The sequence below is a fragment of the Salmo salar genome, chromosome ssa03 (genome assembly GCF_905237065.1).
Source record: "Salmo salar chromosome ssa03, Ssal_v3.1, whole genome shotgun sequence".
NCBI classification, from domain to species: domain Eukaryota; kingdom Metazoa; phylum Chordata; class Actinopteri; order Salmoniformes; family Salmonidae; genus Salmo; species Salmo salar.
Window position 1 is genome coordinate 39,037,721 of NC_059444.1, and position 141,379 is coordinate 39,179,099.

The 141,379-nt window shown below is 42.9% G+C and overlaps 3 protein-coding genes across 8 annotated transcripts; 2 read left to right on the forward strand and 1 right to left on the reverse strand.

Annotated features, from left to right (window-relative positions):
- Positions 1-5,265: 5,265 nt before the first annotated feature.
- On the forward strand, positions 5,266-102,641 carry LOC106600038 (receptor-type tyrosine-protein phosphatase S). The gene is made up of 37 exons (XM_045714839.1): positions 5,266-5,628; positions 20,869-20,952; positions 25,778-25,984; positions 29,015-29,160; positions 29,463-29,604; positions 50,983-51,171; positions 60,088-60,198; positions 61,137-61,148; positions 65,601-65,870; positions 66,109-66,488; positions 67,076-67,277; positions 67,616-67,752; positions 68,242-68,386; positions 71,046-71,366; positions 76,473-76,666; positions 77,029-77,055; positions 77,355-77,472; positions 77,656-78,297; positions 79,597-79,691; positions 79,877-80,130; positions 80,232-80,319; positions 80,475-80,690; positions 80,963-81,120; positions 81,513-81,527; positions 81,806-81,918; positions 84,369-84,466; positions 84,740-84,875; positions 85,474-85,649; positions 86,343-86,462; positions 90,543-90,696; positions 90,867-91,153; positions 91,377-91,555; positions 91,782-91,908; positions 92,011-92,136; positions 92,978-93,132; positions 98,800-98,935; positions 99,858-102,641. The coding sequence occupies exons 3-37, from the start codon at positions 25,846-25,848 to the stop codon at positions 99,924-99,926; spliced, it is 5,877 nt and encodes a 1,958-aa protein (XP_045570795.1). The 5' UTR covers positions 5,266-5,628; positions 20,869-20,952; positions 25,778-25,845; the 3' UTR covers positions 99,927-102,641.
- A 7,667-nt stretch (positions 102,642-110,308) lies between these two features.
- LOC106600442 (GRAM domain-containing protein 2A) lies at positions 110,309-123,063 on the forward strand. 3 transcript variants are annotated; one of them, XM_045714840.1, is made up of 13 exons: positions 110,309-110,578; positions 113,201-113,359; positions 113,474-113,534; positions 113,707-113,779; positions 114,145-114,248; positions 115,655-115,744; positions 115,851-115,922; positions 116,421-116,528; positions 116,809-116,890; positions 117,035-117,115; positions 117,352-117,451; positions 122,066-122,176; positions 122,591-123,063. In XM_045714840.1, exons 1-13 carry the CDS (start codon positions 110,538-110,540, stop codon positions 122,610-122,612), a joined length of 1,104 nt encoding a protein of 367 aa, XP_045570796.1. In that variant the 5' UTR covers positions 110,309-110,537; the 3' UTR covers positions 122,613-123,063. The 3 variants fall into 3 exon arrangements, with proteins under 3 accessions (XP_045570796.1, XP_014047276.1, XP_014047275.1); XM_014191801.2 differs by having other exon boundaries at positions 110,338-110,578; positions 116,439-116,528; XM_014191800.2 differs by having other exon boundaries at positions 110,339-110,578; positions 116,436-116,528.
- A 2,860-nt stretch (positions 123,064-125,923) lies between these two features.
- Positions 125,924-136,486, reverse strand: LOC106600034 (alpha/beta hydrolase domain-containing protein 17A). 4 transcript variants are annotated; one of them, XM_014191370.2, is made up of 6 exons: positions 136,337-136,486; positions 135,437-135,514; positions 134,919-135,325; positions 134,331-134,525; positions 129,693-129,872; positions 125,924-129,471 (listed from the first exon to the last, which is right to left on the reverse strand). In XM_014191370.2, exons 3-6 carry the CDS (start codon positions 135,320-135,322, stop codon positions 129,246-129,248), a joined length of 1,005 nt encoding a protein of 334 aa, XP_014046845.1. In that variant the 5' UTR covers positions 135,323-135,325; positions 135,437-135,514; positions 136,337-136,486; the 3' UTR covers positions 125,924-129,245. The 4 variants fall into 4 exon arrangements, with proteins under 4 accessions (XP_014046845.1, XP_014046844.1, XP_014046847.1 ...); XM_014191369.2 differs by having other exon boundaries at positions 134,919-135,328; positions 136,271-136,481; XM_014191372.2 differs by having other exon boundaries at positions 134,919-135,328; positions 136,337-136,475.
- Positions 136,487-141,379: the final 4,893 nt, after the last annotated feature.

A 141,379-nucleotide genomic window follows, 5' to 3' on the forward strand; every position in this document is an offset into this window, starting at 1 on the left:
CAGTGTTCCTTTTGAAAGAGTTTTGCAATGTTGAAACAAGTGATTAGTTCACGTAACAGGGTTGACTTTTTTTGTTTTCCTTAAAATGAATCACTAATCACATGAAATAATCTTCAGAAAATACTGTTTTTAAGCAAAACAAATTAACTAGAGCTTTACAGTAGCTAGGTTTTCATCCATTTGGCAACGGATTTTAATGCGAATATTCTGCAATCCACATAAAGAAAATATGCACATTTTCCCACCAGTGGTGTGTTTCCACCAAATTGAATTTTTGCGGATAAAAATCAGTGCGTGATGATGTAGTGCACACAAAATGTACTTTTTCGGGACCTAATACAAATCTAAAGTTCAGTATGTTTCCATCACATTTTCAACTCTACCTATAGTTTTTCATTAACAAAAAAAAAACTAAATAGCAAATGTGCCTACTCTGGTCTGGGCACCTGGGCTCTAGCCAACAGCTTGCAGACACAGTGTGGGTAGACTGTGCAGATTGTCTAGCACAGTGATTCCCAACCAGGGGTACTAGGAGCCATGGGGGTACTTGGTCAATCCACAGGGGGTACTTGAGAAGACTCATGAGACCATAGGTCTACTGGTCAAATGGACATGAGAGGGGTACTTCAGGGGTACTCCATGCAGAGCAAAATTCAGTTGGTGGTACTGTAACCAAAAAAAGTTGGGAACAACTGGTCTAGTCTACATGAGTTTGTTATGGATAAGCGAGAATATTTGTTTTTGTCAAACGGCAGTCAAGCATTGATCATCATGTCAACAGAACGCTCTATATTTATTGGAAAGCAGCATCAAGCTCAGCACTGTGCACTCACTACCCTGTGAAGTTCATAATTTATTTAATCTGTGACTTAATAAACTGTATGGTTTCCTGAGTCATATCGGGAGGACCACACACCATGTCATCGCGTGACTCCAAATTTACATCCATATGATGGTTATTATATCAATATTTGTGCATCAAGCGTTTCCACCGCCATTTCCCTCATAATTAATTTTACCGACACAAAAAGATCCCACCATGTTGAACCAACAAATTATCTGTCTGCATTTCTAAAATTGCACCGAAACGTCCAATTTCCATCACAGCTGTTGTGATTTTTTTTTAATACGATATGACTTTGAAGAGATGGCAATCTAAGCCCACAGGAAAGTGTGTGTCCTCAGGCCTGGAGGGTAGCAAAAGTCCTTCTGCTACCCAAGAATAGAAAAGCATGGCTCAAATAGCTGACCAATCAGTCTGTAACCAACCCTTACTAAACTTTTGGAAAAAATGGTGTTTGACCAGATACAATGCTATTTCACAGTAACTAAATGAACAACAGACTTTCAACACGCTTATAGGGAAAGGCGTTCCAAATGTAGGCCTGAGGCACTTAGGCTATACAAATGACTGATGATTGGCTGAGAGAAATTGCTAAACTTGTGGGAGCTGTTTTGTTAGACTTCGGTGCAGCTTTAGACATTATCGATCATAATCTGCTGCTGGAAAAACTAACAGAACACAGAGGGTGTTCTTTATTGGAAGCCTCTCCAACATAATCCAGGTAGAGTCAGGCATTCCCTAGGGCCCTTTACTTCGTTCAACCTTCACTAATGACCTGCCACTGGCACTGAGTAAAGCCTGTGTGTCTATGTACTGTATGCTGATGACTCAATACTGTACACGTCAGTTACCACAGCAAGTAAAATCATTGCAACACTTAAAGAGTTTCAGTTCGTTTCAGAATGGCAATAAATAAGTTGGTCCTGAATATAAAAAAAAACGAAAATAATTATTTTTTTAAATTATTCAACCTCAACTAAATCATGTAATGAATAATGTGGAAAAGTAACAAGTTGAGGAGACTGAACTTCTTGGAGTAACCCTGGATTGTAAACTGTGATGGTCAAAACATATTGCTGCAACGGTAGCTAAGATGAGAAGTCTGTCCATAATAAAGTGCAGCTCTGCTTTCTTGACATTGCTATGAAAAAAAGGTACTTCTGTCCCTAGTTTTGTCGCACCTGGACTACTGTCCAGTCATATGGTCAAGTGCCACAAAGAGGGACGCAGGCAAATTGCAATTGGCCCAGAATAGAACAGCACGGCTGGCCCTTAGATGTACACGGAGAGCCAGCAACTCTCCTGGCTCAGGAGCCTGCTTGTCTTTGTGACAGTTATTGACATGTTAAAATCATCGATCTGTCTGTTGAAGCGACCAGCGCACAGCTCAGACACCCATACATACCCCACAAGACATGCCACCAGAGGTTTCTTCACAGTCCCCAAGTCCAGAACAGACTACAGGAAATGCAAAGTACTACATAAAGCCATGAATACATGGAACTCTATTCCAAATCATGTAGCTTCGTCAAGCAGTAAAATCAGATTAAAGAAACTGATAAAACTACAATTTATGGAACAGCGTGGACTGTGAAGAGACACATGCAGGCACACACACACACACACACACACACACACACACACACACACACACACACACACACACACACACACACACACACACACACACACACACACACACACACACACACACACACACACACACACACACACACACACACACACAGCATTCACAAACACATGCTAACACACACTACACGCACACGGCAGTGTAAAGTACTACTTAAGTAGTTTTTTGGGGTATCTGTACTTTACTTAACCATTTATATTTTTGACAACTTGTACTTTTACTCCACTACCTTCCTAAAGAAAATAATGTACTTTTTATTCCTTACATTTTCCCTGACATCCAAAAGTACTTGTAACATTTTGAAGGCTTAGCAGGACAGGAAAATTGTCCAATTCACGCACTTATCAAGAGAACAAGTGGTCATCCTTACTGCCTCTGATATGGTGGACTCACTAAACACAAATGCTTCTTTTGTAAATTATGTCTGAGTATTGGAGTGTGCCCGTGGCTATCCATACATTTTCAAAACATGAAAATGGTGCCGTCTGCTTTGCTTAGTATAAGGAATTTGAAATGATTTATACTTTTACTTTTGACACTTAAGTATATTTTAGGAATTACATTTACTTTTGATACTTAACTATATTTAGAAACAAATACTTTTAGACTTTTACTCAAGTAGTGTTTTACTGGGTGACTTTCACTTTTACCTGAGTAACTTTCTATTAAGGTACTTATATTTGTACTCAAGTATGACAATTGGGTACTTTTTCCTCCACTGCACACACATACATTTTAAATGTTGTTATTTTGCTGTATTGATTTTGTATTGTAGATATGTTATGGTAGAGTAGTGTGTAATAATGTGTTATGTATTGTTTTATTGTATGTAATTGTGATTGGACTGCATGAAGAGTAGCTTCTGCCTTGACAGCAGCATATGGGGATGTGGAATAAAATACAAAAAAATACTTTACTCGCATAAAAACTGTGCATAGAAATGTGGGTAGTGATGGTGAAAACTTGGAGAAATCTTGAGGTTAACTGGGCTAAAGTATTCCTAGTCACAAAGAGCGCACAGACCACTTTTGTCTTTGCCACAATAATCAAAAATACTGCATTTTCCTTGTGGTCTATATTAAAGACGACTGAATTTAATATAACAGGCTTTTAAAATTAATATTGGTGCACAATTTCTACTTAAAATAGGGATCTAAAAGGGATTCATTTCGTGGAACAACCCAGGTATACACTTCGTACATTATATATAGAGCAGACACGTTTCCCTATTACATGTGTTAGAATGGCATTTGTTTGATTCATTATACTGTACACGTTATGAACGTGCAGCACTACTGACTAATGTAAGACAATATGGAAAGCTGATGTAACTACAGTGGTACTTCTCTTTTCACCCACAAGGTGTCAGCAGTAACAAAGGAAATACAGCTTAGCCTCCTTTGTTCGAGAGCAGCTCAGATGGTCATATTCAGTCATGCCAGATAGAGACCTGGTCCAAAAACCAACCCGGTACCACCTGCCCTAGCCCCTACCACCTTCACTAGCACCCAAACTTGCTGTGTTAGTAGACCTGAAGGACCTGGATAGATAGCAATATGGCATTGGCAAGGGCTCCCCTAAACCCCTCTTCATCGAATTACCTTCTGCCCCTGACATTAAAGAGACTACATGGATAAATGATGGTTAGGTAAAGAGATAAACACAAATAAAGAATTGGTCTGGTGAAAGCAGATTATGCCTAGATGATGGTGAAAAGACAAGGTGTGTGTTAGTTGGGTTGATTCTGTGTCAGGGCATGCAGGTTTGAATATGTGTGTGTGCACCGCATCTCACTCATATCATGAACTGAAAGGTTGTGTGCGTGTTTGTATGCGTGTAAACAGCTAAAGTCGGGAAAGGTTTGCGCTCCCTGTAGATCTACATAAACAAGCCTGTATCGTATAATCTGTCGGGGAGGAATGGGATGCGTGGGCTAACGAGCAGCAGTAAATTCCGGTGTTTGGGTTTTTCATCTCTGGTTATTTGGACAAATCACAATTTCGCAGGTCTAAGCGTCTCTCGAATTTCGGAAGAGGAGGGGACATTCAGCCCATAATTTGCAAAGATAGAGAGGGTGGAGCTCCTCGTTCCGGTTCCAGATCCTCGATCTAGCATCTCTTGATCGCTTTTCTCAACAAGTATGGACCCAGAACTTAATCGATTACATGAGACTTTATTTCTGGGTTAACGCGATTCGCCTCCCTCACGAGCTTCAACATCCACCTGGTTCTCTGCATCTCCTCTGGCCCAGTGTCAAGACAAGACAACACTTATTCTCTTTTTTTTATGAAGGCAATATGTTTATAAGAGTGTTATATACTTGACTCTGAATATTCAATTCTATAAAAACACTTAGGCTACTCCTATGCATATTTTCATAGTTCAAAAGGACCTTCTTTTGTAACAAAAAAAGAAACGACCTGCAGACGATTTGCAGTGGATAGGTGAGTTGTTCTAATGAGACAGTTTGAATGCTACTCCAATGAATGTAGCCCTAATGATTCTTAAATTAAGTTCTGAATATCTCCCTTTTTCTTATTGTTAAATATACCTCATCTAGTCCATCATGACATGTAGAGCTCACTCTAACATACGAGTTACAGTAGACAGGCTACCTCAGCAACAGCAGCCATCTCTTTAGCACCAGTCAGCGGTCCACTGAGATGACAAAAAGGTTTGGGTGATGAGGGGATGCGGTTGCTATTGGAGATCTTGACTCCTTCACGTCATGATGGGAGGGAGGGGGAGCTCATCCGTGTGTGAGAGAGCGAACAGGGGAGAGAGGGGGAGAGGGAAAGGATATAGAGAGGGAGGGAGGAAGGGCATTGAGGAGGAAGACAGTGAGTATCAATTGACAACCAGCAGTGTCTAAAGCCGCGCGACCGGAGATGGTCCCCCCAAACACGGGCGCAGAATAGTGGTCCTGCAAGGCTTCTGAGGAAGCGAGAGGACAGCCGAGGACGCCGGCGATGCATGCGTTCACTGCCGAAAAATCTAACCTTTCAGAGGATCTCTCCTGTCAAATGGGATTATTATTTCTGTCGGGGGTTAAAGGGAAGCTGCCAGCTGCAAGTCCATGCACATTCATTTATCCGATCAAAAACAAGACGGAGCACTCACTTTCTCCATAAAGGTAAATATGAAATCGATAAAAAAAAAAGGTTGTTTTGCCATATGCACGAGGGATTCATTTCCTTTATTTATTATTAAACACCGCCCTGATCGGTGTAGCTCGGTAGGCAGTTTGGCTGTCGTGTGCTCGGCTGCTGTTTACAGACTCAATTTTAAACATATGGGTCAATTCGGATAATTTCTCCTTCAAACAATAATAGTATGTTTTGTGTTGTTTTGGGTTACTTTAGACTTTGCATGCAACTGTTGAGCATGGGTTTTCTGGTTGAGAATAATATAATTTGCAGGTTGTCGTCGGTGGTACCAAGCCTTTTTGCCACCCAGCTTCTCTCCTGCGCCTCATTGTTCACCGGAGAGGCTTTATAAGGGACCCCTCGCTGGTTGGCGATATGTCGCCCCTTTGTTCCTCATCTGTTTGTTTTGACACCAGCCGGTGCTTTCGGCACGTCTGTCATCGTATATATTATTTATTTATTCTTAATAACCAATCGCGCCTATATTATGCTCGTTTTTTGTTGTTGTCCTTTATAGGCATATATCGAGCGTCAGTTCACCCAATTGCCATAAATCGGGCATGACATGACACCAGGTGGCGGGGCGGATAGCCTATTTAGATTACTCTACAGACTATTGGGTCGCTTCGCCTATTAGGCACCTGCTTCTCCCATTAGCATTGTTGGAAAAAAAAAACATTAAATATTCACAGATTTTTTTAAACACATGTTAATATGATGTGTTGACCCATTTAAAAATCCTATAAGGCCAGAAAAATGCGACCACACTTTCAGGAAGCATCTATGCTTCTGAAATATAATGCTGGCATCGATTTACCTTGACACATTTTCGCAGGGTGTGCTTGCATTGACAAAAACAAGCGCACCTTGAATACTTAAACTAACCACCATGCTTTTCTTGGTGCTTTAATTCCTTACAGACAGCGCAACCACCAGGCCTTCAGGCAGCAGTTTGGATAGATCCTATCATATCAAATCCAAGTTTAGGCTTAATTGTTTTTTCTTCCTTCCTTTCTCTTAAAACAGATGGTCTCTTCATCCCTGGAGGGGCATCATATGTAGGCTGGTGTTCATTCCGACCACTTTCCACATCTCTAATTGGTTCAAATTCACACCCATGCACCCATTCATATTCTGAATTAGATTTTCATTTTAAACTGATAGATGTTTACTAAATATTTATATCTGGCAAATGAGACAATATGACCAGCTATATTTAGGCTTTTTTTTCCCTCAATCATTTTTTCTCCATTTCCCTGTAAAGAGGTCAGACAGCAATACAGATACGTATTTTTACAGTTACAGTGAGGTTACATGTTAGAACTCTGTACTGCAATTCTAGTAGGAGCTTCCTCCCATGAACCATCTCTCCCAGATTGGTTTTTGGTGACTTTTTTATGGGTAGACAGATACAGCTGGTGAAACCAATGCCTCTGGGTAGGCCTAGGTCTTAGATTGGTTCTGAAGAACTTGGGTCTGGTTCTCGGTAGTCCTCAGTATAAAATATTCACCAATCCTGTGCAAGAAACCTGAGAAGCAACATGCTACATACCAAACAGATAGGATTGGATTTGCTGTAATCCATTTCCAATTTGAGTTTTCTCTCCATCACTTGGCTTCAATCTCTTTCACGTCATCAGCTCCATCAGAAACGCATCAAAATCATGTCAACGTTGAAGTGGTGAGTGAGCCCTGTGGAAAGTTGGATTTCAGGTCAGAGTGCACTTTCTGCTGCGGTGTCTCCACAGATCCTGGCAGGCGGCATTGATTTTAAACAGCTGTGCACACGCTTCTATTTCTATTCTTCCTCTCCATGTTGTGTCTTTAAGTCCTGTGGGCTGCTGCTGGTTAGTCAGAGGCCCATGTTCCTGGTTATCTGCAACCCCAGGCCTTGTGCATGTCAGGGGCACCAGCGTGATGGTGCGTGAGTCAAAAGACTATAATAAGATGTTACTTGTCTGTTAAACAGTTCATCCACAGTACCATCCAGACTCAGAGGAATCTTTTGTTGCATCTTTCAACATTGTAGCTCTTGGCCTATTACACTACCATTCAAAAGTTTTGGGGTCACTTAGAAATGTCCTTGTTTTTGAAAGAAAAACACATTTTTTTGGTCCATTAAAATAACATCAAATTGATCAGAAATACAGTGTAGACATTGTTAATGTTGTAAATGACTATTGTAGCTGGAAACGGCATATTTTTAATGGACTGGCAGCTTCATTAAATAGTACCCGCAAAACACCAGTCTCAATGTCAACAGTGAAGAGGCGACTCCAGGATGCTGGCCTTCTAGGCAGAGTTCCTCTGTCCAGTGTCTGTGTTCTTTTGCCCATCTTAATCTTTTCTTTTTATTGGCCAGTCTGAGATATGGCTTTTTCTTTGTAACTCTGCCTAGAAGGCCACATCGCGGAGTCACCTCTTCACTGTTGATGTTGAGACTTGTGTTTTGCGGGTACTATTTAATGAAGCTGCCAGTTGAGGACTTGTGAGGTGTCTGTTTCTCAAACTAGACACTCTAATGTACTTACTTGTCCTCTTGCTCAGTTGTGCACCGGGGCCTCCCACTCCTCTTTCTATTCTGGTTAGAGCCAGTTTGCGCTGTTCTGTGAAGGGAGTAGTACACAGCGTTGTACGAGATCTTCAGTTTCTTGGCAATTTCTCGCATGGAATAGCCATCATTTCTCAGAACAAGAATAGACTGACGAGTTTCAGAAGAAAGTTCTTTGTTTCTGGCCATTTTGAGCCTGCAAACGAACCCACAAATGCTGATGCTCCAGATACTCAACTAGTCTAAAGAAGGACAGTTGTATTGCTTCTTTAATCATAACAACAGTTTTCAGCTGTGCTAACATAATTGCAAAATGGTTTTCTAATGATCAATTAGCCTTTACATTTTTTTTAACTTGGATTAGATAACACAACGTACCATTTGAACACAGGAGTGATGGTTGCTGATAATGGGCCTCTGTACGCCTATGTAGATATTCCATAAAGAAATCTGCCATTTCCAACTACTATAGTAATTTACATCATTAACAATTTCTTATCGGTATTTCCAATCAATTTGATGTTATTTTAATGGACCAAAAATGTGCTTTTCTTTCAAAAACAGGGACATTTCTAAGTGACCCCAAACCTTTGAACAGTAGTGTATATCACAATGACCACTGCCATGTGGGTTAATCCAACGGCACTGCAGTCAGTTCTCCTGTATATGGAGCAAATAGTTTGCAGGTTTGTTTCCAGTCAGATCCAGCGACCAGAATCTTAGACGTAGTTCATATGCTCAGAACCTCTATACTTCATCAAAAAATTGGGTTTTTAAGCACACCATACAATACTTTTTTAGTTTTTACACAGCTCTACAGGACCTCCTTGGTAGATTAGAAGAGAGGAGAGAAGAACAGAGGAGAGAATGAGAGTAGAGGAGTGTGGGTCTGGAGTGTACTGTGGATGAGTGAAAGCTGTGAGATGGATTGTGACTTGATTGATGCCCTTCACCAGACGAATCAGAGATTGTGATGTGTCAGCACAGATTAATAATGCACACTGCTTCGATATACCTCTCCTTTACCTCTCTATCCCATTTCTCTCTCTTTTATCTACCTTTCTCTCTCTGCTTTTTTCCTCTTTTTCCTCCTCTCCTCTCCACCCTGTCCTTTCATGTTCTTTCTTTCATGTTTTTCTCCTGTCTTCTCTCCTCTCCTGTTATTTTTCTCTCCCCTCTCTCTTTCTATCACTTCCACCTCCTCTCCTTTTTTCTCCTCCCACCCTCTCTTTTTCCTCTCTCCCCTTTCTCCCTCTCCCCTCCTTTCTACTATCTCTCCTCTTTCCCTATCTACTGTTACATTAGGATTTTTCATTTTGCAATATTCTTCCTATCAGATCTTTATTCTAGCTCTGTTGAAGAAGCAATGTATATGTTAATGTGTTGATTTGCAAGCCACTGTGAAACGCTCTAAAGTGGAAGTAGTGAAGTGGTTGCACTGAGGTGCTGTTGCTGCTGTGTCACCGAGTGACAGAAGTTATAAAGGGCAAGGAGATTGAGTGACAAGATGGCCGACATGATAGAAACTTGCAGACTGTCTCATCAGACGTGGAATGAAGGCTGTGGTTGGCAAGAATATTCTAGAACGTTGTAAAGAATGCTGATGAATTTGCCTGTTGTTTTGGGCAAGGATAGTTTTGGGAAAGAGAATAAGCTTCTTTGGTTTTGGGCTGTAGAACAAGGCTATTTCCGTTGTACAAAGAAAAGAAAATCCTCTTTCTGATTGAGAATCCCTTTTTGGCTCAAGAGTAAGGCTAGTAAACTCATTAATGTCTCCTGGATGGCTGCCGAGACCTAGAAGAAAATAGAAAATTAATCAGTATCCAGACAGTAATGACTTGTTTTGATGAAATCTGTCCATGTTAATGCTTTGACCTCAACTGTATCACTATCAGCTATGGATTATGGCTACTGCTGTCTACTATGGTCTGTCTGTACATGATTATTTTATATCCCTATCTGTGTGGGCTGGGCAGATTTCAAAGGTTATGACTCTATTTGCATAACATCACCTCTCACGACTCCAGGTCAGAAGGATGGAGACGATTTGGGTCCTGCAAGAGTGGTGGGGGAGTATATATAATTGTCATTTTTTGGGCCAGATATTGCGATTAGGAATTGATATTTTCAAACACGGGTGAAAATGTGGTAATTCCATCAGACATGGTTTAAACAAGTGTCAGGGTAGAGAACATCACCTCTAAAATGAGATCTTAAGAATGAATAAAAACTGTGCTAACTGAATACAAAACCAATTTAAAAAAATATTTTCCAACATTGTTATAGGCTACAATGATACTATATAGGCTTATTACAACTACATATTATTAAACATACATGTTTTACATTATCATCAAAATATACTATGCTATAAGCACTTATTAAATAGTTAATGAACAACATTGAGTTCCTATTTCCTATTTTACCATTATGAGTTCTTAAGTTTTACATTATCATCAAAATATACTATGCTATAAGCACTTATTCAATTGTTAATGAACAACATTGAGTTCCTATTTCCTATTTTACTATTATGAGTTCTTAAATAACCTAAGTTAATTATTTATTCAGGCAGCCATAAGCTACAGATGGAATAGGAAGCTTATGATTGTGTAATTATGTATACACTCACCAACAAGTTTATTAGGTACACCCATCTACTACTGGGTTGGACCCCCCTTTACCTCCAGAACAGCCTGAATTCTTTGGGGCAAGGATTCTACAAGTTTGAAACGTTCCACGGGGATGTTGGACCATGCTGACGGAATGGCATCATGCAGTTGCTGCAGATTCGATGGCGGTACACCACCGCCACCAGCCTGTACCGTTGACACCAGGCAGGATGGGTCCATGGACTCATGCTGCTTACGCCAAATCCTGACTCTATCATCAGCATGACGCAACAGGAACCGGATTCGTCGGACCAGGCGATGCTTTTCCACTCCTTAATTGTCCAGTGTTGGTGATCTCGTGCCCACTGGAGCCCCTTCCTCTTGATTTTAGCTGTTAGGTGTGAACCCATTGTGGTTGTCTGCAGCAATAGCCCATCCGTGATAAGGACCAACGATGTTTGAGTTCCCGAGATGCTGTTGTACTACACTGTTGTACTCCATCATTATTTTTCTGTTTGCCACCCCCATGTTAGCTTTCACGATTCTTGCCATTCTCCTTCGACCTCTCTCATCAACAAATTGTTTTCGCCCACGGGGCTGAGACTGGATTAGATTTTTGTTTGTCGCACCACTCTTGAGAAACCCTAGACACTGTCGTGCCCAGGAGGACGGACGTTTCTGAGAGACTGGATCCGGTGTGCCTGGCACCGGCGATCATACCACGCTCAAAGTCGCTTAGGTCACTCAAACAGTAATTGAATACCTCGATGTCTGCCTGCCTGCTTTATGTATGTGATTCACTGTATGTAGGAGTATTCAATTTTTGTGAACCATTTTAATGTATCATAAAAAGACAGTATTATAACCATTATTCAGTCTGATGGTAGTTGGTATGCACCAGGCTGGCTGAGATGTCTGGCTGAGGTTGGCAGAGATGTCTGGCCGTTGTGAGGACGGGGGCGATTTGTCAGTCTGTTATCTTTGGCAGCTCTTTAATTTGTCACAGACACACACACACTTGCCCACAAGTGCGCACGGACACTGCACACGCACAGCCGCAAGGACACACACACACTAACAACAGAGAGCACGGACATGCACGCAACGCACACATGCACACACACACGTATAAACACTCTCTCAGTCTCCCTCTCACTGACAGACAGGACAGAACAATCGAGCGCAATGTTTGTTTTTATACGTCATTACTTTGGCTTTCAATTCGATTCACATCTTTTTTGTCTCTCAAGGCAAACCTCATTTTGGCGTCACAAATCTCTCATCTCCATCAGGAACCAATGCAATGAATGGCTCGTTACCAGTAGAATTGCTCAAGATGGGTGCATGACACAGGAGGTTGGTGGCACCTTAATTGGGGAGAACGGGCTCGTGGGAATGGCTGGAGCGGAATGAGCGGGGAGGGTATCAAATACATCAAACACATGGTATTTAAATATAATCATACACTTTAATGCACCTCTAATGAGTATTTCAGTAGTTTTTTTCCCCTGAGGTTAAAATGATGTTAGTCTGGGTGCCAGTCTGCTCCTGCTCTCATGTTTGCCTTGACAATGACAGCAATGGAGTTGGCAAGTGCACAAACAGATCTGGGACCAGGCGACAATGACATCAGTGTGGTTCTTAATTTATGCGAGGCCATGTAGCCAGCAGCGCCAGGGATAATTAGATCTCAGAGGAGAGGATAGGGATCATGTGACCAGGCCTAGCCAGGTGTCGCCATGACAGTGTATGTCGCCATGACAGTGTGTGTACTCAGGAGGGACGGAGCTGGGTAAACGTACAAATGTTATACCAAGGAATTAATACACAGAATATCGATGACAGAGGTTTTACAATTAGAATAATAAATCTAGCCTGCATGATCTGGACAGCAGAGGCCAAACGCACTAATGAATGAAGTAGGCTCTGCCTACACATTGCAAATAAAGGAAAGGGGGATACCTAGTCAGTTGCACAACTGAATGCATTCAACCGAAATGTGTCTTCCGCATTTAACCCAACCCCTCTGAATCAGAGAGGTGTGGGGGGCTGTCTTAACTGACGTCATCAGCGCCCGGGGAGCAGTTGTTGATGTTGGGGGCTAACTACGTTTCTCAAGGGCAGAACGGCAGATTTTTCAACTTTGGAGGCTCGGGGATTCGAACCAGTGACTTTTCGGTTATTGCAGTGCCTATCTGAGAAATAGTCCTCATCTTCCTGAAAAGCTTGAGATGTGTCTTGATAATGACATGAAAGTGAGTGAAGATGATGAAGGCCGTCTCTGTTGTCAGGGAGCTTCTATTGTTCTTTCTTCCATCTCTTCTCTCCTCCTCCAGAAGCTACTTCACTAATTGCCTGCTGTTGCTCCCGTCAGAAGCATCTCAGGTTTCACTGTGTGGCTCGCTTGATGGGTTTTTAATCGTTCATTTGCTCAGGAATGAGGGGAGGCCTGCTTCACAAATGGCACCCTATTCCCTATATAATGCACTACTTTTGACATTTTGACTATGGCCCATAGAGCTTTGGTCAACAGTAGTGCACTACATAGGCAATAGGTTGCCATTTGGGATGTAGACGAGAGCTCTGAGAAGTGTGGCGGCCGCTCAGCTCAGCCTGGACATCTCATTAACTCCCCTGAGAGACACGACAGACAGGCAGAACAGAACAGGACTGACTGAGCCTCTACTGTAAAACCAAAATGGAGGGTGCGGGCGGGAGGGAGGCAGTGATAGAGAGAGGGACAGAGACAGAGAGAGACAGGGCCCGGCGCCATCTTGGTTATTAAAAACATGGAGGGAGAGAGATAGAGGGTTCGTCACTAGTTACCACAGCCACAAAGTCGTAAGCCCTGCCTATTTCAACCATTTATCTTCTTAAAATGTGATTTTAAACCTAACATTAACCCTGACCTTGACCACACTGCCAACCTTATGCCTAACCCTAACCTTAAATTACATTTTAGTTTTCACGAATTTCTACGACATAGCCATTTGACTTTGTGGCTGTGGTAACTGGTGGAAACCAGAGAGAGGGAGGGATGTGTGGGGGGTGGCTTGATAGATGGATACATCTATTTTCACAAACATACCAGAATATTGCATAAACATGCTATTAAAATAGACTAGTGAAAAATAGTGTATCTGATCACTTTTACTCATTGAATCAGTAGAAGTACTGTCAAACAGATCATCATCCGCATGAACTGCATGTAGCCAGTCGTATCCAGAATAGGGTATGTAGTACATACTGTACTCTACTTAACTTCTATGGGCTAGGTGGGATGTTTGCGTCCCACCCTAGTCAACAGCCAGTGGAATCGCGTGGCGCGAAGTACAAATACCTAAAAAATGCTATAACTTCAATTTCTCAAACATATGACTATTTTACACCATTTGAAAGACAAGACTCTCGTTAATCTAACAACATTGTCCGATTTCAAAAAGGCTTTACAGCAAAAGCAAAACCATAGATTATGTCAGGAGAGTACCCTGCCAAAAATAATCGCACAGCCATTTTCAAAGCAAGCATATATGTCACAAAAACCAAAACCACAGCTAAATGAAGCACTAACCTTTGATGATCTTCATCAGATGACACTCCTAGGACATTGTGTTATACAATACATGCATGTTTTGTTCAATCAAGTTCATATTTATATCAAAAACCAGCTTTTTACATTAGCATGTGATGTTCAGAACTAGCATACCCACCGAAAACTTCCGGTGAATTTACTAAATTACTCATGATAAACGTTGACAAAATACATTACAATTATTTTATGCAAACGCTATGTCAGATTTTAAAATAGCTTTTCGGCGAAAGCACATTTTGCAATATTCTGAGTACATAGCTCGGCCATCACAGGCTAGCTAATTTGACACCCACCAAGTTTGGGGCTCACTAAACTCGGAATTACTATTAGAAAAATTGGATTACCTTTGCTGTTCTTCATCAGAATGCACTCCCAGGACTTCTACTTCAACAACAAATGTTGTTTTGGTTCCAAATAATCCATAGTTATATCCAAATACCTCCGTTTTGTTCGTGCGTTCAGGTCACTATCCAAAGGGTAACGCATTTCGTGACAAAAAAAATCTAAATATTCCATTACCGTACTTAGAAGCATGTCAAACGCTGTTTAAAATCAATTTTTATGCTATTTTTCTCATAAAATAGCGATAATATTCCAACCGGGCAACGTTGTATTCATTCAAAGGCTGAAAGAAAAAAAATGGAGAAGTCTCGTGAACGCGCATCTCAGTCTCACTGTCCCCAGGCTGACCACTTACAAACTCTGCTGCTGTACTTTGCCCAGAGACAGCAGACACTCCATTCCACTTTCTGGTGGCTTTAGAGAGCCAATGGAAGCCTTAGAAAATGTCACGTTACAGCACAGATGCTATATTTTCGATAGAGATGCAACAGAAGGACAACAAATTGTCAGACAGGGCACTTCCTGTATGGAATCTTCTCAGGTTTTGGCCTGCCATATGAGTTCTGTTATACTCACAGACACCATTCAAACAGTTTTAGAAACTTTAGAGTGTTTTCTATCCAAATCTACTAATTATATGCATATTCTTGTTTCTGGGCAAGAGTAGTTACCAGTTTAAATCGGGTACGTTTTTTTATCCGGCTGTGCAAATACTGCCCCCTAGACCCAACAGGTTAATGGTGCTCCGTGTACTGTGCTGCCTCCAGCATGGATCAAGGTTTCTGGCAGTAGGAATACTGCATAATAAATGATAATCTGCATGCGTTGCATGTAGCTAGATATGCAGAACATACAGTAGGTACTGTAGCTACTGCACCCAGCTTGTATGGAGGTATCTGGCAGGCTCCGATATGGTAATTGACCCATGAGCTGACAAGGTCTCAGCCATCAGGCTGCTTAATGAGCCAATGAACAGACAGAGTTAGACAGACCAAGGGCCTGTTTTAGTGATAGAGATAGCAGGGATGTGGAGGTTGACAGGACTAAAGTGTGTCTCTGGTTGTCGGTGGTGGAGATTTGCCTGTTTCTCTCTGTTAAAGCTGTTTATCCCCCAAGAAAGTGATGTTTAGTCATAGGAATTTGCATAATCTCTCTCTGTTGGTGAGAGTGTGTTTTAGTGTGGGTGTGTGTGTTCGGTTTGTGTGTATGGATACGCCTATGTGTGAATGTGAATGTTGTGATAATGATTATTGTTCATGCACAGCTGTATATGATTAGAAACTTGTCTTTACAATTATGATAACATTTCAGGTCCATTTCCGTTAAGCATGTTGAAAACAGAAATGGTACCCGAACCTTTTTCCGGTGTGGCCCAGCTAAAACTAATGGGAGTTTTTGGCCACCCACTTCGCCAACAGCAGTGTGTATATACTGTATATATATACAGTGGCTTGCGAAAGTATTCACTCCCCTTCATATTTTTCCTATTTTGTTCGTCTTACAACCTGGAATTAAAATAGATTTGGGGGGGATCTGTATCATTTCATTTACACAACGTGCCTACCACTTTGAAGATGCAAAATAAATGTTTTTGTGAAACAAACAAGAAATAAGACAAAAAAACTGAAAACTTGAGCGTGCATAACTATTCACCCCCCAAAGCCAATACTTTGTAGAGGAATTACAGCTGCAAGTCTCTAGGGGTATGTCTCTATAAGCTTGGCACATCTAGCCACTGGGATTTTTGCCCATTCTTCAAGGAAAAACTGCTCCAGCTCCTTCAAGTTGGATGGGTTCCACTGGTGTACAGCAATCTTTAAGTCATACCACAGATTCTCAATTGGATTGAGGTCTGGGCTTTGACTAGGCCATTCCAAGACATTTAAATGTTTCCCCTTAAACCACTCAAGTGTTGCTTTAGCAGTATGCTTAGGGCCATTGTCCCGCTGGAAGGTGAACATCCATCCCAAGTTGGATGGGTTCAAGTTGGATGGGTTCTCAAATCTCTCGAAGACTAAAACAGGTTTTCTCAAGAATTTCCCTGTATTTAGCACAATCCATCATTCCTTCAATTCTGACCAGTTTCCCAGGCCCTGTCTATGAAAAACATAACCACAGCATGATGCTGCCACCACCATGCTTCACTGTGGGGATGATGAGTGGTGTTGGGTTTGCGCCAGACATAGCGTTTTCCTTGATGGCTAAAAAGCTACATTTTTGTCTCATCTGACCAGAGTACCTTCTTCCAAATGTTTGGGGAGTCTCCCACATGCCTTTTGGTGAACACCAAACGTGTTTGCTTATTTTTTTCTTTAAGCAATAGCTTTTTTCTGGCTACTCTTCCATAAAGCCCAGCTCTGTGGAGTGTACAGCTTAGTGGTCCTATGGACAGATACTCCAATCTCCGCTGTGGAGCTTTGGAGCTCCTTCAGGGTTATCTTTGGTCTCTTTGTTGCCTCTCTGATTAATGCCCTCTTTGCCTGGTCCATGAGTTTTGGTGGGCGGCCCTCTCTTGGCAGGTTTGTTGTGGTGCCATATCCTTTACATTTTTTGATAATGGATTTAATGGCGCTCCATGGGATGTTCAAAGTTTTGGATATTTTTTTATAACCCAACCCTGATCTGTACTTCTCCACAACTTTTTCCCTGACCTGTTTGGAGAGCTCCTTGGTCTTCATGGTACCACTTGCTTGATGGTGCCCCTTGCTTAGTGGTGTTGCAGACTCTGGGGCCTTTCAGAACAGGTGTATATATACTGAGATCATGTGACAGATCATGTGACATTTAGATTGCAAACAGGTGGACTTTATTTAACAAATTAGGTGACTTCTGAAGGTAATTTGGGCGCACCAGATCTTATTTAGAGGCTTCATAGCAAAGGGAATACATATGCACGCACCACTTTTCCGTTTTTTATTTATTTTTTTGAATTTTTTCATTTCACTTCACCAATTTGGACTATTTTGTTTAAGTCCATTACATGAAATCCAATTAAAAATCATTTTAAATGACAGGTTGTAATGCTACAAAATAGGAAAAAGGCCAAGTGGGATGAATACTTTTGCGAGGCACTGTATATATATATATATTTTTTTTTTTTTAACCAAGGACCGACTAACCCCGTTGTGAGCCTTGACCTAAAAGTCACCAGCAGCTAACCTCTATCTGGGATCATTTTGAGTACAATAACTTATCTCATTCATTCTAAAATCTCTCCTCCTAACAGCATATCATCTTCCCTCTTCACTGTGATGTTAACAGGTTAAAAAGGGATAATCTGGGATTGACCAAACCTAGGTTACCATGGTAACAGACATCACAAGGTCACCATCATATTCTGGACCAATCCGTTTGATTGGAAAGTCATATTTATCCAATCTGCATTATATGCTACAGTCTACCATAAGGCCACCACTTCAATTGAACAGCCATATTGTGGTTTTTGCCTTTTCTGCATATAAGGCCTGGTTGTGTGTGAATAAATGGTTTCCCTTCCGCTCTTGTAATCCGGCCTATATGTACTTTAATACCATTTGGTGCTAAGTTTTCCTGCCAGTCCATCTGTTAGCTTCATTCTGAGGGCACACACGGTCAATGAGCAGTTGTCACCCGTTCTTCTGTGTCCCCTTTTAGCTGAGTAGGCTTACAGTACAGTACAGTACAGTACAGTACAGTACAGTACAGTACAGTACAGTACAGTACAGTACAGTACAGTACACCAATCCTTCGGAGGTATTGTGACCAGTGACCACATCGCTGCACTAAGCACTTGACTACACCACCAACACAAATCAGGTTAAACCCTTTGGTGGGTTTGTGTGGGATGTTTGGGTCTGATATGGATAAGGTCCCTGGTTCGAGTCCCTCTTCCACTGGGCAGTAAGAGGAGGCATGTACAGGTACTATGAGTATACCTTGAGAATGCAGCCAAGAGAGTACAGTTTGTACAGTTTTTGACAACACAGCTAGAGCCACTGCTGAGCTCAGCCTCAGCCTCAGGCAAGGAGGTCTAAAAGGCTCCTATTATGGTGACTTAAGTGGTTGACAGGAAATCGAATTCTGAAATTGGTTGAAGAAAAACGAGGCGTATAGCATACACGCGTGCACGCACACATGCACGCACACATACACGCACACAAAGTCACTCAGGAAGCATAACACACAGTCGTTCTAAGCCCTACAATGCCCATTCCGCCTCACCAAACCCCAGGGAGGGATGATCACTAAATGCATCATCCACCACAAGCCAAGCTTTAGTTCCCTACGGTTGTGAGGGAACTTGTTTTTTTCCCCCATATTCATTCTCGGAAGTATGATTTGAGGATCACTCATCCTGGCTCGTAGCTTAACATGAGTAAATGGGGTAATCTCTTGACGGCTTCTGGTTCCGAATGTTTGAGGTTGATAACGTTCCTTGTTCCCAAACATTCCTTCCTGTAGGAACTGGCATTAGTTCGCCGAACTAATATGTTATTGCCAGTGGGAATAGCTAATACTTCGGATTTCTGAACACTGCTATATAACTCAGTGGGAAGGAACGTTAATATAGATGGTTTGTTCAGGCACCCTGGTCTGTAGCTCCATTGATATGCAGCAAAGTGAACAGTGCTTGTACTAGGAGACTGACGGTTATGTCGTTTTGTCAGGAAGGGCTTGGATGACTGGTGAAGTGGGGATCACAGGAACATAAAGACAGCAGCTCTCCTGCTAAAAACGTAACCGAGGCTGATGCAGCAGCACCCGCCTGCCGTAAGCCGTGCCTCATCCTGCGCCACTCTCATCCCTGGCTCCTCCTCTCTCTGTGTGTTTGTGTGTGTGTGTGTGTGTTAGGGAGAGAGAAAGTGAATGTTGTGCTTTGCTCTGTGCATTGAGTGTGTCAGGGAGTGTGTGTGTGGTGTGGGTGTGTGTGCGTGCCTGCTTGCGTGCATGGGTGTGTTAGTGTGTGTGTGTATGTGTGTCTGTATGTGTGTGTATCCTAATGTGCCTGCATGCATGTGTGTGTGTGTGTGTGTGTGTGTGTGTGTGTGTGTGTGTGTGTGTGTGTGTCTGTGTGTCTGTGTGTGTGTGTGTGTGTGCATGCATGAATGACTGTCTCTTTGCCAACAGGGTCTTGGGTCATGTAGATCGTGCTGCTCCAACAGCCTGCTCCACCACCACAGGAGCTTCTGTAGCCCACAAATACACATTTCCTGTGCTAAAAATGATTTGTATTGTATGGAACTATACATGTGTGTATATGAATAGTTTCACAATATGTGGTCTGTAAACAAACTACAATATGAAATCTCTAATGAAAGCGAAGCACCCTCCAACAGTGTGTGTGTGCATGCGTACTACTGTATGTGTGGTTTTGTGTATCCTTATATTCTGTCACTAAACTCAGCAATCTGTTCAACTGTATCGGTCTAAAGAGACTATCCTGTAGCTATTAACTGCTGTTGCTAGCAATCTCCCAGCTACTGATGGGCTGTAAACCTACCCAAGGAAACAGATCCTGCCTGTGATCTCAGATCTCACTGGCTGCTTTGTTGTCATGGAGACAGGGCCCGTAGAGGCTGCCTCAGCCCGACTGTGGTGAAAAGCATGCTGGGTAAGAGGGAGGGGGAGGTGATAAAAACAAAACATGTTATCTCACCCACAGTGGAACGGGAAAGGGTTGTTTTCCTCAGTTCAATGTGTTGATGCTTAGAATCATAATAGAGTAATTTCCCTTGATTTGCTCTTTAGATTCCCCATGAGGTATACTCCATGTCTGGCAAACTGAAGATAACTTAACCCTAACCGGGGTGGGGCTCAAACAAAGGATGTATGTGTCTTTCTCTGTGTGAGTGTGTATGTATGTCTGTCTGTCTGTCTGTCTGTCTGTCTGTCTGTCTGTCTGTCTGTCTGTCTGTCTGTCTGTCTGTCTGTCTGTCTGTCTGTCTGTCTGTCTGTCTGTCTGTCTGCCTGTCTGTCTGTCTGGGTGTGTGTGTGGGGGGGGGATGTGTGTGTGTGTCTCTGTGTGTGCGTGTGTTCGTGCGTGCATGAATGTGTCTGTGAGTCTGTCTGACTGTCTGTGTGTGTGTCGTTGTGAAGTCACAAATACCCGCAGGTCATGTTGACTCATTCCCTCCTTCCTGTGTTGTTGCAGGTCCGCTGGATGGTCACACTGAGGATTCCACAGAGCAGGCCATGATGCCTCAGCCTCAGTCAGGGCTGTAGAAAACACACAGAGGTAAGGACACACATACAGTCGTGGCCAAAGGTTTTGAGAATTACACAAATATTAATTTTCACAAAGTCTGCTGCCTCAGTTTGTATGATGGCAATTTGCACATACTCCAGAATGTTATGAAGAGTGATCAGATGAGTCCCTCTTTTCCATGCAAATGAACTGAATCCCCCCAAAAAAACATTTCCACTGCATTTCAGCCCTGCCACAATAGGACCGGCTGACATCATGTCAGTGATTCTCTTGTTAACACAGGTGTGAGTGTTGACGAGGACAAGGCTGGAGATCACTCTGATTGAGTACGAATAACAGACTGGAAGCTTCAAAAGGAGGGTGGTGCTTGGAATCATTGTTCTTCCTCTGTCAATCATGGTTACCTGCAAGGAAACATGTGCCGTCATCATTGCTTTGCACAAAAAGGGCTTCACTGGCAAGGATATTGCTGCCAGTAAGATTGCACCTAAATCAACCATTTATCGGATCATCAAGAACTTCAAGGAGAGCGGTTCAATTGTTCTGAAGAAGGGTTCAGGGCGCCCAAGAAAGCCCAGCAAGCGCCAGGACCGTCTCCTAAAGTTGTTTCAGCTGCGGGATCACCATTACAGAGCTTGCTCAGGAACTATTGGTCAATCCTCAAGAGGCAGGTGGATAAACAAAACCCCACAAATTCTGACAAACTCCAAGCATTGATTATGCACGAATGGGCTGCCATCAGTCAGGATGTGGCCCAGAAGTTAATTGACAGCATGTCAGGGCGGATTGCAGAGGTCTTGAAAAAGAAGTGTCAACACTGCAAATATTGACTCTTTGCATCAACTTCATGTAATTGTCAATAAAATTATATGAAATGCTTGTAATTATACTTCAGTATTCCATAGTAACATCTGACAAAAATATCTAAAGACATTGAAGCAGCAAACTTTGTGAAAATTAATATTTGTGTCATTTTCAAAACTTTTGGCCACGACTGTACACATGCAGACACGAGTGTGCACAAACACTAATGATGGGGGGAAAAAATCGATACAATTACATATCGGGATATTATTTTTGACGATATATCATATCGTATTGACAATTTCGCAATATAATTCATGCAATAATTAATGCAATATAACTCTTTCATAGCTTGTTCTCCTGTTTATTTTCAAATTGGGAGCCCATTTCTTTTCAGAATTTTTATTTCCGTGAATTGATCAAACATGGCTTTGTCTTGTCCCTCTGCAGTAGACAGACTGTATATACTGAACAAAAATATGACCACAGCATGCAATAATTTAATTTATTTTACTGAGTTACAGTTCATATATGGAAATAAGTCAATTGAAAAAAATTAATTAGGCCCTAATCTATGGATTTCACATGACTGGGCAGGGGCCCACCCACTTGGGAGCCAGGCCCACTCACTGTCCAGGCCCAGCCAATCAAAATTAGTTTTCCCTCACAAAACAGCTTTATTACAGACAGAAATACTCCTCAGTTTCTGGGTGACTGGTGACTGGTCTCAGACAATCCTGCAGGTGAAGAAGCCGGATGTGAAGGTGCTACGGTTGTGAGGCCGGTTGGACATACTGCCAAAAGCGACGTTGGAGGCGGCTTATGGTAGAGAAATGAACATTAAATTCTCTGGCTCTTGTGGACATGCCAATTTCTCTTGTGGGGATGCCAATTGCACGCTCCCTCAAAAAAAAAGAGACATCTGTGGCATTGTGTTGTGTGACAAAACTGCCCATTTTAGAGTGGCCGTTTATTGTCCTCAGCACAAGGTGCACCTGTGTAATGATCATGCTGTTTAGTCAGCTTCTTGATATGCCACATCTTTCAGGTGGATGGATTATCTTAGCAAAGGACAAATGCTCACTAACAGGGATGTAAACAAATGGTCATGGTCTGATAGTCTTTAGGTACCTTTTGGCAAACTCTAAGCGGGCTGTCATGTGCCTTTTACTCAGGAGTGGCTTCCATCTGGCCACTCTATCATAAACGCCTGATTGGTGGAGTGCTGCAGTGATGGTTGTCCTTCTGGGAGGTTCTCCCATCTCCACAGAGGAACTCTAGAGCTCTGTCACAGTGACCATCTGGTGCTTGGTCACCTCCCTGGCCAAGACCGTTCTCTCCCGATTGCTCAGTTTGGCCGGGCTGCAAGCTCTAGGAAGAGTCTTGGGGGTTCCAAGCTTCTTCCATTTAAGAATTATAGAGGCCACTGTGTTCTTGGGGACCTTCATAGCGGCAGAAATTATTTGGTACCTTTCCCCAGATCTACGGACATTTCCTTCGACCTCATGGCTTGGTTTTTGACATGCACTTTCAACTGTGGGACCATATATAGACAGGTGTGTGCCTTTCCAAATCATGTCCAATCAATTGAATTTACCACAGGTAGACTCCAGTCAAGTTGTAGATACATCTCAAGTATGATCAATGGAAACAGGATGCACCTGAGCTGAATTTCGAGTCTCATAGCAAAGGGTCTGAATACTTATGTAAATTAGGTATTTATGTTTTTTATTTTGAATACATTAGTAAAATGTTCTAAAAACCTGTTTTTTCGCTTTGTCTTTATGGAGTATTGTGTGTAAATTGCTGAGTTTTTTAAATATATTTAATCCATTTTAGAATAAGGCTGTCATGTTACAAAATGCAGAATAAGGGAAGGGGTCTGAATACTTTCCAAATGCAATGTATATGGCCCTGCTCCAAACACCCTCTAGATGTGATGTATGCTATAGTATATGCTCTCTGTAGGTACAGTACAGTAAGGGACGTATGCCAAGGGTGAACATAAGAACCCAGAGGCAAATCTGACATTGTTTCCCAGCCAACAGGGTCAATGCCGTGGTAGTAGAGATGAGATTAGTTTTACGGCATTAACAACTGTTACGACCGCTCCTGGCAAGGCCTGCAGTACAGTATGTAGATGGGACTGTTTTCTCCATTCCCAGACTCACAGTAAGCCCGTTTGTTTAACTGTGTTAATGGACCACAGCCGGGCAGCTGGTGCAGCTGGGGAACAGGTAATGTGGGGAAAGAGAAGGATCAAAGGTTTTGATAGCAGGTTAAAAACAAGAGGGAGGGGGAGACAGGGAGGTGGAGGGGGGTGAGACAGGGTGAGAGGGGTGAGACAGGGGAGCCTTGTGGGGAAATGAGGGATCAAAGGTTCACGTAGATATCAATTTAAATACAATAGAAGGAGATGGGGAGGAAGAGACGGGACAGGGAAGGTGGAGCCGGGGAGAACAAGATGGGGTGACGGGTAGAGACGGGGGGATGAGACAGCTGATGGGTTGGACGGGTAAGGGGGATATAGAAGTAGACAGGTGTGAGATGAGGGATTGAGATGAGAGAAGGGTAGACCACAACAGGGGCTTGATTAGAGTGACAGACCACTCAAGATTGAATTAGATCAGGATCAAGTCACCATAGTGGGAAAGCGAGATTTCCAAAAAGGAATTTATTCCATTGACTTTCTACAACCCTTTTACAATGTTACCCTACTGAGTCAGCCCAGTTCAACAGGACCCACGTGCTTCTTATCATCCATTGCATCATGCTGATGATGCTAGCTAATAAATTGAGTTTCTTTAAGAGGAGACTTCATCGTGCTGGATGGAATGGCACTTGAATGATCTCTGATTAGGTTGTAGCTATTAGGTTATTGAATTGAAAAGTAGATCCTGAAAGCTCTTCGATTCCCTATCTATTAGGAACTTCTCTCCAAGCCTAGATAAGAGAGAGGGGGAAGCAGGGAAGTAGCGCTCCATGAAATATATGTCAGATGGACAGATACGTTTATAGACCGGTTATATTTAGAGCTCAGACGGGTTAAAGAGCCAGACTCCAATGCTTTTAAGCGCGTCAGATAAGAGCTAGAGAATTCCATATACGTTTTAATATGGAACTCTCGACCGGAAAGGGTAGAACGTCCCTGTATTAGGGAACCACGTTCAACACTTTCACTGGATGTGGGAAACTGTAGATAACTGTGGGCAGTGTAGGATGTGTGTGCACGTGCTTGTCAGCATACTTGTAAGCGTGTGTGTTCCTCTAATCTGTATGTATCTATATAAGTCTGTGCGCACTTGTATCTTTGTCTCTCTGTGTGTCTTCCATCCGTTCTGAACAGGATTGAAACAAAGAAGCCTGTCTCATTTGGTTTCACACCTGCGCTCCCACACTGGGGGGGGGGGTAGGAATAGAGGTAGAGAAGGAAAGAGGGAGGGATCGATGCGACTGGAGGAGTTATTGACTCCTGGACGGGGAGCTTCTGCAGAGCTCGGCTGAATATCTCCTCTCCTGTCAGGGATAAAAAAAATCTCCCCCAGGCAAAGAAGAGTCAGGCCTGATCCCCCTGGCTGGACTAGGATTACCCACAGGACATCTATTATAGGGGGCCTTCGCCATCTAACATTATAGATATTACGCTCTTATTGAATATTGCATGGTGCCGGGATGGCATAAACACCCCTTCTGCTTCAATATCGTCTTTGCTTGAGTGTTTCCATATTAGGGTTTTATGTGCGATATGTATGTTTATTTGTGGCCAGTGGGGAAAGACTGTGTCAGTGGAAAGGCTAGAAGAACAGTGGGTGGATAGAGTGAATATAATATCTGTACCGGGCTCAACACCTTCCTTTTATTTATGGGTATTTACTGTATACACATGCAGAGGCTTGCTTGACCTGTCAATCCGAAGTCAAAAGTGTTTTTTATTCAACTGACCAAATCCGGTATGGTCATCGACTATGTGCATTGTTCTTCAAAAGGATATTCTCTCCCTCGTATTTATTTGAACACATTTGTTTTTATTGGTTTGTTTGTTTTTCCACAGAGTGCCAAGCCCTGTTGAGTGAAGTTCCCCACCATCCCCCACCTCCATCCCCAGTCGCCGGAGGTACCATGGTTCCCCCCAGTCCTGGTGGAACCGTAGCCCAGTCCAGGGTGCCTCGCCCTGGGTACGGCCTCTGCCTCTACCCCCCTTTTCTGCTGCCACTGTTGCTGGTGCTCACTTCCCTGCCTAACCTCTCTGACGCCCTAGGTAAGTAACACACTACAGATGTATGCTTGTGTGGGTGTGTTAGTTAATGTGTCTGTATAGTATGTCCTCCAAATGGTCGATTTGTTTATGTGCAGGTTTGTCCGTTTTTCTGCATGGCCGTCGGTGCGTCCTATCTCTCTATCTCACTCTCTCTCTCTATCCCTCTCTCTCCCTCTATGCTGACAAGCGTCTGTGGCAGTGAGTTGTGTTGGTCAACGCTAGCTGCAGTGAGTGGTGACGTGGTGTTGGGCTGGAGGTGGACCGGTGAGGGTGTGTCTGCCTGTCTGTTTCTGCGGTGATGGGTGTTTAACAAGATCCGTCAGGGCCGTGGTGGTTTTATTGCACTAATAAGCGGCACACACACGTCAGCGCTTATCCGATCGTCACCGTCACTAAAGCATGTCAACAGATGTCTTGTCTTATGGATCGACGGTAAGACAGGTGAACAGAGAACGCATCTCATTTTAACACTGCAGCACAGAAAACGCTATGGAAGTATGTGGCACCGAAGAGCATGAATGGTGTTTGACACTGATGAGCAGTGAGGGGATGTCAGCCTATAGTTAGTCATCACATCGAGGCTACTGTATGAAAGCATGTCTTGATATGTCTTACAGTTCTAAATTTAAAGGACAGTGTGTTACCTAGAGGTATTATCGCGAACAGCGTTGCTCTGTGACTCAAAGATAATAGCATCCCAAAAAGAGCAGTCTGAACCACCATATTTCTTAACGCTGATGTAGTGCCCATGTTCATATTTGTTTTGGTTGGTGGCTAGGACCTTGCGTTTTTCTTGACCATGTAACCTGACCAGGAAAAACTCTGGACCCTAGTTATAGGCCACTTCTGTAATTGGTATGGGTTTACAGTGAACCTGAGTGATCTGGTCAGACTTGTCCAGACGGATCTAATTTCCAGCCTCCAGTCATAGTGGGGGTGATTATAGTATAATGACACCCACTTGCTACCTACCGACGCACATCTGCACATTACACTTTCCCAGCACTGCTATTAGATAATCATAGCCTTGTGGTGTTTCATTATGATAGGCCAGATGTAAGTCTTAAGTCTATCTTTATATCCCACTGGCAGCCAGGGAGTGAAGGAGTCAAGGCTACTCAGCCTTTAAAGGGACGGACTGCATTCTTGACTATCCTCACCATATTCGGAGGAATTTTTCATGAAAGGAAAACCAATATGTATGTCTTGTTTGAATCAGAACCAAAGGCTCTAACCAGAACAGAATGCAGCTGGAGGCCGGTAGTTGCACCCGTGTAATTAGAATTGGTTCTAGTGTGCAGTGGGAATAGCACAATAATCTCTTTGAAAGTGACAGTGCAGAAATATAAACCAATGTTGAATGTGAAATCAACCCTCTTACACAGCTCCCCAAAGTACTGCCTGTTCCCAAGTGCAACACTTCACAACTGACAAAGTGTGTGACGTGTATGGTAAAAAGGCTACAATAATACGCAGTGTTTTTTTCCCCGAAAAGTATTGTTGAGGTTTCTCTCGGTTTCTGCTCAGGCACTTTACCTCACAGCTCAGAGGTGGGCTGGCTGCTGTGTGACTGTTACTCACTGAAGTGTGAAGTTAGCAGGGGAGGGAGAAAAGCCAGAGAGCTTTTCCGTCTCTCAGTGATTTTGGGGAGTTATTGCAGTGTTTTTTTTTTCTTCAGCTGCTCTGCCTCTCTATTGTAGAACTGAATCAACACAGAAGGAGCTGGCCCAGTGATAGACTGAGTGAGAGACAGAGGTGGGAGAGCGGTAGAGAGGGAGGAAGGGAGGAAGGGAGGTTATTATGGTGAGGGTCTGGCCGGCTTTGCCCTGATGGATAGAACTGATTCCGCCACTGAGGAGGAGTTAAGCTGGCTGCCATGGTAACAGACACAGAGGGATAGAACTCTGGGCTTGCCGAAGAAGAGTCTGACATTCTAAGATGGGCAGAGAGACGTAGGGAGGGAGGGACAGTATGAGACAGTGTGCGAGAGAGAGAAGAGAAAAATGTATGAAGTAGCTTGACAAGATTTTAGCACAATGGAAATGTATGGAATTTTTGTGCCTGAAATAGATTTTTATTTGCTGTTAGTAATAAGCATTACTGAATTTTGGAAACTCTAGCAGCCGACATGACACGTTCTAAAACTAGAGCGTTCAGATCAAGCAAATTTTGTTCTAAAACTGCATAAAACTGTCTTGTCTGTTAGAATTGGGCTTTATAAATATAAAGGGTATAAATTAAAAGCCAAATGTATGTACTAATGCAATCCCTAAATCCTTGTACTCAAAATGGTCTCCTTGTTTCATTGTAATTTACTGCAGAGGCTGAAAAGGGTATGTGTGATATTAATACATTAAAGCCAATTATCTACTGTGAATTTCCACGACACCTTTTCATACACCCGTGTAGCACCCACCCATGTGTTCTCACAATCTGTGCTGCATAGTGGAGTAGCGTGCCCCAGGGTAGTGAAAAAACCTTCTCCTGTGAAGCTGAAGCACATCTTTTATAGATGACACACAGGAAGTCCTTGGTTATGTCCTCTAAATGATAGCCAGGAAGTGGACTGTACTTAGCGGCCAATCACCATGTCCATCACGACTCAGTGATATCATGTCTCTCTCTTCCTGTCCACGGCTTTGGGCTAGTTGGCATCTCTTGAGTGAGAGCTGTCTATCTTTGGGTAGATCAGTTGGTAGAGCATTGTGCTTGCAATGCCAGGGTTGTGGGTTCGATCGCCACGGGGGACCAAGTATAAAAATGTATGCTCAGTTGCTCTGGATAAGAGCATCTGCTAAAATGTAAATTATGATTTATGTATATTTACATGGGGAAAATATTAAGCAAAATCATTTTAGTACCATCATTCTAATAATGTTTAATAATTTGGATGTGTCTGTCTATCTATCTGTTTATGGATACATTATTTGTTTGTTTTCTGAACTGCATTTTGTCTTGGACTCCTGGCTACAGAATTTCCCTATGAGGACAATAAAGTTTTAATTGATTTGAATTGTCTGTCTATCCCAGCAGCGCCCAAGTTTACCAAGATTCCCGGGGACCAGATTGGGGTGTCGGGAGGCGTGGCCTCTTTCGTGTGCCAGGCGTCAGGTGACCCCAAGCCCATGGTCAACTGGAACAAGAAAGGCAAGAAGGTCAACTCCCAACGCATAGAGGTGAGCTCACTCCATTCTCCACTCTGTAAAGATCATATTTGTCTATTAGCAATTTTTTAGGGGTTTTGTTTTTTCACTTGTTGGACCAGCTCTTCTCTCCTTGTTTTTATTCCCCTGAATACTGGCCTTTTCCATTCGTTCCCAATTGGTCTCCTTCCTGGTTACTCACCTGGTTTCTGTCTCTTCCTGGTTCTTTGTCTTGGTTTCTGTCTCCTCTTGTTTTCCTCCTCATTCCAAACTGTTCCTGACTGTTTCTCCGCTGGCTATTTCCTGACTGTTCCCTATCTCCTCCTCTCTCCTAGACGATAGAGTTTGATGATGGAGCTGGGGCCGTGCTGAGGATCCAGCCTCTCAGGGCCCCCCGAGATGAGAACGTCTATGAGTGTGTGGCCCGCAACAGTGAGGGAGAGGTGGCCACCACCGCCAAGCTAGCCATCATACGAGGTGAGTGTGTGTGTGTGTGTGTGTGTGTGTGTGTGTGTGTGTGTGTGTGTGTGTGTGTGTGTGTGTGTGTGTGTGTGTGTGTGTGTGTGTCCACAAGAATAGGAAGCAAACAAACATTTTACCAACTGTGGACATTTTGTTAGTCCCTACAAGGTCAAATGCTATTTCTAGGGGGTTTAGGGTTAAAGTAGAATTAGGGTTAGAATTAGGTTTAGGAGTTACGGTTAGTTTTAGGGTCAGGATTTAGGTTTAGGGTTAAGGTTCGGTTTTGGGGTTAAGGTTAAAATTAGGGTTAGGGTAAGGGTTAGGGTTAGGGAAAATAGGATTTTGAATGGTTATAAATTGTGTCCCCACAAGGTTATTTAAACAAGACTGTGTGTGCATGTGTGACTGAGTTCCTCTTCATGACCATCTTCATTACAGTACAATTGCTAACATGCATTGGTAAAAGTAGCCTTGTGGCTACAGTCAGTGAAACAGAAGTGTATGTGGACCAAACTGTGAATCATTTTTCATTGCTTTCACACAAAATGCATTCAATGACCACATTCTCCGAAACCCATGAACTCTTTTCTCATTCCTACTCCGCCACCTGGAAAACTAAATATTTGCAGCACATGTTTTCAAATGCTAACACACTGTTTCCAAAACTGTTAAAAACACATTCAAAACAGAATGATGGCAAATGTCGTACATGTCTGCAGTAACCAGATTGAAATATATAGAAAATCTCAGCAGAATATATAATCATTCCAAACACAGCTGATTGCAATTTCAGTTGAAAGCCTACCCAAGTGTCCTGTTTTTAGTCTCATTACCAAACAGACAAAAGAGGACAGCTTCGGAATAATTTAGTTTGGAAACATGGATCAAGGAAGACAGGTTGTTGGGGAGCGAAGAGTGGCAGGGTTGGATTAGACATTCCAGAAGATACTTTTCAAGATGCATCGCCAGAGAAGACATAAGATGTGATGTTGATGAGAACTTGTGGCCAAATGCAGGAGAGAGGGAGAACTAGAACCCTCTCAGTACTGTACAGTATGAGTGATTATACTATACATGTTGTTGATTGTGTTTTTTTGTAATTATTATTGCCGCCCTGGAATTTCAGGAATTCGTTTTTTGTTTCAACTTTTTATTTTTCTCAAGTAAATTACTATATGCAAAGATATAGAAAACAATAAAGGCTATTGAAGCAAATTGCTGCATTTCTGATTTATTCTTGTTACATATATTTCAGTACAGTCAATAAAGTGAAAATATGTTATTCTTATTCTATAATGAAATACTGATTTATGTGAAAAATCATTCAAACTTCAAAGAGAAAAGTTCATAATTTATGTAATGCTCCCTGTTACTGTTTTTAAGGTCAGTGTGTTATGAGTGACGGTGTATGCTTTCTGAGGGAGAATTGTTGCCAGTGTTATGGTCGAACAAGCTTATTTTAAGACATGTATGAAGTGTTTTGGTGGTTTTGAGTGAGTTTTGGAGGTGAGATTAACTGTTTGGCCAAGATGCACGTTGGTAATGCAAACTGTGTGAAGAGTTTTGAAAAAGTGGCTTCAGTATTGACCGATGCTTGTTAGCAATTGAAAAAAACTGTAATACTATCTATTTTAAGCACACACATCTTGCACACACACACACACCTGCTCACACAACTGCTCACACACAGTCTCTCCCTTTGTTCCCTTCACTCTCAATACAAGACGTGACAAACACCTCTGCTTACACCCTTCCATAGCAGGAAAGAAGGAGCTGTTCTTTTTTAGCCTGAGAGTCGGTGTGATTTGGCTGTGTTGAGGACCAGTTAGCATGTGATTTAGACTACAGCTTCTCTCTCATAATCACTTAATTTGTTCGCTTCCCAGACTGAGATGGTGTGAACCTAATGTAGCTGCGTTTGGCTGTAAGTCTGGCTGTAAGCCTGGCTGTAAGCCTAGGAGCTGGGGACTGGGCCTAGGCCCAACACAGGAGAGAGGGATGGAGAGAGAGAGAGAGAGAGGGATGGAGAAGAGGGATGGATGGGATAACAACTCCTTTTTACATGGGAAAGCAGAGGATTAGAACTGGGCTTGGACAGGGACCCAGTTCTGCAGGAGGGAGGATGAGGAAGAGAGGGATTGAGGGAGGGATATACAGGAGGATGTAAGGAGGAGCGAGACCGAGGGGATATAGGGAAAGATGGACGGGGACTCGGTGGTGGAGGAGGGGGAGTAGTGACACAGCAGGAGAAGGGGTGGAGAGAGACGGAGGGGAGAGAAAGAAGAGAGGAGGTATAGAAGAAAATAATGAGGAGGGAAGGAGGGGTAGATTTGGCAGGCTTGTGGTGTTCAGCAGAAGGCTGGTAGCCTGGGGAATAGCCTCCTGTCCATCTGTTCATAGGCCTGTCATCACTATACAAACACACCCAACCCACTCTGTGTCTGTGGGACATTACTACATAAACCTTATAGCCATTCAGGGTGTGTGTGTGTGTGTGTGTGTGTGTGTGTGTGTGTGTGTGTGTGTGTGTGTGTGTGTGTGTGTGTGTGTGTGTGTGTGTGTGTGTGTGTGTGTGTGTGTGTGTGTGTGTGGTGCTAATCATCAGATGAGGGAGGAGAGGAGGTAGGGGGCCCACGTGGGTAACTGGGGGGCCCTGCCTTGATTGGGTAACTGATTAATACAAAATAAAAAAATAAAATGCATAATAAATCAATGTTACTGGTCAATTGTGTGAGTCAGGGGCTGGGCCCAAGAGGCATTGTTTATATATATATACAGTACCAGTCAAAAGTTTGGAAACACCTACTCATTCAAGGGTTTTTCTTTATTTTTACTATTTTCTACATTGTAGAATAATAGTGAAGACATCAAAATTATGAAATAACACATATGGAATCATGTAGTAACCAAAAAAGTGTTTCACAAATCAAAATATATTTTATGTTTGAGATTCTTCAAAGTAGCCACCCTTTGCCTTGATGACAGCTTTGCACACTCTTGGCATTCTCTCAACCAGCTTCATGAGGTAGTCAGCTGGAATGCATTTCAATTAACAGGTGTGCCTTGTTAAAATATAATTTGTGGAATTTCTTTCCTTCTTAATGTGTTTGAGCCCATCAGTTGTGTTGTGACAAGGTAGGGGTGGTATACAGAAGATAGCCCTATTTGGTAAGACCAAGGCCATTTTATGGCGAGAACAGCTCAAATAAGCAAAGAGAAATGACAGTGTCACGCCCTGACCATAGAGAGCCCTTAGTTCTCTATGGTGTAGTAGGTCAGGGCGTGACTAGGGGGTAATCTAGTATGTCTATTTCTATGTTGGTGCTAATATGGTTCCCAATTAGAGGCAGCTGTTTATCGTTGCCTCTGATTGGGGATCATATTTAGGTAGCTATTTCCCCACCTGTGTTTTGTGGGATATTGATTGATTGTTAGTGTGTTTGGGCACTACGTCATCACGGTCTTTTTGTTATTGTTTTTTTGTCTTTTTGTTTTGTTATTTTGTTTTGTTAGTTTCACTTAAATAAATATGTGGAACTATACTCACTCTGCGCCTTGGTCCGATCATTTTCAAGAACGTGACAGACAGTCCATCATTACTTTAAGACATGAAGGTCAGTCAATCCGTAAAATTTCAAGAACTTTTACATTTCTTCAAGTGCAGTCGCAAAAACCATCAAGCGCTATGATGGAACTGGCTCTCATGAGGATGGCCACAGGAAAGGAAGACCCAGAGTTACCTCTGCTGCAAAGGATAAGTTCATTAAAGTTAACTGCACCTCAGATTGCAGCCCAAATAAATGCTTCACAGAGTTCAAGTAACAGACTGTAACGTGTGCGCTGGGAGTCGGGAAGCAAGTTCAGGGAGTGCATAATTTAATAAATAATGGAACAAAGCAAGAAACACGAACAACGCACAGACAGGAAACTGAAACAGAAACAATGACGCCTGGGGAAGGAACCAAAGGGAGTGACATATATAGAGCAGGTAATCACGGAGATGATGGAGTCCAGGTGAGTCTGACGTGCAGGTGCGCGTAACGAACGATGGTGACAGGTGTGCACCATAACGAGCAGCCTGGTGACCTAGAGGCCGTAGAGGGAACACACGTGACAGTACCGCCTCCCCTCCCAGCCGCAGGACGCTGATCCAAAATGACGATCCCGGGGATCAGGAGCGGACCTGTCACCTCTGCTGAGGCGCGGGAAACCTGTCAGTCCAGCTGAGACGCAGAAGCATGGTGACCTAGAGCGCCAGAGAGAGCATACATGATGGTACCCCCCTCCCCGGCGCGTTCGGCTCCAGCCGCAGGACGCCAACCAAAGGGACGATCCCGGGGATCCGGAAGGGACCGGTCGCCTAGCTGAGGCGCAGAAACCTGACGACCCAGCTGAGGTGTGAGTGCCTGATGAGCCGGGTGAGACCTCCCCGGTTGCCTCGGTTGAGGCACGGTAACATGTTCACCAGCTGAGGCATGGGAGCCTATCGAGCCAGCTGAGGCATGGGAGCCTATGGAGCCCGCTGAGGCATGGCTAGCTGTCGTGCCCACTGAGGCATGGCTAGCTGTCGAGCCCGCTTAGGCATGGCTAGCTGTCAAGCCCGCTGAGGCATGGCTAGCTGTCGAGCCTGTTGAGGCATGGCAGCCTGTCGAGCCAGCTGAGGCATGGGAGCCTGTCGAACCCTCTGAGGCATGGCAGCCTGTCGAGCCAGCTGAGGCATGGGAGCCTGTCAAACCCTCTGAGGCATGGCAGCCTGTCGAGCCCGCTGAGGCATGGCTTGCTGTCGAGCCCGCTGAGTCATGGCTAGCTTTGGAGCCAGCTGAGTCATGGCTAGCTTTCGAGCCAGCTGAGGCATGGCTAGCTTTCGAGCCAGCGGAGGCATGGCTAGCTGTCGAGCCAGCTGAGGCATGGGAGCCTATCGAACCCTCTGAGGCATGGCAGCCTGTCGAGCCAGCTGAGGCATGGCTAGCTGTCGAGCCAGCTGAGGCATGGGAGCCTATCGATCCCGCTGAGGTAGGGAAACCCGTCGAGCCAGCTGAGGCAGGGGAACCTGACAAACCTGCTGAGGCCTCCCAGGTAGCTCCGGTTCGGACACTCGGACCCAACATCACCTCCAAGACAAAACAATCACCCCTCGATGCTTCCCTTTGGTGAGGCGTCATTCTATAATGTGTGCGCTGGGGGTCGGGAAGCAAGTTCAGGGAGTGCATAATTTAATGAACAAAACAAGAAACACGAACAACGCACAGACAGAAAACTGAAACAGAAACAATGATGCCTGGGGAAGGAACCAAAGGGAGTGACTTATATAGGGCAGGTAATCAAGGAGGTGACGGAGTCCAGGTGAGTCTGATGACGTGCAGGTGCGTGTAACGATGGTGAAAGAAACCACTACTATAGGACACCAGTAAGAAGTGTCTTTGTGAGACGCAGAGTGGGTGAACGGATGATCTCCGCATGTGTGGTTCCCACTGTGAAGCATGGAAGAGGTGTGATGGTGTGGGGGTGCTTTACTGGTGACACTGGCAGTGATTTATTTAGAATTCAAGACACACTTAATCAGCATGGCTCCCACAGCATTCTGCAGCGATACGCCATCCCATTTGGTTTGCTCTTAGTGGGAATATCATTTGTTTTTCAACCTAGCAAAATGTGGAAAAAGTCAAGGGCTCTGAATACTTTCCAAAGGCACTGTATATCCTCCTAATTTTGTACAATCTGTGTGTTGATTTATTGGCCTGGGCTATTGTTTGTTTGAATTCAAGACCAGATTGATCAGAGTAGCCACTCATTTTGGTATTAAAAAATATTCAGCTAATGTCTTCTTACATGATGTTAAAAAAAAAAAAAAAGGCTTATTTAAAAAAAATGTTTATTAACAAAGCCCCAGGATTTATGATTTCTTAATCTGACCCTGGGTGGGTGGGGTATGGGTTACATTTACAGCTCTCTTATGAAGCTACATAAGACTTTATAAGATCATGTAGAGTAGCATCTTTTTGTAATGGTTGGCCCTCAGTACTCTCTGTCTCCCTATGAGATTTACTCTACAGAAGCCTTGTTGTTGGCCACAGGAGTGAGCTACTCCTCAGCCTGACTGTTAATGGAGGGAAGCTTATGTAGCATGCTGTGGTAACTGGGGTCAGGCAGAGGAGATATCTCATTCAGACACTCACACCTCCCTCTCTCTCCTTCACTACCTCTCTCGCCATCACTTTCTCTCTCTCTCTCCACCTAGCTAGCTATACCAAAGTACAGTATACCAATATCTTTCCATATGTATTCCTCTCTCTCCCCCCCTCTCTCTCCCTCTGGACACTGCGGTTTTGTATTGCCTAGCCTAGGGGAGGTTTTAGTATCTGCAGTTATGCGTGTTTTAAACCTCCGGTGGGCGAGAGATTCTCATCACTGCAGTAATGTGTGTGTGTGTGTGTGTGTGTGTGTGTGTGTGTGTGTGTGTGTGTGTGTGTGTGTGTGTGTGTGTGTGTGCGTGTGCGTGTGTGCGCTAAACCATGATTACCAACACCTCCCACTGCCCCATTTTCAGAGAAAAGGGTCTAGGAAGAAGGGTGTTAGAGAATGATTTTCTACCACTATGACAAATATGCTATGACATAGACTGTCTGATCAAATAGAATCAAATCCAATTGCCGAATACAACAGGTGTAGGCTATGAAATGCTTACTTCTCAACAATGCAGAGATAAAATTATGAAACAAATTAGCAAATAGAAAATAGTAACACAATACATAACAACGACGAGGCTATATACAAGGAGTACCTGTACCCAGTCAATGTGCAGAGGTATGAGGCAGTTGAGGTAATCGAGGTAATATGTGCAGTAGATGTACTTTAGGCAGAGGTAAAAGTGACTGGGCAATCAGGATAGATAATATATGGAGTAGCAGCGGCGTATGTGGACAGTGTGAAAGTCTGTGTGTGTGTGTGTGTCTATGTCTCTATGCGTTGGAGAGTCAGTGTAAGTATGTCTGAGTGTGTGGGTGTGTGGGTGGAGTCCAGTGAGTGTGCATAGAGTCAGTGTAAGAGAGTCAGTGTAAGTATGTATGAGCGTGTGGGTGGAGTCCAGTGAGTGTGCATAGAGTCAGTGTAAGAGAGTCAGTGTAAGTATGTATGGGCGTGTGGGTGGAGTCCAGTGAGTGTGCATAGAGTCAGTGTAAGAGAGTCAGTGTAAGTATGTATCAGTGTGTGGGTGGAGTCCAGTGAGTGTGCATAGAGTCAGTGTAAGAGAGTCAGTGTAAGTATGTATGAGTGTGTGGGTGGAGTCCAGTGAGTGTGCATAGAGTCAGTGTAAGAGAGTCAGTGTAAGTATGTATGAGCGTGTGGGTGGAGTCCAGTGAGTGTGCGTAGTCAGTGTAAAAAAAAGGTCAATGCAATAGTCTGAGTAGCTGTTTGATGAACTGTTCGGCAGTCTTATGGCTTGGGGGTAGAAGCTGTTCAGGTGCCTTTTGGCCCCAGATATGGCTCTTCGGTATCGCTTGGTGTGCGGTAGCAGAATGAACAGTCTATGGCTTGGGTGGCTGGGGTGGCTTTTTTTCGGACCTTCCTCTGACACCGCCTGGTGTAGAGGTCCTAGATGGCATGGAGCTTGACCCCTGTAGCGCCTTTCAATCGAGGGCGGTGTAGTTGCCACATCAAACAGAGATGCAGCTGCTCAAGATGCTCTCAAAGGTGCAGCTGTATAACTTTTTGAGGATCTGAGGGGCCATGCCAATGCTTTTCAACCTCCTGAGGGGGAAGAGGCACCTTCTTCACGACTGTGCTGGTGTGAAAGGACCATGTTAAGTCCTCAGTAATGTGGACACCAAGGAGCTTGAAGCTCTCGACCCGCTCCACTACAGCACCGCCAATGTGGATGGGCGTGTACTTGCTCCTCCATTTCCTGTAGTCCACGATCAGCTCCTTTGTCTTGCTGACGCTGAGTGAGAGGTTGTTGTCCTGGCACCACACTGCCAGGTCTCTGACCTCCTCCCAGTAGGCTGTACTATCATCGTTGGTGATCAGCCCTGCCACTGTTGTGTCGTCAGCGAACTTGATGATGGTGTTGGAGTCGTGCAGTTGTGGGTGAACAGGGAGTACAGGAGGGGACTAAGCACACACCCCTGAGGATCAGCATGTGTTGTTAACTACCCTCACTACCTGGGGGCGTCCTGTCAGAAAGTTGCAGAGGGAGATGTTCAGTCCCAGTGTCCCGAGCTTGGTGATTAGCTTGACCTGTAGTCAATGAACAGCATTCTCACATAGGTATTCCTCTTGTCCAGGTGGGAGAGAGCAGTGTGGAGTGCAATAGAGATTGCATCATCTGTGGATCTATTGGGGCGGTATGCAAATTGTAGTGGGTCCAGGATGTCTGGGATGATGGTGTTGATGTCCTCCATGACCAGCCTTTCAAAGCATTTCATGGTTACAGATGTGAGTGCTATGGGACAATATTTGTTTAGGCAGGTTACCTGTGAGTTCTTATAACAGGGACAGTGGTCATCTATAGACTGGGACAATGTCCATGAAGACACTTGCCAACTGGTCTGCGCATGCTCTGAGAACACGCCCTGGTATTAGCCTTTAGGCCGGTGCGGACACTGCCTGTAATCCATGGCTTTTGGTTTGGGTACGTATGTATGGTCACTGTGGGGATGACGTCGTCGATGCATTTATTGCTGAAACCTGTGACTGATGTGGTAAACTCTTCAGTGTTACCGGATGAATCACTAAACATATTATAGTCTGTGCTAATGAAGCTGTCTTGTAGCTTAGCGTCCGCTTTGTCGGACCACTTCTGCACTAGATTCTCCGAAGGGAGGGCAAGGGACGGTCTTGTATGCGTTTCTGTGGGTAGAGTATAAGTGCTCCAGAGTTTTTGAGCCTCTTGTGGTGCAGCAAACGTGTTGGTAAAAGTGTTGTAAAAAATGATTCCCCCAGAGTGTTCCTTGTTGGGATGCAGAGGTCCCTGATGCAGCATTCAGGACTGCAAGCACCAAAACGTCAATTGATACTATAGCGATTCAGATGCTTGTGTTATTAATCTTGCACGCGGCAGACACTATTTGTTTGTTTCCACGAGACTAACGTGTTATGTGTGCAGACCGATTTCAATCGAACATGGCCTAGCCCTAGTCCCTATGTGGCAACATAATATGCTATTAATATGTACATGTCGGCATGTGTTATCTGTAGCAGTAAGGGCTAAGTCGGGGGGGGGGTTGTAGACAGATAGATATACAGTCTGACAGTAAATACTGGAAGCATCATGTCGAGGCTCATTACCATAAAAGGGGCATTATCATTTAAAGTGTTTCCCTAAATCTCTTTAGGCTCTTTTATGTCAACACTAGGAGGTAGAGAATTACCCCAGATGACAGTTAAATCGTACCTAAGTGGGGAAGGATCATAGTCATTCAGGGTTTACCCTAGGTTTGTTCTTAGGCGGGCTCATTTTCCATTGAAACTAAGTGAGATTTATTTTAGATGAAGGTGATAGAGGGGTCCTAAACTCTGGTGCTGGGTTTGTTTCTGGGAATACAGTATAGGGCTGTGTGTCTGTGTGTGTGTCTGTGTGTGTGTCTGTGTGTGTGTCTGTGTGTGTGTCTGTGTGTGTGTCTGTGTGTGTGTCTGTGTGTGTGTCTGTGTGTGTGTGCGTGCCATATCCTGGCTGTAGCACCATGCATGCGTCGCTGTGCAAACACTAGGATTATAGCTGCTAGCCTCGTGACAGAACCCTAGGAGAAAAACATTGGTCGTAACCCGCAATGTCTCACTGAAATACTGCTGTCACACGCATACACACTTTCAAGCACGTTTTTTTCTGGATGATGGTGGTCGTGGCAATGGGTGCGGTCGGCAAGCCTGACCGAGGCCATAATGTTTTTTATTGAGTTTTTTTGTGTGCAATTTTATCATTTTTAAGCCAATTTCCTGCAATTCTCAGAATTTCTCCATGGAGCCAAGATACATTTTTACCGTTTAAAGTTAATTTCCTGCAATTCTACACATTTTTCCATGTAGCTGAGAGCTAAAGCTAATTTCCAGGAATTTGACATATTCTGCCATGTAGCGGAGAGAACATTTTACAGTTTTAAAGATAATTTCCTGCAATTCTATGCATTTTGCCATGGCTAATGCTGTGTTATTTTTCTCCAAGTTAACAACAAAATCAATACTGTTAAATGTATTGTTTTGGGAATTTTCTATTCCCCTGACTGTTAAGATTTTATTTTGGTGATTGTTCATTCTCAAAGATTATTAAAAAAGTGATAGGTCCATTATCTTTTCTACATACTTTATATTTGGTTGTAGTCATTTAAGTTTATGCTGAAAGCATTTTTCAATCCAGAAAATGCATTTCAACCCCAAAAATTATATATCTAGATTTTTTTAATGCATCACAAAACAACGCTTAGGCAGGCCACTCAAGGGTTTATTTATTTATTTATTTATTTTTACCCCCAATTTTGATCCTGTCTCATCGCTACAACTCCCCAATAGTCTCAGGAGGCGAAGGTCAAGTCATGCGTCCTCCAAAACATGACCCGCCAAACCGCGCTTCTTAACACCCGCCAGCTTAACCCAGAAGCCAGCCGCACCAATGTGTCAGAGGAAACACCGTTCACCTGACGAGCAAGGTCAGCCTGCAGGCGCCCGGCCTGCCATAAGGTAAAGTAAAGCCCCCTGGCCAAACCCTCATGACACTGGGCCAATTGTGCGCCGCCCTACGGGACTCCCGATCACAGCCAGTTGTGATACAACCTGTGATCGAACCCGGGTCTGTAGGAACTCCTCTAGCACTGTGATGCAGTGCCTTAGATTGCTGTGCCACTCGAGAGGCCCTCTGCCCAAGGGTTTCTATGGCAGAAAAATCCCTGAAATGTTCTAGTGTATTATACATTTTTATTCTAACAGGCATTGGGTGAAAAATAACCAGTGGTACCAGCCCACTGGGCACACACTGGTTGAATCAACGTTGTTTTCATGTCATATCAATGAAATTACATTGAACCAACGTGGAATAGACGTTGAATTGAGGAGTGTGTGTGTCTGATGAATTATGCATTGGTTTAAAACATGACCAAGGTGCTATCGTATCATGGCGGTAGGTACAGTAGGTTAGGTTTCTTTATATTATCTCCATTGCATGCACCTATAATCGCATTTGCACTGTGGCGTAGAGTTGAGCAGATGTGTTTTTAGGATTTCCACACATGGGGAAAATCTTTTAGCAGGGTCTGGACATTTTTTGGCCTTTGATAAACGCATTTCATGCAATTCGACGTAGATTACATGATAGAATAAATTAACAAAATATTTTTTTAATACCACTAAAATGAATGGCTACTCTGACAGTGGCGAACTGAGATCAATAAAAACAACCTGGCCTTGAATGATAAATCAAATAAAAAATTAAAAAAATGTCATATGCGCCAAATACTTGAAAATTTTAAGGACAGCCACACACTCTAGGAGCTCAGATGCAATAATTTACTACCCTAATATCATACGTTTCGACAGATAAGCCGTCTTCATCAGGGTATAATGACAAACACTGCGGGGTGACTAGTTTATATAGTGTCAAAGGACACACACACAGGTGTCTGCAATCATGGCCGATATCATTGGTTAATTCTCTGATGTAAAAAAAACAACATACCAAAAACATGAATGGATAACATACGATCATAGTTACAATTTGGCTACATAGGCCTACAAACATTTGCAATAGCAAAATCACAGTAATCACAAGAATGGCTCAAATCAAAGTCTATGTTGAGACCGAAGGGAGCAAGGGTCTTTATATTAAAGATCCAGGCAGCCTCTCGTTTTAACAATAAATTGTCGAGGTCACCCACTCTCCTAGGGAGGGTGACCTGTTCGATGCCGATATAACGTAGGGAAGAAATCGAGTGGTTTGTTTCCAAAAAGTGGGACGCAACTGGTTAAGTCGAGTTTTTGCACCTAACGGGGCTACGATGCTCTGAGATACGTACTTTTAATTCACGCTTTGTTTTACCCACATCATTTTTACCACAAGGACACGTTATAAGATAAATAACTGCCTTAGTGGAGCACGTAATAACACCTTTAATGGGATCGATTTCCCTGTTTGAGGGTGTTTGAAGGATCTACATTTATAAGTGCCATTGCATTGAGCACAGCCATTACACTTGTAGTTTCCATCCAGTAGGGGCGCAAATAGACATTGTGCAAGGGATATCTTGGGGTGGTAAATCAGAGTTTACCAATTGATCTCTGAGATTTCTGCCCCACAAGAATACGACCAAGGGAGGGTCCAAAAACACATTACCCACACTGTCATCGGATCTTTCGAATGTGCCTATGTTTGTGAACGATTCCCTTAATTTGTTTAGAGCACATTGAATAGCGGGGTAGTTAGATCGCAAGAATACTTATTTTTACGCCAAATACAACTGGTGTAGACTATACTGTGAAATTCTTGCTTAGGAGCCATAAACAATGCAGTTTAAAGATACAAATAAAATGGTAACACAAAAGCAGAAAAATAAAATACACAAGAATGGAGCTACAGTGCATTCGGAAAGTATTCAGACCCCTTTCCTTTTTCCACATTTTGTTACATTACAGCCTTATTCTAAAATAGATGAAATAAAAATAAGAAATCATCAATCTACACACAATACCCCATAATGACGAAGCGAAAACAGGTTTTTAGACATTTTTGCACATTTATTTAAAATACAAACCAGAAATACCTTGTTAACATAATTATTCAGACCCTTAATTATGAGACTCAAAATTGAGCTCAGGTGCATCCTGTTTCCACTGATCATCCTTGAGATGTTTCTACAATTTGATTGGAGTCCACCTTTGGTAAATTCAATTGATTGGACATGATTCGGAAAGGCACTCACCTGTCAGAGCAATAACTAAGCCATAATGTCAAAGGAATTGTCCGTAGAGCTCCGAGAAAGGATAATGTCGAGGCACCAAAACATTTCTGCAGCATTGAAGGTCCCCAAGAACAGTGGCCTCTATCATTCTTAAATGGAAGAAGTTTGGAACCAGCAAGACTCTTCCTAGAGCTGGCCACCTGGCCAAACTGAGCAATCGGGAGAGAAGGGCCTTAGTCAGCGAAGTGACCAAGAACCCAATGGTCACTCTGACAGAGCTCCAGAGTTCCTCTGTGGAGATGGGAGAACCTTCCAGAAGGACAACCATCTCTGCAGCACTACACCAATCAGGCCTTTGTGGTAGAGTGGCCAGATGGAAGTCACTCCTCAGTAAAAGGCACATGACAGCCCGCTTGGAGTTTTCAAAAAGTCACCTAAAGATTCTCAGACTATGAGAAACTCTGGTCTGATGAAACCAAGACTGAACTCTTTGGCCTGAATGCCAAGTGTCACGTCTGGAGGAAACGTGGCACCATCCCTACAGTGAAGCATGGTGGTGTCAGGTTTGAGGGAAAGATGAACTGAGCAAAGTACAGAGAGATCCTTAATGAAAACCTGCTCCAGAGTCCTCAGGACCTCAGACAGGGGAGAGGATTCACCTTCCAACAGCCCAACGACCCTAAGCACACAGCCAAGACAACACAGGAGTGGCTTTGGGACAAGTCTCTGAATGACCTTAAGTGGCCCAGCCAGAGCCTGGAATTGAACCCGATCTAAAATCTCTGGAGAGTTCTGAAAATAGCTGTGCAGCAACGCTCCCCATCCAACCTGACAGAGCTTTAAAGGATCTGCAGAGAAGAATGGGAGAAAACTCCCCAAATAGGGAAGAATTCATTCCTTTACTTTTATCCTTCACCCTTAAAGAGGGTGAAGCCCCTCCCTCATCAAAGGAAGCCATCATTACTGTCATACCAAAAGAGGGTAAAGACAAAGAACATTTCAGTAATTATTATAGGCCAATCTCAATTTTGAATTTTGACTATAAACTATACACCTCGATTATCATCAGGAGACTTCAAACCTTTATGCCGGATCTAATTGAGTTGGACCAAACCGGGTTTATTAGAGGCCATCAAACCCAAAACATCAGAAGATCTCTACATAACATCAATCTGATTAAAGAAAACAATTCAGAAGCACTATTAGTCAGTTTAGATAGAGAAATGGCTTTTGATAGTGTTAATTGGACTCATTTATATCACGTTGTAGAGAGATTTGGCTTAAAAAAAGATGCAATCCAATGTTTTAAAACCATTTACCATGAGCCTACAGGTAGAATTAAAGTATTTTAAAATGTTTTATTTAACCTTTATTTAACTAGGCAAGTCAATTAGGAACAAATTCTTATTTACAATGATGGCCTACCCCAGCCAAAACCAGAGGATGCTGGGTCAATTGTGCACCACCCTACGGGACTCCCAATCACAGCCAGATGTGATACAGCCTTAGACCACTGCGCCACTCAGGAACAGTATATTGAGCCCCTTTCTCAAGCAACAAGGCAAAATGATTAATTACATGGTATTGGCATCAGAGGAAAAGAGCATAAAATTGCCTTATATGCTGATGATGTGCTAGTTCAAATGACTGACCCCAACACTTGCTTCCCAAAACTAACATATGGTTATTTTTCACGATACAAACTTAATGTACACAACACACAAATTCTATGCTTTAATTACACCGTATTGCAGGAAATAAAATATACATTTGGTTTCAACTGAAATTCAGAAAAGGTTACATATCTAGGGGTAAACCTAACAAAGGATAATTCAAAGCTATATATAACAAAATACAAACCAATTATCTGAAATATTCATAAAGATATATAGACATGGTCCCTTCTCCCTTTAGATTTCAGCTCTAGAATAGAGAAAGTTCAAATGAATAGTCTCCCCAGATTCCAGTCTTTACCAGTCGAGGTCCCCCTGAAACAATTCAATCTGTGGGACAAGTTAATATCATGGTTCATTTGGAATGGCAGGAAACCAAGGATTAGATATTTGACTCTACAGCTCCCTAAAGACAAGGGGGGGGTGGGGGGAATACTACTTAGCTGCACAACTAGTGTGTTGGTGTGACTCACAATACAGTGCTATTCGGAAAGATATTAAGCCTGTCATTCAAGGCTGCCTAATCCAGTCTGTAGCTGGGGATAAAGACACATTTCGGACATTAACAGGAATACTGAACCCTATATATCATAATTTACACTAGACCTCTGGTTTTCGATGGTGAAACAACACAAACTGGAAGAGGAAATCAGAATATAGAAATGGTTTGAGTTTGATCCATAATTTAAACCAGGTGTCTATGATTTTAATAATAATCCTAATCCTAGTGATTAATTCATGAGTTAATTGTTACATGATTAATCGGGTAACAATTAAACATAGTTAGTTGATTAGATAAATAACAGTCATCAGATTAATGAAAGTAGTCATGACAAGGGAAAGAAATTCCACAAATTAACTTTTAACAAGGCACACTTGCTAATTGAAATGCATTGCAGGTGGTTGAGAGAATGCCAAGAGTGTGCAAAGCTGTCATCAAGGCAAAGGGTGGCTACTTTGAAGAATCTCAAATATAACATATATTTTGATTTGTTTAACAGTTTTTTGCTTACTACATGATTCCATATGTGTTATTTCATAGTTTTGATGTCTCCTACAATGTAGAAAATAGTAAAAATAAAGAAAAACCCTTGAATGAGTAGGTGTGTCCAAACTTTTGGCCTGTACTGTACTTCTACAAACTCAAGACGAGGAGATGAAGTTTTGTTGACCAGTTTTTTTTCACTCCTAGAATCAAAAGTCAACAGCTAGGAATACAAATGCCATAATGGCGGCTGTATGGCCATGTAGATGTCAAGAAGATTGTTTTGGGATAATGTATGTTCGGTGTTAAAATATGTTTGGTGTTGAAAGTCCCTAGAACGTGATGGGCAATGACAGATACCTGATAAAAGTTATCCTTGCTGCAAGTAAAAAAGCCATGATAAGGAAATGTTATAAAGCAGAAGCACCACAATTTGAAGAATGGCAAAGTATAATCCAAGAAATCTTTAATATGGAAAGCTTGACATGACATATATACACTGCTCAAAAAAATAAAGGGAACACTAAAATAACACATCCTAGATCTGAATGAATGAAATAATCTTATTAAATACTTTTTTCTTTACATAGTTGAATGTGCTGACAACAAAATCACACAAAAAGAATCAATGGAAATCCAATTTATCAACCCATGGAGGTCTGGATTTGGAGTCACACTCAAAATTAAAGTGGAAAACCACACTATAGGCTGATCCAACTTTGATGTAATGTCCTTAAAACAAGTCAAAATGAGGCTCAGTAGTGTGTGTGGCCTCCACGTGCCTGTATGACCTCCCTACAACGCCTGGGCATACTCCTGATGAGGTGGCGGATGGTCTCCTGAGGGATCTCCTCCCAGACCTGGACTAAAGCATCCGCCAAATCCTGGACAGTCTGTGGTGCAACGTGGCGTTGGTGGATGGAGCGAGACATGATGTCCCAGATGTGCTGAATTGGATTCAGGTCTGGGGAACGGACGGGCCAGTCCATAGCATCAATGCCTTCCTCTTGCAGGAACTGCTGACACACTCCAGCCACATGAGGTCTAGCATTGTCTTGCATTAGGAGGAACCCAGGGCCAACCGCACCAGCATATGGTCTCACAAGGGGTCTGAGGATCTCATCTCGGTACCTAATGGCAGTCAGGCTACCTCTGGCGAGCAAATGGAGGGCTGTGCGGCCCCCCAAAGAAATGCCACCCCACACCATGACTGACCCACCGCCAAACTGGTCATGCTGGAGGATGTTGCAGGCAGCAGAACGTTCTCCACGGCGTCTCCAGACTCTGTCACGTCTGTCACGTGCTCAGTGTGAACCTGCTTTCATCTGTGAAGAGCACAGGGCGCCAGTGGCGAATTTGCCAATCTTGGTGTTTTCTGGCAAATGCCAAACGTCCTGCACGGTATTGGGCTGTAAGCACAACCCCCACCTGTGGACGTCGGGCCCTCATACCACCCTCATGGAGTCTGTTTCTGACCGTTTGAGCAGACACATGCACATTTGTGGCCTACTGGAGGTCATTTTGCAGGGCTCTGGCACTCCTCCTGCTCCTCCTTGCACAAAGGCGGAGGTAGCGGTCCTGCTGCTGGGTTGTTGCCCTCCTACGGCCTCCTCCACATCTCCTGATGTACTGGCCTGTCTCCTGGTAGCGCCTCCATGCTCTGGACACTACGCTGACAGACACAGCAAACCTTTTTGCCACAGCTCGTATTGATGTGCCATCCTGGATGAGCTGTACTACCTGAGCCACTTGTGTGGGTTGTAGACTCCGTCTCATGCTGCCACTAGAGTGAAAGCACCGCCAGCATTCAAAAGTGACCAAAACATCAGCCAGGAAGCATAGGAACTGAGAAGTGGTCTGTGGTCACCACCTGCAGAACCACTCCTTTATTGGGGGTGTCTTGCTAATTGCCTATAATTTCCACCTGTTGTCTATACCATTTGCACAACAGCATGTGACATTTATTGTCAATCAGTGTTGCTTCCTAAGTGGACAGTTTGATTTCACAGAAGTGTGATTGACTTGGAGTTACATTGTGTTGTTTAAGTGTTCCCTTTATTTTTTTGAGCAGTGTATATTAAAACTCCAAAAACCTGTATTTGAAAGTAACTGGGAGAAATGGATACAATTCCCAAACCAGGAAGACCTGATTAACTAATAATATCTTCTTAACAATACAATATCACAAGTATGGCAATTTCTGTTTTGCAATTAAACATAGTTAGTTGATTATTTTATTATTATTTATTATTTTAATAAATATGTATTATTTCGTTTCATTGTTCATGTAGATATACTCTTTACTGTTTCTGCTGTATTGTTTAGAAAAAGACAAATAAGAAAATTGCTGTCTAGCTATGATCTCCAACACCTTGACAGAGATTAAAGAATTTTGAAAAGAATAATGCGCAAATATTGCACAATAGAGGTGTGCAAAGCTCTTATGAGACCTACCCAAAGGTGTTGCCGAAGTTGTTTCTAACAGGGGGGTGAAGACTTATCTAATCAAGGTATATTAGTGTTTCATTTTTCATTCATCTTTAAAAAATGTAACAATGTAACACAGCAAAATGTGGAAAAAGTCAAGGGGTGTGAATACTTTCTGAAGGCACTGTATATTTAGGCACACACCGTACTGTGCATAAACTCTACCACATTGTAACGTATATGCTTGGAGTCGGAAAGCAAGTGCAGGTGGTGACTTTAATAATAAACGGAATATGGAACAATATAACAAACACAAATAGCGTATAGACATGAAACACATAAACAATACTGACTGGGGAAGGAACCTAAGGGAGTGCCAGATATAGGGGAGGTTATAAGTGAGGTAATGGAGTCCAGGTGTGCCTCATGACGACTTGCAGGTGCGCGTAATGATTGATTCCAAATGTGCGTAATGATGGATCCAGGACCGGTGGTTAGTATTCCGGCAACGTCGAGTGCCGGAGGGGAGGAGCAGGAGTAGGCGTGACACCCATGTATAATGTGGAGAGCTCATATGCTGTACGTCTAATGACAGCGAGCAGACAGGAATACATAAAAGCTCTCTCTCTGTCTCTGTGCTCTACTGCAGTGGTCTGGTCTCATAAACAATCAGTTACACCATGCAGCAGCAAGCAGCCAGCAGAATAGACCCTGAGGTGATGGAAAGACCCCTCTATGCCTATCTCATTCTCAATTCAATTCAAAGGGGCTTTATTGGCATGCAAACCGTGTTTACATTGCCAAAGCAAGTGGAAAAAACAAAAACGAAAGAAAAAAACGACAAAAACCAACAAAGCGAATGAAACAAAACAAAGACAAAAACAATCGGACATTAAGAGTAAACATTAGACAGACAAAATGTTTGAAGAGAATAAGGACATTTAAAATATTATATTATTAGCTGTTTAAAATGTAGTATAACATTTCAAATGTTACACTTTCTCTCTCTTCCTTTCTCTCTCTCACTCGTGTGAGCCTCTATATCTGTCTCACTCGCTTTTTCTCAACCCCTCCCCCCACACTTTCTGCCCCCTCTCTCTTTTACTCCTCGGAGGGCCTTGCCTCCCGACCTGCCCATCGATCCCTCTCTCTCTCTCCTTTCTTTCATTTTCTCCCTCCTGTCGATGGCGGTATCGCTAGCGTCCATTCAGCCAGGTTATTAGTATTGATCAGAGAGGGTTGGGGGTGTTGCGGCTCGTTTTGCATCCCCCCCTCAAACGGGTGTCCTCTGGACAGCTAGCCAGGATGTGGTCAGAACCCAGGCAATGGTGGTGACAGGGCATCTGACGTGGAAATGATTTTTACTGAGTCTACTTGAGTCTCGTCTCATTTATTTTTCTCATCTTCCGTTCCCCTCCCCCTCCCTCCATTCTCCTGTCTCCTCTCTTCCCACTCCTTTCCCTCCTCTCCCCCTCTCTTACTTCCACACCTGCCCATCTCCTCAGTCCCCCTCTCGTCCATTCTCATCTTCTCTTCTTCCTATTTCTGTCTCCTCCTGTTCTTTTCTCCTGAGTGGGGCCTGTCTGACAGGCTCTGCAGCCTATCTTTGATGAGATAGCGATACAGTCAGGTGAAGACAGATGTTACAGTGACACACTACTGGATGGCTGGCAGGGGGAACCGTTGAGATAAGAAATAACAGCTAGATCATATTTCTGGTATTAAATCAGACTGTTTTGCCCATAGTTACGTTTGTTAGAAGCATTAGTTAGAAACTCTGTTGTGGTACAGATTTGAACTGAGCCCAGTTCAGTGGGATCTGTTTGACACTCAATTGGTTGTCATGGTGACAAATGATCTATCTCAGAAGGGAGAGAAAAGGGATACCTAGCATGATGGACGTGTGTGTGTGTGTGTGTGTGTGCGTGTGTGTGTGTGTGTGTGTGTGTGTGAAAGAATGTGTATGTGCAGGAGAAGGGTGTCAGGTGGAGGAGAAGGGGAGAGAAAGGAGGAGGGGGGAAGAAAGGAACGAGGGAGGGCTGATGGAAGGATGATTATGTGGCTGGCCATCTGGACTGCAGTCAAAGGGAGCCTATTCACCAGAGAAAGTGTGTGTGTGTGTGTGTGTGTGTGTGTGTGTGTGTGTGTACGTGCACCCTGTCTTATGCATCTGCGTTTGGGCACCTGTGTATGATTTTCTCTGTGTCCCATTGTGTATTTCTCCCCATACCTTGATAGAATTAGCATGAACATACACATTGGCAATAACACAAAGCCCCAACGCAGTCGGACACAGTCACAGACGTCTTTCCTCCTAATCGTTTGTACACTAATAATTAGCCGGCTAACAAGTCGTTATTACCCCCTGTGCCCTGCCTCTCCCTGCTATCTGACTGCCTAATTGACATTGCTGTATCTGAGAAGGAAGCCTGTGCATAGTCATTAGAGCTATAATTACTATACACCTCACGGCACAGAGAAACACGGAGGATACCAGTGTTTTCTGTGCATAGCTATTAGAGCTGACACTACTACCACCTACCTGCCCAGGCCTCTGGGGAAGGAGCAGAGGAGGGGGTAGCCCACTGTCTGTACTGTGGATATGATATATCATCATAATATGTGCCACTTAGTAGAAGCTTTTCCCAAAATGACTAACAGCACATTTTACCGTAGATTGTGTATATGTTCCCTGCGGGAATTGAATCCGATGACCTTGGCCTTACCAACTGAACAACACAGGAATACATGTATGTGTGTCAACAGGCCATGTAGGAGCAATGAGCTGGCCAGGCTCCAGGCGTTTTACATTTTAGTAATTTAGCAGACGCTCTTATCCTGAGTGACTTACAGGAGCAATTAGGTTTAAGTGCCTTGCTCAAGGGCACCTCAAAATATTTTTTACCAAGTCGGCTCAGGGATTCAAACCAGCGACATTTCAGGCTTAGTGACTGAAGGCCTACTGGATCATTTGTTTGCTTACCAACACAGTTGACCTAATCTAGTGGCCACCAGCCAGCTAGACTAGCGAAGAGAAACAATTAATCAAGAGGGATTGTAGTTTGAAGTGTGCTTGGGAGTCTAGCCACCATCTGTGGGTGTGGTGTGATGTGGTGTTTTTGAGGAGACTACAAATGATTTTAGATGGAGACAATGGTGTCATAACACTCAGCATGTGTAGTAGGTTTATGTGTAGTAGGTTTATGTTAACCACATTGATCATACCAAGGCATGATATACTGGGGTTCTGCAATCTATCTTCCATGTTGCTACCAAACATCAAACCTTCCATGATTCTAATTCACATTCTCTGTGGAACTCTTATGAGACAAATTAAAATGACTTGCCATCAAAGTGACTTAACAATATCTCTTCTCCCTCTCCTTTCCCCTCTTTCCATCCCACCCTTCCCCCATGCCTAACCCTCCAGAGGACCTGTTGCCGTTTGGTTTCCCCAGCATCGACATGGGACCCCAGCTGAAGGTGGTAGAGAGGACCAGGACGGCCACCATGCTGTGTGCTGCCAGCGGCATCCCAGACCCAGAGATCTCCTGGTTCAAAGATTTCCTACCTGTAGAACCCAGGTCCAGCCTGGGACGCATCAAACAACTACGCTCAGGTGAGATGGAAGGGAGAGAGGGAAGGGAGAGAGAAAGGCCAGGCAGAGAGAGAGAGAGAAAGAAATGGGTGAGGAATACAGAAGTGATATGAATCACGGGATTCCTCAGTATGTTCTTGGGGAGGTTTGTTCTTAGGGCAAAACTCTCAATGGACTACTACAGAGCAAGCTAGATCTGAACTGATGTTCATAGCACACTCCTTTGAAGCCCTCTTCATGTTCAATGTCATTTTATATGTTTCTGGAGAGACCAGACGTATTGTCTAGGCATGTCTGGCAAACAGTGCATTCAGAAAGTTTGCAGACCCCTTAACTTTTTCCATATTTTGTTACGTTACTGCCTTATTCTAAAATGCATTAAATCGATTTTTTCCCTCATCAATCTACACACAATACCTCATAATGACAAAGCAAAACTGTTTTTTTGAAATTATTGCAAATGTATTACAAGTAAAAAACTGAAATATCACATTTACATAAGTATTCAGACCCATTACTCAGTACTTTGTTGAAGCACCTTTGGCAGTGATTAGAGCCTTGAGTCTTCGTGGGTATGATGCTACAAGGTTGGCACACCTGTATTTGGGGAGATTCTCCCATTCTTCTCTGCAGATCCGCTCAATCTCTGTCAGGTTGGATGGGAAGCGTCACTGCACAACTATTTTCAGGTCTCTCCAGAGATGTTCGATCGGGTTCAAGTCCAGACTCTGGCTGGGCCACTCAAGGACATTCAGAGACTTGTCCCGAGGCCACTGTGTTCTTGGGTACCTTCAATGCTGCAGACATATTTTTGGTACCCTTCCCCAGATCTGTGCCTTGACACAATCCTATCTCGGCGCTCTAATTACAATTCCTTCGACCTCATGACCTGGTTTTTGCTCTGACATGCACTTTCAACTGTGAGACTTTATGTAGACAGGTGTGTGCCTTTCCAAGTCGTGTCCAATCAATTGAATATACCACAGGTGGACTCCGATCAAGTTGTAGAAACATCTCAAGGATGAGCAATGGAAACAGGATGCACCTGAGCTCAATTCCGAGTCTCATAGCAAAGGGTCTGAAAACTTATGCAAATAAGGTATTTCTGTTATTTGTTTTTAATACATTTGCAAAAATGTCTAAAAACATTTTTTCACCCCCCTGTTAGAAACAACTTTGGCAACACCTTTGGGTAGGCCTCAGAGTGCAAAGCAAGGTAATTCCACATGGAGAACATGGTAATAACACGTCCCTCATCTGCTTCTTGCGTCCTTTTTGTTTTTCTCCATAATCGTCAACAGCCTTCAGTAAGTATTACTGTAACCATAGCCATGCACATACCTTTTTATTGTATGTCTCTTAGACTACATACAGTCACTACACCGTTAAAGTAGTCTTTCCCAAATGGTGGATCAGGACCCACTGGTGTGTCACAGCCAGTTATTTTGGGGTCACAGAAACTGACTAGAGACGGCTGTGAATAGAAACATGGTTTTGTTTATTTAATGGGTCAAAAAGTAAACGACTTTAAGAGCCTCTGCAGTATAGTCCCTTGAAGACACTGAAGATCCCTCTCTGCATCTCTACGGCCCCTCTCTCTTTCCCTGATCCCTCTCCTCCCTCCAGTGTCTACACACACACGCACGCACGCACGCACGCACGCACACACACACACACACACACACACACACACACACACACACACACACACACACACACACACACACACACACACACACACACACACACACACATCCATTCATCATCTCCTGAGTAGGTGTAGTGAGGCATATGGTCCAAGAGTCAAAGTTTGTCAAGAGTCTTCATAACTCAAAAGTGGTGTACATTTTCGACAACCATCTGTTGTGTAGGTCCTGCCATACGCATTAGGAGAACTCTGCAGGCCAATCCTCTATCCTCTCATTAATTTGGGTTTGAGGCCTACAGAATTGCCCCTAATGTACGAAGTGAGATCCACACAACATATGGTGTGCAATATGGACTCGGTTTGACATTAGACCACTTTTGACATGTGAAATTAGCAAACAAACTTTGGTTTTGGGGTGAACCTTTAAGTTTTTTTGGGCGTTAGTGATGATGGGCAGACATCTCTCCTATTCAATTTTGGGCATGGGAGAGGGACACTGAAAGCACATGATCAACTCTATAAAATCTGGAGACCACCCCCAAATTCACTTTTTATTAGGAGTAGCTAAATCTTTGTGACCACGCAGCTTAGCTTAGTGAACACGTGGAGTAGTCAAATAATTATATTCAGGGCTTGTCCACCCTAGTTTCTTGTATAGCTTACCATTGTTAACCACTCCCATTTATGTTGTTATCTGTCTCTGTGCGTTTCTTTCAATATGTGTGTGTGTGTGTGTGAAAAGGTTTTGTTAAAAAGAAAAATGCTATTGAAACCTCTTTGCAATTAGGAATTGAGACCAAAAACTCAAGAGAAGTTTCAGGTGCTTAATACCAAGGGTACAGTCAGCTGAGTACATACATTTAGAAAGTTCACAACACATTATATACTCTTCCCATGTAGGCATCACCTGCCCAGCTATACATCTTTGTTTAGCCCGTCCATCTTCGGTTCTGGGCCTGACCCTGCTCTCTGATCCAAGGCAATTTCCTCTTATCGGATTAGGTCAACCTTTCTAAGTTAGCACACACAGTTTCATGGCCTGAACTCAATTAATACTCACAGTACTCATTCACGAAACAGGATACAAACAAACTACAGTTTAACATGAAACATGTTACATTTTGACAGAATCCATCAGTTGGTTTCCATCTGTGTGAGTCTATGAGTGTGTGTGTGTGTGTGTGTCTGCGTTTCAGGATCTGTTGTCTCAGAGAGTGCTGTAGAGTCCTCTCTATCTTCCTCCCTTTCTCCTTCTTTTTTCTCTTTCCCCCCCGCTCTCCTGCTTGGTTGTTGCACAGATAAGTTATGCCTGTTTTGCGCCGAGCTCTGCTTTGTTCCATGGGGACGGGAGAGCGAGGGAGAGAACGAGAGAGGGAAAGGGAGAGGGAGGAGGGAAGTGAGAGAGAGTTCTGCCTCGTTTGCCTTTCATGTGTCTGCAGGAGAGAGAAGCAAAGAGGTCAGCTGCAGCTAGCAGAGCGGCGAGAGAGCCGGCTCAATAAACACAAACACGCAGGAATGTACGCAGGAACGTACACACATACATTCCCTAACAAGACAACTCCCCATAGTTTCCAGATTGTTACTGTAACTTCAGCCTCTCTAGATTAGTTGTTGTCCAGGTGTAGATACAATACTCCTGTGGAGGAGTCTCTCTCTCTCTCTCTCCCTCTCTCTCTCTCTCTCTCCCTCCCTCTCTCATGTCTCTCTCTCCCTCTCTCTCTCTTTCTCTTTCTCTTTGTCTCTATCTCTCTCCCCCTTCTCTCTCTCTCCCACATACACACAGTGTCTGGATCGATCGCACCTCTCCTGCGCTGTCTTACTGTATGTCCGTCTGTCTACGCTGTTAGAATGAAGGGCTTTGTAACACTAAAACTAGTGGCAACTGAGCTACCACCACCTTAAAGGAGATGAAAACTTACCTTTGCTGCAGTATTGAAACACATGGTTATGAGGGTATTGGGACAGATTAAAGGTTTATTGAAACATACATCCGTGGGTGTTCTGAAACATGACATGGTGTGTTGGAACGCCACATAATGTAGTTGTGCGACACCTTTCCTGAGACTGGGAGCATTAACCCGGAAAAGGTTGAAAACACTGTTAACTTCTGTTTTGGTGTCCTTTCCTCTTTCTCTAAAGCTCTTAAACACTTTGATGGTTTTTCGAAACCTGTGTAGTGCAGAATTAGATCCCTTCTCTTTTTGTATATTCCCTGCTATTATATGGTGTGTTTATAAACTCCTCATAATTCCGTTTTTTTAATTATGAGTAGTATTATGCTTAAACAAAGGACACGAGAAAAGATTGTTTTGTGAAAATATAAATGAATACGTTTGTTCAGGATAATAATTGATGAGCACAAAAATAATTTTTCGAGACATGATTTTGAAGCTTCAAATGTAAAAATGTTCTTTGCAAATTATCAAATGACAACAAAACATGAACAGTTTTTTCACACTTTTATATTGATAAAGTAAGACAATTCAAAGATCTGGAAGGTATTAATCATAGTAATATTCTTCAAAATCAACGGAAATATGGCATTATATTTCTAATTTATGGGAAAAAAATACAGGCAATGACTGCTAATGTTAGCAGGAGCACTAATACAAAGTTTAGCCCAGGGCTCAATGTGATCCACCAGTCATCCATTATGCTAATGTCTCTGACCTGAGTCTTTATATTCAGATGATGATACATGGCATGGAAGGTTGTTCAGATGGATTGAATCACAATACGGGGCGGCAGGTAGCCTAGTGGTTAGAGTGTTGGGCCAGTAACCGAAAGGTTGCTAGATCGAATCCCTGAGCTGACAAGGTAAAAATCTGTCGTTCTGCCCCTGAACCAGGCAGTTAACCCACTGTTCCGAGGCCGTCATTGTAAATAAGAATTTGTTCTTAACTGACTTGCCTAGTAAAATAAAAGTAAATCAGTGTCATGACTTCTGCTGAAGTCGGTCGACGTCACCGGCCTTCTAGCCATCGCCTTTTCATTTGTTTTGTCTTTGTTTTACACACCTGGTTTCAATTCCCCAATTACATGTTCATTATTTAACCCTCTGTTTTCCCCATGGTTTTTGTAAGTGATTGTTTTATTGTTTGGTCCGATGTTTGTGAGCTTGGTATTGCTTCATGTATTTGGAAATTTTGAGTAAAGTTCATTGTGTTACTCATCTCTGCTGTCCTGCGGCTGACTCCTCTGCACCAGCCACATCCAGAACCTTTACAGTCAGATATGATTCACAGTTGGCATTAGTCTATAATTCTTGTTAGGATTGGCCAGCCGGTGGGTAACTTAGTATGTATGTTTGTTTTTCTGCAGGGAGACAAAGAAATAGAAAATATTAACAAGGAATAATGATAGTACATGAATGCATAATTACGTTATCAAATTGTATAATATTAGTTACAATATAAATATAAATTATTAAACATATCAATAGCAATATGCAAAATGCTTATGTGATTAAGTTATGCAAATATAGCAACAAGATATAAATATGAATGTCAAAAGTGGTGTGCAATAACATGTGGTGTGGACCCTGGTTGCTTCTGTGTGTCGCTCTCGATGTAAGTCTGTTAGTAAATGACTAATGTGATGTAGTTGAGTGGCTTCACTGCAAGTATATTGTGTTAAAAAAAAAAACATGAAGGCCAAAACTAGAGCAGGCTAAATTGGCAGTGACTATGCATGTAGCATCAAGAAAACATATCAATGTATCAAAATGGCTGTTTGACTTGAAATCCGAAATGCTACAATGTGATAACATTTTGTACGCACGTTTTCATTGACACATACTTTTTAGATTGTTTTGTAGAGTTTCATCTGAGCGTTTGGCATGCTCTCACCTATCTGGGTAACAAAGATGACGAGATCAGGGCAAGGATTTCTTTCCAGAGAGACATCAGGGATTGTAACATACTCTCTCGGGATATACTGTCAGAGTCGGTCCAGCCATCTGTATTCTCAGTTCATTGCGCCGACAGAAGAAGGGCAGGGGTGTATGTTTCATGATTAACGACTCATGATTTAATTGTAATAACATACAGGAACTCAAGTCCTTTTGTTCACCCGACCTTGAATAACTCACAATCAAATGCCTACCGTATTATCTCCCAAGAGAATTCTCTTCGGATATTGTCACAGCCATGTATATCCCTCCTCAAGCCAATACCACGATGGCCCTCAAGGAACTTCACTGGACTTTATGCAAACTGGAAACCATATATCCTGAAGCTACATTTATTGTAGTTGGGGATTTTAACAAAGCAAATTTGAGGAAAAGGCTACCTAAATTCTATCAGCATATTGACAGTAGTACTCGCGCTGGAAAAACACTGAACCATTGTTATTCCAACTTCCGGGATGCATACAAGACCCTCCCCCACCCTCCTTTCAGCAAATCTGACCACGACTACATTTTGCCCCTCCCTTCCTATAGGCAGAAACTCAAACAGGAGGTACCCATGCTAAGAACTACTCAACGCAGGTCTGACCAATCGGGATCCACGCTTCAAGATTGTTTTGATCATGCGGACTGGGATATGTTCCGGTTAGCTTCCAAGAATAATATTGACATGTACACTGAGACAGTTACTGATTTCATCAAGAAGTGTATAGGAGATGTTGTACCCACTGTGACTATTAAAACCTACCCTAACCAGAAACCGTGGATAGATGGCAGCATTTGCGCAAAACTGAAAGTGCGAACCACCACATTTAACCATGGCAAGATGACTGGGATTATGTCAGAATACAAACAGAGTAGTCATTCCCTCCGCAAGGCAGTCAAACAGGCAAAACATCAGTATAGAGACAAAGTGGAGTCGCAATTCAACGGCTCAGACACGAGACATATGTGGCATGGTCTACAGACAATCATGGGCTACAAAAGGAAAACCAGCCACGTCGGGGACACAGACGTCTTGCTTCCGGACAAGCTAAACACATTCTTTGCCTGCTTTGAGGATAACACAGTGCCACCGACACATGTTAACCCTCGCAAGGCTGTCGGCCCAGATGGTAACACTAGCCGCGTCCTCAGAGCATGCACAGACCAGCTGGCTGGTGTGTTTACGGACATATTCAATCTCTCCCTATCCCAGTCTGCTGTCCCCACATGCTTAAAGATGGCCACCATTGTTCCTGTGCCCAAGAATGCAAAGGTAACTGAACTAAATGACTATCGCCCCGTAGCACTCACTTCTGTCATCATGAAGTGATTTAAGAGACTAGTCAAGGATCATATCATCTCCACCTTACCTGTCAATCTAGACCCACTACAATTTGCTTACCGCCCCAATAGGTTCACAGACAATGCAATCGAGATCACACTGCACACTGCCCTATCCCATCTGGACAAGAGGAATACCTATGTAAGAATGCTGTTCAATGACTATAGGTCAGCAGTCAACTCCATTGTACTCTCCAAGCTCATCATTAAGCTCGAGGCCCTGGGTCTGAACCCCGCCCTGTGCAACTGGGTCCTGGACTTCCTGACGGGCCGCCCCCAGGTGGTGAAGGTAGGAAACAACATCTCCACTTCGCTGATCCTCAACACTGGGGCCCCACAAGGGTGCGTGCTCAGCCCCCTCCTGTACTCCCTGTTCACCCATGACTGTGTGGCCATGCACGCCTCCAACTCAATCATCAAGTTTGCAGATGACACAACAGTAGTAGGCTTGATCACCAACAACGACGAGACAGCCTACAGGGAGGTGGTGAGGGCTCTGGGAGTGTGGTGTCAGGAAAATAACCTCTCACTCAACGTCAACAAAACGAAGGAGATGATCGTGGAGATGATTGCCTTTTCAACCTCTGGAGGCTGAAGAAATTTGGCTTGTTGCCTAAAACCCTCACATACTTTTACAGATGCACAATTGAGAGCATCCTGCCGGGATGCATCACCGCCTGGTAAGGCAACTGCACCGCCCACAACCGCAGGGCTCTCCAGAGGGTGGTGCGGTCTGCACCACGCATCACCAGGGGCAAACTACCTGCCCTCCAGGACACCTACAGCACCTGATGTCACAGGAAGGCCAAAAATATCATCAAGGACAACAACCACCGGTTGCCCCTAAGTGACCGCTAATGTCACTTATGCCTGGAACCGCCCCTGCACTGCCCAGAAGAAAAATATATATTTGAAGTATTCTGTCCTCTGAGCCATGTTGTTGAACAGCATATCTGCAACTGTGTCTCAGTGACTCACCTAGTTCCTTGTTTTCTTCCCCTATCTACACAGATACACAGTCACAGGTCTTACACAGAAATACCCACCCTACCATATCCACACTGTTATGGTCAGATTCTGTAGTACGCTTTTCCGTCACACTGCTATGAGCCTTTGTGAGTCTGAAAGCAGCTGTGTGTGTGTGTGTGTGTGTGTGTGTGTGTGTGTGTGTGTGTGTGTGTGTGTGTGCGTGCGTGCGTGCGTGCGTGCGTGCGTGTGTGCGTGCGTGTGTTTCTGAGAGAGTTGTTTTGTCGTTGTCTTGTTTCAATTTCCCCACTGTGCGGTAGATTTAAGTAATCCCCTGCTTTTGCGGTCCCTCCTCTGTCTCCATGTCTAACACACTTTTTCGGATAAGGTGTGTGTGTCCGGTGGGGGTGGTTGGCGTGTGCGTGCATATTGATTTGTTTGTGCACACTCTTGTGTGTGGTTCCAGCCCCTAGCTCCATTTCAAACACACACAGTTTGTGATAAGGGCCTTGTAAGCATTGTGAAGGGTTTACAGCAGAACATGCTCCAGGAGAAAACGAATGGAAGAATAATAATAATGTGCCATAATAACATGGTTTAGGAGATTGGGATAATAATGTACAATGCTGCTATACACCTCAGTGAATTGTGCAGAGAAACAGAGGGGGGGAAGGCTGAATGGGGATTTAAAGTGTTGCCATGTTGAGTCCTCTGTTTAACTTCAGATATGCTCCAGGGACTCCTATAGTGCATCGTTAACTACTCTCATTTAGCTTGCTGTGGGGAACATGGATTTTTCATGGCAGAAATGAACCAGTAATGGAAAATCCCTCATTTTAAATGGTAGTTTTAATCAGTTTTAGGTGATGCACGAGGGTTGATGAGTAAAAATAGATTTCATTTATGAATGTATCAATAATTAACCCATTGTAATGTCTCTTTTTCCTCTTTCTCTCTCTCTCTCTCTCTCTCTCTCTCTCTCTCTCTTCCACTCTTCCCTTTTGTCTTTCTCTCTCCCCATCTATCTCTCTCGGTCTCTCTCACTCTCTCTCTCTCTCAATCTATCTGTCTCTCTCTCTTTGTCTTTCAGGTGCCCTGCAGATAGAGAACAGTGAAGAGACCGACCAGGGGAAGTATGAGTGTGTGGCCACTAACTCTCAGGGCGTACGCTACTCTTCCCCAGCCAACCTGTATGTGCGAGGTAGGAACTGACCCCGGGTGTAAGATCTCTCACACACATACATTATATCACACACACCACTATAACAAACACACACGTAACAGCCGTCGCTATTATACTATACATATAGCAAGGTGTTAAGTGCCAGTTTGTTTACATGTTGTTTTGTTATTTATTTCCTTCCTATTGGCATCTACTAACCAAACACAACCAAACCTTAACCACCAAATGAAACACCAGTTGGTGATCAAAGATTGGTAATATCCAAGACTAAACTGGGTTTTTACCAGTGCTGCGTCAAGGTGCTCTATTTTATAATAACTGCCACTGGATGGACGTAGACGAAGAGGGATGGGCCAATGGCGTCATACATGTCCAGATTCTTCAGGAAGTATTATTGCACTGTGCAGTTCGAGGGCCTTTGCTACAGTATGACATCACTATTGTCCTATCCCTCTTTGTTTTATTGTAAATTCAGGGCCACAGGGTTTATGCTACTATCTTCCACTTTAATGCACTGATTTGCTAGGGAAAACAATTGGTTTCTCAAGTCTAAATCAGATACGAAAAAGAAAGAATGCAGACACTGTGGCCCTCCAGAAGTTTAAGACCCCTATTCTAGGTACCTCGACTGGGGTAAGGGAGACCGGGATCTCTGGATTCAGTTTTATGGGTTCTAGACTCGCCGTTCTAAGCTCTTGAGCCCTTGAATTCGAAGTTCCTGATTCTTCATTTTAAGTGGGTTCTGTGGTTCTGTGAGAACCAGTGTGTATGTGCGTGTGTGTTTACACGTGTGTGTGTGTGTGTGTGTGTGTGTGTGTGTGTGTGTGTGTGTGTGTGTGTGTGTGTGTGTGTGTGTGAGGCTTTGAGCTGGCCATTTTTACTCTCTCTGTGTTTCCCCGTTCTCTCTCTCCCCCTCACGTCATTGTGTTCTACATCAACCCCCTTACATCCCCCAGAGCTACGAGAAGGTTGGTGTGTCCTTTATTTTCTGTCGTTACTTCCTTTTTATAACAAATTTACTCCTAAAGTTAGGAGAGAGAAAACGGTCTGAAACCGTCTAGAACAGAGGTATGAATAACCCTCATGTTAAATTGGTTTTGATTTGATGAACACATTTCTTTGACTGAAGACGTTTCACTGAGCTCTTATAAGGCTACCTGCCTACACAGTCGTTTGCATTGATTGCATTGTGAGGCCTTGTTTGCAGACCTTTGTTTTTGCTTTCACTCCGTGCGCGACATTCTCTGCATGGAAAGTTTCTTGTTGCCATGGAGACCCAGGAATTGGAAATTAAAAGGAGGCTATCTACACATGGAGGGAGAGCGGTGGCCGCGCTTGCATGCCTTGTACCCTGACCGTGTGACTCTGTATGTGCGCGGCTCCGTTTGTTTGTGTGTGCGCGTGCGTGCTTGTATGTGTGTTGAATTGATTGATTTCAGTATTGTCTTGTCCCTTGTCTTGTATTGGTCGTGCTGTACTGTTCTGTCTGTGTGGGCTTGTGTTATGTCACTACCGTGCTTCTGCACTTGCGGCATGTTGTGTGTCACATTGCCAGTGTGTGTCTCTGTCTCTGTGTGTCCTCTTGGTCTGCTACTGTTTGTTTGCCTACTCAGTGTAGCTTGTTTTCTGATTGGTTGAGTGGTCTTCATATCCTCCTCGGGGAAAATAAAGCGGTCAAATAATGCTTTATTTAAGTGGCATTTAAAGAGCCACAGAAGTAACTTATAATTAATTTGCACACTTGTTTGGTCAGCAAAGACTAAGTCACTGCTGGTGACACTGGTTGACACAACACAACCAGAGGCCAACGCACAGTACTTCTTTATGTACACTATCTGTGTTTATATGCAGGTAAACAAAACTTACAATAGTATTTCATTGCGCAAAACATGAACGTTTTAATTCAGTGGATCATGTCCATGTCCAGTAGAGTGTTATTCACACAGAGATCCTATGTAATTCTATGGTTATTCAGCTGCTAAGCAGCGCATTGCTGTGCTTATGAAACGACACGATGACCTCCATTGATCGGCAGTTGAAGTGAACGATTTACCCACCGCTATCACGGCGGCAGCGTAGCCTAGTGGTTAGAGTGTTGGACTAGTAATCGAAAGGTTTCGAGTTCAAATCCCCGAGCTGACAAGGTACAAATCTGTCGTTCTGCCCCTGAACAAGGTGGTTAACCCACTAGGCTGTCATTGAAAATAAAAATGTGTTCTTAACTGACTTGACTAGTTAAATAAAGGTTAAATAAAATATATATTCATTCATATATATTCATACAATGCACACATATTAGATGAGGCATGATTAACTTGTGTTAATGCCAACTGGTCTTTAGTGTGTTGTGCTACTCAAATGAAACAGTATCCCAGCTCCCAGTCACCGTCTGCTATGGTCTCACAACCTGATCAACTGTTCCCTGTAGAAATAGCCTGTTATTGATGCTGGAGGGAAATAGAATACATCATTGCATTACTGCTATCACCCTGGACTGTATAGTAGGCTATGTTATTAACAAAACCGGGAGCTTCTAGGAGATATGCTTTTCCATCAATATTCTGACCAGAGACGCATCCTTTATCTGAATACGTTGCGAATGAACTGTATATTCCGTTATATGAAATTCTACGTTGTTTTAGTGATGCTACATCCACATAGACGTCTGTTAGTGTTTATGATACATATTATTGAAGCCCTCTATCCACGGTGACATAATGGAATAAGGTTAATCATTTGTGACTGTGCTAATCGCAAGTGCTCTCTGTTCAGCATGCGCTTGAATATTGTACTGTCTTTTTGTATTAATACCTGCAGTGCTGGATGTAGCCTACTTTCCTACTTGACGTACTGTATATATTAACGTGCTCTTCTTCAGAATGAATTGGACACATCGGTATACCAGTCTCCAAACTTCAAGAGAACTTCTAGTCAAAATGCAGTAGTTAGATAAGTACACTACACATAAAAGGCAACATTATACACATACTTTAAGAGTTTTGTCTTGTCATATAAAAGATAAAGCCGAATTGTGTGGATAGTTGCTCTTATCTGCTGCGTGCTGGTCACTCTGTCCCTGTTTGTCTCTGTCTCGTTCTTGCATGCTCTGGAGAGAATATGCCTGCCTGCCTGCTTTTTGATTTGATATCTGTTATAACAGTTGAAATTGTTTTTGTCTCTTTTTTTTAGACAAATGTCTCTTTTTTTATATATCTTTTTTCAAATGTCTCTTTTTTTGTCTTGAACTTTGGTGTCCAATTCTGGGTGTCTGTTGGTATTCTAGGATCACTCCAAATGTATTGCACTGTTATGGAGAAATGGGGTCATGTCCACTGAACTATTGAATAATTTGAAGATGCCAAAATGTTCATTCGTATTTGGTTTTGGTGAATAGTTTGTTTGCGTTCTATCTGTGGAAGACTAGAAATACTGTGAAATTCATGGAACCGAGAGAAGATATTTCAACACTTGGTGAAGTTTATTAATGGATCTAAAAATGGCTATTTTACATTAAATGGATCGGCTGAGAATCATTTGGTGCGAAGACTGAGGCCAGTGATTCTATAAAGGCTGTTTCCCCCTGTGTTACTCCCACTGAGTGAGTGGCGATTCCTGTATTGTGAGTCAAACACATGATTCAAACAGCTGATTCAGATACAGTGTTGAGTCTTGATGCTAGCCAATATTTATTATGTCTGTCTGTCAGTCTGTCTGTCTGCCCTCACCTTGCATCCACTCCTGCCCATCTAGAGTCGTTGGTCTGTCTGTCTGATTGTCTATCTGTCTATTTTGTACTTCAGTCCTCTGTGTTGCAGCCTTGGGGTACCTAGTTTTCTGTTCCTATGACATCCACCAATAAAAGCCTGATTTTGAAGAACCAAACAGCAGTTTCAAGAGCACCATGTGTTTTCTCTTCCCCCGCCCCCCATCCTCCTTTCTTCTCCTCTTCCCCCTCTGTCCTTTTCCCCCTTTCTTATCCTCTCCTTCCCCTCTTACCCTCTCTGTCCCCATCCCTCTCTTCTAATCTCCCGCCCTTCTTTCTCTCTCTTCTGCATTCGGACATTTCCATCTGTACCCTGGTGTGTAGGATCAACAGACAAATGTGCATACTTTTTTTTTATTAATAAAAGCATGCACATACTATCTCTCTTTCTATTTATCTCTCTCTCTTTCTCTCTGTCATGACGGATGCCTTGATGTTTCCTTATTTAACGTGTTCAACGCGTACCTTGTAATTGCAACGACTCCTATTTATATCTCCATCATCCACACTTTCTTTACATTGCTGTGTTCATCTGGTATTCTGGTTGTACAATGAGGCTGTGATTTGCCACATTGATTGTCATTGTTTGGAAGAGGAACCAGACAATACTCTCCCCCTCTCTCTCTCTCTCTCTCTCTCTCTCTCTCGCTCTCTCTCGCTCTTCCCCCTCTCTCTTCTCCCACGGGTTCTTCATGAGCATAGGTAATGCTATAAAGTCATCCAGGAATGCATGTGACCCATGAGCTCTATCTCTCTATGCATCTTATATAAGATAGACCTGACAGATAGCTAGTAGATTCAGATTCAGCACAATTACAGTTAACAGGAGCACTCTGTGCATGTTGTCTGACTGATAGCAGGTTTTGTTGATTGGCTCGGCCAGCGCCACGTATCTAAAGGGCCCTCATCTGCAGTGGAGAACTTACCCTGGAGGCACAGAAGTCTTTTTGAAGTTTCTCACTCAAGTTTCTGGCGAAGTTTCTCTTTTTCAGTCAGTAGCCTTGAGCTTCACTGCAGGGGGAGTTCAGCTGTAGTTTAGATCTTCACATCAGTTTGATTTTGCTCATCTTAGCTCTTCAGAGAAAATGGTAATGGTATTTTGTGCAGCCCAGAGCTCCAATATCTGTATTGTAGATCTTGTTTTGTAACAGGGATTGGGGAAGAGGCCGTTTTCTAGTTTGGCATCTACAGTGATGTGTCCAGAATAGCAAATGATGTCTTGTGAAATATACAATGGGTTGTTTCACAGTGGCTAAGACATGAGAATTGCACAATAGGTCTCATGTGCAGGGTGAAATATAACTTGAGATAGTCAGCAGTCTCTCAACATAGAATCTGTGTATTTCAATTGCAATCATTTGCCTTTTCAAAACTACCAATGTGGTTTTGATTAAACGTGAAATATTCCTTTATAGAACTCCTGTAAAAGCAGTGAAGATCATTCTACCCTTTCTGTTACCCCTTTCTCTCTCTCTCTCTCTCTCTCTCTCTCTCTCTCTCTCTCTCGCTCTCTCTTTCTCTCTCTCTCTTTCGTTCTCTCTCTTTCTGTATCTTTCTTACCCCCTCTCTCTCTCGCCCTCTCCTGTCCCTCCCTCTCCCCCTCCTCATTCCCCTCTCCCCATCCTCCCCCCGTCTTCCCCCTCTCCTCCTCTCCCAGTGCGTCGCGTGCCCCCTCGTTTCTCCATCCTGCCCGCCAACCATGAGATCATGCCTGGCGGCAGCGTCAACATCACCTGTGTGGCGGTGGGCTCGCCCATGCCCTATGTCAAATGGATGCTGGGTATTGAGGACCTGACCCCGGAAGACGAGATGCCGGTGGGACGCAATGTTTTGGAGCTCAACGGAGTGAGAGAGTCGGCCAACTACACCTGCGTGGCCATGAGCAGTCTGGGGATTATAGAGGCCACCGCACAGGTGTCAGTTAAGAGTAAGGGACATGCTTTCGTTTTCTGACTGTGCTTCCACTGTGTCCCGCTCGCTGGCTTTCGTGTCTCCCATTAAAACATATCTGCCCCTAACAGCCACATTAAACATATATATTAGATAGTTAGGGCCACCTATGATCTCGCAGGTGTCCGCCAAGAGTAAGGGACACTAGTCTCCCCCTATCTGCCTTAAGACATTATTAAAGACAGTTAAAACAATATCTGCTTCTACCGTCACAGCTCTTCCCAAGCCTCCCGGTACCCCCATCGTCACAGAGACGACCGCCACCAGCGTTACCATCACCTGGGACTCCGGTAACCCCGACCCGGTGTCCTATTACATCATCCAGTACCGGGCCAAGACACCGGACAGCAAGTATGAGGCGGTGGACGGTATCACCACCACCAGGTACAGCATCGGAGGGCTCTACCCCAACACGGAGTACGAGGTTAGGGTGTCGGCCTTCAACAGCATCGGCCAGGGCCCCTCGTCCACCCGGGTAGAGGCCAGGACAGGGGAACAGGCCCCGGCTAGCCCCCCCAGGAACGTCCAGGCTAGGATCATCTCCCAGAACACTGTCATGGTCCGCTGGGAAGAACCGGAGGAGCCCAACGGACAGGTAAAATACAATTGAATTAGTGTGAATTAATCTGTTGTTTTATTAAGAGAATAAGTAGCAGGGATAATGCACAGTAATCCACTTCTCAAACAATAATGAACGTCTCAGAACACTGAGGTGCAATAGGCAATAGTGAGCTAGATTAACATCTATTCCCTGGGCAGTCTAAAAATAACAAGCTGAATAATGGAATCAACATAAGCAACAATAATCACAATAACAAGATGAGGGCAATGCATCATAAACAGATAATACAAATGATGTGACATACATATTACAGTTTAAATCACACGCTATAATGGTTAGGCTTTAGGTAGAGGTCAGTTGAAAGGTCATCTAGTTATTAAATTATAACGGTCATGTCGACCTTGAAGCTAATGCAATGTTTATCTAGCTCAGCTAGCAACATAGGTCCAATATAACGGAATGCGCATTGATGTCACAATATATAATAGCTTCCAAACACAAACAAACAAGGACCAGACGTGAGAGGTTAACTAACACACTCTCTCTCTCTCTCTCTCTCTCTCTCTCTCTCGCTCTTTGTCACTCTCTCTCTCCTACCCTCCCTCACTCTCTCCATCCAGGTGAAAGGTTACCGGGTGTACTACACCATGGACCCATCTCAGCCCATGAGTCTGTGGCAGATCCATAATGTCCAGGACAGCACCATCACCACCATCCAGAGCCTGATACCCTCTGAGACATACACAGTCAGAGTACTGGCCTTCACCTCTGTGGGAGACGGACCCTTCTCTGACTCCGTCCATGTCAAAGTTCTGCCCGGAGGTGTGTGTGTGTGTGTGTGTGTGTGTGTGTGTGTGTGTGTGTGTGTGTGTGTGTGTGTGTGTGTGTGTGTGTGTGTGTGTGTGTGTGTGTGTGTGTGTGTGTGTGTGTGTGTGTGTGTGCGTGCGTGCGTGCGTGCGTGCGTGCGTGTGTGTGTGTAGGTTAGTAACATAAATATTGCGGAGATCTGTAGGGCTCCCTTGTAACAGAGTCTTACATCTTAATAAGACTGGTCTGTTTAAATAAAGGATTAATTGAACAGTCTAGAAGCTACTAATTGACTGAATGCTAGAGAGGTGAATTCTAACTCTTGTCCTCTCTCCTCTCCTGTCCCCTGTTAGTTCCAGGGCAGCCAGGGAAGTTCAAAGTGGGAAAGGTGACAGACACCAGTATACAGCTCACCTGGGAACCTTCCTACACCAAGGAGGGCATCGTCAACTACGAACTGCTCTACAAACCTGTCAAGTTTGGCAGCCTGGTAAGACTTCTTCTTCCATACGAAGTACATTTCATTAACCTTTTGCTGCAGTGGGCTACATCAGTGTCACACAGAGTGATTCTTGGTAGTCTTAATCAAGTACACTTCACACACATGGTTATTTGCTTAAAAGAAAGAAGACAGCTGTACTATGTCAGATATACAAATGTAATCAATTTGGAGTTTGCATCCCAATATTACACTTTATATACATCACAGAAGACTGAAACATAACAAAACTGTTTGGCATAGAAACACCAAATTAATCTTTGTTAATTATGAAATTATGAAATATATTAATTACATTCCACACGTGAGGCCAAGGAGGGCGTGTTTGGTCATTGACTGCAGGAAAGAACTACAATTATTATATTGATTTAATACACACAGATAATCCAGAGTAATTCCTTTCTTTCTTTCTTTCTTTCTCTCTTTCTCTCTTTATTTTATTAATGTTCTCTCTTCCCCATCTCTCTCTCTCTCTAACAGGAGAAGTTGACTTTCGGGCCCAGGGCGTCGTACACAGTGGAGGGACTGAGGGCTAATACAGAGTACTCCTTCTCCCTGGCAGCCATTTCTAACAAAGGCATCGGAGCCTTCACCAACGAGCTGGTCCAGAGGACATCACAAGCCAGTATGTTTTCCTTTGTCACACCTGCAAACACACACTATGTAACGTTACAGTGTTTGCACTCCTGCTGCTTGTATCCCACACAGCTCCAGAGTCACTGGACCCTGGGAGTCGTCTACACACCAATCTATCTTGTCCTCTCATCCATTCATTTATCCTGTGCACTCGTCCATCCCCCCATCCATCACCTCTGTATTTCAAGTGTGCCTGACGTCCAACGCACCAGCATTTTGGTTTTTACTTTCATTTTTCTCACACAGTGAACAGTCCCAAGCGGACGCCGCTTTCTGTTTTTCCCTCTTTAACTTTCTTCACTCCTTCATTTCCTTTCCTTCAAAGTGGGTCAAAAGTGGACTTTTTTTCTCCAGTTCAAGAAGCTCACTGTTACAGGTCAAATGTCAATAGTCGTGAGGATCTTGTATATGTGTTGCCTTTATTAGAGGTAAGTGTTGGAGGTAATAGGTCTGCATCCAGCCTTAAAGGTAAAATATTCATTTTTAATATTTAATGATGTATTTGTTACCTGGAAAAAAGGTACACCATATGAGGTACACAGGACGTACATTCACCAACAGAATCTTTCTACATGCCTTACCTACAAACGGAGGTTAGACCCGTGGGTGGCTGTTGAGGAGACAGCAGGCTGGGGAGTGACTGAATGCATTTTATTTCATGGAGCAGAATGCATTTCACACTCAGCTTGGCACAGTTAGCGTTCTACCACTTGGCTTTGGTGCACATCGTGATTGTTCCCCAAGGCTACTGGTACTAAGACTGTGCAGCTCAAGTGTCAGACTCACATATCCGTCAAAATCCCAAATACTCCAGTCAAATGCACACCTTTCCCTCTGCATCTTTATTTGGTCAACGTTTTGGTTCAATGTGATGTGTGGTGTCTCTGGTTGCATGGTAAGAAGGTCCTGTGTGCTATTAGTCGGAGAGACAGGTAAGTGTTTCAAACAGTGCCTGTTTATGTCTTTTATCCTTACTGTTCTTCTGTCATGTGCCTTTACTCTTGTTCTGTCTCCTAGTTCCTCTGACGTTGCATGAGGTCAACTTTCATGAAAGTATTTGTTTTTGATTCTAGTTTCAGTTTCCTCAAACCCTGCTCTCCACCTTTTTCTATGACATTTCAAATCCCTGAACCTAATTTGAAGACATGAGATAGGGCAGTTAAAGAAGCACTAAAAGATATAAAGAGTTTGGCAAAGTTCCAACACAATTATTACATTCCACTGAGAATGTCAAGAAACCTTTGGTAGCAGGATAGAAGATAAACTGCTGAACTCTATACAGTATCTGGGTCGTTCCACCAATAGAGTGCCTTTTAGGTAGTGTAATTTGGTAAAAATATATATATATTTCACCAAATGTTTACATTCTGTCATAAAGAGCACGTTCAAGTTCATCAATCAATCAATCAAATGTATTTATAAAGACCTTTTTACATCAACCGATGTCACAATGTGCTATACAGAAACCCAGCCTAAAACCCCAAACAGGAAGCAACGCAGATGTTGAAAAAACATGTTTTCCCATCTCAAGAGGTTAAATTAAGAAAAATGTGAAAAAATATTGGCAATTAAAGTAACAGGTTTGACCGTAACAGGGTTGAAGTTTTCATCTTAAGTAAGCAATAACTCCTCTTGTGACAGGGGGAATGGAAGCTTGTTGTGTGTCACAGGGAGTGAAATTGAATGCAAGTTTCACAATATATATTTTTTTAACACATTTCTAGCCTATGGGTAACAGTGTTGACGTGCAATTAAAAAGGAATGGTTTCACTACATTAAAACAAGAGTTCAGTTCATGTAACAGGGTTGACTTAAAATGAAATAAATTAATCTTCAGAAATGACTTTAGAAGTAACTTGGGTTTTACATTGTTGGTGAAAACGTTGCGATTTTTGGGGGGGTTAAGTGAGTTAAAGTATTTATAATCTAAAACCTGAGGAGGGACATTTTCCATGTGGTCTATATTAAGATGCTGAGAATATAAATGTATCCTCCCTATCGTTTAATAATTAGAAAGCAGATCATTCAATCAAAGTTCCTACTAGTCCCAGACTAGGGGCAATGTTTTAATGAGCTTGGATCCCAGGAAAACAATGAATTTCTCATTTGGGTCCCAGGCTGAAAATGTTTAAGAACCAGTATAGTATAGACAGTATAGCTCTGTCCTTATCCAGCTACGCTAAGCTAGTCATAAATCATTGTGCTGCCATTGGTCAGAGCAGACAAGTGGAAGCCTTTCATCCGGTATCAGTTGCATATCCTCCTGGGCGGTAATTAAGTTGTCCACTCTGCATGGATGCCCCCTGCCTTCTCCTTTATCTTATTACCTAGCTAACATTATTAATTTCTTTCTTCCTCCATAATGGCTTTGTCTTCTGTGTTGGAGCCTTTGTTTCTCTGTTTAGCTGAGTCATGTTTGTTTGTCTTTAGAGGCCTTCTCTTTTAATTTAGTTTTGTATTATTTTCCCTTATAGTTTAGTTTTCCTTGGTTTAGTTTCAATTCCTTTTTCCACCTTTTTGGTCTATTCTTGTTTTGCTTGGGTTTTTCAACCTCTCTCTGTCACTGTCTCTTTGCTTTCTCTTTCTTCGCTGCGTTCCTTACTCCCCTGCCTCTGCAAATTTCCTCTTCCTGCCCCTCGTCCAATCAGAGCCATCGGCTGCGCCCCTAGGCGTGTCCTGTGACAGCCCCAGGTCCACCTCCCTGAGGGTAAGTTGGAAACCACCACCCACTGAGACCCAAAATGGCGTGCTGACTGGCTATGAGCTGCGCTACCAGCAAGTGGTGTCTGGGGCCAGGGTCGAAGGTCAGGGTCCGGAGGTGAAGGGGCCTCCCATCCCCCCAGAGCAGGGGCAAGTGGTGTTGGAGGGGCTAGAAAAGTGGACCTGGTACCGCGTTATCCTGGCAGCTTTCACTACCGAGGGGTCCGGACCGGAGAGCCCGGCGCTGCTCTGCCGCACGGACGACGACGGTGAGTATGTGTGTGTATGTGTGTGTGTACATTGATCAACTGATCAATGTATTGATAGAGTAATTATATGTTGTGTGTGGATGATGGCGCCGGAGAAGATGGCAGCCGTTTTATGATCACCTAACCAATTGTGCTTTTGTGTGTGTTTTTTCGTGTTATTTGTAACTTATTTTGTACATAATGTTTCTGTCACTGCGTCTTATGACCTAAAAGATCTTCTAGATATCAGGACAGCGATTACTCACCCCGTACTGGAGGAATACCTTTTCTTTAATGAGTCGGACGGGAAGGATTTCCTTCAGACGCCCGACAAGGCCCTCATCCCTATCATTCGCTGGAGAAAGAGACGGAGATATCGGGGACAAAGGTCTGGGTGCCTTGTAAGGAACCGATGTCGAGCGGATAATCTCCCTTCACCATCGGTCCTATTAGCCAACGTACAATCAACGGAAAATAAAATAGATAAACTACGATTACGTATATCCTACCAACGGGACATTAAAAACTGTAATATCTTATGTTTCACTGAGTCGTGGCTGAACGATGACATGAATAACATACAGCTGGCGGGTTTTAAGCTTTTCGGCAGGATAGAACAGCGGCCTCTGGTAAGACAAAGGGTGGCAGTCCATGTGTATTTGAAAACAACAGCTGGTGCACGAAATCTAAGGAAGTCTCGAGGTTTTGCTCGCCTGAGGTAGAGTATCTTATGATAAGCTGTAGACCACACTATTTACCGTGAGAGTTTTCATGTATATTCTTCGTAGCTGTCTATTTACCACCACAAACCGATGCTGGCACTAAGACCGCACTCAATGAGCTGTATACGGCCATAATCCTCCTGATTCCTGCTTACAAGCAAAAACACCAGGAAGCACCTGTGACTTGGTCAATAAGAAAGTGGTCAGATGAAGCAGATGCTAAGCTACAGGACTGTTTTACTAGCACAGACGGGAATATGTTCCGGGATTCTTCCGATGGCATTGAGGAGTACCCCACATCAGTCACTAGCTTCTTCAATAAGTGCATCGATGATGTCGTCCCGACAGTGACCATACGTACATACCCCAACCAGAGGCCAAGGATTACAGGCAACATCCGCACTGAGCTACAGGGTAGAGCTGCCGCTTTCAAGGAGCGGAACTCTAACCCAGAACCCTTATAAGAAATCCCGCTATGCCCTCAGACAAACAATCAAACAGGCAAGTGTCAATACACTACTGAGATTGAATCATACTACACCAGCTCTGACGCTCGTCGGATGTGGCAGGGCTTGCAAACTATTACAGGCAACAAGGGGAAGCACAGCCGCGAGCTGCACAGTGACACAAGCCTACCAGATGAGCTAAAGGCAAGTAACACTGAGTAAGTAACACGTAACACGCTTCGAGGCAAGTAACACTGAAACATGCATGAGACCATCAGCTGTTCCGGATGACTGTGTAATCACGCTCTTTGTAGCGAATGTGAGTAAGACCTTTAAACAGGTCAACATTCACAAGGCCGCAGGGCCAGATGGTTAGGACGTGTACTCCGAGCATGCGCTGACCAACTGGCAAGTGTCTTCACTGACATTTTCAACCTGTTCCTGACTGAGTCTGTAATACCAACATGTTTCAACAGACCACCATAGTCCCTGTGCCCAAGAACACTAAGGTAACCTGCCTAAATGACTACCGACCTGTAGCACTCACGTCTGTAGTCATAAAGTGCTTTGAAAGGCTGGTCATGGCTCACATCAACACCATTATCCCAGAAAACCTAGACCCACTCTAATTTGCATACCGCCCCAACAGATCCATAGATGATGCAATCTCTATTGCACTCAACACTGCCCTTTCCCACCTGGACAAAAGGAACACCTATGTGAGAATACTGTTCATTGACTACACCTCAGCGTTCAACACCATAGTGCCCTCAAAGCTCATCACTAAGCTAAGGACCCTGGGACTAAACACCTCCCTCTGCAACTGGATCCTGGACTTCCTGACGGGCCGCCCCCAGGTGGTAAGGGTAAGTAACAACACATTTGCCACGCTGATCCTCAACACAGGGGCCCCTCAGGGGTGTGTGCTTAGTCCCCTCTTGTACTCCTTGTTCACCCATGACTGCGTGGCCAAGCACGACTCCAACACCATCATTAAGTCTGCCGACAACACAACGGTGGTAGGCCTGATCACCGACAATGAAGAGACAGCCTATAGGGAGGAGATCACACTGGCAGGGTGGTGCCAGGACAACAACCTCTCCCTCAACGTGATCAAGACAAAAGAGATGATTGTGGACTACAGGAAAAGGAGGGCCGAACACGCCCCCATTCTCATCAACGGTACTGTAGTAGAGCAGGTCGAGAGCTTCAAGTTCCTTGCTGTCCACATCACCAACAAACTATCATGGTTCAAACACACCAAGACAGTCATAAAGAGGGCATGACAATGCCTATTCCAACTCAGGAGACTGAAAAGATCCTCAAAATGTTCTACAGCTGCAGCTGTAGTCCCCTGACTGTTTGCACCACCGCCTGGTATGGCAACTGCTCGGCATCCGACCGAGAGGCGCAACAGAGGGTAGTACATACGAAGCAGTACATAATGGGCCAAGCTTCCTGCCATCCAAGACCTCTATACCAGGCGGTGTCAGAGGAAGGCCCTGAAAATTGTCAAAGACTCCAGTCACCCAAGTCATAGACTGTTCTCTCTGCTACCACACGGCAAGTAGTACCGGAGCGCCAAGTCTGGGTCCAAAAGGCTTCTTAACTTCTCAGGGCTGCGTGGGATGCTACCGTCCCACCCACGGTTCACACTATTCAACAGCCAGTGAAAAATCAGAGCGCCAAATACAAAACAACAAAATGTCATAATTCAAAGTTCTCAAACATACAACTATTTTACACCATTTTAAAGATAAACCTCTCCTTAATCCAACCACATTGTCCGATTTCAAAAAGGCTTTATCGCGAAAGCATAAAGTTAGATTATGTTAGGACAGTGCCAACACAAGAAAAACCACACAGCCATTTTCCAAGCAAGAGAGGGGGTCATAAAAACCATAAATACAGCTAAAATTAACCACTAACCTTTGACGATCTTCATTAGATGACACTCCTAGGACTAAATGTTACACAATACATGTATGTTTTGTTCGATAAAGTTCATATTTATATCCAAAAACCCCATTTTACATTGGCGCGTGATGTTCAGAAAATATTTTTCCTCCAAAACTGCCGGTGAATCAGCACAATTTACAAAAATACTCATCATAAACGTTGATCAAATATTAAACTGTTATTCAAAGAATTATAGATAAACATCTCCTGAATGCAACCGTTGTGACAGATTTCAAAAAAGCTTCACGGGGGAAGCACACTTTGCAATAATCTGAGTACGGCGCTCAGAAAAATACAACAGGCAATACAGATACCCGCCATTTTGGAGTCATCTAAAATCATAAATAGCATTATAAATATTCACTTACCTTTGATGATCTTCATCAGAAGGCACTTCCAGGAATCCCAGGTCCACAATAAATGTTGTTTTGTTCGATAAAGTCCCTAATTTATGTCCAAATACCTCCTTGTTGTTAGCGCGTTCAGTAAGCTACTCCAAATGTAGGAAGCACGCCCAAAATTTCACGACGAAAAGTCAAAAAAAGTTCTATTTACGTTCGTTGAAATATGTCAAACATTGTATAGCATCAATCTTTAGGGCCTTTTTAACATAAAACATAAAACAATAATATTCCAACCGGATGATTCCAATGTCTTGAAAAATGTTATGGAACACAGCTACCTCATCACGTGAATGCGCGCCACAAAACTCATGTCATCTTCTGAGTCACCAACTTCACGGCCTTCTTGTTCGCTCTCTGTTCACCGCAAAGGCCTGAAACTAGGTTCTAAAGACTGTTGACATCTAGTGGAAGCCTTAGGAATGAACCCTAAGTCACTGTGTGTTAGATAGGCAATGACTTAAAAAGACTACAAGCATCAGATTTCCCACTTCCTGGTTGGATTTTTCTCAGGTTTTTGCCTGCCATATGAGTTATGTTATACTCACAGACATCATTCAAACAGTTTTAGAAACTTCAGAGTGTTTTCTATCCAAATCTACTAATAATATGCAAATATTTGACTCTGGGCTCGAGTATTAGGCAGTTTACTCTGGGCACGTTTTTCATCCGAAATCGAAAATACTGCCCCCTATACCTTGACAGGTTAACAGCTTTTACCCCCAAGTCAAAAGACTCCAGAACAGCTAATTAAAGGGCTACCCAGACCCCTCTTTTACCCTGCTGCTACTCTCTGTTTATTATCTATGCATAGTCACTTTAGCTCTACCTACATGTACACTACCGTTGAAAAGTTTGGGTTCACTTAGAAATGTCCTTGTATTTGAAAGAAAAGAAAAACAATTTGGTCCATTAAAATAACATAAAATTGATCAGAAATACAGTGTAGACATTGTTAATGTTGTAAATGACTATTGTAGCTGGAAATGGCAGATTTTTTATGGAATATCTACATAGGCGTACAAAGGCCCATTATCAGCAACCATCACTCCTGTGTTCCAACGGCACATTGTGTTAGCTAATCCAAGTTTATCATTTTAAAGGGTTAATTGATCATTAGAAACCCCTTTTGCAATTATGTTAGCACAGCATTTGTGGGTTCGATTACAGGCTCAAAATGGCTAGAAACAAAGAACTTTCTTCTGAAACTCATCAGTCTATTCTTGTTCTGAGAAATGAAGGCTATTCCATGCGATAAATTGCCTAGAAACTGAAGATCTCGTACAACGCTGAGTACTACAATATAGTGTCTAGTTTGAGAAACAGACGCCTCACAAGTCCTCAACTGGCAGCTTCATTAAATAGTACCCGCAAAACACCAGTCTCAACGTCAACAGTGGAGAGGAGACTCTGGGATTCTGGCCTTCTAGTCACTTTTATTTTATATTTTTTACTTATGTGTTTTTTACTACTTAACACTTATTTTTCTTAGAACTTCTTAAAGCATTGTTGGTTAAGGGCTTGTAAGTAAGCATTTCACTGTAAGGTGTTGTATTCGGCGCATGTAACAAATACAATTTCATTGTGTGTGTTCCTCAGTCCCGGGTGCGGCCCCTCGGCAGGTGGAGGTTAAGCCCTTCAACTCCACGGCCCTCAGGGTCACCTGGCGATCTGTGTTGGCAAGGCAACGCCAAGGCCAGATCCGCGGTTACCAGGTGCACTATGCTCACGTGGAGAGCGGCTCATCACGCACCCTTCCCCGGATCAAAGACCTGCTATTGGACGACAGCCAGGTGATGTCATCACTAATCTTACCATTCTTACTTACAATTTTCTTAAAAATATTTAATTGGAGTATCTTCGCAACAGTGAAGTGCACACTTAAAAGGATAACGTACACCTTTGCCAGCTGTCACACCTCTGCAGATCACGGCAGGTTTGTAGCGCTAAAGTGAAGCAAATCGTACGCCTTACATTTATCTCACTTTGAGTCTTTGTAGTACGCATCACTTCCCCCTACGCTCTTATTTCCTCCTCTTATATCTAATCTCCTCTCTTGACTCATTCACTCCTCTCTCTCTCTCTCTCTCTCTCTCTCTCCTCCCTCTCTTTCTCTCCCCTCCGCTCTCCCCTCCGGGTCTTCCCGTGGGATCAGTTTGTGGAGGATGACTTTACTGAATACGTGAGTATGGCTCATTCTGTCAGTATTAAACTGAACCTTATGTTGTACGTTGCATAAGGAAGTTATGAAACCCTCATTAGGAGATGGCTTCTATCTGAGAGACATCCAGTTTGTAACATGTCTCTATGTGAAAGTAATAGGGCAGAGTAAGTTCATGCTTATTGATGTTTTAGTGGAGATAGGACGAGAAAGGAATGGGTAGGCAGGAACGGAGAGGGGAGGGAAGAAGAGAGAGAGAAGTTTTATAGAGGTTTAGCTGAAAAAGAAGTGTGTGTGTGTGTGTGTGTGTTACCCTGTAGGAGATGATTGTGGGGGGTCTTAAGCCAGAGACCTCTTACTCTGTGTCTGTGGCTGCTTACACCACTAAAGGGGACGGAACACACAGTAAAGCCAGGGTGGTGCAGACACTGGGGATTGGTGAGCATCACACACACACTCAAAAAAGGATAAGATCATTTAAAAATGCACACACCCATAATACACACACAATACACCCAGGCTACAATGGCATATTACACATATTATACAGTATATTCATGTATTAAATGAACAATGCATAACTGACATGTTTGTGCCTCTCCTTCATGCTCTTGTCTGCAGTGCCTGGTGCCCCCTCCCTGTCAGTGCGCCCGGGATCTGAGTCCTCTGTGGTGGTGAGATGGGGGCCCCCTTCAAGGGGGTCAGACTCAGGTCCAGGGGCCAAAGGGTCTGAAATTCAGATCCAGGGTTACCAGCTACAGTTTGGGCTGAAGAATGCCACTCTGGACACTATGGTGGAGTTTTCGGCCAGGGAGCGAACGTACACTCTCACAGACGTAATTCCAGGTTTGACCTATGTCGTTACTCTTTCTGCCAAAAGCCGGTCGGGTTATGGAGATGAGTCGTGGGAGGAACTTGAGATGCCCGAGTACCCACCCAGGGGGTACCCCCAAATCTTGGAATCCGTTAATGCCACCTGCTGTTCACTCCAGTTCTCCTGGCTACCCCCTGTGCCAAGCGAGCGAAACGGCGTGATCACTGAATACACAGTAGCTTACCGGGAAGAGGGGGGTCTTGACCCTATGGGCATTGATCCTCTCAGCCCCCCTCGCCAGATCACGCTCCCAGCCAGTGAGTCCAGCTACACCATCCTGGGCCTGAACCACAGCACTGGGTACGAGGTGCAGATGTGTGCTCACACCAGCGTAGGTCCCGGCCCCTTCAGTCCCCCGCTGCTGTATCGCACACTGGCTTTCGAGACAGGTAGGGCTGGCCTGGGGCCTGTGCACAGGGCTCAGGAGAAACCTCCCTATTCACTCTAAGCACTGGTCTAGAGTCATATTTGTCTGCTTTAATCTGAACCTTGAATATCAAGGTCCAAAATGCAAAGCTGACTCTGGGCCAGTTCTAAGGAGTGACTTTCATCCACAGAGTGGTTGAAAACTACAAAGTCCACTGGAAAATCCCAGTCTCCTCCACCCACACCCACCACCTCCTCCCTCACCTACCCCTCACCACCAAGGAAAATGGACTGAATGCCACAGGAATGAATGTATGGAGAACACTCTCACACACCCACAGGTAAAAGTCAGTAGAAAAGCCGGGTAGGTTGTGAACTGTGAGGTAAGTGTTGAGTCTTGGCTCATTGGCTGAACGAGGCTTTAGTTTAGACACATGGTTAGTATCTAAAGGTAAGCTTTTACATCAGTCAATCCAGCACCTCCTTTTGGATTGACTGAACCTATTCCAACCTTTGTTGACATGTCGTCGGTGTGTTTTTTAACCCTAACACTCCCAGCAGGCACTAAACCACTAAACACTAAACACACACATTCTTCAGTTCTGTTTCTCTAACTCCACTCTTCATTCTGATCAATCAATCAATCCACCTCTTCACCTCCTCCTCCTCCAAACCTTCATCTATCGTTCCCACTAACTTGAATTCAGATCAGTCTAAAGACATGCTTCTGCCCCATCACTCACACAGACACCCACTCACAGGTCTACAGGGTGGAAACAGAGGAGTGGAGAGGTTGATTGGCACAGGGCAGTCTAGATGACCCTGCCTTGACTGTGTCTGTATGTATCTTACAGGAGAATTCTGTATGTCTAACCTCCCCTCATTCCCTTCACAGCGACCCCATAACCCTTTGAGAAGATAGTTATTTCGAAGTTACATATTCTGTGTGTTCTGTTCCGGGAAATCTACCGGAGCAAATTAGGCTAGAATGAGATAAAGTAGGATTAGGCAGAGGATGTCATAGTAAAGAGGAAGTACAGTGCACACAGGCGCCAACGGTTCCTATCTCTTCTATTCTTCAATTCTATTCACTCTTATTTGGTACCCAGTGCCCACATACGTACTTCCTAAAGAATGTTGAGCTGTATGACATCACTGTCATGTCCTTCTTCATCTTATTTTAGGAATTGGGATCCTTTGTTATAGAACCTACTAGAATGGGTTGGTAGCCTCTCCACAAAGGGTTAAGGACCGTAGAGACATGTGAATAGGGCAGTCTACACCTCAACTGATCATTTGTCTGTTCTCCATCTTCCAATCAGATGTCCCGAGGAACTTCTCAGTGAACCTGGCGACCAAGACGAGTGTTCTGCTGACCTGGGAGTTCCCCGACAGCCCCTACCCATACCACTTTACTGTGAGTGTGCGCGTGTGCGCGTGCATGTGCATGTGCATGCATGCATAAACATCTGTGTGTGTGTCTGTGTGTATGTGTGCGTAAACACAATTGTGCGTGCATGTGTGTGTATGTCGCTGCGTGTGTATATAACGTATGTACAGTATGATCTTAGCCGTAAAATACCCCTATCCTATTCCTCCCAGGTGGAGTATAATCATCAGAAGATGGAGGTGGATGCCAGGCTGAGGAAAGCAGTGATCCCCAACCTGCAGCCCGATACTGACTATGACTTCAAGATCACCTCCCCCGAGGGCAACATGGGCCGGCTGAGGCACCGCATCCTAGCCAAGACGTCTCCACTAATCGGCATCCGTCGTCCGGAGATAGACCACACCCGGGACACGGAGACCACCATCACCATCATTCTGCCTTCACTGGAGAACCGCAGCCCTGTCAAGTAAGGCCTACCTAGAGGAAGGATTTCTACTGATTTTAATGGCGTTTCGAATTTGCGATGATATTTTCTGATGTCCTGGGTGCTGGTTGTGTCTCCTCTAGGAACGTGTATGTGGTGGTAGTTCCCCTGAGGAGGGCGAGGGGGGTCATCAGGCATCTCAAGAACCCAGACGAGATGGACCTGGAGGAGGTGAGAGCTATGGCAACCCATTTGGGAACACATCACACAGCTGGTCCTCTCTCTGAAAACCTTTGCTCTTTTAGATTTGGTTTCTTAATGTTTACATTTTTTTTTTTAAACGTATCAATAACATCCGTCTCTCTTTCTCTTCCTCTCCTTCCCAGTTGTTGGACATCAGTCAAAGACAGAGGGACAATAGACAGCAAAAACAGGTTGACCTGCGTCGAGCCTACATCACTGCCCGCTTCACCCCTGATACCCTGCCAGCCTTCTTCACTTTGGGGGACCAGCTGGACTACGGAGGCTTTGAGAACCGCGCTCTAGAACCGGGACAGGAGTACGTGTTCTTCATCCTGGCGGAACTCAACGGCACCACAGGGGTACGGGAAAATCCAATTCTGATTTTTTGGGGTTTGTTTGTTTTTGTGTGATTGCATATATGTATTGGTGGACAGTGTGTATCTCTCTCACATAGTCACGTCTTCTCCCTCATTCTCAAAAGACAAGCTACTTTGGCATGGCCATGAACAACACTGTTAAGACAATGAAATATACAGTATATCACTCGACAAATGGAGAATGAAAAGGCAATAATGTTCATTTCCCCTAGTGCGATATGTATTCCTCAATGTGCTCTGTTTGTGTATTGTAGAAGATGTACGGGGCCAGCCCCTACACAGACCCAGTGATAGCCCCCGACTCAGACCCCCAGCCCCTGGACGCGGGGGATGGTCTGATCTGGGTGGTGGGACCCGTCCTGGCCGTGGTCTTCATCATCTGCATCGTCATCGCCATCCTGCTCTACAAGAAGTGAGTGAGACCCGGGGAGGGACCACTGAACTTACACAGGGGCTGTATATCGAACAAGTAAAACACACTCAAATCAGCTTGCATGCTTTGCTATAACCAGCGAACATGATAATATGCTATTTTTCGCTAACATTCTAACAGGCTATACCTAGCTAACACATACGGTATGGTTCTATCCCATGACAGCCATTGAAATGTGTCTGTTTCAGCTTACACAGTATACTGGCATATTAACAGGCATAGAAACAAGGGACAGGATTGTAAGGGCAGCTAGACTGACCCAGCCAAAGAGATGTGTCATCCTTAGTTACCCAGCCATCAAGCTTTTGAATACAAATGTATCATATTCCTCTTTTCATTATTCACTCCCTCGCTCGCTCCTGTTTCGGAAGCAGCAAGCCAGACAGGTGAGTGTCGGCCGTACTAAGTAGTTGGTTTATTGTGTTAGTGACATATTTTGATCTCTAAGGACAAATGATACAGTGTCAATTCAAATGCCTAACGGGCAGTGCAGCAATTTATAGAAATAATGCAGTCTAAAGTATTTAAAACTTGTGTTCATTGAACCAATATATTGTGGTGAATACTGTTAGTCAATCATGACCTCTAACGTCTCTACTCTCTCTGGTGTGTCTCTTGTCTGGTGCGTGTCCTGTTGTGTTCCGTCTCCTTGGTCCCTGAGCAGTAAGAGGAAGGACTCTGAGCCAGGCACCAAGAGCCTTCTGGGTAACGCTGAGATGATGGCCCACCACCCCACAGACCCCGTCGAGATGAGACGCATCAACTTCCAGACCCCTGGTATGCATTGTGCACAGACAAATGCATGCACCCACGCACACACACACACACACACACACACACACACACACACACACACACACACACACACACACACACACACACACACACACACACACACACACACACACATTGTTCGATAGCACATTGTTCTTGATAAAAGAAAGAAAAGTTGCTGAATTTATATGGTGGGAGGAACTGCAATAAAGAACAAAGTGAATTTCAAGTGTAGAAAGTTACCACAGACAACACACCACACAGGGTCAGGTTTTATAACCCTCTGACGCTTCCGCCAGGGTTTCATTTCCTTCTGAGATCAAAATGGCTGTCCTCCAGGTTAGTACAGTTAAGATGAGTCATCGTCCGTGAGTCATACCTGTGCAACGGGCGGCACGGCACTCTGCCCAAACACTGTAACCGTCTCGGTGTCTGCCCGACCGCCCACAGTCCCACCTGGCAGGCGCTAGATAGCCATGCCAGAGAGGACAGGGGTGTCACCACTGTCAGAACTGAAAAACACTTACATGACCTATTTGTTTTTGAAAAGATGAAAGGTGAGAGTTATAGTTACTTTTAGCTAATAGAATTATATTTCTGTCCAGAAAGCATGTTGCAGATCTTCCGCTTTTCCTAGCGTGGCCAGACAAGGCAGACCCACTCCGCCTCCACACCCTCTGTGAGTCCCACCTCCAGCTGCTCTGGTGTTAAATCCCCTGGCTACGCCTCCGCCACTTCCTGTTTACCCTCTGTATTACAAGAAACTGCTACCCCCTCACAGAAGGAACTTAGATGAGAATGAGGAGGATGTTATTGTGTAAAATATATAGTATATTGTATAATTAGGTTATTTGTGGCAATATTAACATTGTTCATGCCACACAGGTGTTGTTCAATGTGTTCATCCATTTGATATTTGCTTTAACAGATTGTTTTCTTACAATTACAATATTTTGCAACACTGCTCATGGTGCATGATGATATTGAATTATATTGTATTGCACTCTCCCCTACATCTGACAGTGTTTTGCATTACATGGGGGCTAACACTCGACCTCCACACCATTACCACCCACTGTGTTTGTGGAGATACTAAGGGTGGCGTTCGGCCTAATTAACACTCTGTCTTTTTTGTTGTTGTTTTCTCTGAGTCATCGCTTGTGCTCCTAATCGCTCAGAAAAGTAATTTCCATATCAAAGGAAAACATTTCCAAACCAACCGAATCGCAGACTTTGTATCTTTTAAGTGGATTAATATTGATTCTCCATTGTGCTATTCGTGTAATATGCGTTTTTTTTTACTCTGTAATTGTATTTTGCCATCTAACAAAGAACCCGTAATTAATCTCGTGCGACGACAGAGTGGTGTGTGTAGGTGTACTCTATACAGTCTTGTCACTGGTAGACTTACCATTATGCAGAAGAGGCAACTGCCTCAGGCCTCACATAACCAAGGGGCTTCCTTTTTTTGAGGCATCATAATAAAACATTTTAAAAATCCCCATCAAAATCTTTCCGTTTAAGATAGAGATATCAGCATCCGCGGTGGAAGGTGGCCGAGATTTAGCGGTGTTTGTAGGACAGAAACGTCAAAACATACTTTATTTTTATTACATTTCTGACTCTGTTTTTCCATCTATGAATGAGTTTTTCAATGTGTTTCTATGGGCTAATGGCAGTCAGGCCAAATTCAATGTTTCATCCAATAATTATTTTATATATATATATATATATTTTTATACCTACAGGGGTCCTAATATTCTAAATCAAATAGTTAAATGATCCTTGGTATGATGATGTTAAAACAATTCCATATGTTAGCTTAGTAGAAACCCAGCCCCTCTAGGGGGATGCAATAGCATTTCTTTAGTAAAAAGACAGGTGCTGCTGAAAATACTGCCATCGTCGTCGAGGTAGAGGACATGTATGTGTAGCCCATGTATTATGGCATGTCATACTCTTTTTGGCCAGACAGCATTTGATAAATGTGCTACATATATTCGCTAGCTCGGATGCTTTCTCTGGTGAAATAGTTTCAGCCACTTGCTAATTCAAGGAAGTTGGCGGGTGCACAGTGCACTGTTTGGATGAATGTGCGAAGGTAACCTACTTTTTGAAGTGATTGTTTTTAATAATCAGATGAAAACATCATGACTGGTTGTGTTCATGGCACATTAAAAGGGCATATATTTTTACAGTTAAATTACATGTATTTACTATAAAAGGGGGGTGGGGGCTTTAGACTGGCCTCTGCTTGGGGCCTCCAAATCACAGAGTCTGCCCCTGAGTCTTGTGTAAACTTCCAAGGCTTATGCCTATGCAGGATTGAGCTTAACTCAGTTTTGAGTCGCACTGACAAACTGGGTTTGAAACCCGCTTAGTCACACAGAGAGCCCTCATAATGACCCTTGACGTCTGACCTCCTACTTTTAACCCTTGTCCCTGTCCTGTAGGTATGATGAGCCACCCTCCCATCCCCATCACAGAGCTGGCTGAACACACAGAGCTGCTCAAGGCCAACGACAACCTGCGTCTGTCTCAGGAGTACGAGGTGAGAGATGCAGCATGGAGGAACGGATGAACATCACTCTTACATACAATACTATATAGTACCTAGGGATAGGGTTATTCCTCAAAGTGTACCAATTGCCCCTTGCAAACTAAGATGGTATCCTATCCTATACTCCTTGATCTTCATCATAAATTCTACTTAATGGGTGCTCTCAATTAGATTTTAGGTGCCATCAACTGTAAATTAGGAGAAAAAATTGCAACTGATGTGGAAATCCTGTAACTCTTCATCTCTGTTTCCTGGTCTCTCCAGTCCATTGACCCAGGTCAGCAGTTTACCTGGGAGCACTCCAACCTGGAGGTGAACAAGCCCAAGAACCGCTATGCTAACGTCATCGCCTACGATCACACTCGCGTTGTCCTCGCTCCAATAGAGGGTTCAAGTCCAGGTACATTTAGTAATTGCTTGCTTTTCTAAATTCTGCCAACCTTGCCAGCAGGAATGCCAGCAAGATATTTAGATAAGCTAGCTACTCTAACTTGATTGATAGTCTGAAATGACTTCTTGGTAGCTAGTTATGAGCGTAGACGATTGGGAACCTATCTGGGCTAGCTAAAGCCAATTTCATAAATTTGCTAGGTGGCTAGTAGTATTACAGAGAAACAAAAACAGAAAATGTAACCCAAAAATTATAAAATTATAATTAAAAAATAGATGTAAAAAAAATAATACGGGACTCATCTGAGGGGGCACATGCCCCTGTGCCCCCTAAGGGCATGACGCCTCTGGGTACAGTGTACCGCTTCGAGATGTTGGCCTCACTCGTAAGACATGAAATCATTGTAAATTATGAATAACATGTCTGATATTGTTTGATAGATAAAAATCTGATTGATAAATCGACATCTGTTCCCAGATACGAACAGACCCAGATACATGGACAGACCCAGAAAAAGCATAGTCCTTGACTTAATGGAATAGAAATTGAAGTGAATAGAAATCTCAACAACTCTCCTCTCTTCCTCCTTTTCCCTCTCCATATTCAGGTATCCTGGGTAGTGACTACATCAATGCTAACTACATTGATGGCTACAGGAAGCAGAATGCCTACATTGCCACACAGGGCCCGCTGGCTGAGACGTTCGGGGACTTCTGGAGGATGGTGTGGGAACAGAGAGCAGCCTCCGTGGTCATGATGACTCGCCTGGAGGAGAAGTCACGGGTGAGAGGGGGAGGGACAGGGCAACACTCATCCACTCATCGTTATTATCTACTGTAGGGCAACACTCATCCACTCACTTAGAGAATAAGGGTTCTTTGTTTGTCCCCATAGGAAAACACTTTTTGGTATCAGGTAGCACCTTCTTTTCAAAGAGTGTACTGTAGGGCAACACTCAGCCACTTTGAATGGGACTAGGGCTCTGTCATTCATTGTAATGTGCAGTCATGTCACTCATGTCATCCACTGTCATTCACTGCTGTAGGTCAGAAGGTTTCTGTCATCCACTGTAGGGCACTGTCATCTACTCAGTGTCATCCAATACTGTAAGTCACTGAAGGTTACTGGAAGGCTATCATCCACTATAGGGCACTTTTTAGGTCACAGTCATGAGTCATCCGCTGAAGATGATAGGGTACTGTCATCAGCTGTAATCGGCTGCCATCCATTAAAAGGCACTGACAGTCATCTTAGCATCAGAGCCATATTTAGATATCTAAGTAGGTCAAGACAATTAGGCTAATGGATTAGTCTCTTTTGATTATCAGAATATGTTTTTTTATGAAAATGACGATGATCATAACGTCGACATTGAAGACGATGATGAAGATGAGCTTCTGCTGCTGATGATGAGATTACTGACAGGGATGATTTTGATAACAATGATGCTAATGAAAGTTTTTTTTCCTTCTGTAGGTAAAGTGTGACCAGTACTGGCCGACTCGTGGTTCAGAGACCTATGGGATGACCCAGGTCACCCTACTGGACACTATGGAACTGGCCACCTTCTGCGTGCGCACCTTCTCCCTGCACAAGGTCAGTACACACACACACATGCATGCACGTACGTGCACAGGCACTCATGCACGCACACACACACACACACACCCACACCCACCCATGTTATGTTCTTCTATCTTTGTGGTACCTAGAATTTATTTATATTCAAATCCGATTTTCCCTAACCCCTAACCCTAAACCTAACACTAACCCTTACCATGTCCCTAACCTTAACCCAAACCCTAAACCTAACCCATAACCCTAAACATAACACTAACCCTTACCATACCCCTAACCTTAACCAAACCCTAAACCTAACCACTAACCCCTAACCCTTACCCTAATTCTTACCCTAACCCTAATTGTAACACACACACGCACACACGCGCGCACACACACACACACACACACACAAACTCCACCTCACCTCCCCTGTTCTCTTTTATCTTCTCCCACTCCCCCCTTTCTATTCTTCTGTTAAATCCATCGCCATTTGCTCTTGATTAATTTACTGTCATGCCCCATGACACTTCTACACTCTCAGCCAACTAATGAACCAGAAACAATTTGAAGGGATTTGAATTCAAATCTCGACTGTCACCCTGTGAGAAAACAGCAGAGAGCAAAGGGGAAGGTGATTACATTGTAGTTAATGGAGCATTAGTTCTATCCAGTCAGCAATTCAGCCTGAACCTGTCATGATGCACTGTTACAGAGAGATTATCACTGTTAGAATCACACTACTTCCTGAATATTGTACTAATCTAGGAACTAGAGCCAGGCAGTGTCTCAAAACACACAGAAACTAGGCCAGCTGACTTTTAAGTGCTTTGAGGTACATTTTTAATATATCAGTCATGAATATAGAGTGCATACAGTGCATTCGGGAAAGTATTCAGACCCCTTGACTTTTTCCTTTTTTCTTTTTACGTTACTGTCTTATTCTAAAGTGAATTTAATAGTTTTTTTTCCTCATCAATCTACTCAAAATACCCCATAATGACAAAGCAAAAAACTGATATATCATATTACATAAGTATTCAGACCCTTTACTCAGTAATTTGTTGAAGCACCTTTGGCAGCGATTACAGCCTCAAGTCTTTTTGGGTATGACGCTACAAGCTTGGCACAATTGTATTTGGGGAGTTTCTCCCATTCTTCTCTGCAGATCCTCTCAAGCTCTGACAGGTTGGATGGGGAGCGTTACTACACAACTATTTTCAGGTCTCTCCAGAGATGTTTGATTGGGTTCAAGTCCGGACTCTGTCTGGGCCACTCAAGGATATTCAGAGACTTGTCCCGAAGCCACTCCTGTGTTGTCTTGACTGTGTGCTTAGGGTCGTTGTCCTGTTGGAAGGTGAACCTTCGCCCCAGTCTGAGGTCCTGAGTGCTCTGGAGCAGGTTTTCATCAAGGATCTTTGCTCCATTTATCTTTCCCTCGATCCTGACTAATCTCCCAGTTCCTGCCCCTGAAAAACATCCCCACAGCATGATGCTGCCACCACCATGCTTCACCGTAGGCATGGTGCCAGGTTTCTTCCAAATGTGATGCTTGGCATTCAGGCCAAAGAGTTTAATCTTGGTTTCATCAGACCAGACAATCTTGTTCCTCATGGTCTGAGAGTGCTTTAGGTGCCTTTTGGCAAACTCCAAGCGGGCTGTCATGTGCTTTTTACTGAGGAGTGGCATCCGTCTGGCCACTCTACATTAAAGGCCTGATTGGTGAAGTGCTGCAGAGATGGTTGTCCTTCTAGGAAGGTTCTCTTATCTCCACAAAGGAACTCTGGAGCTCTGTCAGAGTGACCATTGGGTTCTTGGTCACCTCCCTGTCCAAGGCCCTTCTCCCCCGATTGCTCAGTTTGGCCGGGCGGCCAGCTCTAGGAAGAGTCTTGGTGGTTCCAAACTTCTTCCATTTAAGAATAATGTGGAGGCCACTGTTCTTCAGGACCTTCAACTATGGGACCTTATATAGACAGGTGCGTGCCTTTCCAAATCATGTCCAATCAATTCAATTTACCACAGGTGGACTCCAATCAAGTTGTACAAACATCTCAAGGATGATCAATGGAAACAGGATGCACTTGAGCTCAATTTCGAGGCACATAGCAAAGGGTCTGAATACTTACAGTTGAAGTCGGAAGTTTACATACATTTAGGTTGGAGTCATTAAAACTCTTTTTTCAACCACTCCACAAATGTCTTGTTAACAAACTATAGTTTTGGCAAGTCGGTTAGGACATCAACTTTGTGCATGACACAAGTAATTTTTCCAACAACTGTTTACAGACAGATTATTTCACTTATAATTCACTGTATCACAATTCCAGTGCGTCAGAAGTTTACATACACTGAGTTGACTATGCCTTTAAACAGCTTGGAAAATTCCAGAAAACGATGTCATGGCTTTAAAAGCTTCTGATAGGCTAATTGACATCATTTGAGTCAATTGAAGGTGTACCTGTGGATGTATTTCAAGGCCTACCTTCAAACTCAGTGCCTCTCTGCTTGACATCATGGGAAAATCTAAAGAAATCAGACAAGACCTCAGAAAAAAATTGTAGACCTCCGCATGTCTGGTTCATCCTTGGGAGTAATTTCCAAATGCCTGAAGGTACCACGTTCATCTGTACAAACAATAGTACGCAAGTATAAACACCATGGGACCACGCAGCCGTCATACCGCTCAGGAAGGAGACACGTTCTGTCTCCTAGAGATGAACATACTTTGGTGCGAAAAGTGCAAATCAATCCCAGAACAACAGCAAAGGACCTTGTTAAGATGCTGGAGGAAACAGTTACAAAAGTATCTATATCCACAGTAAAACGAGTCCTATATCGACATAACCTGAATGGCCGCTCAGTAAGGAAGAAGACACTGTTCCAAATCCACCATAAAAAAGCAGACCACGGTTTGGCACATGGGGACAAAGATCATACTTTTTGGAGGAATGTCCTCTGGTCTGATGAAACAAAAATAGAACTGTTTGGCCATAATGACCATTGTTATGTTTGGAGCAAAAAGGGGGAGGCTTGCAAGCCGAAGAACACCATCCCAACCGTGAAGCACATGGGTAGCAGCACCATGTTGTGGGGGTGCTTTGCTGCAGGAGGGACTGGTGCACTTCTCAAAATAGATGGCATCATGAGGATGGAAAATTATGTGGATATATTGAAGCAACATCTCAAGACATCAGTCAGGAAGTTAATGCTTGGTTGCAAATGGGTCTTCCAAATGGACAATAACCCCAAGCATAATTCCAAAGTTGTGGGACAATGGCTTAAGGACAACAAAGTCAAGGTATTGGAGTGGCCATCGCAAAGCCCTGACCTCAGTCCTATAGAAAATTTGTGGGCAGAGCTGAAAAATTGTGTGCGAGCAAGGAGGCCTACTAACTTGACTCAGTTACACCAGCTCTGTCAGGAGGAATGGGCCAAAATTCACCCAACCTATTATGGGAAGCTTGTGGAAGGCTACCCAAAACATTTGACCCAAGTTAAACAATTCAAAGGCAATGCTACCAAATACTAATTGAGTGTATGTAAACTTCTGACCCACTGGGAATGTGATGAAAGAAATAAAAGCTGAAATAAATCATTCTCTCTACTATTATTCTGATATTAAAATAAAGTGGTGATCCTAACTGACCTAAGAGAGGGAATTTTTACAAGGATTAAATGTCAGGAATTGTGAAAAACTGAGGTTAAATGTATTTGGCTAAGGTGTATGTAAACTTCCGACTTCAACTGTATGTAAATAAGGTTTTTATGTTTTTATGTATTTAATGTGCCAAAAAATTCTAAAAACGTGTTTTCTCTTTGTCATTATGGGGTATTGTATGTAGATTGATGAGTGAAAACATGTATTTAATCCATTTAGAATAAGGCTGAAACGTCACAAAATGTAGAAAAGGGGAAGGTGTCAGAATACTTTCCAAATACTCTGTATGTCAATTCATATGTTATGTAATGTTTGGAAGCATAATAATTATCAAGTACATGGGGAGAACACAGATTCTTTTGTTTGGTTTCTGAAAGTACCCCTCTCTCCCTTCTGCTGTGTCTCGTCCTGTAGTAATGGTGATGGTACTATTAATGCTCTCCTCTCTGTTCTCTCAGAGTGGTAGTAGTGAAAGGAGGGAGGTGCGTCAGTTCCAGTTCACTGCCTGGCCGGACCACGGAGTACCAGAGTACCCCACCCCGTTCCTTGCCTTCCTACGCAGGGTTAAAGCCTGCAACCCCCCTGACGCAGGTCCTGTCATCGCACACTGCAGGTACGAGGACACACAAGCACACATATACCCACACACACATATACCACACACCTGCGGCACGCACGCACACACACACCCTGGATCCAGTCACCCATACACGACAGGCTGTCCTGACGAATGACCACTGATCGCTCAGACCCCCCCTCCCCCCCCTCTATCTCTCTCTCAGTGCGGGGGGTGGGCCGCACCGGCTGCTTCATCGTGATCGACGCCATGCTGGAGAGAATCAGACACGAGCGCACGGCCGACGTCTACGGTCACGTGACCCTAATGAGGTCACAGCGGAACTACATGGTGCAGACGGAGGACCAGTACGGCTTCATCCACGAGGCGCTGCTGGAAGCAGTGGCTTGTGGGAACACGGAGGTGGCAGCCAGGAGCCTGTTCTCCTACATGCAGAAGCTGGGCCAGGTGGAGAATGGAGAGCACGTCACCGGCATGGAGCTGGAGTTCAAGGTGAACATATAAACACAGCGGATACTGTAGCATAGAAATATAGTGGATGGAATAGAGACATGTAGAAATATAGTTCAAATACGGAGATATGCCAGTCAGAAATAGGTTCACAATCAGAAACACTTGGGAATTTGGAATTCAAATTTGTTTTGGTGTAATACAATGCTTCAAAAAGCAATCCTCTCTGTATCTCTCCTTCTCTATTTTCCTCTCTCGCCTTCAGCGTCTGGCCAACACAAAAGCCCACACGTCTAGGTTCGTCAGTGCCAACCTGCCGTGTAACAAGTTCAAGAACCGCCTGGTCAACATCATGCCCTACGAGACCACCCGTGTCTGTCTGCAGCCAATCAGAGGCCTGGAGGGCTCAGACTATATCAACGCCAGCTACATCGATGGATACAGGTACGTCTGAACCATTTAGAAATAGAAATAGTAGAATGGACATCCCAATTTAAGACAATGTTCCATTATTAAATTGCTTTTGCATAGATATAAAACCCTAGGAAGTTCGAATCTGTGCCACAAACTGTCCACCATCTTGACTTGGACCAGGTCTGATAAGCTATGTTAAACTGCTAGTTTTATCTTTATGGTCTATTAATTGAGGATTGTGTCCGTGTGGTTATAGGCAGCAGAGAGGATACATCGCCACCCAGGGTCCACTGGCTGAGACCACAGAAGACTTCTGGAGAATGCTGTGGGAACACAACTCTACCATCGTTGTCATGCTCACTAAACTGAGAGAGATGGGACGGGTAAGGTTACGCACACACATGCACGCAAGCACCCACCTACTCACACACATACACACACACACCACACACGTGCCATCTCTGTTCCTGTGTGTGTCTCTACAGGAGAAGTGCCATCAGTACTGGCCTGCGGAGCGTTCAGCCAGATACCAGTACTTTGTAGTGGATCCCATGGCTGAATACAACATGCCCCAGTACATCCTCAGAGAGTTCAAAGTCACTGACGCAAGGGTGAGCGTGTGTGTGTGTGTGTGTGTGTGTGTGTGTGTGTGTGTGTGTGTGTGTGTGTGTGTGTGTGTGTGTGTGTGTGTGTGTGTGTGTGTGTGTGTGTGTGTGTGTGTGTGTGTGTGTGTGTGTGTGAGAGAGAGTCTTAGTGTGTGAATGTGTTTTTGTGTGTGCAACATTTCCGCAATACTGTCTATACTCCTCAGGCAAGTCAAGGTCAATGACACGTGACTATTCATGCTTGTGTGTGTGTGTGTGTGTTGTAAATGTAACTGTGAATTACTTATCCTTTTTGTATGGTATTTTATAATGTAATCAGTCACCTCTCCCCCTTGTCCTCCATCTATCAGGGGACTGTGTGTGTGTGTGTCTGTGTGTGTGTGTGTGTGTGTGTGTGTGTGTGTGTGTGTGTGTGTGTGTGTGTGTGTGTGTGTGTGTGTGTGTGTGTGTGTGTGTGTGTGTGTGAGCCGTTGATAAGCCTGTCCTGACGGCCCATTAACAGATGTTGTATTGATCTCTGTGGAGTCAGGTTGTCTGAGCAGAGAAAATATGTAATTGGCTACAGACAGACAGGCTCCAGAGCCAGGCAGACAGGATTTATACACACATAGATCAGACGGAGAGAAGATGAGGAGGGTAGGTGGTCAGGAACCAGAACCAGACCTGCAACCTTACTAGAAAACATAACTCTGTCTGAATAGATAGTAGAATAGTTTGATTGGTAAAAGCAATAGGAGGGAAATCTTGCTTTCACTTTTCCAATCACGTACAGAGCAGTGTTTACCGGTAACAATAAGGAGGAAGCAAGGGTGTATGTCACTTTTTCTTCCTTCCACTCTCCCATCAGGATGGCCAATCGCGGACAGTTCGTCAGTTCCAGTTCACTGATTGGCCAGAGCAGGGAGTTCCGAAATCTGGAGAGGGCTTCATCGACTTCATTGGCCAGGTGCACAAAACAAAGGAGCAGTTTGGTCAGGACGGTCCAATCAGTGTCCACTGCAGGTAATAGCTATAGGTTTTGATTAACAATGCATTACCCTTATAGACTTCACACATCTCTTATTCCCCATTACTGCTGTATAAAGGTTTTCCAAGATGGCGTAGCAGTCGGACGTGTATTTCTCTTGTCCTGTCTTGTACATAGTCGTTTTCCTTATTTTTTTCGTATATTTCGTATATATTTTAATCTACTTTCCATCTACGAACTGAATATACTTTCCTGCAACCCGCCTCACCCAATGTTGTATGGATCTGCTATTTTTATACTTTAGAATCGGAACCCCCATCAGAAGCTAGCCAACTAACTAGCTAGTAGCTAGTAGTCAGTTAGCCACTGCTAGTGGTCTTCACCGTTAACTCGGAAACCAGCCAGCTTCATCTTGGTCAATACCTGCCAGTCTGCCCAGCGCGATATCAACCCAGAGCATATCGGACAGCTTTTTCTCTACCTCATCACCGGATTCCTGCCACAAGCCCTGGTCCATTACACCGGATCATCGCAGCTAGCTGGCTGCATTCGAGTGGCTACTGCTGGCTAACGCCTCTGTCCCAAAGCAAGCACCAGTTAGTCTTGAGCTAGCCTCGAGCTAGGCCCATCTTCCGGCTAGCCGAAGAGGTCTACCAGCTAATTATTGGGCTAAAATACCTCTTTTGCCAATTGGCCAGGACCCTTTTTTACCGACACAGAGCCCTGCCGATCCATCACGACTGGTCTGCCGACGTAATCGTCCGAGGTGGTTTCAACAGGCTCTTCCGTTGCGACATCGCCGAAGGCCCATCTGCTAGCCCTGGCCCGCTAGCTGTCTGAATTGCGGTGTCTCCAACTCGCCTGGCATAGTAGCGACTACTGAACGGCTCCCTGACTCACCTGTTGCTGCTCATTGGACCCTATGATCACCTGGCTACACATGCCTCTCTCTAATGTCAATATGCCTTGTCTTCTGCTATTTTGGTTAGTTATTATTGTCTTATTTCACTGTAGAGCTCCCAGCCCTGCCCAACATGCCTTAGATAGCCCTTTTGTCCCACCCCCCACACATTCAGTGACCACACCTGGCTTAACTGGTGCCTGTAGAGACAAAACCTCTCATTGTCACTCAATGCCTAGGTTTACCTACACTGTACTCACATCCTACCATACCCTTGTCTGTACATTATGCATTGAATCTATTATTCCACGCTCAGAAATCTGCTCCTTTTACTCTCTCTGTTCCTCTGGTGATGTAGAGGTTAACCCAGGCCCTGCAGCCCCCAGCACCACACCTATTCCCCAGGTGCTCTCATTTGTTGACTCTTGTAACCGTAAAAGCCTTGGTTTCATGCAAGTTAACATCAGAAGCCTCCTCCTTAAGCTTGTCTTATTCACTGCTTTAGCACACTCCGCCAACCCTGATGTCCTAGCCGTGTCTGAATCCTGGCTTAGGAAGGCCACCAAAAATTCAGAAATGTCCATCCCCAACTACAAAATGTTCCCACAAGATAGAACTGCCAAAGGGGGCGGAGTTACGATCTACTGCAGAGATAGCCTGCAGAGTTCTGTCATACTATCCAGGTCTGTGCCCAAACAATTTCAGCTTCTACTTTTAAAAATCCACCTTTCTTGAAACAAATCTCTCACCGTTGCCGCTTGTTATAGACCCCCCTTAGCCCCCAGCTGCGCCCTGGACACCATATGTGAATTGATCGCCCCCCATCTATCTTCAGAGTTCGTACTGTTAGGTGACCTAAACTGGGATATGCTTTACACCCCGGCCATCCTAAAATCTAAGCTAAATGCCCTCAATCTCACACAAATGATCAAGGAACCTACCAGGTACAACCCTAAATCCGTAACCATGGGCACCCTCTTAGATATCATCTTGACCAACTTGCCCTCTAAATACACCGCTGCTGTCTTCAACCAGGATCTCAGAGACCACTGCCTCATTGCCTGAGTGAGTGATGGGTCCGCGGTCAAACGACCACCCCTCATCACTGTCAAACGCTCCCTAAAACACTTCAGCGAGCAGGCCTTTTTAATCGACCTGGCCCGGGTATACTGGAAGGATATTGACCTCATCCCGTCGGTAGAGGATGCCTGGTTGCTCTTTAAAAGTGTTTTCCTCACCATCTTAAACAAGCATGCCCCATTCAAAAAATGTAAAACTAAGAGCAGATATAGCCCTTGGTTCACCCCAGACTTGACTGCCCTTGACCAGCACAAAAACATCCTGTGGCGTTCTGCATTAGCATCGAATAGCCACCGCGATATGCAACGTTTCAGGGAAGTCAGGAACCAATACACACAGTCAGTTAGGAAAGCTAAGGCTAGCTTTTTCAAACAGAAATTTGCATCCTGTAGCAGTAATTCCAAAAAGTTTTGGGACACTGCAAAGTCCATGGAGAATAAGAGCACCTCCTCCCAGCTGCCCACTGCACTGAGGCTAGGAAACACTGTTAACACCGGTAAATCTACGATAATCGATAATTTCTATAAGCATTTTTCTACGGCTGGCCATGCTGGCTACCCCTACCCCAGCCAACAGCTCTTCACCCCCTGCAGCAACTTGCCCAAGCCCCCCCCCCCGCGCTTCTCCTTCACCCATATCCAGGCAGCTGATGTTCTGATGAAAGAGCTGCAAAATCTGGATCCCTACAAATCAGCTTGGCTAGACAATCTAGACTCTCTTTCTAAAATTATCAGCCAAAATTGTTGCAACCCCTATTACTAGCCTGTTCATCCTCTCTTTCGTATTGTCTGAGATCCACAAAGATTAGAAAGCAGCCGTGGTCATCCCCCTCTTCAAAGGGGGAGACACTCTAAACCCAAACTGTTATAGACCTACAGTTGAAGTCGGAAGTTTACATACACCTTAGCCAAATACATTTGAACTCAGTTTTTCACAATTCCTGACATTTAATCCAAGTACAAATTCCCTGTCTTAGGTCAGTTAGGATCACAACTTTATGTGAAATGTCAGAATAATAGTAGAGAGAATGATTTATTTCAGCTTTTATTTCTTTCATCACATTCCATATGGGTCAGAGGTTTACATACACTAAATTAGTATTTGGTAGCATTGCCTTGAAATTGTTTATTAACTTGGGTCAAACGTTTTGGGTAGCCTTCCACAAGCTTCCCACAGTAAGTTGGGTGAATTTTGGCCCATTCCTCCTGACAGAGCTGGTGTAACAGACTCAGGTTAGTAGGCCTCCTTGCTCACACACACTTTTTGAGCTCTTCCCACATTTTTTCTAGAGGGTTGATGGCCACTCCAATACCTTGACTTTGTCGTCCTTAAACCATTTTGCCACAACTTTGGAAGTATGCTTGGGGTCACTGTCCATTTGGAAGACCCATTTGCAACCAAGCTTTGCCTTCCTGACTGATGTCTTGAGATGTTGCTTCAATATATACAGATAATTTTCCATCCTCATTATGCCATCTATTTTGTGAAGTGCACCAGTCCCTCCTGCAGCAAAGCACCCCCACAACATGATGCTGCCACCCTTGTCCTTCACGGTTAGGATGGTGTTCTTCGGCTTGCAAGCCTCCCCCTTTATCCTCCAAACATAACAATGGTCATTATAACCAAACAGTTCTATTTTTGTTTCATTAGACCAGAGGACATTTCTCCAAAAAGTATGATCTTTGTCCCCATGTGCAATTGCAAACCGTAGTCTGGCTTTTTTATGCCGGTTTTGGAGCAGTGGCTTCTTCCTTGCTGGGCGACCTTTCAGGTTATGTCAATATAGGACTTGTTTTACAGTGGATATAGATACTTTTGTACCTGTTTCCTCCAGCATCTTCACAAGGTCCTTTACTGTTGTTCTGGGATTGATTTGCCCTTTTCGCACCAATTACGTTCATCTCTAGGAGACAGAACGTGTCTCCTTCCTGAGCGGTATGACGGTTGCGTGGTCCCATGGTGTTTATACTTGCGTACCATTGTTTGTACAGATGAACGTGGTACCTTCAGGTGTTTGGAAATTGCTCCCAGGGATGAACCAGACTTGCGGAGGTCTACAATTGTTTTTCTGAGGTCTTGGCTGATTTCTTTTGATTTTCCCATGATGTCAAGCAGAGAGGCACTGAGTTTGAAGGTAGGCCTTGAAATGCATCCACAGGTACACCTCCAATTCACTCAAATTATGTCAATTAGCCTATCAGAAGCTTCTAAAGCCATGACATAATTTTCTGGAATTTTCCAAGCTGTTTAAAGGCACAGTCAACTTAGTGTATGTAAACTTCTGACCCACTGGAATTGTGATACAGTGAATTATAAGTGAAATAATCTGTCTGTAAACAATTGTTGAAAAAATTGACTTCTGTCATGCACAAAGTAGATGTCATAACCGACTTGTCAAAACTATAGTTTGTTAACAAGACATTTGTAGAGTGGTTGAAAAACTAGTTTTAATGACTCCAACCTAAGTGTATGTAAACTTCCGACTTCAACTGTATATCCATCCTGCCCCGCCTTTCTAAAATCTTCGAAAGCCAAGTTAACAAACAGATCACCGACCATTTCGGAATCCCACCGAACCTTCTCCACTATGCAGTCTGGTTTCTGAGCTGGTCATGGGTACACCTCAGCCACGCTCAAGGTCCTAAACGATATCATAACCACCATCGATAAAAGACAGTACTGTGCAGCCGTCTTCATCGACCTGGCCAAGGCTTTCGACTCTGTCAGTCACCGCATTCTTATCGGCAGACTCAATAGCTTTGGTTTCTCAAATGACTGCCTCACCTGGTTCATGAACTACTTCTCAGATAGAGTTCAGTGTGTCAAATCGGAGGGCCCGGACATCTGGCGGTCTCTATGGGGGTGTCACAGGGTTCAATTCTCGGGCCGACTCTTCTCTCTGTATATATCAATGATGTTGCTCTTGCTGCTGGTGATTCTCTGATCCACCTCTCCGCAGACGACACCATTCTGTATACATCTGGCCCTTCTTTGGACACTGTGTTAACAAACCTCCAAATGAGCTTCAATGCCATACAACACTCCTTCTGTGGCCTCCAACTGCTTTTAAATACAAGTAAAACTAAATGCATGCTCTTCAACTCATTGCTGCCCGCACCCGCCCACCCGACTAGCATCACTACTCTGGACGGTTCTGACTTAGAATATGTGGACAACTACAAATACCTAGGTGTCTGGTTAGAATGTAAACTCTCCTTCCAGACTCACATTAAGCATCTCCAATCCAAAATTAAATCTAGAATCAACTTCCTATTTCGTAACAAAGCCTCCTTCACTCATACTGCCAAACATACCCTCGTAAAACTGACTATCCTATCGAACCTTGACTTTGGCGATGTCATTTACAAAATAGCCTCCAACACTCTACTCTGCAAACTGGATGTAGTCTATCACAGTGCCATTCGTTTTGTCTATGGCCTATTTATTGCCTTACTTCCCTAATCTTCTACATTTGCACACACTGTACATAGCTTTTTCTATTGTGTTATTGACTGTACGTTTGTTTATGTGTAACTCTGTGTTGTTGTTTTTGTCGCACTGCTTTGCTTTATCTTGGCCAGGTCGCAGTTGTAAATGAGAACTTGTTCTCAACTGGCCTACCTGGTTAAATAAAGGTGAAATAAAATCCAAAATATTAGTCTGGCCGTCATATTGTTAAGGTCAGAGCTGGTATTTGTTTGACCCGTGTGTGTGTGTGCAGTGCGGGTGTAGGGCGAACTGGAGTCTTCATCACTCTGAGCATTGTTCTGGAGAGGATGCGTTACGAGGGAGCTGTGGACATCTTCCAGACAGTCAAGATGCTGAGGACACAACGCCCTGCCATGGTGCAGACGGAGGTAGGCTTTACAGACACAACGCCCTGCCATGGTGCAGACGGAGGTAGGCTTAACAGACACAACGCCCTGCCATGGTACAGACGGAGGTAGGCTTTACAGACACAACGCCCTGCCATGGTGCAGACGGAGGTAGGCTTAACAGACACAACGCCCTGCCATGGCGCAGACGGAGGTAGGCTTTACAGACACAACGCCCTGCCATGGTGCAGACGGAGGTAGGCTTAACAGACACAACGCCCTGCCATGGCGCATACGGAGGTAGACTTCACAGACACAACGCCCTGCCATGGTGCAGACGCAGGTAGGCTTAACAGACACAACGCCCTGCCATGGCGCAGACGGAGGTAGACTTCACAGACACAACGCCCTGCCATGGTGCAGAAGGAGGTAGGCTTCACAGACACAACCCCCTGCCATGGTGCAGACGGAGGTAGGGTTCACAGACACAATGCCCTTCCATGATAGACAGAGGTAGGCTTCACAGACACAACTTCCTGCCATGGTGCAGACAGAGGTAGGCTTCACAGACACAACCCCCTGCCATGGTGCAGACGGAGGTAGGGTTCACAGACACAACGCCCTTCCATGATAGACAGAGGTAGGCTTCACAGACACAACGCCCTGCCATGGTGCAGACGGAGGTAGGCTTCACAGACAAAACGCTCTGCCACTGTGCAGACGGAGATAGGGTTCCCAGACACAACGCCCTTCCATGATAGACAGAGGTAGGCTTCACAGACACACCGATGACCTCTCCAATTATAAAATGGTTTGTTGAGAAATGGACAGATATTGCTAGATGTTTTTTTTCTCCATTCATTCATAGAGATAGCAGACCACCTCACTAGCTACACATGTCCATGTCAGTTATCAATATACTGCACTAGACAAAAATCTGTCTATATTCTTTCTTCTTGTTCAGGATGAGTACCAGTTCTCCTACCAGGCTGCCCTGGAGTACCTGGGGAGTTTTGACCACTATGCAACCTAAGAGAGGAGAGGAACTGTCATCCCTCCCTCCTTCCTTCTGCTCAGATAGAGGTCCACAGAGAAACAAGGAACAACCAACGAGAGAAGCAGGCTGGAAAACGACAAAACAATGAACCTTAAATCCCACCTGAGGGACGACACTACTAACAAGGAGTAATTATACAAGAACATCAGCAACAAACAAAACAACAACAACAACTAGATGAATGTCAAAGAAAACCTGCGCTCTCAGGAAAGACCTGGAAAGGGTGTGTTGGGAGTCGGAGACAGACTATTACATGTGTAATCCTGCTTATTCTTCTTACCTCAGTGTTCAAAATGTGGAGGACTTATAATACCTGTGTGTGTTGTGGTCAGCTATTTCAAAAACGAAACCAGTGAAAAACAAAACTGCTTCAGAAACAGGAGTTATGATATGTATGTGTAAAAAATACAAGGACACAAAAAGCCTGGATATTTGCTGCACCCTAAATGGGTTTTTATGTTATTATCTTTCTATCTATGGGTTAAGTGTATGAGGGGTGAAAGTGCAAAGGTGAACGTTTTCATGTGTCTGTCGTTTTGCATTCTGGTGTCTGTTGCTGCCAGAGCTAGTCCTGGCTTAACCTGAGCACAGTTTTAGACAGAGGACTGAACCTAGTCCTAGACATCAAAGTAGGACTAGAGGGACGGTTTGAGCTGCATGTCTGTGATTGGACGCTAGACTCTCCTACCCACAGTGCCAAGAGAAACCACGCTGTTCCTGGGCAGATGGAAAATGTACTTTGACCTCTGATGAGGAGGAATGGTGCCCTACTATCTGTACATCCAGCTTACAATATATGAGCAGTAAACTCACAGATCTTGAATCAGTTTACCATCCTTAAATTGTAACCTAAACCATTTGGGTGAAAAAGCTAAACTGACCTTGATCAGTGTCTGGGCGCAACTTCACCCTACTCCAAGTGGGGATCAATATGTTTAGTTATCCATGCTTACTTGCTATTGCTGACATCATATTTCATAACCTAATGACAGTAAAGGTTAAACACAGTTTAGGCAATTCCATTTCAATCCCAGCCAGTCATTTCAGGAGATTCCATGTATGAATTGAATATTGTCTATATTTTTCTTGGAGGACCATTTCGATGAATGAACAGAATTTCAAATAATGATCTTTTTTTGGGGTCAATTTCCAGCTTCTGCAGAAATAATTGTAAGGATCCTATTCATTGTGGTTCAGTGTCTGCCTTATGTTTCACCATGTTGGTTCTCTGCTGCTTAGGTTGTATCCCATGTACCTGAGCTAAGCATTGAGTGTCATGATGTAGCTTACACCTATTTGAATTCTGTCACTATACATTGGAATGGTCCTGATGGCTCAGTGGGCTGGAGCCTAGTTCTGACAGCATTAAGGTTGTGGGTTAAATTCCTGCTTGGGGCTACGTATACGGTACTGAATATGTGTGTTAACCGCGAGTTGCTTTGGATGAAATGAGTTTTGCTTGTTAAACAATGTAAATCCCAACGGGTTGAGAGTAGAAGAAAGAGGTTTGAACTCAAACTCAACCCACTCTCTTCCTCTCAGTCCCTCTCTCGGCTCACAGTGGCTCTTTACATCTTCTCTACGGTTTCTCTCTGCTCTAGACTTACTGTGCAGACCAAAAAAAAAAACGAACGACACAACCCGATGCTTTCCCTCAAATCCACTCCGACATCCCCCACCAGCCCTTGAGATGTTGTCCTCTTCTCTTATTGATTTGATGTACTATAATCTGCTTCCCCAGATACGTCGTGATTGTAGAGCACAGTATGGTTTATCGTACATGAACTTGAACTGTACATACCGTCTGACGTATAGAGTTCTTTATAGTCCAGTAGGCCTGAGCATAAGGCGTACATACAGTACAACACGCATAATTATTTATTATAAAAAAAAAGAGCCTTATTGTTATTGTTGACTTTGTCAAATATTTATTTGATATGATTTTTTCAATATTTATTATCATTCTATTTTGTTACTGTTATTAAGACTTGATTTTTTTACTCTTGGTTGATTTGTTTATTTATAGTTTTATTTGGGAAAATAACCGAATATAACCAATGAGATGTTGTTTACTTGGCAAGCCAATTTTACTGTATGATATCGTCAATGTTTTTTTTAATTGTCTTTTTTATTTGCTTTAGTACAATGTGTACAGCACTCTGTGTAGAGTGCTATTTGATACTGATGTCCTCATAGATAGATACTTAGAGCCAGACCTAGTTTCAGTTCAGTGACTCCCCCCGCCCCCATTATCATAGCTAAATTGGTACGATCCGATCGCCAATACGGCGGCATAGATAGAGAGTTTAATCGGTCGAGGAAAGTACAGTAGTTGTTTGAAGTCTATGCTACACTGTTCAATTATAGTGTGCTACTATAGATTGAAGGAGTATATGATAACATTTTGGGACAAATGGTGGGGAAAGTATTGAACAATTAAGTTATCCGGATATGAAATTTAAGTGTGGTCCAAAAGTTTATCTGGCGTGACTTAAAATTAGAATTATTAAAATATAAATATACCTGAAATGAAAGACCCACAGACTAGACATGTGACATCAAGTAAGGGCCAGTTTCTATGGCACCACATATATCCTGTTACCTGGTAACTGTTATTTCCTTTAAACCCTGGTTGTAGATAGTATTGTATGTTGACTTTGTATTAAAAGCAGGATGATTGGAGATACAGCATAATGAGTCATTTGGTTCCTCTGTCATTGTTTGTGATTGTCTTACAACTGGCTGCAAATTATGCACGGTAAAAGTATAGGAACAGTAACACAGCAGAAGCAAGGGAGGAAGCCTTTGTCATGAGATACATTTCAAGAAGAAAGGTATGAAGTGTATCTTTCTCCACTAGGTGGTGTCCAACTACCTATCTAGAAAGAACATTTATATTTATTTTAGTAGGCAAGTCAGTTAAGAACAAATTCTTATTTACGGTGACAATGGGTTAACTGCCTTGTTCAGGGGCAGAACGACAGATTTTTATCTTGTCAGCTCGGGGATTCAATCCAGCAACCTTCCTGGTTACTGGCCCAACACTCTAACCACTAGGCTACCTGCTGCCTCAACATGTAGGTAGGCTACATGCCGCCCCAACTGGTAAAGGGGAGCCCCAACATGGCTCCCCTTTAACCAGTCACAGTCCATCTAATCTATCATTATACCAGAAAATGTTCCTAGCTGCGATCCCTCAACATTCAGGTTGTGAAACATTTCCTTGTATTTTGTATTTGGACCAGCCAAATGGTTTTCTTTAGAATGTTGTAATGGATGGAAAATGTCTATTTGTCATCTAAATTCTAAAACACAGTTGCAATACCATTATGCACTACAGAGATTGTCACAAGCTTCTCCCCTATTGTGTAGTGTGATACAGTGATTAGGACACAAAGAATGGTGTGCCCTGAGCATAGTAGGGTTTGAGTTACAGGAAACTTCCGTGATAGCAGGGCGCCCACACACCCACACACACAGTGAGGTGCTGCAGATCCTATCACCTCTCATTCAGATGCACCTAGATGATACAGTCTATGGCACTTTTTGCTCAGCTCTGAATGTACGCCTTATACCTCCCTAACCTCTGCTTGACTATCTTTCCCCTCAAACGTGCATGATATTATATACAGCAGAAGATCTGTTTAAATGTGAGCGAAACGTGAGCGAAATTGCTTCCGTCGTGCAAACCAATTGGGGTCAAGCCTTTTACAGTGAAGCACGTTGTCATTAAACTAATGTTCTATTGGATGTAACTCTATCATTCAGAGGTGTCACATTTCCTTGTGGAGATCTCTGCTGTGACCGGCCCAGTAACCCTAACCCTCTGTCCCAACACAGTATCTCACAACCCCAGACGGACCCGCACAACGAGGCCCGCTGAGGGTGGGCGTAACACTACACCTCGGCGCTCTGACGCCAAAAGAATAGAGTTACAGCCCAGTAAACTGGGCCATATAAACTTATACAGCTGCCCAATCTGTCTGTCTCTGTTAGTAGGAGATGCTCTCAGGTTGACCTAACATCTGTCGAAGTATCGGGTTGGTTTGTCAGAGGGTGGTAGAGTTCTTTGCTAATACAGAATGGAGAGGTATAGACTGTATGTTAATTACAAGCTTATAAACGTATGAATATCTCATGCTGTAGCTTATTCATCAGGCTGGCCAACAGGGTTGTTTTGATATGGACTGTATGAAATGCATTAACGATCCCTTCACCCCAAGGCACCTAGTAGGTCTCCGTAACGCTTCAATGATACAGTACATATTAAATAGAGTCCTATGTACCTTGGGGTAAAGCCCGTCCTTGAGTTGGATTGAAATAGGTTCCGGTACTAATTTTGGGTACTGTTTATATTTAGGTGCAGAAGCGAAATACTTTTGCGCTAATATTCTATAAGAGGAACAGGAGCTCAAGCAGTAGAACATTTGAGGTGTTGGTACGCAGCTCCGGTGAGCTCCTGCCCAAGTCAAGCACTGGGTAAAGGGATTGTTAATGCATTTCATACAGTCCATATCAAAACAACCATGTCATTTCCAAATGAGCTGACATATGCAGTGTTTACCATGAATGCAGTCTCCACTAACGCAGGAACATTGCCTTCTTGGGTTAGAGTCTATCAGATCTGCGCTAGCCAACACCAGCACAGCAGTTGTTTTGACAGTGCCAGAGGTGGAACTGTAGTAGCCTAGAGTGGTCAAATCCACAAGCTTATAACCTACCTAAAGCGGACATTGCCCTTGGCTACACTGAGTTCCATTTCGAGAAATCCCAAGCAGCCATGTTTACAAATTCAAACACTGGAAAGTGAGATGTAATCTACACCTTGATTATGCCGATAGAAAAATCCTCATTATTTTGATTTATAAACTGGGTGGTTTGAGCCAAACTGCTTATTGGCTGACCGTATACAATGGGTGACAAAACATTTATTTTTACTCTTCTAATTACGTTGGAAACCAGTTTATAATTAAACAAGAAGGCCTAAGGAAGTGTGGTATATGGCCAATATACCAAGGCTTAGGGCTGTTCTAATGCACAACGCAACGCCATTACAGCCATTAGCCATATACTGTACCACAAACCCCGAAGAGCCTTATTGCGATTATAAACTGGTTACCAACTGAATTAGGAGAGTAAAAATACATGTTTTGTCATACCCATTGTGGTTCGAGCCCTGAATGCTGATTGGCTGAAAGCCGTATTATGTCAGCCCTATACCATGGGTATGACAAAACCACGGCTAAGGGCTGTGTCCTAGCACTCCGCTTTGCTTTGTATGTAAGAACAGCCCTTAGCCATGGTTTATTGGCCATATACCACACTTTCTCCCACTGAACTTCTAACTTGACTGGGGCAGGTGTGATTTTGTGACAATGATTGCAAGAGCTACCCACCGATTTGACAGCTCCAATGCAGTTCCACCTCTGCTACGCAGTGCTATCGACGGTTAACGCTTGATCTGATTGAATCTAGGCCTAAAAATGTCAATCAAGCTGTAACGCTGATCTTCCGCGATATGGATTGAATTGAGCCCCGATGTTTTTGCCCAGTCTATATTAGCGGAACATAAATGTCCTGTAAAGGAATTCGTGAGTGATGTAGGATGTCTGCATTGAATTGAAATATATAGGCTATAGGAATATATAAGAAGATATAGGCTATATCCATACATTGTCGCAAAGTGGGTCGCGGACCTGTTAATGGTGGGTCGCGACGTGTCAGAGTGAATGTATAATTATTTCATTAATTACTGGAATTGACTTGGCCAAGTGCCCTGCGGTCTCTGCTCAGTTTGGCAGCTGCGCGAGTGGGAGGGAGTGTGCTTCGCGGTTTACCGGATCTTTTTTCTGCAGTTTTCTTGAAGATCACTCTGCACACACGATGCAGCGCTGTCGTTCAGCAGCAGATGATGCGCTGTCTGCCACTGACTTGTCATTACCACAAACCATCACTCACCGCTGTCATGAAATGGACTCATGCTAGCCACAAGTTCTGATTGAGCTCAATTGTCATGAAACGCATATACAGCGATGAGTATCTCTCTTTCATACAAACTTATAACGAGGAGCGCCCACAATGTGTTTTGTGCGGGGATGTGCTTAGTAATGAGTCTCTCATAACGAACAAATGAATATGATGGTAAACCCAGGGAGTTCTTTCAGAACCGGTGCAGAATGCTTCAGGAAACAGTGTGTCGACAGTTGAAGAGTACGTCAGCTAGCAAGGGATTGTTGTCATTTTATAACAGGTGATGATCAGCAGAAATAAGGGAATACTAACTAACTCTCAACGTAGTAGATGTGAGTTTCTCTTTCAAACAATCCCCTGGCCTTGTCAGGAGCGAAAATCTGATATCAACTTTGGAGGGGACAATTACATGAAATTTTCTCAAGAGCAATTCCTGAGGGGGACAGCAAAAGTAGTGCTGTAACACATAGCCTACATTGTAATATGGTAAATGTATATTGAGGAACCAAAGAAATAAGGTGTTTGCCGTACTCCTAACTACCGGTACCCAAAACTACACAACTAATCACAACAGCAATACCATTGCATTTAACAAATCTTAGTTACGGTGTCGGTGTAAACCGACTCTCTCACATAGCCACCAATGTGCTGCAGTATACGCCCATCCTGTCTCTCTAGTTTCCTACCTGGCTTTAGCCCACAGAGAGAAGCAGCTGATAGATGGCTAGAGGCAGAGACAGCCTTCTCCTGTTACCATCCTTCTCCTGTTACCAGCCTATCCTCTTCAAGCTTAACCAATCAAATTTGGAGGCCCGAGCCTGCTGCCGTGCCACTTGCACACACCTCTGCAGCTTGTGGAAACTGTTACTACAGGTGTTGTAACAATCCTACTCCCACCCACAGGTTAGTTCTGGGTAAATCATACACATAATGCATGAATCAAAATACAAATGCAAACACATGTACACATATCATCATCTTCATGCTGATCTTGGAATACATTGACGATAGCAAAGATTCCATCTTTGACGACGCCACATAAATGGAATAGGTACTAGCTAGCTTAATAGTTAATATTTGCGCGCTAGCTCTGCATATTCAGCTAGTGTGTGTGCGCGATTGACTGGATGAACCTCACGGCAGTTACGTGCAAACTAAGGAACTGGCAGTGGATCAAACCATTGTGAGGCAATGGGCGGGGGGGTCGCAATCTTTTGAAACTTGAAAACACGCTATTAAGTGTCTATAATCAACACAATTGCTTTCATTGCGTATTATTAATATTATTTAAATTACATAGTTATGTTTCAGTGATATATTGGGGGGGACAAATCATATTTTTCCCAGGATGGGGGGGTCGTGTCCCCCCCGTCCCCCCCGGGATTTCCGCCCCTGGGCCTTGTACACAGCTAATAGTTAACATTTGCCAAAGCAAACTCGCTACTAATAGTGCAACCCTAGTAACAGTACAGATGAAGATGAAAAATGATCAGGCCCACTGTACATTTTACTGTAGAAATGATTGTTGAAAACTAGTCTAGGTTTGAACTGTTTCTGTTAAAATACATTTTTTATTCTTAACTGGAATAAACTGATTGAAGCAAGATGCTTTTTGAGGTAAACACACTCACACAGTTCTGGGTTGTTCATCTACAGCAGGAAGTGGTCTCCTGCCTGCCTGAGAAAGCAGTAGATGTTCTGATCCAGTTTGGCACCACATACCAATGCGAGTCAGGGTTCTCAACTCTCACATACTTAAAAAAAACAAGTACAGAAACAATTTCAAGGCTGAGCATAACCTCAGTGTTGTACTGTCAAAATCGGAGCCCAGAATAGACATGCTCTCATTAGGACTGTGTGTGTGTGTGTGTGTGTGTGTGTGTGTGTGTGTGTGTGTGTGTGTGTGTGTGTGTGTGTGTGTGTGTGTGTGTGTGTGTGTGTGTGTTTTCTGGTCTACATCTGTGTGATGTGATCAATCAATTTATTCCAGTTCAGAATAAAAAAAAATATATATTGTATTTTAACAGCAACAATTCCAACCTAGACTTTCTTTCAACAATAATGTATTCATTTTTCATCTGTACAGTTCCAACCTAGACAGATATGTAAGAGTGTTTTTAATTAATGGGGGAAAATAAACATGAATAGATATTTTCGATATTTAATTTCATTGTTGTTGGTTTTTGTCTATATTGCATTTGTTTTAGGCATAAGGGCAATGAAATGTACCGATATGTATGTATAGTTGCATATTTTCCTAAGCTTGGGTCCCAGGAAAACACAGAATTTCTAAATTGGATCTCAGGCTGAACAAGTTTAAGAACCCCTGGAGTAGAGCATTATTTATTATCATGGCCAGACAGATACAGCTTTGGCTGAATTTCCTCAAACTCAAAAATGTCTTTGCCATGATGATAAAGTGGTTTTCAGGAAAAACATGTATGTTGTTTCAGATTCTACACCCGCAATTCTTCAGAATCTGCATTGTAACGTTGGCTTCGGAACAAACTGAGTAAAACTCAAACGGACAACTAGAAAATGCTCAAACCAAGTTTACACACCCACTGGGTCAAACAGCTGTGTGTGAGAGTCAGGGGCGGAAATCCCGGGGGGGACACGACCCCCCCATCCTGGGAAAAATATGATTTGTCCCCGCCAATATATCACTGAAACATAACTATGTAATTTAAATAATATTAATAATACGCAATGAAAGCAATTGTGCTGATTATAGACACTTAATAGCGCGTTTTTAAGTTTCAAAAGATTGCGACCCCCCCACCCTTTGCCTCACAATGGTTTGATCCACTGCCAGTTCCTTAGCTTGCTAGGTAACAGAGAGGTCGTATCTACTGTCTGAAAGGCACTCAATGCACGTAACTGACGTGAGGTTAATCCAGTCAATCACGCACACACACTAGCTGAATATGCAGAGCTAGCGCGCAAATATTAACTATTAAGCTAGCTAGTACCTATTCCATTTATGTGGCGTCGTCAAAGATGGAATCTTTGCTATCGTCAATTTATTCCAAGATCAGCATGCAGATGATGTAAGTTAGTGTTTCAAAGTCCCTGTGATAAGGTTAGCGATAAACTGAAATCCAAACTGAACAGAACTACACTCTCTTCTACCATTGTCTTAAATATATTTAATGGTCTCGTTGCAAAAGCTAAATTGTCGCAAGGGAACTTTTATTTATTTATTTTATTTCACCTTTATTTAACCTGGGTAGCAAAGATTATAGCAAACACCACTGAAACTGAATTGGTGCTCGCTAGCTTTGCAAATTCAGCTATTGTTGGAAGCCAGCCAATATGAAGCAAACTATTAAAATTACAAAAGGTTGCAGCATATGTTGTGTAAATGGTGAACTCATACAGCTGTCAACTCTTGTCATTTTAATTCGTTTCACATTTGCTAGCTACCTTTTAGATCGAAGCCCAAATAGAATGATTGAAGATGATAGGAGCCCATCTCCTACTGTAAATAACCCACTGTATGTGTAGCCAGCCAGCCAGCCAGGTAGAAAAATGGCAGAAAAATAAAAGACGGACATCAGAGTATTTTTCAATACAATACGCATAGTAAGAACCCTAGTAGCCTAATATCTCAAAGACTAGTTGATAAAATGTTCATAAGAAAGAAATGAAATTCTAATGGAAATGTTTCACAGTGATGTCATTAGGCAGAGCAGGCAACAGATGGCACACAGACAGCAGAGTTGGGGACAGATATGCAGGGACAGACTGGCAGAGACAGGGAGTCTCAGGTAAGTTTGTTGAGTCTTTGTTTGGCAACATTATGAAAGGTTCTCAATTTTTTTGACTTGTAAAATAGGAACATAATTGGAAAATGCCATGGATACCCCCACTCTCAACTTAAACTGGTGACTGAACTAAGATTTGTTAAAGGCAATGGTATTACTGTTGTGATTAGTTGTGTAGTTTTGGGTACCGGTAGTTAGGAGTACGGCAAACACCTTATTTCTTTGGTTCCTCAATATACATTTACCATATTACAATGTAGGCTATGTGTTACAGCACTACTTTTGCTGTCCCCCTCAGGAATTGCTCTTGAGAAAATTTCATGTAATTGTCCCCTCCAAAGTTGATATCAGATTTTCGCCCCTGGTGAGAGTGTGTGTCGTGTACGTGACATATGTGTACATGTGTTTGCATTTGTATTTTGATTCATGCATTATGTGTATGATTTACCCAGAACTAACCTGTGGGTGGGAGTAGGATTGTTACAACACCTGTAGTAACAGTTTCCACAAGCTGCAGAGGTGTGTGCAAGTGGCACGGCAGCAGGCTCGGGCCTCCAAATTTGATTGGTTAAGCTTGAAGAGGATAGGCTGGTAACAGGAGAAGGATGGTAACAGGAGAAGGCTGTCTCTGCCTCTAGCCATCTATCAGCTGCTTCTCTCTGTGGGCTAAAGCCAGGTAGGAAACTAGAGAGACAGGATGGGCGTATACTGCAGCACATTGGTGGCTATGTGAGAGAGTCGGTTTACACCGACACCGTCAGTGAAGTACAGAAGGGTGGAGTGGAGAGGAGCTGAGTGGGAGTGTGAGTGTGCGTGGGGGAGTGTGTGAGACATTTAACCACTCCAAACCATGAACATGAAGCACCGGAGGTTCTCCCTTGACAGCTCAGTGTGAGTATCAACCAATCAAACTTTTTTAAATAAGTGACTTATTATTATGCATTGTTTCTGTACAGTTACTGACAGGCTCAGTAAAACTCCAGCTGTAGAGACCGTCTCCAATGTTTATGTTTACATTAGTAAGTTGGAATGTTCCTTAACTTAATCTTATTGGATTTTCTAAAAGGATATTACAGTATTGAATACTGTACAGTCCTCAAACATACAGTAGTACATACCACATAGATTAGAACACACCCATATGGGGTTTGGGCCATTCCGCTTGTATTTATTGCTGTTTCAAAAGTGGGTTAGTCTGAATGGAGGATTCACCTGAGTGGAGAAAGAGAAAGTGAAAGAGAAAGAGAGGGAAGGAAGGAAGGGAACTTGTTTGTTGCTATAATTTGGACTCAGGGGTGGACGTAACATAGTAAACGAAAAGCCAGGACACTCAAATTAGTATGATATGTTAAGTTTGGTATGTAACGTATACATTTTTGGATGTCCATCATCCATTTTGTATGATTTGTTACAAATTACAATTTGTATGATATGTTTGTTATGATTTTCAATTTGTTTAATATGTTATGAATTTGCAACACGTATGATATGTTAAGAATTCCAATTTGTTGTTGTAACATTAGCTAGGTGGCTCACACTAACGTTAGCTAGGTGGCTAACGTTAGCTAGAAAAATGGCAGGAGTTAAGGTTAGGATTGAGGTTAAGGTTAGGGTTAGGGTCAGGTGTTATCTTAAAGGGTTAAGGTTAGGGGAATGGTTAGCTAACATGCTAAGTAGTTGCAAAGTAGCTAAAAAGTAGTAAGTAGTTGCAAAGTTGCTTATTAGCTAAAATGCTCAAGTTGTCCGTGATGAGATTTAAACAAGCTAAACGTTTGCATTATATGCAAAACCATCCACCCCGACCAACCACCCTCCTTTCGTTTTTGACTTAATAAATCCCTTTCCTGCAGTGAAATGACCTAGTGGCCTCCTGGGTGGAATGTTATTAATATTTGTAATAAACATTATTTCAAAAACCTGCTGAAAATCTGGAGTTTTTATGTCAAACGGTTTTGTTATATTTCAGTCTTCTGTGATGTATATAAAGTGTAATATTGGGATGCAAACTCATAATATAATACCTTTCAAATCTATAGCTGACATGTTACAGGTGACTTATTTTTTTTAAGACCATAACCATGTGTGTGAGATGTGTACTTTTGTTTCAAAGTAGATTTGTTTAAGACTACCAAGGAACACTTTGTGTGACCCTGATTTAGCCCACTGCAGTAAAATTAAGAAACCTTCTAATGTAACCATACCAAATGTAACATATCATACTAATTTCAATGTCCTGGATTTTCGTTTACTATGTTACATCTGTTCTATGAGACCAGGCTGTTTTGTTGACGTTCCACCAAAATGCGTTGCAGCCATACCCTTCAGGGCCTTTGTCTTTATTTATTAGTAATTTTTTAAGATTAGGTTAAAATTAACAACTTTCTATTTATTTTATGAGATACAAACAGGTTGTTTTGCATTATATCTTATTGCTTTGTTTGTTGTAGTTTTAATATAATCTTTATTTTATATATATATATATATAGCGTAAGCATATATTTTCAATCAATAATTAATCAAATTCATGACTTGACAATATATTTTTGACAAACCTAATAAAATGCACACATTTCAAACAAATATTTACATTTGTTGGTCCTTGTCCAGACTCAGAAATGACAGGCTGGTCTAGTCGGGAGGAGGTGAAGCCGCTTTCTGTAGTGGATATATATGTACATACTCAATGCTTTTTTGAATAAAGATTGTTTTGAGGACTCTTTAATTCTGTGATGATTTAGTGCTTTTTATTTGCACATTCACATTGAAGTTTGACTTTTCGAGCTGTAAATGTAGTAGCTTTTGTTGCTATTAGGCCGATGTTGTCTGTAAGGAGTGGCACAATAGTTAATGTATAGTGATGGAACAGGATTAACAAAGATAAATATATATTCCATTTCCATTGTTTGCTTTCTCCCAGCCTCAGGTGGGGGAACTTAAACATCGTATAACACACACTTTGCATGTGACATGTTTTGATCATTTAAAATGCAAATCATAGCAAATCTTCCTTTGACCTGGATGCCACATATGTTTTAGACAACTCAGTTAACCGTTAAGGTGTTGTTGACTATCTTATCGACTACAAGCTAGAACTGCTCTGCCAACCGTTGAACTCTTCTTTATGGTTGTCTGATGGTATCAAGTAGATGATGTGAATGTAAATAATGGGTGGCAGGTAGCCTATTGGTTAAGAGCATTGGGCCAGTAACCACAATGTTGCTGGTTCGAATGCCCGAGTCAAGTAGGTGAACAATCTGTCAATGTGCCCTTGAGCGAGGCACTTAACCCTAATTGCTTCTGTATTAATTAATTGTTAGAGCAGCTTTCACCAGAAGACAAAACTATGCCCATGGGTAGGTGAATTTAAATTCAAACCACAACTTTATGTTAATTACAAAGTAAGACCTATACTGTAGGTAAATATGCAAATAGGTAAGAATGACCTCTAAACAGAAAGTGTTTACAGACCCAGGTGGCGACACTCTGTGACCGTTTAGTGTCCTGTTCCTCCAGGTCCCTGGAGGATGGTGATGGAGGTAGTCTGCTGGACCAGAGGAGAGGCAGCCGCAGTAGGCCTAAGAAGAGTGGAGAGAGGAAACGCCACAGTCTAGAGGAGGCACAGCTGGAAATACAGGAGCTGGGATGCAGCCTGAACAGGAGCAACTCACTCAGGTCAGAGGTTACTTATGAAAGGAAGTACAATGACTAGAGTAGGACTTGGACTGGGGGAAACAAAACCCTCAAAGTCCGTATGTGCGTGTGTAATTGTGATCTCCCTATCCACAGGTCACAGACCATAGAGGAGGAGAGCTTCCATCGGCCTGATGGCGTCATCATCACCAAACATGTAAGCACATTTAAATGTAGAGTACAACACCCTGCAGGTACTATGGCTCCATCTCCACTACATGTTTGGGTTCTTGGATCTGGCTCGGAAATATGTCCTGATTGAATGATTGATACATTCATGAATTGGTTGATTGATTGATTAATTCGATCATTTCCTCTGTCTCTTGTAGAGCTTTGTGAAATACAACAAAGCCTTTCACAAACTCTTCAAAGACATTCCTGCAGAGGAGAAACTAACCCATGGTGAGTTGATATCAGTACATGGGGAGTGTGTAAGTTATTTATGATTTTGTCGTTGTCCATTGATTGTTTGTCCGGGCTGCGTGTGGATTCATGTCTTGCATGTTTGCTTATGGAGTCGACATAATAATGAATGCATTGGGACATTCAATATAATTCATTCCACAACCTGTGCATTGTGCTCCTTGCTAACAACTAATTACATTAAAATACTTATTCACTCACTTTTTCACAATATGTTAACATGTGCCCTCAGCTGCTTAGGACGGCATACAGAACATCACACTGTATTCTGGGAAAAGGGATGTTTTATTCAGAAACTCTCTGTGTCTCTCTCATTTGGCACTGTTCTCTGCTTGTGTTTTCAGCATTCACTTGTGCCCTGCAGAAGGAAGTGCTGTATCATGGGAAGCTATTTGTGTCTGTCAACTATGTGTGTTTCTACTCCTCCGTACTCCTCAAAGACACCAAGGTAAGAGGCTCAAATATAGTAGAGTAGAGTAGATAACGCCAAGTTCGCCAACATACAGTGCCCTCCATAATTATTGGGACAGTGAATCATTTTTTCTTCTTTTGGCTCTATACTCTATACTCTATACTCTATATTCTATACTCCAAACAATGACTATGAGGTTACATTGCAGACTGTCAGCTTTAATTTGAGGATATTTTCATCCATATCGGGTTAACCGTTTAGAAATTACAGTACTTTTTGTACATACATAGTGCCTCCATTTTAAGGGAACAACAGTATTAGTCAATCACCACATTCCGGAGACACCTGATGGTATCTTTAAGGAATACCTAGGATAGGATAAAGTAATCCTTCTAACCCCCCCCCCCCCTTAAAAGATTTAGATGCACTATTGTAAAGTGGTTGTTCCACTGGATATCATAAGGTGAATGCACCAATTTGTAAGTCGCTCTGGATAAGAGCATCTGCTAAATGACTTAAATGTAATGTAATGTATTAGGACAAATTCACTTTTATGTGTATTAAAGTAGTAAAAAGTTAAGTATTTGGTCCCATATGCATAGTACACAATGACAACATCAGGCTTGTGACTCTACAAATTTGTTGATGAGTGAGAAAGTTACAGACCCACAAATATCATACCCCCCTCCAAAAAATGCTAACTTCCCTTATTTGTAATGGTATGTCTTAGTGGTATGTTATTTTGGCATCTGTAACTTTGTTTCACAATTGAATTCAGGATTATTCGTGATCAATGCAGTTACTTTGAAGTGTTTAGAAACATATTCTATTCTTATTTAAGATTTTAAAAAGTCACTCCAAAATGACACAATACATTATTTCATATTCATTTCTGTTGGGCACAGAATTATCTGAAACACAACTAAAACAAAGAGCAAATGCTTCCAACAAAAATGGATGAGAATACCCTAAAATTAAAGGTGATAGTCTGCACTTTAACATCATAGTCATTGTTTGATTTCAAATCTAGACTTTTGGAATATAGAGCCAAAAGAAGAGAAAATGCATCACTGTTCCAATAATTAGGAGGGCACTGTAAGTAGAAGTAGATGTACAGTTGTGGTCTGTGTTATGTGTGAAGTTGATGTGGTACCTGTTTCTTTCTGTGTCATGTGTGAAGTTGATGTTGTACCTGTTTCTTTCTGTGTCACGTGTGAAGTTGATGTGGTACCTGTTTCTTTCTGTGTTACGTGTGAAGTTGATGTGGTACCTGTTTCTTTCTGTGTTACGTGTGAAGTTGATGTTGTACCTGTTTCTTTCTGTGTTATGTGTGAAGTTGATGTGGTACCTGTTTCTTTCTGTGTCATGTGTGAAGTTGATGTTGTACCTGTTTCTTTCTGTGTTACGTGTGAAGTTGATGTTGTACCTGTTTCTTGTTGTAGGTGGTGGTTCACGTGTCCAGCATTAAGGAAGTGAAAAAGCAGAACTCAGCCTTGTCTATGCTCTCCATCCACACTACGGATGGAGACAAGGTCGGAAACAAACCCACAGTGGCCTTGTTAGTCTTTGTTTGAGTGCATGTGTCTTTGCATGTGGGTTGTTGTGTAGTCCCTCATTCTGTTTTGTCTACGTTTTCAGTATTTGTTGGTGTCTTTGCGGAACCGGCAAGTGTGTTACAAAATCCTGCAGTCTGTGTGTACACAAGCACAGGTATACCCACATGACCTCTGACCTCTCTCTCTCTCTCTCTCTCTCTCTCTCTCTCTCTCTCTCTCTCGCTCTCTCTCTCTCTCTCTCGCTCTCTCTCTCTCTCGCTCTCTCTCTCTCTCTCTCTCTCTCTCTCTCGCTCTCTCTCTCTCTCGCTCTCTCTCTCTCTCTCTCTCGCTCTCTCTCTCGCTCTCTCGCTCTCTCACTCCCTCTCTCGCTTCTCTCTCTCTCTCTCTCTCTCTCTCTCTCTCTCTCTCTCTCTCTCTCTCACTCTCTCTCTTGCTCTCTCTCTCTCACTCCCTCTCTCGCTCTCTCTCTCTCTCTCTCTCTCTCTCTCTCCCTCACTCTCTCTCTTCCTCTTGCTATATAACTCTCTCCCGTCTTTCTCTCTCCGTCTTATTCACCCCATTTCTATCTATCATCTGCAATTATCCTCTACTTTCTTTGTTCTCTGTTTTCACCAAAGACAAATATTCTTTGACACACTGCATTGTGTGTCAGACTGTGTTCACACAGCAGCAGGGGGAGCAGGGGGAGAATGGTAACAGCAGTTCCCACGCCTCCCCAGGAGAGAACGGTGTTGACGACGTGAATCAGGACATAGACACGGTAAGACCCCACCATGTCCCACCATGTACTGCCCAGTTCTACTTTGACTGGTTATGACAAATGTCTGTCCTTTGTTGACACACCTACCTCTGGTTCCTCGTGGTTGATCTGCACTGTGCACTTTGTGACGTCAAAGAATTCACTGTCACTTTCCAGAACTCACTTCCAATTTGATTTTGTGTGGAAGGAATTAAGACACCACTAAGATAAATCATGGGCTTGTCATGATCAGACACACAAGCATACTTTCCTTTTCATTTTAACCCTTCCCTGCCCACAGATATCCAGCCACTCTAGCCTGGAGGACAGTATGGAGCAGAGCCTTCCTAAAGAGACCGTCTACTCTGACCTGCCCAGCAGAGGTTAGAAAGACTGTATTAGGATGTTTCCGGAAGAGACAGGAGAAAGAAAGGAGGGAAAATAGGAATAACAGAGGACATAAAAGAGAATATTATGTTATGTTGTAATAGAACAATGATTAATAAATGCATGTTCATCTTCCTCAGGGAGGGACAGCTACACTCCTAGAAGCAGCATCAGCAAAGACCAGGACGATCAGTTCACATTCACAGAGGAGGAAGACTCAGGTAGTTAAACACACACTGAAGCACACACAGACACACTGACAACCACAAACGCACACCCCCACATACGTGCAACCACACACACGTGCACATATACCACACACACACACACACACACACACTTAAATGCTGTTTGAATAATCAATCAAATGTATTTATAAAGCCCTTGTACAGAAACCCAGCCTAAAACCCCAAACAGCAAGCAATCCATTTAATCCATTTTTTCTTCTCTGGATCAGCTAACTCGTGTTTTTGGAGAGTCACTGAAAGGATTAAATCCCTCCTCCTCATCAGAGAGATGAGCAACCTCAACATCCTCCTCTCCATCTATCTGTTTCTGTGAGTACCATCCACCTCTCTGTCTTTCTCTCTGCCGTCTCTCTACCTCTCTATCCTCTCAATGTCTAGACCTAGATGCTGAAGCCCTTCCCTCACCTCTTATCTTATCCACACACTGCCACGAGGGCTGATGGGCGGCCAGCTCTAGAAAGAGTCTTGGTGGTTCCAAACTTCTTCCATTGAAGAATGATGGAGGCCAATGTGTTTTTGGGGACTTTCAATGCTACAGAAATGTTTTGGTACCATTCCCCAGATTTGTGCAATGACACAATCCTGTCTCTGAGCTCTACAGACAATTTCTTTGACGTCATGGCTTGGTATTTGCTCTGACATGCATTGTCAACTGTGGGACCTTGTATAGACAGCAGTGTGCCTTTCAAAATCATGTCCAATCAATTGAATTTACCGCAGGTGGACTCCAATCATGTTGTAGAAACATCTCAAGGATAATCAATTGAAACAGGATGCACCTGAGCTCAATTTCAAGTTTTATAGCAAAGGGTCTGAATACTTATGTAAATAAGGTGTTTCTGTTTTAATTTTTTTTCAAATTTGCAAAACTTTCTAATAACCTGTTTTTGCTTTGTCATTATGGGGTGTCGATTGAGAAGAAATGGTTTAATTTAATCTATTTTATAATAAGGCTGTAACGTAACAAAATGTGGAAAAAGGGAAGGGGTCTGAATACTTTCTGAATGCACTGTATAGCCTCGTTATTGTTATTTTATTGTGTCATTCTTATTTGTTTTACTTTAGTTTAATTAGTAAATATTTTGTTAGGTCTTAATTTTCTTAAAACTGCATTGTTGGCTAAGGGCTTGTAAGTAAGCTTTTCACGTTAATGTGTTTTATTCGGTGCATGTGACAAATACAGTTGTATTTAATTAAATGTATCTAGCGCTCTCATGAGTGCTTTGTTCTGACCTTGTCCATTTTCAGATGTGCGTCTACACATGATTTTCAAATGTGTCTCTCATCTATCCATCGTGTACCCATTGTGATCAGATTTCCTGGTCCCTTTGGCTATATAATCACCTTTTCAAGGAAATGCAGGCGTCTGCCTAACAGTCTGTCTGTCTAGGTATGTTGTCTTTCTGGATTGGTTAGGAGCCATCTGATGTTTATATGAGGTTAATTCCTGGAGAGATGGGTAGATACAGTACCTTCAGAATGTATTCACACCCCTTGACTCTTTCCACATTTTGTTGTGTTTCAGCCTGAATTTACAATGGATTAAATTGCAATACCCCATAATGTCAAAGTGGAATTATGTTTTTCACATTTTTTACTAATTAATAAAAAATGTAAAGCTGAAATGTCTTGAGTCATTAAGTATTCAACCCCTTTGTTATGACAAGCCTAAATAAGTTCAGGAGTAAAAATGTGCTCACCAAGTCACATAATAAGTTGCATCGACTCACTCTGTGTGCAATAACATGATTTATGAATGACTACCTCATCTCTGTACCCAACACATGCAATTATCTGTAAGGTTCCTTAGGTCGAGCAGTGAATTTCAAACACAGATTCAACCACAAAGACCAGGGAGCTTTTCCAATGCCACACAAATAAGGGCACCTATTGGTAAGTGGGTAAAAAAAGCAGACATTAAATATCCCTTTGAGCATGGTGAAGTTATTACACTGAACAAAAATATAAACACAACATGTAAAGTGTTGGTCCCATGTTTCATGAGCTGAAATACATTTTCCATATGCACAAAAAGCTTATTTCTCTAAAATGTTGTGCACACTTTTATTTACATCCCTGTTAGTGAGCATTTCTCCTTTGCCAAGATAATCCATCCAACTGACAAGTGTGGCATATCTAAAGCTGAATTAAACAGCATGATCATTACACAGGTGCACCTTGTGCTGGGGACAATAAAAGGCCACTCTAAAATGTGCAGTTTTGTCACACAACACAACGTCATAGATGTCTCAAGTTGAGGGAGCATGCAATTGGCATGCTGACTGCAGGAATGTCCACCAGAGCTGTTGCCAGAGAATTTAATGTAAAGTTCTCTACCATAAGCCGCCTCCAACGTCGTTTTAGAGAATCTAGCAATACGTCCAACTGGCCTCACAACCGCAGACCACGTGTATGGCGTCATGTGGCGAGCGGTTGTCAACAGAGTGCCCCATGGTGGCGGTGGGGTTATGGTGTGGGCAGGCATAAGCTACAGACAATGAACACAATTGCATTGTATCGATGGCAATTTGAATGCACAAAAATACTGTGACCAAATCCTGAGGCCCATTGTGAGGTGCATGTTTTTTAAGGTGTCTGTGACCAACAGATGCATATCTATATTCCCACTCATGTGGAATCCATAGATTAGGGCCTAATGCATTTATTTCAATTGACTGATTTCCTAACATGAACTGTAACTCAGTCAAATTAATGAAATTGTTGCATGTTACATTTATATTTTTGTTCAGTATAATTACACTTTGGATGGTGTATCAATAAACCCAGTCAAAAATACAGGCGTCCTTCCTAACTCAGTTGCCGGAGAGGAAGGAAACCATTCAGGAATTTCACCATGAGGCCAATGGTAACTTTGAAACAGTTACAGAGTTTAATAGCTGTGATAGGAGAAAAATTAGGATGGATTAACAACATTGTAGTTACTCCACAATACTAACCTAAATGGAAACCTGTACAGAGTGTAAAAAATATTACAAAACATGCATCCTGTTTGCAACAAGGCACTAAAGTAATACTGCAAAGAATGTGGCAAAACAATTAACTTTAAGTCCTGAATACAACGTGTTATGTTTGGGGCAAATCCAAAACAACACATTACTGAGTACCACTCTCCATATTTTCAGAAACAGAATGGAGCTAAGGCAAAATCCTAAAGGAAAACCTGCTTCAAACTGCTTTCCAACAGACACTGGGAGATTAATTCATCTTTAAGCTCCCGAGTGGCGCAGCGGTCTAAGGCACTGCATCTCAGTTCTAGAGGCGTCACTACAGACCTTGGTTTGATCCTGTGCTGTATCACAACCGACCATGATCAGGAATCCCATAGGGTGGCGCACAATTTGCCCAGCGTCATCTGGGTTAGGGTAGGCCTTCATTGTAAATAAGAATTTGTTCTTAACTAACTTGCTCAGTTAAATATAGGTTAAATAAAAAACGTAAAAGACAAGGACAAATCTAAACTGGAGTTGCTTACCAAGAAGACAGTGAATGTTCCTGAGTGGCTGAGTTACTGTTTTGAATTAAATCTACCTGAAAATCTATGGCAAGGCCTGAAAATGATTGTCTAGCAATGATCAACAGCCAATTTGACAGAGCTTAAAATCCAGGTGTGGAAAGCTCTTAGAGACATACCCAGAAAGACTCTCAGCTGTAATTGCTGCCAAATGTGCTTCTACAAAATATTGACTCAGGGGTGTGAATACTTATTTAAATTAGATATTTCTGTATTATATTTTCAATAAATTTGCTAACATTTCTAAAAACATGTTTTCACTTTGTCATTATGGGGTATTCTGTGTAGATGGGTGAGAAAAACAAATATTTAATCAATTTTGAATTCAGGCTGTAACACAACAAAATGTGGAATAAGTCAAGGGGTATGAATAGGAAGGCATTGTTGATGTATCTGGTTTTCGAAGCACAATATGTTCTCCAGATGGTCACACTGTATGTATGGTGAACTTATTTCATACTGTATGTGCTGTGAACTTCTTTCATACTGCATGTACTGTGAACTTCTTACATACTGCATGTACTGTGAACTTCTTTCATACTGTATGTACTGTGAACTTCTTTCATACTGTATGTACTGTGAACTTAATTCATACTGTATGTACTCTGAACTTCTTTCATACTGTATGTACTGTGAACTTTATTCATACTGTATGTACTCTGAACTTATTTCATACTGTATGTACTGTAAACAAAATAACGGGCTCCCCTTTAGAGTCTGGTTCCTCTCACGGTTTCTTCATCTTTTTATTTTATCCAACCTCCAAGGCCTATAGTAGATAGGTTTTCCTTGCAATTGTCTCCTTTGGCTTCTCTTTCATTAGTTGCCTGTGAACTGTGGAGGATACATGTAATTGTGTGTTTGTGCTCTGACAATACTTTCTATTTTCCCCTCAGGGGATTAATCAATTCATATTGAATTACACCTAATGCTGATAGATTTATGTAGACTGTGTTAGATTTTATATCACACACATCACTGTAGAGAGAGATTACCTTTCATGTGCGATAAAACAGTATTCAACAATATAAACAATAAAGATTAGGGAGGAAACACTTCCTTAGTTATTGTGCTTTATGTGTACAGTACATAGAGTACATATCCCTTGGCATAACATAGTGTTATCCCCACACTCCTAGGCTTTTAACTAGTGGAACTTGACAGGTATGGATTGCCCATGAAGTAAAAACCGAGGTGATGGCAAGCAAGCAATCAGGAAATACTGTATCTTATCCACCAACGTGTGTGTGTGTGTGTGTGTGTGTGTGTGTGTGTGTGTGTGTGTGTGTGTGTGTGTGTGTGTGTGTGTGTGTGTGTGTGTGTGTGTGTGTGTGTGTGTGTGTGTGTGTGTGTGTGTGCGTGTGCGTGTGCGTGTGTGCGTGTGTGTGTAGGGTGGTGTTTCTACTGCTGTCGTCAGGGTACATCGGCCTGCGGATCTTAGCGCTGGAGGAGCAGCTGAGTTCCCTAGGGGCCCTGCCTGAGTTCTCCATACACCACAGAGAGTGAGCAAACACACACTCACCATGGGGTAGTTTTCCACAGATTACTGTTCCCTGATGTGATACTATCAAGCACCATAAAAGAACTCCAAACTTTTACATGAAAAAAGGAAGCCACTTCTCAAATGAAAAACCATTCAACTATTTATGGTGAAGCATGCACGCATGAGGATAAGGCAAGCTAGCTCAAACTGGTTGTGTAGACAGAGTGTTCCCAGACATCAATGCTACAGTACATCAGCAGCAAGAATCTCAGGAGATTAGAAGATAAACGGCCCTGGTGGAATGCCACTTGTTTTTCCAGAAGTCACTCCACTATTATTATACATAACCCTAACTACAGGAACACCCCTTGTGTGAATTTGAGTCTTCACTTTACTAATATGTGTCCTCTTACTGCTCCTTCCTCATTCACAGATACAGGTACAAGGAAACGTAGTCTGAAGAAACATACAGCAGGAAGAATAAAGAGTGTTTGTCCAAAGCCACAGTACAACAAACTACGCAGATCCACTTACTGTATAAAGGGTCTCAATTTCACGTCGTCTTGTGACTCGTGAGATGGACCATTGTTAATATATTCAGTATTTATTTGTGGATCCTCCCGATCTGTTGAGGAGACAGATCACTTAGAATCTACGACTCTAGCGCCCCCTAGTGGTGTTTCTCGGAAATGTGGAAAATATTGACTTCACACAAAGCAACATGCCTTTTTATCTTTTTCTTGGTAGTCTATATTTCGTAGAATTTGATTTCAGGCCGTCGCAGTCCACTCCTAAAATAAATTGTCTTCCTGCTTTATTTGTTTGTCTCAGCTCAACTGTCTTGCTTATTGTCTTGCTGTAAATTGTGTTATTTTTTTAAGTAATTAAAGTCAGCAATTACTTTAATCTCAAATTTGCTTGCAAATTCATTTTAGAGAACTTGTCTAACTGTCAGTGGCACAAACAGGCCAGCAGGGGGCATATTCTCCTCAAAAACAAATAAAACCTATTGTACACAATTATTAGTGTAGTATACTTCCAATCTATAAAATCATGTATTTGAAAAGAGGCTGCTTGTAAACATTCAAAGTATATGTTTTCTTCTTAATACCGTTCTTGAATGTCACCCTATAAACTAAAATGGATTGATCACTGGCATAAAGTAGTTTCTCTGGACCCCTGCAAGGTCGGAGTTCCGCCCCGCCCCTCCCCTCCCTAAAATAAAATAGAATGCGTCAGCCAGACAGCCACTCACAAAGTATAGACTACTAATTGCTGTCCATGGTGCTGAAATTTCAACATTTCTATGCAGCTGCCTATCGAATCGATTCTACGCTTTCTGAGGTGCCAGGGCATGTTGCCTAGAGCTTTGCTTTAGCTAATGGATAAATTATTATTGTTAGTCTTATTTGGTCATCATTCTCTCATACAAAGCCTAAACATTTCATGAAGCTATAGCCTCCTACATGGTGTCTGTTGGCTGGAGGCAATGTCTCTGTTGGCTGGAGGCAATGTCTCTGTTGGCTGGAGGCAATGTCTCTGTTGGCGGCTATAATGTAATTACTTATTCTATAATTAAAGTTGGAAATTCAAACATTGCAGATTGTAAAATTGATTTCCGATGCAACAGCATACTAATCAGTTACCAATATATTTTTTAAATATACAACTGTCCTGTATAGCCTAACTGAACATGCCTGACATGAATTGTCCTTGCGCTCTCTTCCGGCTTGGATAGAAAGTTGTGCAAAACCAGTCTATTACCCCTTAAGAATCATACCTTTTTTTTCAATTTTCGCCTAAAATGACATACAGTACCCAAATCTAACTACCTGTAGCTCAGGACCTGAAGCAAAGACATGCACATTCTTGATACCATTTGAACACTTTGAAGTTTGTGGAAATGTGAAATTAATGTAGGAGAATATAACACATTAGATCTGGTAAAAGATAATACAAACAAAAACATCATCTTTGAAATGCAAGAGAAAGGCCCAAATGAATTATTGCAGTTTAGGCACAATTTAGATTTTGGCCACTAGATGGCAGCAGTGTGTGTGCAAAGATTCAGATTGATCCAGTGAAGCATGGCAATACTGGACAATATTTTGTATCAAGTCTACCAAAATGTGACGAATTTGTCAATTGATTTCAAGTACATTACTGTAGGGAACATACAAAAATCATATGGTAATACAAAATTTAAGTTTACACACTCTCAGGAATGTCATACATGATGGATCATTAGCTTATAAACTAACTTTCACACATCTAGATGGCCGGGTGGGGTGGGTGTGGAGCCAGAGACAGCAGGGGTTCAAACTGTAGAACCCAGTTCCTACATTTGAATATAAAATGTATTTTATCCAACAAAACTATACTACATTTTATCTTTGGGACCCTCAGAATGACAAATCAGAGCAAGATTAATGAATCTAAGTACATTATTTACCTTTAGAGGTGAATGTATCAAACCAGTTGCTGTGATAAAAGTTTTTTGTTCTTGTGCACTCTCAAACCATTGCATGGTATTTTTTGACTGTAATAGTTACTGTAAATTGGACAGTGCAGTTAGATTAACAAGAATTTAAGCTTTCTGCCCATATATACGACATGTCTATGTCCTGGAAAGTTTGCTGTTACTTACAACTGTCACGCTAATCACATTAGCGCACGTTAGCTCAACCGTCCCAGTATAAGGACACCCATCATGTAGTGGTTAATGCCAACTAATACAGACCTAATACAGGACAATGACCCAAAACACACCTCCAGGCTGTGTAAGGGCTATTTTACCAAGAAGGAGAGTGATGGAGTGCTGCATCACATGACCTGGCCTCCACAATCCCCTGACCTCAACCAAATTGAGATGGTTTGGGATGAGTTGGACCGCAGAGTGAAGGAAAAGCAGCTAACAAGGGAATTGTCTGCTTATATGCCCTCTTTATTTATCCTACGGTTCTGACTTGGTGTACTGGGAGAATACTGTAAGAACAGCCCATGTTCTGAATTCTGTCGCTGTACATTTCAAAAGTGCTGAACAAATAGTTATATTGATTACGTCCGTCCTAGCTCGCTCGTTGTCTTAATCGAAATTACAGATTGCCCCTTATGCCATAGTTTGTACATCTCAAACGCCAGTAGAAAGCGCATTTGTTTAAGCAAGTCAGCCACATCAGCTATGTTTTTTAAAAATGAACTGTTTCAGTTATAGTGTCACCGTTATAGTGCAATTATGTATAGTTTAGTGTTGTGTTGTGTAGTGGCTTTGCTGGCATGCATCTAAAAAAATTGTTGGGAGTTTTTCCCATCAAGATTTACAATAAAGTGGTGATCCTAACTGACCTAACATAATTTTTACTAGGATTAAATGTCAGGTATTGTGAAAAACTGGGTTTAAATGTGTTTGGCTAAGGTGTATGTAACCCTCCGACTTCAACTGTATATATAACTAGGAATAAAGTGACCAGGTAACAGGATAGATAATAAACAGTAACAGAAGTGTATGTGATGAGTCAAAAAAGTCGGTGCTAAAAGGGTCAATGCTGATAGTTAAAGAGTTATCCAAACAGCTACCCGCACTAACTATTTAGCAGACGTATGGCTTGGGGGTAGAATCTGTTCAGGGTCCTGTTGGTTCCACACTTAGCAGAGAGAACAGTCTATTACTTGTTAATGAACAATGCACTGTAATTACGACATTCATTCACAAATTATGTGATTTGTTTTTACAACCTAGAGTCATCAAATGATCAACGCAGGTTCATATTTTTGTACATAATTGTTCTTTATTGTTTTTTTCCCCCCATTGTCAATAAAAAGGTCAAGGTTCAGTCCCATTAATTAATGTCATTACATAGTTTCAATTTCAAAAAAAGAAAAGATAAAATTACAAATCATAACATAGAATAGGTGAAGTACAACATCCATGTATAAACCACTTCCACATGTTCTAACCCCACCCAGCGTTTTTCCTATCCAAACTCTAGCACAAAACTCAAATCAATACTTTAGTTTCAGTAATAAAAAAAACAATCAATACCCCAGTTTAAAAAGCACTATATCGTGCAATGCCTTGAGTTCTACTTTGTCCTCTGGCATCACACACACAAAGTTATATTCCCCACCCAAACATTTGCCCAGCAAAACACAAATAATGGACATGCATACAGTTGTCAAGGTATCGCTACCTCACTTTCATTATCATAGGGTCAAGAGAGACTATTCTCTATTCAGTCTCAAGTCTCAATGAACCACCATATTCATTATTCCCCCTTATATTCAGACACCTTCTTAGCAAGAACCACCTAGGGTACAATAATGAAAACCGGAACAGATCTAGTCTCATCCTAGAACCCTGGCAAGTCTAGAACCCTGGTGAGTCTAGAACCCTGGCAAAGGAGGCTGAGGAACTTCCACCACCTTAGGTTGGGTGACACACAGCATACAGTGAAAATGGAATAGATCCTTGTTCAAAATGATCATGGAAAAGCAGCCCACCTACAAAGTGCCACTTTCACCCAGGATGACTGCAGTGTTAAGTAGTGTTGTTCAGCATACACTAGCCTTTGTCCCTTCAATAGAGAGGTACTATTTTAGACAGTAACTGCAGTTTTCTATGACTAGATCATTCCTAGAGTCCTTGCTTCAGGTCTTTCTGGTGGGAGGATCAGTTAGTCAACAATACTAAAATAGACACAAATGTACATATTATATTTAACTACACTTTGGATGCTTTGTACAATAGTCCTGAACTTAAGACCTGCTTATCATGCTTGCTTGTGCCGTGTGGTTGTTTGTGGACTGATGTGGTGGAACCTGCACCACACTAACAGTGAGCAGCTCGTTTACGGCTTGGATCAGACGTGAATAATTCTGTCACCATAGAAGAGCTCCTATACACCACAGATATCATACCATCAGTTCATGAAACTGGCATTCATGTTGGCTCCATCTATGTTATGGAACCTAGTTATGATTCGACGTTTCAAACAGAGTTTAAGTAATGGCTCGACTCAATCCGTAGTGCTGGAGACCTGCGTTACAGCCTGATAGAAACGTCCAAGTAATGTTCCTGCGCTTGCGGAGACCGCATTCACAGTAAAAGTGGCATATGTCGGCTCCAATCGGAAATGACCTTCACATTTCAACCGCGCTACAGCGCTGAACCTCAGTGATAAGGATTGAATCAAGCCCTAACTCTGTGTCTATCTGTGGCTCTGCTATACACTATAAAATGTTATTACTTTGAGAGAAAATGCATGAGCAAAGATTGAGGATAAATGTGAATTAAGGAATGTGTAATCCTTTCAGATCTCAGAAAGTCAGTAAAAGTGTTATATTTATAAGACTCTAACACAATTTCTTTACCATCAGGAATAGAAAAGGTCTGTCGTCCTGTGTTTGATACAGATAAGTAGCAGCAAACCAAACAACCATTTCGTACATGTACGATGTAAAATGTAAGACGCATGAAAAAACATGTTACTTTGACAGAAAATGACAGTTTAGATGGCTTCGCGGACATCATCCACTGCAATTGATCATCAGTCCTGCTCTCTCCATCCTCAAAACAGTAAACTGAACCATCTTCTCAAGAGCTACAGAGAAGACCGTTTCTAAATTGAAAACTAAAAGAGATTTTCCAAAGGCCTCTCAAACCTGTTTTGTTGTATAGGCTTGATTGATCTTCATTCACATTTGCAATCTATCAAGACAGACACAGAGGTCTCCTTACAAAAACAAACTTGTTTTTTTTTATGGTATTTTCTAGCCTGACTCCAGATGTGTTTGTGACTACAAATCTATATTCATCTAAGGCTTCAGAGACATCAAAGTCTCCACAACCCGTAGACTTCAGACACATTGGATAATATGGATGGGCAACAGTCAAACAAATAGTAAAATTAATACTGCAGTAGATCTTCATTCCTTGCCCTCACTCAGTTATCATAACCTTAGTTTAAGAAGTTAAAACACAGACTCACAGGAGAGAAGACTTTCTCTCCTGCGAGTCTGTTTTAACTTCTTAGCAAACGGACAGGGGCAAGTGGACAGAAAATAACTGGAATTTGAGAAAATATTCTTTCTCAAATGACTCTCAAAAGGCCAGTTCTCCCCCTCTCTGGATTGGTGAAGGCAATCCAGAGAGGGAGATGTCTCTTTTAAGAGTGACGGGGAGAAATACAAACAAAAGCAGACAGACAGCTGTCCACTGTAGACACAGGGAGGAGTAATGACAACTCAGGTCCATACAGATAGCATTTTCAACTGAGTTGTACATACATACATGTAACTGCCAAAAGAAAGGAAACACTTTAGTAAATGAGGGATGCAAAGTATTTTGAAAGCAGGTGCTTCCACACAGGCGTGGTTCCTGAGTTAATTAAGCAATTTAACATCCCATCATGCTTAGAGTCGTATAAAAATGCCCAGTTGCCCATTATTTTGGCTTCCATAGCTAGAAGAGATCTCAGTGACTTTGAAAGAGGGGTCTCAAAGAAGCATAGGTTTCTTTTTTATTTAACTAGGCAAGTCAGTTAAGAACAAATCCTTATTTACAATGACAGCCTACCAAAAGATAAAAGGGCTCCTGCGGGGACGGGGGCTGGGATAAAAAAAAATACAAATATTGGACAAACCACATTTAAAAAGGGGTTGTGGTTGTGTGTTCCAGACACTTGTAGAATCTTTGCCAAGGCGCATTGAAGCTGTTCTGGCGGCTCGTGGTGGCCCAACGCCCTATTAAGACACTTTGTTGGTGTTTCCTTTATTTCGTCAGTTACCTGTATGTACACAGAGAAGACAGTTTGTAGGTGCACACACATATTCAGCCTCAGGAAGCCTCAAGGAACACGTACCCAAAGTCGGACAGTCGTGTCCATATCAAAGAGGTCATTCATTTCCATGAGTCAACACACATACCCTAAACGCACACACAGATTTACAGCATACTGGATGCTCCTCTTCAGGTACTGTAGGTTGATGACTTTGTACAGCTCCTGACAGACACAGACACACACACACACACACACACACACACACACACACACACACACACACACACACACACACCCTCTCCTCCTCTCTCAGGCGTGTGCTGCAGCCAGGTCTTGGTTGATGAAGCGCCGTAGTCTCTCCAGGTATTGGCTGTAGAGCTCTATGTCGTTGTGTCCCGCCCCCTCCACCCAGAGAGGCTCCACGGCCTTGGGACAGCGCTCAAACAGAGCCAGGCCGTGGGAGAAGTCGATCACCTCGTCCTCCGTCCCGTGAATGATCAGCACCGGGGATGGGATCTTAGACACTTTCTCTATGCTGCAATACATCGGTTATAATCAGTTAGTAAGCAGTCTACGAGACCTTGTCCTTGTTTCTGCGATTACATTTGTGTATGATCATTTTGTGATGTGTTTTTTGGGTGAGGAGTCCAAATATTTATTTAATCCAAAAGATGTGGGCCTTTATGACAATTTCTTTTGTCCTGGATCTAAATTAAGCATTCTAATGTTTTTTTTTTGTGTGCATGTGTGTCTTACTTGGGGAAGGCATCAAAGCAGTAGGTCTTCTTGGTGTCAGGGAAGGCCACTCTCATGCCAGAGGTGAGAGGGGAGTGGAGCACCACAGCAGCACACTCAAACCTGGACGCCAGGTCCACCGTGGGTACCGTGCCAATACTCTGCCCATACAGGATGATGTTCTCTGGGCTGATGCCATACCTGACACACATACGCACAGAGAACTGAGTAAACAAATACAGAGAGGACCAAAATAGGCCTACTTGCTTTTCCAACAAGCTCTCACAGTCGCACATCGGAATTAGACGTTCATCCATGTTTCTTATATGTCAGGGTTAAGGTTAGGCATTAACTCCAAATGGTTAAGATAAGGGTTAAGGTTTAGGGTAGGTTTTAACAAGATTCTATCGCTGGAATCGAACTTGCAACATTTGGAATCAAATGCAGATTCTTACGCCCATCCAGCATCCCCTTCCTCAATGCTCAAGCAAAACCAACTTGAAGGCAACAGTGCCCCTAGTGGCCAGCTTCCAAGTCATCGCTCAACATCCTCAGACATGGATGGATGTCGAATACTGACCTGTATCACGGGTGACCTGGTTGTGGTATTCACAGTGTTTGCTAGGGCTGTCCCCGACAAAAAAATGATATCGGTTGCCCGATAGTCATCTGTTATTTTGACCAATCAATTGTTCAAAAAAAAAAAGTAAAGTATATTTTTTCCATATAGAGACAGATCCTATGTGTTTTAATCTAATCAACTATATGCTTGTCTGATGCTTTAAGTGCTCTGTTTAATAAAATAATTAAGTCATACAGATGAATGAATAGAGGGAGTCCAACCACAATTGATTTGATTGTGGTGGGCTCAGAAATTCAGATGGCAAACTCGGAAAGGGGGAATGTATGGTTGCTCAGGAGGTAACGGGGAAGTCAGATGTGCACCAAACAAGTGCTGTTAGATTACAATATCATTTTTCGACCGTTTAGAACAATGAAAACATGAAATAGATTTAAAGCGTAACCAGAAAGTCTGTTGTAAGGTACATTTTTTTGGGGGAAAGCCTTTATTACAGCAAAGACTAAAAACAGACACATGCATTCGTGAATGCAATCGCCGGCATGGAACGATATATTTATTGTTTACACTAATTATATAAAGATGGCTTTGTCATTTTATTTGAAACCTAAGAAAAATGCTTGATTGCATTTCAAATCATGAATGACTCGTATGCTGTGTGATGTCATGAACGAAAGAATGAATGATCGATACAGTAGCCTATAAAAGTATTGAAATATAGGCCTAAGTAAGTTACGGCATTAAGCCTAAACAGGATGCGCTCTTAGGCCGACAACTTGATGGTGGTTATACAAGGCTGCTCTAATAAGCCCACGAATAGTAATGACATTACTTAATATTATAATGATGATCCTACTGGTAATAATAACAATAAGGTGATCAAGAAAATATCATTATTATAAATGATTGTTTTTCTGGCAATTTGGAACAGTGTAAACAACGCAAAAAAAATAAGTAATGCCAGAGAGGCTGTTCTGATGAAAAAAAGTGCAAAGCCTTTATTACAGCATAGCAAAGATTAAAAAGAACCAAATTTGTGAAATAGTTTATCCAACACTGTGGTTGCGTGAGGCTCGGTGCTCACGGGATCAGTAGGCTATTAAAACAAACACTCAAACAGGCAACAGAAGCAGGATGTCTTACTTCTGTAGATATGGATGATTTATAAAGCCAGGCACATTTAACAGTTAGGCTGTTGATTACAGACCTAATTAAGTTGGGGTTTCCTCTCGCTTCACTGTTCTTAGACAATTAAGTCAAGGGCTATTTTCCTCATCTCCTAACTCTGCTGCTGCTTCCGCCGCATCGTTCTCAACACCAATATGCTGGGTAACTTTGCTATTATGCGCATAGCAACAAGGTCTAGGAAAAGGCGACAATTTAACAGCGCACTGATGTGTTTCAGAACAGCGGACAGCGACCGCTACCCGACGTGGAAGAAAGGGGCATTTGTAATAAAATTATATAATTTTTTTGTGTTGCACCATTGTTCTTACGTAATATAACCATATACAATTTCAGTAGCATGTCTTAGAGTGATGGACTGTGCCATCCCCATGGCCTCCACAATGGATTAGTTAACTCAGGCAGACGCGAATTAGACATGAAAAAAATATATATATTTTTGCTACTGCTCGACGAAAGAAATCTCAAATCTCAGACCAACAGCCTATCGACCAAACAATCGACCAGTTGACGAAATGGGGTCAGCCCTAGTGTGTGCAGCCTCAGCCCAGCACTATATAAGGAAGTTTCACACAATTTTGAGCTACAGTTTCATTCAGAGTTTGATTATTTGTTACATCACATTTTTTGCCTCCCATTTGGTCCGGTTCATTTCACATTGCCAAATATCAAACAAAAAAATCCTAAACAAAACCATATGTCCATGCAAGTCATTTGTTTATTTGACAAAAAACGCTCACGTTAAATCCATCTACTGTGCCTTCGGAAATTATTCAGACTACTTGACTTTTTCCACATTGTTAGGTTACAGCCTTATTCTAAAATTGATTACATCGTTCATTTTTTTCTCATCAATCTACACAATGACAAAGCAAAAAACAGGTTTCAGAAAAAAACTGATATATCAATATTACTCAGTACTTTGTTGAAGCACCTTTGGCAGTGATTACAGTCTCAAGTCTTAGGTATGACGCTACAAGCTTGGCACAACTGTATTTGGGGAGTTTCTCCCATTCTTCTCCGCATAGCCTCTCAAGCTCTGTCAGGTTAGATGGGGAGTGTTGCTGCACAGCTATTTTCAGGTCTCTTTGAGATGTTTGTTTGGGTTCATCCGGACTCTGGCTGGGCCAGTCAAGGACATTCAGAGACTTGTCCCGAAGCCACTCCTGCGTTGTCTTGACTGTACTTAGGGTCGTTGTCCTGTGGGAAGGTGAACCTTCACCCCAGTCTGAGGTCCTGAGCCCTCTGTAGCAGGTTCGTCAAGGATCTATCTCTGTACTTTGCTTCGTTCATTTTTCCGTTGATCCTGACTAGTCTCCCAGTCTCTGCCACTGAAAGATGTCCCCACAGCATGATGCTGCCACCACCATGCTTCACCGTAGGGATGATGCCAGGTTTCCTCCAGACGTGACGCTTGGCATTCAGGCCAAAGAGTTCAATCTTGGTTTCATCAGACCAGAGAATCTTCTTTCTCATGGTCTGAGAGACTTTAGGTGACGTTTGGCAAACTCCAAGCGGGCTGCCTTTTACTGAGGAGTGGTTTCCGTCTGGTCACTCTACCATAAAGGCCCGATTGGTGGAGTGCTGCAGAGATGGTTCTCCCATCTCCACAGAGGAACTCTAGAGCTCTGTCAGAGTGACCATTGGGTTCTTGGTCACCTCCCTGACCAAGGCCCTTCTCCCCCAATTGCTCAGTTTGGCCGGGCAACCAGCTCAATTAAGAGTCTTGGTGGTTCTAAACTTCTTCCATTTATGAATGATGGAGGCCACTGTGTTCTTGGGGACCTTCAATGCTGCAGACATTTTTTGGTACCATTCCTCAGATCTGTCTCGACACAATCCTGTCTCTGAGCTCTATGGACAACTCCTTCGACCTCATGGCTTGGTTTTTGCTCTGACATGCACTGTCAACTGTGGGACCTTATATAGACAGGTGTGTTCCTTTCCAAAACATTTCCAATCAATTGAATATACCACAGGTGGACTCCAATCAAGTTGTAGAAACATCTCAAGGATGATCAATGGAAACAGGATGCACCTGAGCTCAATTTCGATTCTCATAGCAAAGGGTCTGAATACTTATGTAAATAAGGTATTTTTGTTGTTAATATATTTGCTAAAAACTTGTTTTTGCTTCATCATTATGAGGTATTGTGTGTAGATTGCTTAGGATTATTATTATTTTTAACATCCATTTTAGAATAAGGCTGTAACGTACCAAAATGTGGAAAAAGTCAAGGGCTCTGAATACTTTCCGAAGGCACTGTATGTTTATCTTGAACCATCACTTGTGAGAACCAATCTTCATATTACTTATGCTTTGGTCTTCCAACAACATGCGGGATGAAACAGCGCAAAAGCCCCCCTAACTGCGGCATGAACGGGCTATATTCAACAGCCTATCCGCGGTATAGTCCCCGTCTCCCCTAATCTACATATACTCACAGAATGTTTGAGAGATATCAAGTTATAATGCTGTGGGCTGCATTTCATCAAAACGCTCACAGTGAAACAACCAATAACACTGTGCGACTCTGGTTCCTTTCCTTTGTTTGGTCCGGACTGCGTTCTCACCTGCAGCGAACCGCATCATGGTACGAATTTAAACGGACCAAGACCACCCTTTCTGAGCAAACCAGTGTGTTGCTTAGTGCACTCCGGAGTGCGGGTAGTGTGTTCACACCAGTCCAAACGAACAAAATTAAGGGGGAAAACGCAACAGGGTTTGGGGAAAAAAAACGCTCCAAACAAATTCGGTGTGAAAGCCCCCTAATTCAGCTGATCAAAGGTCTTGATGATTAGTTGACAAGCGGGTGTGGCTGTGTGTGTGTGTGTGTGTGTGTGTGTGTGTGTGTGTGTGTGTGTGTGTGTGTGTGTGTGTAACAGCTGTTTACCGAGAGCGTAGGGCGTGCCAGGCAGCGTCTATGTCAGCGTAGAGGTTCTTCTCTGAGGGTTTGCCGGTGCTGACACCATAGCCAGAGTAGTCGTAGGAGAAGATGTTACAGTTGATACGGGTGCCCAGGCCAATGTAGAAGCTACTCATCTGACCCAAGTCTACTGCATTACCATGGGAGAATAGCAATGTGAACCTAGGAGAGAAGGAGGTGGGGGGGTGAGAAGGTGATGAGGGAGGGAGGGAGGGAGGGAGGGAGGGAGGGAGGGAGGGAGGGAGGGAGGGAGGGAGGGAGGGAGGGAGGGAGGGAGGGAGGGAGGGAGGGAGGGAGGGAAAAAAAGGTACAATTTAAGAGAACGTAAAATAGAAGGATGATGTACTGTACAATAGAACCATAGAACACTATCATACTTAATGCATTTCTATAAAACAGAACAACCTGCAGATGTCTATTTTTAGGGATAGACACTATGCACAGAGAGAAACAAACACCATCTCTTTGAAAACAAACAAGAGAAATGTCACAGCCCACCAATTGATTAACACTGTTCTAACTTCTTCCTCCCCTCCACTCCACTCACTCACTCACCTGGCATTGGGGGCACAGCGGATGTACATGCAGCCCACCCTGTTCCCCCGGCTAGACCTTGTCAGGAACACGTCCGTCATGTCCAGCTCTCTCTGGGTGTACTGGAACTCTGCCCTCTCTGTCAGGTGGAGCTTCCACCTGCCTTCTCCTCCTCCTCCTCCTCCCCCTCCTCCTCCTCTGTCTCCCCCACTGCCACCGAGCCGGGAGCGCAGGCCCGGAGCCCCCAGAGAGGGGGGTGCACCCCCAGGTGTGGTCCCGGCTGCTGCCGCAGCTGTAGCCTCTGGGTCTGGCAGCATTGCGTAGGTAGGCTCTGGAGGGAGGAAGGCCAGCTTGGCTGCGATGCGGCTGGGGCAAGGAGGGCAGCAGAACAGGCAGCATAGCTCTCTAATGGATAGGCCGTTCATCTTCTACTGGGGGGAAAGGGGAAAGTGTGTGTGTGGGGGGTAAACAGCTTGCCTAGCCGTATATATGACACACTGATGGATGGAGCATCTGATGGTGAAGAGAAAATATTCTACCTGTATTAAAGTTCCTCAGGGACTTGGAATGAGATGGGACAAAGGTGCCAACACCACCTGATCAGGTCACTCAGCAGGCTGGATCAGTGGGCAAAAAGAGTGCCATGAACACACAGTACAGACCTGCTCAGTTAGCTAGCTTACCACCACATTATTCTGTAAGGTGGGACAATCAAAGTGAGGTTTGAACCAGTGACCCTGTGGATACATGCTATACGGTCCTGACCTCAGTCTTGGCTGACGTTGGATGCCAGCCTTGCATACATAGAAAGCCGTAGCTACTATTTAGTTCACAATTCAATACAATTTCAGAATTCACAAGCTAACGTTAACTAACTATAGTAACGTTAGCTCATTTACAATGTCCTAAAAATGCACATATTGTGTATATTCACGTTAACTAGCAAGCTACAGCAAGCAGGAAAGGCAATATAATATCTAGGTAACTTTAACTTCGATATCATACTGCATATTATGGTGAAGTACTCAGTAAAACACTGATGTTCAACAATGAGGATAGTTAAAGCTAGTTAACATTAACTGACTAGCGAATTAGCTTGATAAACTAGCTATATTGATTGTGATGCGCCCTAGCTAACCCTGCTAGATAGCTACCGGTACATAAAGTTAACGTTATGTGTCGAAAAATATAGCTTGGGAAACGAGACGATATTTAGCCAGCTAAATCTGTGGCTAATGTTAATGCAATAACGTTAGCTAGCTATCGGTAAATAACTTGCTAGGTGGTGTAGCGAATGCTAGTTGGTTAAACTAGCTAGCTATGTCAAAACATCAATTAGCTAGCTAACGTTAGCTAGCTTAAGGTTAATTTACCTCTTCACGATGGGTTTGCGGACAAGATAAAATATTCCTGTCTATCAAAAAAGAGCTGCACAATACCTCGAAAATTCTTCTTGAGCCCTGACATGGGTAATGTACTCTGTATAATTTGATATGTGTCTGTCATTTGTAGATTGGCTAGATAAATATCATGACAACTACTTATATTTTTCCACAACCCTGTCCGACTAGACCCGGAAGTGACGGAGGGATAGGGCGTAGCCCATTGCGTTCATTTAGCGCTTACAATGTTACATTTGACAAACTTGTCGTTTTCACTGATTACATTGTGATACTATATATTTGCACTGGAAAAGAGCAGACCGTGTTTTACTATCCCTGTGGGACTTTTGGGGTTAGTAAAACAAGGAACATTTTCCCTAATGGGGTCTTTTCCTAAATCCCCATGAGGAGATGGCTATTTTAAGATCAGGGTTAGAGTTAGGGTTAGAATTAGGGTTAGTGTAAGGGTAAGGGGTTATAGTTAGGTTTAGGGTTAGGAATTAGGTGTGAGGGAAAGAGAGAGCGGGAGGGTAAGAACCTTAGGTTTGGTCAGTGTGTTTCCTCTGGAACCTTAATTAGAGAGGGACAGGTCAAAAAGTACAAAACTGCCCCTTTTTGCTAAGAAGGGTTCAGCATTTGTCAAAATTTACTTTTGTAGCAGGTTTAGAAGAACACACACACAGCAGGTTAGGATAATTAGGTTAAGGTTAGGGAAAGGGTTACGTTTAGGGTTAGCTAAAGTGCACAAAAAGATATCTGCTTTTGACTTCAAATTTAAAAGCTGTTTCGCATCTAGATATGAACCTTAGACAAGTGCGTGGATCAGAGCATTTTACCCGAAGTGTGTGGTGTCATTGCTTTGCTGTGTCTGTTGGAGAACTAAACACAGCCCCCCAAATAACCCAATTGTGTTTTTTCCATATCCAATCTTTTGTTCTGACTATCAACACTCAGTTTTATGTGACCCACTATCAGATCAAATCAAATCAAATGTATTTATATAGCCCTTCTTACATCAGCTGATATCTCAAAGTGCTGTACAGAAACCCAGCCTAAAACCCCAAACAACAAGCAATGCAGATGTAGAAGCACGGTGGCTAGGAAAAACTCCCTATCAGATGTGTACATTCACACTGATGTAGACTCTGAAGTAGCGTTTAAGATGCTGATTTCCTGTCACTGTTCCTTTACATTTTGGGGTGATTGTCATGCTAATGAAAGGTCATGTGTAACAAACAAAAAACACTTCAGAACAAAACAAATCAGATTTCAGTGTCCATACTGCATGAAGTTACATATGGAACATCAGAATTGTATCAGGATTGAGATCCGTATGGATGTGGTATCCAGCACCAGTCAAAAGTTTGGACACACCTACTCATTCAAGGGTTTTACTTAATTTTTTACTATTTTCTACATTGTAGAATAATAGTGAAGACATCAAAACTATTGAAAAAAACACATAGAATCATGTAGAAAGCAAAAAAGTGTTAAAATAAAATATATTTATATTTTAGATTATTCAATGTAGCCACCCTTTGCCTTGATGACAGCTTTGCACACTCTTGGCATTCTCTCAACCAGCTTCATGCGTTAGTCACCTGGAATTAATTTAAATTAATAGGTGTGCCTTGATAAAAGTTCATTTGTGGAATTTATTAATACGTTTGAGCCCATCAGTTGTGTTGTGACAAGGTAGGGGTAGTATATAGGTGATAGCCCTATTTGGTTCATATCATGGCAAGAACAGCTCAAATAAGCACAGAGAAACTTTAGTCCATCATTACTTTAAGACATGAAAGTTAGTCAATACGAAACATTTAAATAATTTTTTACATTTCTTCAAGTGCAGTCGCAAAAACCATCAAGCGCTATGATGAAACTGGCTCTCATGAGGACCGCCACATGAAAGGAAGACCCAGAGTTACCTCTGCTGCAGAGAATAAATTCATTAGAGTTACCAGCCTCAGAAATTGCAGCCCAAATGAATGCTTCACAGAGTTCAAGTAACAGACACATCTCAACATTAACTGTGCAGAGGAATCGTGAATCAGGCCTTCATGGTCAAATTATTGCAAAGAAACCACTACTAAAGGACACCAATAAGAAGAAAAGACTTGCTTGGGCCAAGAAACACAAGCAATGGACATTAGACCAGTGGAAATCTGTATTTTGGTTTGATGAGTCAAAATTTGAGATTTTTGGTTCCAACCGGTGTTTCTTTTTGAGACGCAGTGTAGGTGAACAGATGTGTATGTGTGGTTCCCACTGTGAAGCATGGAGGAGGTGTGATGGTGTGGGGGTGTTTTGCTAGTGACACTGTCTGTGATTTATTTAGAGTTCATGGCACACTTAACCAGCATGGCTACCACAGAATTCTGCAGCGATTCGCCATCCCATTTAGTTTGCACTTAGTGGAACTATCAATTGGTTTTCAACAGGACAATGACCCAACACACCTCCAGGCTGTGTAAGGGCTATTTGACCAAGAAGGAGAGGGATGGAGTGCTACATCAGATGACCTGGGCTCCACAATCACCTGGCCTCAACCCAATTGAGATGGTTTCAGATGAGTTGGACCGCAGAGTGAAGGAAAAGCAGCCAACAAGTGCTCAGCATATGTGGGAACTCCTTCAAGACTGTTGAGAAAGCAGTCCAGGTGAAGCTGGTTGAGAGAATGCTTATAGTGTGAAAAGCTGTCATCAAGGCAAAGGGTGGCTACTTTGAAGAATCTAAAATCTTAAATATATTTTGATTTGTTTAACACTTTTTTGGTTACTGCAGGAATCCATATTTGTTATTTCATTGTTTTAATGTCTTCACTATTATTCTACAATGTAGAAAATAGTAAAAATATTGAAAAACCCTTGAATGAGTAGGTGTGTCCAAACTTTTGACTGGTACTGTATATCGGATGTAAAAAGATCAGATTCATGTATGTTTTTGCTGTTTACACATTAGGGAAAAGATCAGATGTATATCAGATATTAAAATAATTGGCAAAGTATCTTAATTGGGCTGCTTGTGTGAACACAGCCATGGTGTCTGTTGGATAACTATTTTGAGAACCATCCGCTTTTGAAGAAATGTGTGGTCAATTGAGATATGTGTTTATTTTCTTTAAAAGTGTTTATGTATTGAAATTTGACAGACTATGTATTGCTTTGAAAGTTATGCCACTGCAGTAATGTCTTTTAATTTTCAGTTTATTCTAGCCTATGTGTTTGGACAGATTTTGATGGGGGGTCCAAGCAGTATATTGAACCCTTCCTCCACTGAGGTAATTTACTTTCAATGAACCTATATATTTGTATTTCAAAAATATTTACTGTTTATGTTTAAATGTGGCCAACTGTTTTCTCTGTCTTTCAGTATGTAGTTTTAATTGTCACTGTTTTTGGCCTGTTTTTGTTCAGTTGTGAACTCAGTCAAATAGTAGTCTTTGAAAGCACTGCAGCACTACAGACATTCAAGTCATTAGTGTTGTGTTTTACTGTAGCCTATGTAAAACAAGCCAACCTAAACCTTTATTCCTTCAATAAACTTTGCTTATTTTTTATACTGCATCTGCCTCTGGCTGTGTTTATGGGCCTAGAACGTGTGATACCAATAGATTTTACAGATGGATAAGACTATTTACATAATTAGGAAAAGCATCATTTACAACAATGACTTTTGTCTGTCCTACCTCACAGAATAGTATGAATAGGCTATAACACATTTGATTGAGTGAATATATAATTACTGTACACAATTATAGAGATACTCTGCTCTTATTTGCTGAGATCGTTCTTTGGAAACATCTGCCACTCAGCCGCTCCCTTGTGCCCGCCTTTCATTTTATTTATTTAGTTTTGACAGCTTCCACTGATGGCATGGAAGTCGATGACAGCAACATCACCTAATTCCCTGTGGTAAATGATCACACTCATCTTTCCTCTCGCACGGTTCATTCCTACAGCAGTGGTTCCTTTATTATGCAGTGTTTTAACCTACCTTTAACATTTTCACACCCAGATTTATCCTTCATGGGTTATGTCATGTTTTAATTAGATTACATTTTATTGGATCCTAATCTGAATGTCATCCTTTCTCCAAAATAAACATTTGCAGTTTGTTCCATATTTCTAGCCTAATGATATGCTACAGTGTTCAAAGACAAAAAATAATTTTTAAAAATAATTTTGTAATTCTTTTTTTTTTTGTTAGATTTTTCATGATGAAAATAAGTGATTGATTTGACTATGCAAGAAAAAAACCTAACTGTGTTGGTGCGAGTGAAAGAGCGAAAGAGAGCGAGAGAGCCAGAGCGCGAGAGAGAGAGAGAGAGTGAGAGAGCGAGAGAGCGAGAGAGCCAGAGCGAGAGAGCGAGAGAGAGCGAGAGAGAGAGAGAGAGAGAGAGAGAGAGCGAGAGAGCGAGAGAGAGCGAGAGAGAGCGAGAGAGCGAGAGAGCGAGAGAGAGCGAGAGAGAGCGAGAGAGCGAGAGAGAGCGAGAGAGCGAGAGAGAGCAAGAAAGAGCGAGAGAGCCAGAGCGAGAGAGAGAGCGAGAGAGAGTGAGAGAGAGCGAGAGAGAGAGAGAACAAAAAAAACTATACATTACTTGGCCTAAACATCAGTGCCACAGGTAACTTCCACAAAGCTGTGAATGATCTGAGAGACAAGGCAAGAAGGGCATTCTATGCCATCAAAAGGAACAGAAAATGTGGCATACCAATTAGGATCTGGCAAAAAATACTTGAATCAGTTATAGAACCCATTGCCCTTTATGGTTGTGAGGTCTGGGGTCCGCTCACCAACCAAGAATTCACAAAATGGGACAAACACCAAAACTCTTCATGCAGAATTTTGCAAACATTTCCCCCGTGTACAACGTAAAACACCAATTAATGCATGCAGAGCAGAATTAGGCCCATACCCGCTAATTATCAAAATCCAGAAAAGAGCCGTTAAATTCTCAACCACCTAAAAGGAAGCGATTCCCAAACCTTCCATAACAAAGCCATCACCTACAGAGAGATGAACTTGGAGAAGAGTCCCCTAAGTAAGTTGGTCCTGGGGCTCTGTTCACAAACACAAACACACCCCACAGAGCCCCAGGAC

What these genes read in the sequence shown, in the direction of transcription:
- LOC106600034 (XM_014191370.2), bottom strand. Translation starts at nt 135,322, where the DNA reads ATGAACGGCCTATCCATTAGAGAGCTATGCTGCCTGTTCTGCTGCCCT. An exon ending in CGCTGTGCCCCCAATGCCAG is followed by an intron (nt 134,526 to 134,918) that starts GTGAGTGAGTGA and finishes CTTCTCTCCTAG; the next exon opens with GTTCACATTGCTATTCTCCC. An exon ending in TGCTTTGATGCCTTCCCCAA is followed by an intron (nt 129,472 to 129,692) that starts GTAAGACACACA and finishes GATGTATTGCAG; the next exon opens with CATAGAGAAAGTGTCTAAGA.
- LOC106600442 (XM_045714840.1), top strand. Translation starts at nt 110,538, where the DNA reads ATGAACATGAAGCACCGGAGGTTCTCCCTTGACAGCTCAGT. An exon ending in GCGTCATCATCACCAAACAT is followed by an intron (nt 113,535 to 113,706) that starts GTAAGCACATTT and finishes TGTCTCTTGTAG; the next exon opens with AGCTTTGTGAAATACAACAA. An exon ending in CTCTCCATCTATCTGTTTCT is followed by an intron (nt 117,452 to 122,065) that starts GTGAGTACCATC and finishes GTGTGTGTGTAG; the next exon opens with GGTGGTGTTTCTACTGCTGT.
- LOC106600038 (XM_045714839.1), top strand. Translation starts at nt 25,846, where the DNA reads ATGGTTCCCCCCAGTCCTGGTGGAACCGTAGCCCAGTCCAGGGTGCCT. An exon ending in AGGATGACTTTACTGAATAC is followed by an intron (nt 77,056 to 77,354) that starts GTGAGTATGGCT and finishes GTTACCCTGTAG; the next exon opens with GAGATGATTGTGGGGGGTCT. An exon ending in GCACCTTCTCCCTGCACAAG is followed by an intron (nt 86,463 to 90,542) that starts GTCAGTACACAC and finishes CTGTTCTCTCAG; the next exon opens with AGTGGTAGTAGTGAAAGGAG.